At 55.9% G+C, this 121586-nt stretch overlaps 9 protein-coding genes and 1 long non-coding RNA gene across 18 annotated transcripts in view; 3 read left to right on the top strand and 7 right to left on the bottom strand.

Annotated features, from left to right (window-relative positions):
* The first annotated feature begins 7563 nt into the window (after window positions 1-7563).
* On the top strand, window positions 7564-21616 carry BHMG1 (basic helix-loop-helix and HMG-box containing 1). Its single transcript, XM_032388952.1, has 13 exons — window positions 7564-7568; window positions 8217-8349; window positions 12857-12968; window positions 14267-14401; window positions 15242-15506; window positions 16474-16563; window positions 17390-17490; window positions 17935-18090; window positions 18449-18522; window positions 19481-19675; window positions 19751-19995; window positions 20797-20886; window positions 21448-21616. The coding sequence occupies exons 1-13, from the start codon at window positions 7564-7566 to the stop codon at window positions 21614-21616; spliced, it is 1770 nt and encodes a 589-aa protein (XP_032244843.1).
* A 725-nt stretch (window positions 21617-22341) lies between these two features.
* Window positions 22342-26541, bottom strand: SIX5 (SIX homeobox 5). Its single transcript, XM_032388403.1, has 3 exons — window positions 25739-26541; window positions 23936-24735; window positions 22342-23674 (listed from the first exon to the last, which is right to left on the bottom strand). The coding sequence occupies exons 1-3, from the start codon at window positions 26539-26541 to the stop codon at window positions 23055-23057; spliced, it is 2223 nt and encodes a 740-aa protein (XP_032244294.1). The 3' UTR covers window positions 22342-23054.
* Window positions 26542-27369: 828 nt separating this feature from the next.
* On the bottom strand, window positions 27370-38126 carry DMPK (DM1 protein kinase). Of its 4 annotated transcripts, none has more exons than XM_032388059.1 (15): window positions 37722-38126; window positions 35330-35421; window positions 34963-35046; window positions 34777-34872; window positions 34073-34221; window positions 33644-33737; window positions 33135-33341; window positions 32787-33050; window positions 31989-32074; window positions 30385-30496; window positions 29488-29651; window positions 29302-29399; window positions 29075-29121; window positions 28691-28780; window positions 27370-28355 (listed from the first exon to the last, which is right to left on the bottom strand). In XM_032388059.1, exons 1-15 carry the CDS (start codon window positions 37879-37881, stop codon window positions 28203-28205), a joined length of 1896 nt encoding a protein of 631 aa, XP_032243950.1. In that variant the 5' UTR covers window positions 37882-38126; the 3' UTR covers window positions 27370-28202. The 4 variants fall into 4 exon arrangements, with proteins under 4 accessions (XP_032243950.1, XP_032243949.1, XP_032243952.1 ...); XM_032388058.1 differs by having other exon boundaries at window positions 28691-28776; XM_032388061.1 differs by having other exon boundaries at window positions 32802-33050.
* Window positions 28608-31263, top strand: LOC116621996. Of its 2 annotated transcripts, none has more exons than XR_004297495.1 (3): window positions 28608-28634; window positions 29324-29547; window positions 29925-30376. It is a non-coding gene; the product is annotated as an uncharacterized LOC116621996 (long non-coding RNA). The 2 variants fall into 2 exon arrangements; XR_004297494.1 differs by lacking the exon at window positions 28608-28634 and adding an exon at window positions 31035-31263 and having other exon boundaries at window positions 29310-29547; window positions 29925-30106.
* A 744-nt stretch (window positions 38127-38870) lies between the features above and the next one.
* DMWD (DM1 locus, WD repeat containing) lies at window positions 38871-46186 on the bottom strand. Its single transcript, XM_032388056.1, has 5 exons — window positions 45713-46186; window positions 44248-44430; window positions 41010-42299; window positions 40105-40179; window positions 38871-39766 (listed from the first exon to the last, which is right to left on the bottom strand). The coding sequence occupies exons 1-5, from the start codon at window positions 46151-46153 to the stop codon at window positions 39719-39721; spliced, it is 2037 nt and encodes a 678-aa protein (XP_032243947.1). The 5' UTR covers window positions 46154-46186; the 3' UTR covers window positions 38871-39718.
* Window positions 46187-47889: 1703 nt separating this feature from the next.
* RSPH6A (radial spoke head 6 homolog A) lies at window positions 47890-61948 on the bottom strand. Its single transcript, XM_032388062.1, has 7 exons — window positions 61701-61948; window positions 61180-61663; window positions 57832-58069; window positions 54091-54855; window positions 52817-52961; window positions 51944-52061; window positions 47890-48210 (listed from the first exon to the last, which is right to left on the bottom strand). Exons 1-7 carry the CDS (start codon window positions 61843-61845, stop codon window positions 47973-47975), a joined length of 2133 nt encoding a protein of 710 aa, XP_032243953.1. The 5' UTR covers window positions 61846-61948; the 3' UTR covers window positions 47890-47972.
* A 254-nt stretch (window positions 61949-62202) lies between these two features.
* Window positions 62203-97686, bottom strand: SYMPK (symplekin). Of its 4 annotated transcripts, XM_032388052.1 has the most exons (27): window positions 97575-97686; window positions 93769-93892; window positions 93559-93624; window positions 92212-92265; window positions 92047-92120; window positions 89456-89582; window positions 88477-88726; window positions 86192-86362; window positions 84725-84964; window positions 81176-81330; window positions 78958-79108; window positions 77568-77772; window positions 76563-76713; window positions 75488-75723; window positions 74410-74491; window positions 74057-74170; window positions 72827-72974; window positions 71578-71738; window positions 70050-70158; window positions 69695-69795; window positions 69022-69112; window positions 68294-68395; window positions 64498-64685; window positions 63421-63597; window positions 63163-63258; window positions 62571-62900; window positions 62205-62394 (listed from the first exon to the last, which is right to left on the bottom strand). In XM_032388052.1, the coding sequence occupies exons 2-27, from the start codon at window positions 93871-93873 to the stop codon at window positions 62260-62262; spliced, it is 3819 nt and encodes a 1272-aa protein (XP_032243943.1). In that variant the 5' UTR covers window positions 93874-93892; window positions 97575-97686; the 3' UTR covers window positions 62205-62259. The 4 variants fall into 4 exon arrangements, with proteins under 4 accessions (XP_032243944.1, XP_032243946.1, XP_032243945.1 ...); XM_032388055.1 differs by lacking the exon at window positions 97575-97686 and having other exon boundaries at window positions 62204-62394; window positions 93769-93887; XM_032388053.1 differs by lacking the exons at window positions 92212-92265; window positions 93559-93624; window positions 93769-93892; window positions 97575-97686 and adding an exon at window positions 90503-90545 and having other exon boundaries at window positions 62203-62394; window positions 92047-92114.
* A 953-nt stretch (window positions 97687-98639) lies between these two features.
* Window positions 98640-105183, top strand: FOXA3 (forkhead box A3). Its single transcript, XM_032388438.1, has 2 exons — window positions 98640-98708; window positions 104209-105183. Exons 1-2 carry the CDS (start codon window positions 98640-98642, stop codon window positions 105181-105183), a joined length of 1044 nt encoding a protein of 347 aa, XP_032244329.1.
* An 8494-nt stretch (window positions 105184-113677) lies between these two features.
* Window positions 113678-116118, bottom strand: IRF2BP1 (interferon regulatory factor 2 binding protein 1). Its single transcript, XM_032388434.1, has one exon. It carries the CDS (start codon window positions 115813-115815, stop codon window positions 114061-114063), a length of 1755 nt encoding a protein of 584 aa, XP_032244325.1. The 5' UTR covers window positions 115816-116118; the 3' UTR covers window positions 113678-114060.
* A 2995-nt stretch (window positions 116119-119113) lies between these two features.
* The window catches only part of MYPOP (Myb related transcription factor, partner of profilin), an 8285-nt gene continuing 5812 nt past the window's right edge, over window positions 119114-121586 (bottom strand). For both annotated transcript variants that reach the window (XM_032388436.1, XM_032388437.1), the window contains exon 3: window positions 119114-120746. In XM_032388436.1, the coding sequence (XP_032244327.1) occupies window positions 120055-120746 (692 nt within the window). In that variant the 3' untranslated portion in view covers window positions 119114-120054. The remainder of the gene's footprint in view (window positions 120747-121586) is intronic.

Below are 121586 nucleotides of genomic sequence, written 5' to 3'. Positions count from 1 at the left end.
ATCGGCCATGAGAAAGAGCTTTGGAAAACAGAGCATTTGCTCTGTCAAGGAACGTACATCTTCGTGAAGGGAACTGCTACTAAGGGCCAGTTCCATGGCCCTCCTCTGAATCTTTTCTCAATTTATGGCTCTTTAATGCAGCCCGTGCTTCACTAGGTTCTCAAGGTCTGTGAGCCTTCCCGATTGCACTGGGAAGACGCGGTGAAATTCCCAACTTCCAGCATGATCCTTGGCACACGGTAGGCCCTTATTAAGATATTGCACTGAAGGGGAAAGGTGGAAAGGGGGCCAGAAAGGAAACTGACGAGATTTCTTTTCTCCTGAGAGATGGCAGTTGGGGAGACCCCGCCTCCTCATTAGGATCCCCAGGCTCTGGTCGGCAGGAGTCGGGTGGGGCGGGGGTGGGGCCAGGCGGGGGCGTGGCCGGCCGAAAAGGCGGGCAGCTGACTGAGCGCTGATTGGTCGGCACTTTGGCGCGCTCCAGCAAAGGCTTTGTCGGGAGGCGCGAGGCCAAGCTCGTGCTGAGCTAGAAGCCAGGGCCCTTCCCCAGGCGCGCTTGCGCACGGCCACTTGGACCCTGCCGTTTCCCCTCTCCAGTCTCGCGCCCAGCACACCTTGGCGGGAACTGGTGGGGGCGTGGCCTGGCCTCAGGAGCTCACTTTTGCTCCCTTCCACAGGCCTCCCGCAGGAGCCTCGTTCCAAGGGGATTCGCGCCCACCCCACGGCCGGGTGGGGAACGCAGTGGCCGGGGCCCGCCTGGGGCTCGCGCGCGTGGCCAGCCTCCCGGGACAGGCGCGAGACACTGTCTGATCAGGCTCCCGAGTGTGGGACTGGCGTGAAACCAGAAGGGGGGCCTCACGCCATTTTGCACGTCCTGAGGCGCGTGCTGGAGGCCGACGGGGAACGGGGCAGGGGACAGCCCGCCGGAGGGGAGCGTGGGGTCCGCTCAGGAGCAGCACTCTGTGGTCGTGGCCTCCCTCCGGGAGTTTCAGGGGGACAGGAAGGCGGGCGTGCCCAGGTGCTCGGAGTGAGGCAGGCCAGGGGCAGAGCTGGAGTTTGGGTTTGAGGCTGGGCCTAGGTTTTGGGATCCAGGCTCAAGTTTGAGACAGGGAAGGCTCTGTTTGAATAGTGTTGGGGCTTTGGGGTCACAAGCTAGGATCTGGGATCTCCGGCTTCATATCTGGCTGTAACTAGTCTTGGAATCTGAAGGTGTTGGGTTTTGTGACTGGAAGTTTTCCTGTTGGAATCTGGAGAGCCTAATTTTAGGATGTGGATGTCTTAGTTTTGAATTCTGGAGTATCATTTGGGAGTCTGGGGTCTGATTTGGGAGGTTTGAAGCTTCAGTATAGATTCAGGGTCTAGAATCTCAGTATAGAGTATGAGGTATGAGATTTAGGGTCTGGAATCACAGTTTGGGATTTTGAGGATTAAATTTTGGGGCCTGGAGTCCCCACGTTGAGTATGGGGCTTCAATTTTGGGACTCACATGTGAGATCTCAGCTTTAGGGTTGGGGGTCACAATTTGAAGGTCTGAAGTGACAGTTCGGGGGTCTAGAGGTCTTTATTTTTGGATCCGAGGTCAATTTGGGAGACTGTTGTTTGCTATGGGGCTTGGGTTTCTTACTTTAGGGTTTGGGTTCTCTATTAAGGTTTGTGGTCTGTGATCTTAATGGGATTGGGTTGTCTTTGGAGATCAGAAATGGACAGTTTGGGGGTCTAGAGTATCTCAGTATTAGAGTTTAGGGTTTTGGGGGGTTTGGGAGGGCACCTTTGTGGGTTTTAGATCCTCACTTTGGGAGTTTAAAATCCTAGTTTTGGTGTCCTAACATTGCAGTTTAGAGATCTCAAACCACAGTTTTCAGGCCTGGTGGTAGGACATCTCACTATTAAGACCAAAGCTCTGAAGTTAAAGTTTGGGAATTTGCTGCTTTTAGTTTTAGGTGTTGATCACGACTTGGCCCAGATTTACAACTTGGGATTCATGGACTTCAGTTTAGAGTTTGGGGGTTTGAATTTGGTCTCTGGGCCCATATTTGTGGGGGGTCGGGGACTCTTGGGATCTCTGAGTGCTCAAAGGAACAACATGGGGAAAATGAAGGTTGCCCACCATGTGGCCCATTCCTCCTGGAATCCCAGGGGTCACTTAATAATTCTTTCTTTTTCCCTCTTTGCAGATGTGGGGCTCCAGCAGACACCTGTGTTCCCTTGGATGGCCCAGAGCCTGTTCCCTGGGTTCCAGTGATAGGTAAGGGCTCTCCCCTGTCTATCTCTGTTCCAGCTTTGGCCACTCTGGTTGAATAATAACAATAATGTTTACTGAGCATTTAGGGTTTGTCAGACTCTTTGCTAAGCCCTTTTGTTTGTATGATATGCTTTAATCCTCACACCTCCACAAGGAAGTAGGTGCGAATATTACCGCCATTTTCAAGATGAGAGAACTCTGAGGTGGTTGCCAAAGATTATCTCAGAGGCCCTGCAGGCTTTGACATTTGGAGTTTTGTAAATGCCCTGCCTTCCTCTTTTATGCATGTATTCATTCATCCATCAAGCACCTACCAAGTGTCAGGAATCTCATAAGAAGGGATGTTCACAGGATATTGAGGGTTGTATCAGATTCCCCTCCCCCAGCCTGGATAAAGAAAAGGGAGCCAGAGTTCATCTTATCTTCACTATCTCCCCGAATGACTTACTGTCCATCCATCTCTTCACTCATTAATTAACTCCAAAATTAAGCATGTGCTTTGTTCAGGTTCTCTACTTAGGTACTGTGCTCAGAAGGAGCACCATGAAGAAAATGAAGAATGCCCATCCCACTGCCCATTCCTCCTGGAATCCCAGAGGTCACCAACAATGTTGGGGGGCAGTCTTTTCCCCCTTTATAGATGTGGGGTGGGGGGGTCATTGTATTAATAAAGACTCTTAGTTGCCATGAACAGAAACCTAGCTAAAACCAGCTTAGGCGTAAAAGGAGATTCATTGGGTCCTTTAAGCCAAAAATTCAGGGGCATCAGCGTTGGCTGGTTCCATGTGAGGATTAAATGATGTTGCCAGGAACCTGCCTCTCTGGGCTCTGCTGTTGCCCTGTGTTGGCTTCCTTCTCAAGCAGACTCTCCCTTTGTGAGGGCAAGATGGCTCCCAGCAGCTCCAGGGCCACATCCTGCCAGCCTGACAACCCCAGCCGAGAGCCTCTTTCTGGGAGCCATTGATTCTGATTGGCCAAACCTGGGTTATGACCCCAATCCTGAGGCAATCACTGTGACTCTTCTTAGCTGGGCCTTAGTTCTTTTTTTTTTTTTTTTTAAGATTTTATTTATTTATTTGACAGAGAGAGAGACAGCGAGAGAGGAAACACAAGCAGGGGGAGCGGGAGAGGGAGAAGCAGGCTTCCCGCTGAGCAGGGAGCCCGATGTGGGGCTCGATCCCAGGACCCTGGGATCATGACCTGAGCCAAAGGCAGACGCTTAACTACTGAGCCACCCAGGCGCCCCGCTGGACCTTAGTTCTGTGCTGCTAGTGGAAGGGGTGGTTGGGGCCCACCTCTCTGCACCACATAGAGCCAGAGTGGGGGAGAGGGGTGGTCCCAAAGGAAAGTATTACCAGGCAAGGGGGGTTAAATGTCAGTCAACCAAAGGCAACAGCCTTATCAACTGTAGTTATCCAATACAATACTTCCACCCCATTCTTCAACATCCCTTATCCCTAAAAAATTCTGACAAATGACTGTCCACCTTCTGTCTATAACATTTTGTGAACACTCTCAATGTGCCAGGTGTTATGCTCAAGATCTTTCCAGACAAGATCAGACTTTCTAGCCACTTCCATTTTATCAATGAGTTAAAAACAGCGTCAGAAAGAGGAAAACGTGTCCAAAGTCACACAGCAAATGGCAGAGCTGGGATTCCGATCTAGGTCTGTCCTATTCAGAAGCTGGAACTTATAACCAACTATGAGGCTGCCTGTTGGGATTGCCCCCTGCTTTGTCCTACTTTGGGGCAGCTCTTATTCTTAAATCTCTGCACATGTTAAAGCAAATTAGGGTCTGGGCCTTGGTTTTCCTGTATCTAATATGAGAAATTTGGACCAGCTCTTCTAGCTCCTGTAAAATAAAAGAACTAGGGAGGGTTTAGGCTGATTGGCTCAGGGAAGAGGAAACCCAGGAATTAGGTCATTTGCCATTTCAAAGGCTGAGACCATCAGAAGACCAGAGCATTCATAAAGTCAACAATTTTTTGTTGAACACTTACTAAGTGCTGGTCATTATTCTAGGAGCTAGGGATATAACTAGGGCCACATATGACTTGCTTGGGCCCTAGGCAATTTTGCCTTCTCGGGCTGTTCCTCCATTTTTTAAAAAGCTTTCTTTCTTCCCTTTTTTTTTTTTTTAAGATTTTATTTATTTATTTGACAGAGAGAGACACAGCGAGAGAGGGAACACAAGCAGGGGGAGTGGGAGAGGGAGAAGCAGGCTTCCCACTGAGCAGGGAGCCCAATGCAGGGCTCAATCCCAGGACCCTGAGACCATGACCTGAGCCAAAGGCAGATGCTTAACGACTGAGCCACCCAGGCGCCCCCTTTCTTCCTTTCTTTTTTAAGGTTTTATTTATTTATTTGAGAGACAGAGCACAAGCGGGGAGGAGGGGCAGAGGGAGAGGGAGAAGCAGGCTCCCGGCTGAGCAGGGAGCCTGAGCAGGGCTCAATCCCAGGACCCAGAGATCATCACCTGAGCTGAAGGCACACACTTAACCGACTGAGTCACCAAGGCGCCCAGGCCCCTTCCTCCATTAAAAACGTATTTAAAATTATAGTTTACAACAACACTGGCATAGAATTTAAAAGAAATTAAAACATTTTTAGGGCACCTGGCTGGCTCAGGTGGTGGAGCACGTGACTCTTGATCTCTGGATTGTGAGTTCAAGCCCCACGCTGGGTGTAGAGATGACTTAAAAATAAAATCTTAAAAAAAAAAGAAATTAAGACATTTTCATGAGCGCTTAAAAGTGGCACCAGATTTAGACTCTGTGCTTACTGGGCCTAATGGGTAAGTCAGTCCGGGATATAAACATTAATAAAATAGACAAAAATCCCTGCCCTGTGGTGTTGATAATAAAGAAAGAAGATTTCAGATTCTGATAAATGATACGGGGATGTGACCAAGAATGTGCTTAGCTAGATTGGTTGGTCAGGAAAGGTCTCTCTGAGGAGGTTACATTTAAGCTCCGTGCTGAATGGCAAAGTAAAACCAGCCATACAACAATCAGGGCAAAAGAACATTCCAGGTCCAGCGGGGCGCCTGAGTGGCTCAGTTGTTAACCGTCTGCCTTCGGCTCAGGTCATGATACCAGGGTCCTGGGATCGAGTCCCACACTGGGCTTCCTGCTCAGCAGGAAGCCAGCTTCTCCCTCTCCCACTCGCCCTGTTCGTGTTCCCTCTCTCGCTGTGTCTCTCTCTGTCAAATAAATAAATAAAATCTTAAAAAAAAAAAAAAAAAAAGAACATTCCAGGTGGAGGGAATAGGAAAGGCCCTAAGGCAGAAAGAAACTTGGCAGTTTAGAGAAACGGAAAAAGGACCTGTGTGGCTGGAGCTGGCCTGTTCCCTGAAGACCCAGAGGGCAGATCTGGGATTAGTGGGTGAAAATTACAGAAAAGAACTTGTCTGAAACCAGAACCATCCAGCAAGGAAAGGGGCAGACTTGGGAGGAAGTGCCTGGCTTGCAGAGGCCCCCGGGGAGCACACCCCAAGTCATCCCTATTCAGGACTCCTGCCCAGGAGATGTCAAGATTTTGTGATGCCTCATCGTCACCCTTTTCCTCCCGCCAAATTTTTTTCCCAGGAACTGCTGTGTTTGCACACAGAAGGCTCTCAGTGCTTTGCAAAACCCAGAGTAAACACCCAGGGACTATAGTTGATACGAAATTCTTTTTCTCAGCCTTGGTCAGGTCACACCTTGAACTTAAATAGGCCTGGACACATTTTTTCTTCCTTGCTTCCTATGTTGTTTCTCACTGGGGCTTCCGGGGGGTCCTTCTAGAACAGAAGGAAAGTGATATGCAAAAAGTAAATATCAGGGCTGAACAGGACTTTAGAGGTCAGCCTACCCAGTTTTCCTCCAAAGATAGAACCCCAACGCCCTTGCCCCTCATAGTTATGGTTTCTAGCAGGAGGTAACTAGAGACCAGAGATTTTTTTTTTTCTTTCATTCCTTCATTCAGCTGACAAATATGTGTGTCTTCTGTATTCATAGCGGTTTTGAGAGGGTGCACTAATGGTATCCTCCCCTGCGTAAAGCCCTTTTATGGTTTCCTGTTGGTCTTCAGATAAAGACAAAACTCTTCTGTACTACGAGCCTTTGAGACCCTGCCTCATCTGGCCCCTATCTTCTTCTCCAGCCTTGTCTCACCCCACAAGACTCCTTGCCTTCTGTGCACCAGACAGGGCAGCTTTGGTTCCTTTGAGTTCTCCCTGCTTCCTTGTGCCACAGGGCCTTTGCGCATGTCCCCTCTATCTGAAATGTGCTTGTTCCCTCTTCACCTATACATCTCCACTCATCCTTCAGAACCAGTTCTGGCCAGGTTTACTTCCTCAGGGAAAACGTTGTAGATTAGATCAAAGCCACCTGTTTCAAGCAGCCTTCTTCTTTGTCCCCATCAGGGCCAGCTCCCTGGGTGTGCAAACTCATATGCAATTACAGAGCCCTGTGTTTAGAAGAGCCTGACGTTTGGTTTAATGCCCTGCTCTCACCACCTTGAAAACCTTAATTTTTAAAAAGGGGGCCCCACATTTTCATTTGTAAGGCTCTCCTCCCCAGCAAGTTATATAGCTGGTTCTGGTCCTAACTGGAATTTTATGCTTGTCTGTGTGTGACAATCTGATTAATGACTTTATCCCTGAGGGTCCTGTGGGCTCTAGAAGGGGCTGTATTTTGGGTTTTATACTTTTATCCCTATCACCTAACACCATTCCTGGCCCATCGTAGGTGCTCAATAAGTAATTGCTGAATGAGTGAGGGAGAATGATTCTTTCAGGACTTCAGGGTTTGGTTAGGGAGGTAAGTGCGTCTCCCACCCTGCTCCCCCATCTCCTTGAGAGCAGTGACAGTGTCTTCCCTCTCCTTCTGTGGTGTCCAGCGCAGGGTCAGTGTGTGGGTTTGAGTAGGAACTAAACACCCGTCTGTAATCAAGGGAGTGTTTGGGGGCCTGGCCAGGCCGCAGGTGACAAAGTGTTGTGGACATTTAGAGCAGGGGAGGAAGGCAAGGGAGGTCTCCAGAGGCTTTCTGGGCAGGTGGCAATTGTACTGAGCCCTGAGGGGAGGCAAGAAAGGATTGGGTGGAGACGGGGGTGTCCGGGCATTCCCAAAGGAGTTGTGTGTGAGTCTGGCAATAGTACATAATTTGGGAGAGACACTCCAATGTCTTTGTGTCCCCATCTGTCAAGAGAGAGAGAGGTGGAGGTGTGTGTGTACAGGGTTATATTATGAATTATGAATGCAGGGATTAGATCCTGGAAGTTCTGCATCCACCCAGGAGTCAGCTTCTGTCATGCCCTCATTTATTTATTTAGCAAATATGCAGTGAGTTCCCACGGTGTGCCAGACCCTCTTCTGGATGCTAGAGATACAGTGCCCCCCCCCCCCCCCAGCTCTCAGCTCAGAGCAGGGCTCAGAGAAATGCATGAGCATGGGGTTGAGGGCCCTTAGCAGAGGTACCTCACCTGTCCTATAAGAGATGAGACCAGAATGGTCAGCCGGGCCAGGTCTTGAGGGCCATTATAAGCCAGATTAAGGGTTTCAACTTGGTCCTTACTAATGGATGGCGTCGAGAGTTTTGAAGCACTTACTAGACAACTAGAGTATCAGGCTCCGTTCTGGACGATTTCACACACACAGGTGTATTTGGTCCTACTGATAATCCTCTGAGCCTCAGTGAATATCCTCATTCCCATTGCCCAGATAAGAAAACCATGGCCAGATCTGTGTTGCAGAAAGCTCACCCTGATGCTAGTAGACAGGATGAATTGGAGGAGGCGGGGGAGGCTGGGAGGGCTAGGGGGACGGCCACACGTGGACTAGGGCAGGGCCTGGGGCTGGAGAGAGAGGATTGGAAGGGGAATGGGCGAGATTTGATGAGACCTACGATGCCTAGGATTCTGTCTGGGGGTCCTGGGGTGGACAGCCTCTCTGAGATGGGGAGCACGGAGACAGGTGGTTTGGGGGGGTCAGGTGCCAATGTCCTAACCAATACCAGCTCTCGGCCCCAAACAGGAGGCAGAGGAAGAACCACACCAGCAAACTTCATGAGTTGGCACTGCTGTTGCCTGTGGCCCTGAAGACAGGCACCAAGAAGCTCACCAAGGTATGGGGGTGGAGGGAGAGGAGGCGGATGTGGGGGGCAGGTCTGAAAATCTCAGTAACCGGGTTACCATCCCTCGTCCTGGGGCCCCAACACAGACCCTCTCGGCGACAGCACCGAGATGGGCATGGTCCTGCCCTGAGTGGGCCTTTCTGTGATCCCATCACTAGAAGCCTGGGGGATCCTTTCTTGCAAAGGGGCAGGGGCAGCTGGGAGGGAAAGATCGGCAAGGAGCCAGGTAAAAGTCATCACTTTGGGGAGTCAAACAGCCATGGGTTCGAGCCTGTCAGCCCTGAAGTGGCAGGACTCTGGGCAGGGTCCTCAGCTTCTCAGCCTCTCAAGCATCCTGTTTCCCAGCCATAAAACGAGGGAACATAATGCCTACTACCCAGAGATATTGTGAGGCACACTAGCCGTGACAGTCCTTGAAGAAATGTCACTTCCCTCTCTGAGTCCCTTGTCCTGGGTCCTGGGGGCGGCATCTCCATCTCCTGAGGTAGCAGGAATTAAAGCTGCTCTGCGCGTCCCCCAAGTGGCTACTCGATAAATACCTACGGTGCTGAGCTGCCTCCTCGCTCCGCCAGTGGTGACGACTTACTAAGGGTCTCAGAGATCTGGAAGGCGTGGTGTGATGTTTTCTTGCTATAGTTCCTCTCATTCCATCACATATCCACTTATTCATCAGCCAGTTATGGAAAGACTGTTGGATGGCAGAAGCTGTTCTGGTCGCAACGAGGGGAGGCAAAGGAACTTGAGACCCGCTCCTCATCTGCTGGGAACTCAGAATGTGGTCAAGACAATAAAGATTCCAACCCAGGAGTCCCCAATCCCCAGCTAGAACGTGCCTCTTGCCTTCTGAGAGGCTCAGAAGAGTGGGCGTTTGGGGCAAGATCCAGATCTTTGGGCGCCAGATCGTAACCCTCACCTCCTGGGTGCCTACCACCTTCCACCGATCCCCGGTTCATGTGGACTCTCCCTCCTAAGCCTCTCGCAGCCGTCGGCACTGTGTCCTAGCTTCCTGTGGCCTCACAACTCTGTGTCTGCAAACAATGCGGATTTATTCTCGAACAGTGTAGAGGGCTGAGGTCCAAAATCGGCCTCGCGGGTCTAAGAGTCGGTTCTTCTCCAAGGCTCCCGGGGAGAATCCGTTTCCTTTCCCTTTGCCAACTTCTAGAAGCCGCCTGTGTTCTTTGGCTCATGGCCCCTTCAAAGCCAGCAGCGTAGCATCTCCCAGTGTCTCTCTTTCTCTTCCTCTGCTCCCATCCTCACCTTGCCTTCTCTGCCTTCGACCCTCCTGCCTCCCTCCCACTTGTAAGGACCCCTGGGACCACAGTGGGCCCACTCAGTTAATCCAGAACAATCTCTGCATCTCAGGATCCTCCACTCAGTCACATCTGCTGAGTCCCTTTTGTCATATTAGGCAACATATTCACAGGCTCCGGGGACTAGGACATGGACGTCCTTAGGGAGAGGCATTAAGCAGACCACCACGGTGCTCAGAAATACCTGAGGAATTTTGCCCTCTGTCCTCAAGCATCTGTGTATGCAATGTGCACAGGTATTGCAATCAACTCTTGGGAGGTGGGGGGGGGGCAGAGACGACTGGGGGACAGTCCTGGCCCCGAAGGAATGACAGTCGAGTCAGGTGACAGGCAACATTTCATCACTGACCGCATGACCACATCTCGTGGAATTCTCCCCAGGCCTCAGCCTGCTTTCGTGACCATTGATCCTCTGATGTCTTAAGGATCCCTCTTCCTCCCCACCTTCATCCTTCCTTAGGTTCAGTCCTGGGTCTCCTGCTCCGCAGACAACCTGTATCCCTGCCAGTCCCCAGCCTCCCCCTCGACCTGTGTGCCTGGAGGGTGTCACCACGACTTGTGACAGGGCTGTGCTGTGACAGACGCGCTCAGTCTGACGCTCAATGAATGAACTGAGCTGTTATGTGTTGCCTTTCCTGTGTTTGAGATTTGGGGTGTGGCTTAGGTTCGCGGCATCCTTCCTCACCATCCTGACTCATGATGTGCCCCCAGCCCTGTATGGTCCTGTGGCTTCTCTCTCTGACCATCAAAGCCCTGGGTATATTCCTGGGACATATGGGGACTGTTTCTTTATCTCTGACCCCTTTAGATGAGGGGTTTTGTGAGGGTTAAGGACCATAATGGAAACATCTCTATCCCCAGCACCCGCAGGGCCAGCAGACAACAACCACAGCTACTCCCAATTTACTGAGGGTTCTAGGTATCAGACCCCGAGTGACAAGCATTTTGGATACGTTTTCTCATTTAATCCTCCCCCAAGGCTTGAGAGGTGCATCTGGTATGCTCATTCTCCACTGTGAGGAGAGGGGTCATGTTGCCCAGAAGGACACGGCTAGTTGATGGCAGAGAGAAAGAGTCAGATGTGTCTCATTCCAAAGGCCCACATCCTCAACCGCTTGGTCACTCAGTGCTCAATAGGTGTTTGTTGAATGAATGGGTGAATGAGTGAGTGAATGAATGAATCCCCTCAGCTAAGACAGTTATAGGACCTGTCGATCTTGTCTTCAGAAGGTCTCTGGGATCGGAACCTCTGGCGTAGCCCCCAAGCTAACCTTCCTGAACCGTCAATTCCCGAACCTTCGGTCTTGGAATCTGAAATGATGCCCAATGGCCTTCTGCATAAAACCTTTATACTGCTACTAATCACATTTCATATAACTTGACGGTTTACAGACACAGCGTAGTGAGTGCCAATCATGTGCCAAGCCAGGGGTTGGAGATAAAATATCTGCTCTCGGGAACCCCATGGTCCGGTTCTCAAAGTTAGAAAAGGTCCTCATTTAATCCTTTGAGAACCTGATGAAAGCGTTCTCATTCAATCATCGATGAAGTATTTATTAGGCAACTGGTATATCAGGCTCTGTGTTGGGTGATTTCACACACACTAATTTATTCAGTCCTAATGATAATCCTCTGAGCTTCACTGAATATCCTCATTCCCATTGCACAGATGAGAAAACTGAGCTCAGAAAGGTAAAACGGTCTGTTCCCGATACACAGCCAGGAAGTGGCAGATTGGATCCGGGTCCTTCCAAAGTAACAGTCTCCTGCCTGTGTTATATGTATTCCTTAGTTAGATTATAGCTTCCTTCCGTGGATCAGGTCATATCATTTCAGTGACCGTCACTTTCTAGCTTATGGAACGGTTTCACACAAGTCCCTTTGTGGGACCGTGTTTCCTGATCTAGGGTTTGGAAGATTACTGCTAATGGTTTTATTGGTATCCTAGGGACCCAGTTCAATCCAAGAAATACTTACTGGTGCTCTTCCCTCACCTCTTCACCAGGCTAACTCTTGTCATTCTTCAGGTCTCCACTTAAATGCTGGAGGCCTGGGGCACCTGGGTGGCATAGTCGGTTAAGCGTCCAACTCTTGGTCTTGGCTCAAGTTGTGATCTCAGGATCCTGGGATCGAGCCAAACGTTGGGCTCCATGCTCAGGGGAGGGTCTGCTTGGATTCTCTCTCTGTCTCCTTCTGCCCCTTCTCCATCTCTAAAATAAATAAATAAATCTTTAAAAATAATAAATGCTGGAGGTCTTTCCAGACACTCAAGTCCAATTTCAGAATCTCTTGTTACACTCTTATTCATAATGCTTATCACACCGTTGATAATTCTGTATGACTTACGAGTTTATTGAGGGCTGCTGTCCTCACTAGATTATAAATTCCATGAAGGTAAACAAAAGGATGTCTGCTTCACCCCTATGTACCTGGCCCGCAGTGGGTAGTAGTCTTTTTTAGCTTTGTGTCTTTGACACTGACTTAGTACGTGGTGGCTGGCTGGGTGATGCCTGCTGGGCAGAAGGCATCATGCTCTGTGCTACGGAGATCATCCTTCAGCGATCAGTGGCTAAGCTACCTCTCGATTCTGTGAGCAAAGGTTACAGAAATCACTTAGCTACAGCCTCTACCCTCAACTAGTTCAAGGTCAATGAGAGAGAATAACGCATGAACAGGTAATTAGGCCAGGGCATTGCGAGAGTGCTGAGGAGGGACATCCGACCCAGCCTAAGCGAGAAGGTTCAGGGAGGTGGGAAAGCTTCTGGAAGGGGAGACCACTGTGCTAAGGCTCAGAGGAGGAGAAGCCAATGCGGGAGCCTGTGGGGAGAAGAGGAGGGCTTTGCAGATAGAGAATACAGCATGTGCAAGGGGCCATGGGTGAGAAGCCAAACAGCGTGCATTGAAAAACTGGGCCAGGAGGCAGGCAGACCTGAGTTCAGATCTCAGCTCTGCCCCTTCCTCTCTAACCTTAGCAAGTCATGCTAGCACTCCGAGCCTCGGTTTCCTTAGCTGCAACAGACCTCTCCCTGAGCTGCAGCAAGGTCTAAACAGAATAGGAATATCTCCGCCACCAGAGGAATTGTCGGGCTGGGGAACGGGCTCCTGCAGCCTGTCTCTGGTCCCCTGCAGCCTCACATTGTCTTGGGCCCCCATTCCTGTGCTCAACCCTGTCTTTCTTTTGGGGGCAGAAGGAGATTCTGCTGCATGTCCTGCATTACATTCAGTACCTCCAGAAAAGCATCGATGTGGCCAAGGCCTTGCTCAAATTCCACACCACCAATGGGGAAGGCGGACTCAGGGGTAAGTAAGTTCAGTCACCATTTCCCAGGGCCTGCTCTCCATCAAGTCCGGTCCTGGCTGTCAGGGATACCAAGTGACTTCGATGAGCCCCAGTCCCCGGGGATCTCAGAGCCTGGCAGAGCTGACAGAGTCAGAGAGATGGGCCCGATGCTGTGAACTCAGAGCAGGGTGTCTGGGGCCTCGCGACCGGGCCTGCACGGACGGTAGCCTGGGGGAGACCCGGCAGGCAGGAGAAGCCGTGAGCAGGAGCACGCAACGACAGGAAGACGTGTGTGGAATGTCTGGGACAGGCCAGCAGCTGGTGTGCTTGGAGGGACCGTGCCGCATCAGGACGACGTGCGCAGGCTCGCGAACCAGACCCTGACGCAGACACGTGTCTTATGACCTTAACCTCCCTGTGCCTCAGTTTGCTCATCTGCAAAATGAAACCGATGCTAGTACACTTGACCCTTGAAGAACACGGGTTTGAGCTGCATGGGCCCAGTTATACGCAGATTTTCTTAGATATATCCTGTGCAGTCCTGTAAATGTCTTTTCTCTTCCTTATGCTTTTAACACTTTTCTCTAGCTTTCTTTACTGTAAGAATACAGTATACAACACAGGATATACAAAATATAGACTAATCACCCATTTGTGTTATTGGTAAGGACTCTGGTCAATAGTAGCCTAGTAGTAGTTACATTTTTGGAGGGCCAGAATTAGACATGGATTTTCCACAGCGCGGGGCTCGGGCTAAGGAGAGAGACGAAGATGAGAATTATGGCAGAGGACTTTAAAAAGCCAGGGAACGCCATGATCAGATTTTTTTTTTAAGCAAGAGGTGTCTGACATCTAGTGAGCAGGATTGGTTGGTTATTAAGGGAGAAACTCGAGTCAGGGAGGTCAGCGAAGAGGCCTTTAGGAGGGATCTGGACCGGAGACAGGCCGATCTCGCACTGAGGGTGAGGCTGGGGACAGAAGTCGTACCTTTGGGCGATGTTGAGGAGGAAGAATTGAGAGGCCTGACAGAGAGGCAGGGAAGCCTTTGGGAAGCGTTGAGTCTGTCTTCCTTCTTGGAGGACCCTGAGTGGCTTTGGGGGGATCTGAGTTTATGCCCTGGAACCTCTGTCGCCTGGCCGTGCAACCTCAGACCAGTCCAGGCTCCTCCTGGGAGCTCAGTTTCCACATCTATAAAGTCAGCTTGGGGACTGTGGCCGCCCCCCAGCCCTCTGCCCAGGATTGGGAAGCACGTCTGGAAGGAGGAGGCAGGACGGCATGAGGTCGGGGGGCATCTGACCTCTTTCTCCACCCTGTGCAGGGCTGGGTTGGAACTGGGCCTCGGGCCCTGCCCGTCGGAGACACTCCACCCCTTCGAGCTCCCCGCACTCTCTTAAGTCCCGTCTTCAGGGAGCCTGCCGGAAACCCCGGAAGAAGAAACCCGCTGGATTGTCAGGTACAAGGGAGACCAGATAGGAAGCCAGGTCACATGGGAGCAAAGCTCCTTCTCCAGAGCCTTTCTCATTCCAGGGAGGCCCGATCAGCTACCCAGAGCCCCTGACACCGCTTTACAGCGAGATCTATCTGGTTCAATGCCCTGGCCCCTGGGCTCACTACCTCCGAGGCCTGGCATGGTTGCTTTCCTTCTCTGAGCCTCAGCATCCTGGGGGTGGACCACAGGGTGGTCTTAAGGACCAGGAGCCTGGGTACATACCCTTGGAGCAATGCTGAGTGGAGAGGCTCATGGTCAGCACTCGGTGAAGGGAAGCTGCTATTACCATTTATTGTCCTTACAGCCCGTCCCGGGCCAGGGCATCAGGGAGCACAGGCTGATGGAAAGCCCCAAGTGTGGAAAGCAAGCATCCCCGGGCCAGCCTCAGCCTTGCTGCTGACTCTCCACGTGTCCCTTGGCCTCTTGAAGGCCTCAGTTGGCCTGTCTTTAAAATGGGAGTTGCACCTAACCAATGATTTCTAGTCTTGGCTGCATATCTACTGAATCATCCAGGGAACTGTAAAAAATGCCTGTGCCTGAGCCTCACACCCAGAAAGTCAGTTTCCAGTGGCCTGGGGTGGAACCTGGGCATCAGTATTTTTTCCAGAGCTCGCAAGGTGATTCGAATGTGTGGGTAGGGGCAGGGAGCCTCGGCTGAGGTGACTGCTCGTTGAGGATCCAGGCTGACCTGGGAAGGGCTGGTGAGCGACCAGGCCCGGCAAAGCTTGGAATAGGCTGGGGGGCCCAGGGCAGGGACACCCTCCACTGGAGCCCCCTCTGATGCTCGTCTCTCTGCTCCCCCAGAACGCCAGACCCGGGCCCAGAACCCTCGCCGCTGTCTGGCCCTGGAGAAGCCCGGGAAGTGGGCGACCCCATCCCCAGAACAGCAAGGAAGACACATGGGGGGGACCACCACCCCTTCAAGATGTGCCAGCCCCGGCTGTCACCCCAAAGTTACGTCATCCCTGCCTCAAGGTGACAGGAAGGGAGGCAGGTCCCGGCTGACGTTGCTGGACATGGCCGAGAACAGCATCCACTGTGACTTCTCAGGTTGCTGTCTGCCCTCACCGTTAACTTAGTCCCTTCCACACTCCTGGGCAGGCGCCCGCAGCATCCCGAGCCGGGGCCCAGTAGTGGGGCCTCCGCGGTGGACAAGAGGGACTCTGTCTTGGGCCTCCTTCCCCACGTCTCCTTCCCTTTAGGCCCCGTTGTGGATGGAAGGGCGGGGCAGCATCAGTGAGCCTCTCGCGTGGGGCTGTGGGTCACAGAGCCGGGGGAAGACGGGCAATGGCTTCCGTGGCTCCCATCCCTGGGCCACCTGGAAAAGGTGTAGTGACGCGCCCAGCAGGGCGCCGGACGAGACGGGGGCGCCTGGCGGGCTGGGGAGGTCCTGAGCCGTCCTGCCCCCTCATCCATTCATCCGGCCCCTGCTCCCCCGAGCATCTCGGGGCCAGGCCGTGTGCGAGTGCTGGTGCACAGCCCAGTGAAGGAGCACAGAGTGACCCCGACTTCCCGCGGTCGCCCAGGAGGCCATGGGGGCCCAGAGGAGGCACCCCACCCACCTGGGGAGGGAGGGCTTTTCGGCTCTTCCGCTAGTTGTGTGACCTCGGGCAAGTTACCTGGTATCTCAGGGTCTCAGTTTGCTTAACTGTAAAACGGGCATATTCATGGTACCCTCCGGCAAAGGGCCACTGACTCGTATTAAAATGCCCCAAACCGTGCCGGCAGGGCGAGCGCCTCGTATGTGTTGGCTCTCATCGTCTTCCTCGACAGTATTCCACTTCAGGATTTTAGTTCTCTTACACCTCTGAGAGGGATGTGGGTTTCCAGAAACCGAGGGGTCATTCGGGGCATCCCGTAGGCTCACGCAGAGGCCCCGCAGCCCGAGGTCTTATGAGGATGTGGGAGGGAGAGGCCGTGGCAGACCGTGGCACCTCTCCATCCAGGTATCTGTGACTCCTGGGATTTGTTCCAGTCGCAGCAGTAAGCATTCCCGCTTGCCTCCCATTCCCCCCAGGCGGCTATGGCCGAGTCAGCGGCCAGGGTGATGGGCTCTACCGTGCCTTCAAGGCCCAGCAAGGGGCTGAGCAGATCCACTTTCTCAACAGGACCCAGCCCTGTCCCAGGTAAGGGAACCCCAAGGGCTCCGAGTGGGGGAGGCTGAGGTGTCTGGTCCGGCACGGCTGAGGGGTGGTGAGAAATGAGGTCGCTTGCCATCCTCACTGGTGTCTGTGGAGAGAACACCGCGGGCCCAGCTTCGTGCGGGCGGCGGACGCTCAAAGCAGAGCCTGGCTTTGGGGCTGCCGGACCAGGGCTGCGGCCTCTCGCCAGCCTCCCTGCCTCGTGCCTCACCCCTCCAGCCCGTCCTCCGCAGGGGCCGCAGGGGCTTTTCTAACCCCGGACCTCGGTCACGTCAGCTCATGGCTTTCAGGCCTCCCTCAGTGCCCGTGGGGCAGAGCCCCGGTATCTTGGTCAGCATCTGAGAGCTTCCCTGGCCCCAGCTCATCTTGCTAGCCCCCTCCCCTGCCCCAACCCCATGACCCTGACCCGAAACACATATTTGCCACTCCACGGGAGCCGTGGCCTTGGCCTGCTCTGGACTTTTCACCCTCCTGATCCCTCTTCCTGACAAGCCTGTCGCCCTCGTCCACCGAGAAGACCACCACCCTTCAGGCCGAGCTCAGTGTGGTCCTCTCTCTGAGTCCTGCTGGAACACGGCCCATCACAGCCCTGCGCCCTGCGCATCAGCACGCGGGGACGGCCGCCTCTCCTCACCAGCCTGAAGTCCCTTGAGGGCCGGCGCCTCAGCTGACTAGGCTTCCCGCCCCCCCCCAGCAGCCAGCACAGAGTGACCCCTGTCTTTCGTCACAGCAGGCGACACCAAGACACCCCAGGGGGAAACAGCTGGGCCCAGGGCTCTGGGTCTGCCTCTCGAATTCCCACCTCTTGCAGGCAGAAGCTGGTGTTCTACGATTCCAGCGAGGAGCTGGACAAGGAGTCCCCAGATGCTGACCCTTGGCTTCCTGCCTGGACCCCGGAGGGCAGCCCCCCTGGTGACTGAAACTCCATCTCTCCTCCTTGTAGGCTTGTGTGGGGCCTTTCCCGCTCACATCCTTCTGAGCAGCACTGAGGTGGGAGGAAAGAGGACAGGGACCCGGTGTCTGCCCAGCACAGGGCTGTGTGCGGCCACTGTGGCAGACGGTGCTAGCCAATCATCCCTCTTTCTGTGAAGCCCACACGTTGCCTCAGAATCTTTCTTAACCCAGAGCCCCAGGCGGCTACAGTCAGTCTCTCAGAAGCGGCACATCAGACACTGATTCTGTTTCTGGTCATCCATGACCTGATGCCAGGCATGGCGTCTTCTAATTTCCTCTACAAAGCACTCAAAATGAGCACTTGACCGAGTCACCCTTCCCCTGTGTCTCACACCATCTCCTCAGCTCCAGCCACCGCACTGGGGGAGAAGGTCATCCTCAAGCCCGATGCTTCCTTTTCAGGGAGCCCGCTGGCCTTGGGGCCTCCCCAGATTAACAACTGGAGTGTGACAGGCCACCCGAGCGAGATCCTAGGGCTCAGCCCCTCCCTCTTCAGCTCCCCAGGAAGGCTGCCACCAGATCAGATCCGGGGGGATGGCACTGAGTTCCTGACCCAAGGTGAGCTCCCGGGCCCAGACCCAACGCTTGGTCCATTCAGAAAACATACGGCGATAACCTACCAAGTGCGCTGCCCTGGGCTCGGCCGTGCTGGGTGCCCCGGGGTGGATCCCACCCGGGCTCTGGCTCAAGAAGCCCGCGGCTTCATGGGGAAGCGGCCCCGGACCGGCCCAGTGAGGGGAAGGCTCCAGGAGCCAGCGTCAGGGACCCACACCCTCTGCTCAGCTTGGAGCTGCCCCAGGGGAGCTGGCCTGTGAGCCGGATTTGGTCCTGGGACAGGAGATTCCTGAAGCAGAGACCCGGAGAAGGGCACCGGGGCGATCTGCTCCAGCCACCGCCCGCTCTCCCTCCCCGACAGCTCTCTTCCAAGAAGTGTTCCTAGATCCCGAGTCTTCACCTTCTGACGACATGCTTGAGGCGCTCCAGGACAAGGTAGGCAGCCGTCCACAGACACGGCTGACTGTCCGTCCTTCCCACATGCATCGCTCTCCTGCTTCACGGACTCACCCGTGCCCGCGACCAGGCGGCCGCCTCCCCCCACCTGCTCACTGTCCATCTGCTCGAGCTTCTCCCTGTCCTTCCAAAGACTCGTCTACCGTCTGTGTCCTCATCTGGCCACCGGGCGCCCCACTCATTGCTGGCCACCGGGCGCCCCACTCTGTGCTGGGCATTTGGAATGAACTAGACCCCAAGGACAAGAGCTAAAAGCTGCCGGGTGCCCAGAAAAGACCCCACGTAATTTTAACAGCTGCGGGGTCTCTGGTGACCCCAGTTGACAGACGAGGAAACTGAAACCAGCAGGATGAGCTCAGGAATCCTCAGTTGGAAAGAGCCTCCCTCCCGGGCCCCAGGGCTCACCTCTGGCCACAGTCCTCTCTGGGGTCTCACCGCCCAGCTGACGGAAGGGCAGCCCCAGCTCGGGTCCCCATATGAGTCTGCCTCCACCTCTACTCTTTCCTCCAACGAGGAGCTGAACCTGCAGCAGAAACAAAAATAGGCACTCCTAGCAGAGCTCTTAGGAAGCGCCAGGCACTGGGCGAGGTGCTTCTCAGCCCTGCAGGGCATGTGGCGTGACCTCCATTCTGTAGGTGAACTTGATGCTCAGAGAAGTTACCACTTGCCCAGGGCGTCACGGCTGCCGACCCGATGGCATTAAGAGCTACTGGCCCAGAACGGGGGGGGGCGAGCCCCTGAGCCCCAGCCAGTCCCCCCGACCTGCTGTGGGAACCTGGGAACACTTGCTTGGACGTCCAGGGGCTGTTTGGACGAGGTTGTCTTAAATTCGAGCTGGTTCTGATGCTCCCGTGACGTTAGGAAAGCCGTGAGTGGGGACATGAAGGGACACCGTGGTCTCCCCTCACGTCGCCTGTCTTTCTCCTTCACCCGCCAGGAGACGCCCTCGGAGGCTCCCGAAGACCCCCCTGACTCCCACAGCCTGTGCCAGTCGTCCGTCTCGCTGGACCACTGCTACCTGTCGCTGAGCGAGAACAGCAAGGCGCCGTCCAGCTCCAGCTCCAGCTCCAGCTCCAGCTCCAGCTCCAGCTCGGAGGACTCAGACACTGAGTCGGTGTGGAGGCGGCAGGAGGTGACGGGGGGACAGCCATCGGCGAGGTCGCTCCCCTGTCTCCTGCCGGCGCTCACCTCCCCGTCCCCCACCCAGGACGCTCAGGCCGACCCCGAGGGCCTGCTGTCCTCCAGCGACGAGGATGGGGACTACACGTGGACCCCCACCCGACGGGCCGCCACCCTGCCCGCGGCCGGGAGGAAGGCCAGGAAGGGCCGGGCGGGCCAGGGCCCGACGAAGCCCAATGAAAACAAGAAAGCCCCCTGCCCGACCCAGATGAAGAAGAAGTGCGTCAATGGCTTCATCATGTTCTGCAGGATGAACCGGAAGCAGTACATCCGGTGGGTGGGGGTCCTTCTGGGCCCTGGGTGGGGCCCGACCTGCACTGTCTCCCCCACCACCACCCAGAGCATGTTGCCCCTGCTGTCTGACACGTTTGCCCCTTCTGGCCATGACCCACTGACCCTTCCTCAGTCACCACCCCCGCCCAGCATCTAACCTGGTCCCCTCGCACTGGTCAAGGCCTGCAAACTGTACGTAGTGAGACCTAAGTCAGACTTAGAGGAACGGGGCTCACATAGCCTGAAGGAGGAGAGGAGGTAGATGGCCTTCAGGTGTGGCTGGGCCCAGGGCTCAGGCGGTGCCGTCTGGGCGTTTTGTCCCTCTCTCCGCTCTGCTCTTCTGGGTTGGCTTTGTTCTCAAGCACATGGGGTGCGGTTGGTAGAGGGTCCCCCCAAAGCTCAGGTCCAGCGACCCTGGGGGGAGGAGAGCTCCTTGTTTCTAATGTTTCCCGCAAAAGTTCTTGGGGCTGACTTGATAGGTCAGGCGCCCAGCCCTGAAGGTGGGGGTGGGGGTCGGTGGGGGGAGGCCCCCCAATCCACAGCGAAAAGCTGGTGCCCTGACAGGAAGATGCGGGTCCCCTCCAGGTCCCGAGACTCGGTGTCCCCTTCCCGACAACCCATCAGTCCCCCTCCCTTCTTTGACACCTGGGCTCCAGAGGGTGTGTCCTGAGGCCCTTCAGGCCAAAGTGGGTAGAAAAGATCCGAGTTCTAAGAGGGGAGCCTCCTGTGGTCAGGCCGTTGGCCTTCGCCCTGAACAGCCTGCCCTGTGGGCCTCTCCTCACCTCTTCCCTCCTGTCCCAGAGCCTGTCCTGGGACTGCGTCCACGGCTGCCACCAAGGAGCTGGCCCAACTCTGGCGGGTGATGACCCAGCAGGAGCGAAGACCATACTGGTGAGGAGCCCGGGCCCCGGGGGCGTGGGGGGGGGCGGAGCGGAGGGGCCTCCCGGGCCCCCGGACACCTGCTCTGATTTTTAGAGCCTTGGGCTTCATGATATTGGGAACAGGTTGGAGTTTATTACTGGGGCGGAAGATTTGGGTGTTGCCAACTCTTATGAGATCGTTGGGGGGTGACGGAGGTCGGGAGGTGCTCGACCTCGGAGCTTAGACGGGCAAATAGCCCAATTCGGGCTTTGGACCCCCTTTGCCCTTCCTGCCACAGGGAGTTTCTCAGAGCAGGAAGCTGGGTCCTTATTTCCCTGTCACGAGCCCCCCTTCCTCCCCCCCCTGCTGTCCACCTGGTCAGAGCGGCCGCCTGCCCCCCTCACCGGCCCCTGAACACACAGCCCGAGGTGCGCACTTCGTAACAGAGCTCACAGGAGTGGGGGGCTCCGGCGGCCCAGCCCCGTTGTGCAGACGGGGACCTGGAGGCCTGGGCCCTGGGGGGGGGCGGTGAGACAGACGCCCCCCAGGGCAGAGAAGGCGTGACCACCGATCGGCCCCCCTCTCCCCCAGCGTCAAAGCCCGTAGGTTCAGCCTCCAGCACAACCGGATCGTGAAGCAGGACGGCTCGGGCAGCGGGGACGAGGACTGGGGGGCCCCCAAGCCCTTCTACCAGCTGCTGGCCGAGAGGGCCCGCCGCTCCCCGGAGCTGGGCCCTCTGCTGCCCCCTCAGCATGCCTGAAAGGGTAACCTGCTGCGCCCCCTCCTCCTCCGCTTTGCAACCGGGAGCCGGTGAAGAGGTTGTCCCCTCCCGGGCCTCCCCCCTCCTGGAGCAGGCTGGGAGGGGGCGTACTTAGGGCTCCGATGCTGTGCGCGTTTGCCTGGTGCGGGGGCCGCCTGAACTCAGCCTGCCCGCTGTCCCCTGCCCTGCCCTGCCCGCCGTCCCCTGCCCTGCCCGCAGCCCCTCCCTCGCTCAGGTGCCTCCGGGGGCGCCGCCGGCCCAAGGAGGGGAGCCCTGAGTGAAAGGCAGTGAGGCGAAGTTGACGAGAAGGGGCCCGCTCTGCCCTTCCGCTGCCCACCCCAGGGTCCAGTGGTTTCAGCCCTGTTCATTCTTACCTCGCCCCACTCCTCCCTCCCCTGTTCTATTTATAGATTATTTATTGTTCGCAACAAAATAAAGTGGAACCCTTGTTACCAGCAAGGACAAGGCAGGCTCCTTTGGTCCCCTGCTTCCTCCGCCCTGGGTGGGGGCTCCTCCTGCAGGATGTGGAGGGCCCGGGGCCTGCAGTTGGAGAGAACCCACACCTTCCCAAGCGGCAGCACAGAGCTGCCCTCCAGCCCCCCGGCCCTGTCGGCAGCGGCGGCCAGAAAGCCAGAATCTCGGGTGGGGATTTTTTATGGTCCAGTGTTTCCTTTGGACAAGTAATTTAGAAGGTAGCCCACACCCCTGGAGGTTCTAGTTGTCTGTTAACTTTATTTTAATTGAAATGGAGGCATAACATGTCCTAGAAAAATAAAGATTTATGATACAAACTAGACACAGGGGTCAGGGTTGCCCCAGGGGTGAGGGGATCTTTGGTCTGGGGCCGGAGGTGAGAAAGAAGGCTCTAGTCCAGGGGAGCCTCACGCAGGCCTCCCCGCACCTGCCTCCCTTTTCAGCAGGGAGGGCCCAGCCGGGAGGGTCCCGGGGGTCTGGGGCACAGGACTGCCTGTCCCCCACCCTCCGACTCCAAGTGGTTCTGAGAACACTGGACGTCAGTGGACCTATTAGTGTTTTAGGGAGCAACGGGGGCGGGCCCAGGGGCTCGGAAATCCAGCCACGTGGCAGGGCTTGCAGCTCACAGCTAGTACCAGGTTGAGGGGGGCAGAGCCCCCGAGTCAGGACCCCCAAACCTCCCCGTATATTTGGGGCACAGAGCGAGGGCTGTAACAGAGGACGCCGCCGAGCCCGAGGACAGTGTCCCTGGGCGGGAGTGGACAGGGGCCAGCCCCCCCCACCCCGGCACCTCCAGGGCTTGGAGAGTTTCCACGGCCCGGCTGGGGGGCAGCGCCCGTAGTGTGTGGGATCTTCGGCTCAAAGCGACCGTGTCTGCGCAGCCCCCTCGTTCGGCCCCAAGCGATGTCTGCGCGGCCCCAGATCTTGAGCACCATTGGCAGCGGAGGCGCGGCGCGGGGGGCGGTCACAGTTCCAGGGGGTCTTCCACAGGCACCGACTGGAGCTGGGTCAGAACCTTGGGCTCGGCTTCCAGCCCCTCGTCAGCCTCGCCGCCGGCCGTGGACCCCAGCAGCAGCCCCTCGGGGTCGGGGTCCGGCAGCCTCAGCACGGCGTGGGGGGCCTGCGTCCCCAACCCCTTCTCTGCTTCCAGCAGCCCCTCCGGGCCCGCGCTCAGTTCCAGGCCCGCGGGCCAGACGGGCATGGCTGCGGGCGACAGCAGGAGCCCTTCGGGCGGGGGCGCCGGGAAGCTGGGTAGGAGACCCGAGGAATCCGGGGAGAAGGGCAGGCTGGCGGTGGCGGCGGTGGCGGCGGCGGGGACGGGGACGGGCGGCGGCGGCGCAGACAGTGGGCCCAGGGCGTGGACGTCCGGGAGAGCAGGGCTGGGGGCCACCGGGAGGGCTCCTTCGGGCACGGAGATGGCCGGGTCTGGCTTCAGGGGCAGGGCCAGGCCGGGGGCAGGCGGCAGGACCTGGGAGACCAGCATGCTGGTGGGGAAGGTGGCCGTGAGGATGATCTTGCCCTGCTGCACGGCCACGCCTGTCACGATGGGGCTGCCCGACACGGGGTTGGCCAGGAGAAAGTTTCCTGTGGGGACGAGACATGGGCCAGGCGCCGGGGTGAAGATGACGCTCAGCAGGGCAGGCAGGGAGATCAGCGGGAGGCAAAGCGAGCCTCTTCGAGCCCCTTCGAGGCCGGGGCTGCGTCGGTGGGGCTTGAGCATCAGGCCGCCGCCGGGTTCTGGAGGGTTCTGGGCCGCGCCAGGGACGGGCTGCCCAACCTCCCCAGGGCCCGCTGCCGGCGCCGCCCCCCACCCCCCACCTCAGGCCCCAGCAAGGCGGGAGGTACCTGGGGCGGTGGCCGAAGGCAGCTGCAGGGCAGTCACGCCCACCCCGGAGTTTATCAGGTGCACGTTGGCGGGGCCCGCGGCCGCCACCTTCACGGGGCTGCCCGGCCCGGCCGCCAACAGCTGCAGCGGCCCCACCGCCTGGGGCAGGGTCACCACCTGTGAGGTGGGCACCACCTGCGGCAGGTTCAACAGTGGGGACGCGGGGCCCAGGCCTGCGGGGTACCCCGGGGGCGGGGAAAGCGGCACCACCTGGGGAGCAGCCACGGACGGCACCGGCCCGGGGGGCAGAGGGAAGGGGGCAGCCGGTGGGGGGCCGGGCACCACCTGGGGCAGGGGCCCCACAGCCTCCTCTCCCGCCGGCCCCGAAGCAGCCACCTGGGCCTCCTTGGTCTCGGCGGCCTCGGGCTGAGCCTCTTCTAGCCGAACCTCCCCGGTCTGAGGGTCCAGGACCAGGGAGGCCTTGCCCTCGCTGGCCCCCTGGGGCCCGGGCTGCGGTGCAGGAGGGCCACTGCCACCCGTGAGCAGCAGGGGGCCCAGGCCGGAGGCCTCCCCGAGGGCCAGGCTGTTGATGATGACGGGGCTCCCGTTGAGGAGCACGGCGGGAGAGCTGCCCGCAGCCAGGAAGCTGCCGTTCACCAGGATGGAGGAGGAGGCGGCGCAGGGCGCGGGAGGGGCGGCCCCGGCCAGGAATATAGAGCCCTGGGCGGGGGCCTCGGCCGCCACTGGGGCCACCGCCCTGTCCAGGTCCTCGGGACTGCGGCTGCACTCGTCCTCGGTGGCGGGGTTCCCGTCAGACTCGCTGGCCAGAGAAAGGATTGTGAGTTGTGGTCCCGAACGCCCTGCGTCCCCACTGGCCGCCCTGCCGGAGCGCGGGGCTGACCGCTGCCTCCCCACCTTGCCGCGGCCCAAACTTCTGCAGCCGGAGGCCTGGACCGGGCGGGTTATAAAACCTCCTCCTGAGACCACCCAAGGACCCCCAAGACGAGCCTCTGCAAGTCCAGCATTGATAGCTCTCCATAAAAGCTAAAGCTGGCCCCCCCGGGGGGGAGGAGGCCCTCCTCTCCCAGTCCCTTGGCCTCCGGGCCCCAGGGGCTGAGCACTGGGCTGCCCTGGGGTCCCCCGGGTCGGGCCGCAAGCTGCCCGGCGTCTTCCCGGAGAGTGAGGAGGCAGCCGCCGCCGCCGCCCGCTCAGTTCCCGGTGCCTCCCCCCGCGCCCCCCCCCCCCCCCCGCGCCGGCGTCAGAAAAGGGAGTGAGAGGCCGGCGCGCAGGGTGGGAGGGGAAGGGCTTGGGTTACAGGGAAACCGGAGCTGGGGAAGGTTCACGTTTCACAACAAAGACAGACGACGGACCACGCTGTTTGGGCCCCGAGGGGGGGTGAGTGGGGGGGGTGAGGAAGAGCCACGGTCAGGGAAAGGCCCGGCAGCCCGGGGGCGTGAAAGATGCCCCCACGCGCGGTGGGTGGACAAGGCCCCGTCCCCCTTTCCGCAGCCCCCCATTTCCTCACTGCCTCCCCCCAGCCACGGACACGGATGGGATTTGGGACGGAGCTCTGAGCGCAGCAGAGGGGAAGAGGTCTCCCGGCCTCCGCGACAGGAGCTGCGGGGTCCGGGAGAGGGCCCGGGCCGTGTGCCTGTTCCGTCCACCGTATTCCCTGCGCCCTGGGGGGCGCCCGAAGGCGTGAGCAGGAGGTGTCCCCGGAGCTCGGCGCGCTGACCCCAGCCGTGGGCATGGGGGAGAGGGGGGTGGCTGGTGGGTGGCACGTCCCCGGGAAAGCGGGACTTGCGCCGCCCGGGTCCCCTCACCTCTTGCAAGGCGCGCCGCCGCCGCCCCCGGTCCGATCGCGCTGTCGCCGGTTCTTGAACCAGTTGCTGACCTGCGTGAGCGAGAGGCCGGTGAGCGTGGCCAGGCGGCGCTTCTCGTCCGGCGTTGGGTAGCGGTTGCCGCGATAGCAGGCCTTGAGCGCGGCGCGGGAGCGCTCCTTGAAGCAGTAGACGGTCTCCTCGCCGTCCCATATGGTCTTGGGCAGCGGGAACTTCTTGCGCAGACGGTACTTGTCCACTGCGCCCAGCGCGCGGCCGCGGGCCCGCTCGGCCTCGTGGTAGCGCGCGCGCAGGTAGAGGTCCTGCAGAAAGGCGTGGTGGGCGGCGGGGAAGGGGCGGCTCTCGAGCAGCCGGTAGAGCTCGGCGTACTCGCCCCGCTGGAAGGCCACCAGGGCCCGAGCGCGCAGCACCGGATCGCTGCCACGTAGGCGCTCGGCCGGGGGCAGTGCGCCCAGGAAGCGGCTCAAGCGGCCGGCGTGGCCGGCTTGTAGCAGCGCCTCGCAAACGCAGGCCACCTGCTCGGGCGAGAAGCGGAGGCCCGTGGGCGGCTCGGCAGCGGCCTCGGGGGGCGACCCGGGGACGCCCGGGGATCCCGGGCCCTCCGCTCCCGACGCCGCTTCGCCCGCCCCGGCCCCGGCCGCGGCCGCTGCCTCACCCTCGGCCGCCTGCAAAGTCTGCAGGAGCTGGCGCGCTTCCTCCTCCTCTTCTTCGGTCGCCGCCGCCGCCGCCACCGCCTCCCCCCCAGCCGCCGGCCCCGCGCTCGGCTCCGCAGGCAAGGTAGCCATGTTTTGCAACTTTGGGAAGTTCCTCCCTCCTTCTCCTCCTCCCTCGGGCTTTCCCCAGCCCCCTCCCCCGCCCGTCCCCCCTCTCCGCCCTCCTCTTCGCGCTTCCCGATCTTCTCCCCCCGCGCCGACCCCGCGTCTCCCCCAGCAATGCCAGGCCCGGCTCTCCACTTGGGTCTCGGTCCCAGTGTCTGTGTGAGTGCCCGCCCCCCTCCCCGTCTGTCCGTGATTCTCCTTTTGTTTTCCCTCCGCCTCAGGCCGCGCTTTTTTGCCTCCCCCCGCGTGTGCCTCAGGCTCAGGGCCTCAGTTCCCCCATCGGGACAACGGAGAAGGTAACGGGCCGTCCGGGAGCGCTAAGGGCGCGAAGCCACCTCCGCCCCGAGACTAAGCTTCTGCACGCCTCCGTCTCCAGAGTCCTCTGAAGCCCCCCCACTCCCCCATCTCCGCCTGCGCTCCGCCCCTCGGAATTCCCGGCGCCGCAGGGGGGCGGGTCTGGCAGGGAGAAGGGGCGGAGGAAACGGGTTAGAAAGTTTGCCCCAACTTTTCTTGAGCAAGTCTCTGGAACGGAGGCGCGTGGCCCGCGCAGGCGCAGTGGTAGGAGGATGGCCGCGCGCGCAGCCGGCCCAGCCCCCTTCTTCCCGGGGAGCGGGTGGCACAGCTGGGCCACAGCTGGACAGGGGGCGGTGCCTCCTGGTGGCTCGCTAGCCATCTCCTATTGGCCGGATGCCGAGGCCACGCCCCTCAGCGTCCCCATCCCCACCCCCGTCCCTGATTCGTCAGCTCTGCGGCCCGCTAGTCTCCCGCCAGGCCATTGGCTGCCTCCACTCGCCTTCCGATTGGCCCCCTGAGCAGGCTCCTTCCCGCAACGCAAAGAGAGCGGACAGCCGGGACTTCAGAGCTTTGGGCAGACGGGAGGGCCTTTTATTCGCGAGGATCGGGGGTGGGGTCCTAGGTGGGGAGAGACAATAAATACTGAGGAATGTTGGGGTCTCAGTGCATCCAAAACGTGGATTAGGGCGCTGGGGTCCTGGAGCCTGTCAGCGGGTCGGAGGACAGGTCAATAAATACCCAAACTGCCGAGGCGGGCGGAGCCTGCGGTGGCTCCGAGAGCCGCTTACGTGAGGAGGGCGCGGGAGTCCCCGAAAAAGCGGGGCTGGCAAAAGCACAAGGTTCCCGAGAGAGCGGGCGGAGCTCGCACTAGACGTTCGCCGCGGGAGGAGAACGTTCCCGGGATAGCAGGGCCTCATGCACAAGGATTTGTGGTCTGCGAGCCGATGGGGGCGGAGGGGGGGAGGGGGGGGGGGCGGGGAGGGTGGAAAATTGATGGCCGAGCCCTGGCCCTGCTGCCTTCTCTAGATCGCAGTTTGCCCATACATGTCGGGGCCTCAGCCAGGCCGCAGGAAGGAAGTGGGCTGCCATCCCCCCCCCCCCCCCCCCACCCCCGGCAGCAGCTGCAGCATTCCCGGTTACAAGCCTTCCAGGAGCCCCGTGCTCCGACCGCGGGCCCGGCTCCTCCCTCTCCGGCCGCCAGGGGGCGGGCCCGGATCACAGGGCTGGAGCTGGGGCGGACACCCACGCTTGGAGCGGTGTGAACGCGGAGGCGGTGGGAGCGGCTTCTGGGCGGTGCCCAGGTCACCCAACCCTCCGGCTTGGGGTTCTAGGGTTCAGGGGGCGAAGGCGGCTCCTGGGTGGCGCCAGACCGGGGCGAGATGGTCGGCGCAGGCCACCAACCCAGTGCAGCCCAATGCGGCGGCAGCAGCCAGAGCAACGGCGAACAGGAGCAGGGAACGCGCCTCCGATAGGTCAGGCTTAGGGACCTGCGGACAAGAGGGCGGGATCAGGTCCCCGCGGCACGGCCCGCCGATTGGCTCCTGAGACTCGCCACGCCTACGCCCATAGGTGGGTCCACAATCCTTTCTGCACTGCGCCCCGCCCCCGCGGGCAGCTGCGGTTGGTCCGCTGGCAAGCCTCAAGTCTTGTCGGAACTCGCCACTGGCTGCTTCCTAGCGGCCTGTGCTGATTGGCTGCCCGGGCATCCTCCCTCCCCGCGGCGGGCCGGGCCCGACAAAGGCGCAGCTAAGCAGAGGCAGCTTGGGGTACGTGGAGCGAGGAGGGGGCGCGGCGGCGGGCGGGCGTGAGAAGCCGGACGTACCCTGGCAGGGAGCAGCAGGTGGCGGCGGTGCATGGGGCCTGGCCCCACCAGCGGGCATTGGCCCAGAGCCACGGCCGGGGGGCCATCTAGCTGGAGAGAGAAGGGACAGGTGACCCGATCGGAGCCCAGCCCGGCCCGGCCGCCCTCGGCAGGGGGCAAGAGACAGCGGAGGGAGTCGGGGAAGGAATCGAGGGAGATCCTAGACGGGATCTGGTTAGAGGCCTGGACCGAGGGATATCTGGTGGGGGGGGGGGCTGAATGGAGGGTGTCTGCCGTCTGGAACCCCCAAGAGATAGGGTGATCCCTAAATCTGGACGAGGAGACAGGGGCGGGGTCTGCAGAGGGGCCAGCAGGCTTGATACAGGGGAAAAAGAGGGGTCTTACATGGGAAGGTGGATCCGTGGCCCCGGGACTGGGGACCCCCGTGACAGCTGGAAGGAGAAGAGAGACGCATAGGGCGCGTGGAGGGACGGAGGAGGGCGGTGGCGCGGCGTGCCCCAGCCTGGGCCCCTCGCCCTCCCCCAGGTGTCCACACACGCCGGGGGCCCACCTCCCTGGCCTCCCCCCCCCCCACCGTCGCCCTCGGGAAAGGGGACGCCTGAGGGACTCGCCTGCGTCTCCCCCGGCCTGCAGCAGCTCCATCCGCTCCTGCAGCTGCTGGACGTGCGCCTCCAGGTCTCGGTTCCGGGCCTCGGCCTCACGGAGCTGACTGCGGGGAGGAAAAGACCGTGAGCCCGCCCGGACCCGAGCGAGACAGGCTGCTGGCGGTAGAGAGGCCCCGGCGTCCCGACCCCGACCTGGCAAAGCTCTGGTTAGCTGTGCGGATGGCCTCCAGCTCCCGGCTCAGGCTCTGCCGTGTAAGCACCTCCTCCTCCAGGGCCTCCTGGAGCTCCCGCAGCGTCACCTGGGCCTCCCGGGCCTCCGCCGAGGCTGGAATGGCCTCCGGAACCGCCGCTTCAGCCTGCGGGCGGGACGCGCTTAGGGCGGCCTTTGGCTCCTGCGGCACCCAAGACCTGGGCACAGGTTCAAGGCTGGGACCCCGACCCCCACCCCGCCCTGTCCTCTAGATCTCTGGGAATCCTCACAGCTCCTGCAGTGACCCAAGTCTCCTCCTTCCCTAACTAACCCCAGCCCCTGGTCTGGGCCTTTCCCACCCACCTTCCACACACAGGAACCAAAGGGCTGGTCCTAACACTCTAACCCAACTTGACCACGACCCTCTCTTTCTCTCCAGCCCCTCAGCGCCCTCAGGGGAAGGCCTGCCTCACCAAAAGGCCCTGTTTGGTTTGTTTCCTGATGGCCTCAGTCTCCGCTCCCCTCATCCTCCTCCAGCCTCCTCCTGGAACAAGTCAGCCTTACCACCCTCCTTTCCTGTTCGAGAATAAACCTTTGCCTTGAAGTTCTGTCAGCTGACCAGTGAGTGGGTACTTTTCTTCCCATGGATGGTCCTCCTCCTCCTTCTCTTCAGTGTTGTCCCTTACCAGAGTCCCCCTCCTCCCACACACAATGGCCGGTTTTAATTTCTTCATAGGGATTGTTTCTGACTGAAGTAACTTTGTCTCTACTGTGTTTTCTGTCCCTTTCTGTCAAGTGAGCTCCCAGAGGGCTTAGCACTCCACAGCATGCAAGACCCCAGAAGCCCTTGCCTTTCTTGCCCATTCGTCCCTGACTGACCTTCTCCTCCAAAGACTCACTGTTTCCTCCAGTGGGGGCACTGTGGCCTCTGGGCTGGGTGCTTGCACAGGTGGCTCAGGCAACGGCTCGGCCTCCAGTTCCATGGCCGTGGGGCCTGGGACCTCCTCGTCCCTGGGGAGAGGAACAGGGCAAGGGGAGGGAGAGCTGGGCCCCCTCGAGAGGTTGCCCCGCCCCTGGATTTAGAGCCAGGACTCCCTCTCCTGTGGCCATTGGAGAGCCAGACCCTGAAGAACCCCTAGTGTGAGGAGGGGGAGGGACAGAGAGAAGGGAACTGATTGCCAGGTTGGTGTGACAGGTCCCCTTCTTGTTAGTAAAGGCCTGCCCTTCGCATGGCCTCATGGCCCTGGGAGCTGGCCTCTCTGCACCTTCTGGCAGATCCTGGGCTCCAGATACCCATGCTCTGGGGTCTGCTCATCTCCTCCCTCTCCATGTGGCCTTTGCAGACCCCTCTCCTTTAGACGTCAGGACAGTGAGGGGGGACCCCACCCAACTCTAAGCCACCTCCAAAGATACGGTCTTTTTCTGGTCATCAGCCCCCTGCCCCCACCATCCCCAGCTGCTGGGAAGAGGTCACACTCTCCCTGGGAATATGAAATTGCAATAAAAGTGGATGTTGCCTCCAACCCAATGCTCCCTCTCGTGGAAACAGGTCTCAAGGGCCTGCTGAGCCTGGTGAGCATGGAGACCAAGCCGCGGCTATTCATCCAGCTTGGGTTATAACAGAGATGGACTGAGTCCCGACCCGCCCAGTGAGGAGAATACTGCACAATGGCTCATGCTGTTGTTCATTCATGGTAAGAAATGGCATTTGTGGGGCGCCTGGGTGGCTCAGTTGGTTAAGCATCTGCCTTTGGCTCTGGTCATGATCCCAGGGTCCTGGGTTCGAGTCCTGCATCTGGCTCCCTGCTCAGTGGGGAGCTTGCTTCTCCCTCTGCCTGCAGCTCCCCCTGCTTGTGCTCACTCTCTACTCTCTCTGACAAATAAATAAATAAAATCTTAAAAAAAAAAAAAAAAGGCTTTGGGGCGCCTGGGTGGCTTAGTCGTTAAGCATCTGCATTCAGCTCAGGTCATGATCCCAGAGTCCTGGGATCGAGCCCCGCGTTGGGCTCCCTGCTCAGCGGGAAGCCTGCTTCTCCCTCTTCCCCTTCCCCTGCTTGTGTTCCCCCTCTTGCTGTGTCTCTCTCTGTCAAATAAATAAATAAATAAATAAATCTTAAAAAAAAAAAAAAAAGGTTTTATGGTTATGAGTGATTCAATGAGTTTGTATTCTTTTAAGATCAATTTAGAAATTCTAAACTTATTTTCTAAGATTCTGAGGTCCTATGACTGTACTAGAAATCTGAAAGTGGAAGGTTGGAAGATTCTGGAAGGCCGAGTCTTTGGCTCTGAGGTTTTACAACTGAATCTAAAACTTCACAGTACTTATGGTCTGCGATTTTAAGGTCCTACATCTCTGGACTCCTAATAGTCCGTGGTCCCAAGGCAGGAAAGTTCCAAGATTGATCCTGCAATTCTACTGGGTGCCCCTGGACAGCGTCCCGGGACCTGTGGAGGCTGGCACCACTGGCCTGCTCCTCACAGGCTGCCCAGGGGCACTGCCTACCTGAGGGCCATGCAGGAGTAGGAGTAGCCCACAAACGGCAGGTGGACCCCCAGTGGCATGCCTTCCCGCATGTCCGTCAGCGTCTCCTATACAAGAGAAACAGATGTGGAGTGACCTGTGCTTGTCAGAGCTGGTCCTTCGCCCCTTCCCAGTCTGGCTTTAAATACCCACTCCCACTATCTTAAGTGGCCCCTCCCTCGTTTTCTTTCATTGTGTCCTGCGGCTCCCCTCGGGGTACTCTCCACCCTGTAATTATATACTTCTCCGGGCTGTAAGTGGATGAGGGCAGGGGCTGGAGCTGGCTTGGTCCCTCTGTGTCCCCAGCAGCACCCGGCACAAGGGCACCCAGGCTGAACATGCGCTCACTCAGGATAGTTTGTTGAGAGAGAGATGGCCTAAGAGAGATTCCTCTGCACCGTGGTGGTTTCCTGCCTCTCACTTCTCATCCCTCCAGGTCTCAGCTCAAATAGTGCCTCCTCCAGGAAGCCCTCCAGGACTTTCCATGCTGGGTCAGGAGCCCCACCCCCTGGCCCTCCCCTGTTCACCCCCCCCCCCGACTCTGCGGCATCGTTGTCTGGGGACCAGTCTATGTTCCCCACTGGACTGGGAATCCAGGTCACCGCTGGGTTCACAGCACTGGGCGGGCACAGAGCAGGTGCTCTGGGGGAGGGATGATTTCAAGACCCCAAGAGATGGGTACTATTCTAAGCCCAACTTTCTGGGTAAGGGATTGGCCGGGGGGGGGGGGGGGGGGGGAGGAGGAATACCCTCTGCCCAGCAGGGGTCGCAGGTACCTACCCCGCCCCCGCTCACCATGGCAGTGAGCCCGTCTTCCACCACATCGAAGTTGCACGTGTCAGTGGCACCCTCAAAATCCGGCGTAAAAGGGGGCACGCTGTCTCGAAGACCGTCCCAGTCAAGGCCAAAGAAAAAAGGATGATTCTGGAAATCACCTGCTCCGTCCCGGCCCAGCCGCATCTCAGGGGGACACAGCAGCTGCTGGATGAGGTCTCGAGCCTCCTCAGGGACCCCTGCATCGGTCAGGGGTAGAGACAGGTGCTCCTGCCAGAGGGAGAGGGAAAGCAGGGGACATTAGCCTGTCAGTTTGCGTGGAGGGAGATCAGGGGTTCCTCTGGCCGTGCTCACCTTGTAGTGCACGATCTTGCCGTAGGTCTCAGCCGTGGAGTCGGCGTAGAAGGGCGTCTGCCCGTAGAACATTTCATAGGCGAACACTCCCAGCGCCCACCAGTCACACTCGGGCCCATAGCTGCCCATCCCGGGCCCGCCACCCACGGCCTGCAGGATCTCGGGGGACAAGTAGTCCGGGGTGCCCACAGCCACCAGCGACCGCACCTGAGCCAAAAGGTGCAGAGCTGGGCTCAGCCCCGCCCCTCCGAGCTCTGGCCCCGCCCCTCCCAACCACGCCCCGAGTGCTTAGTCCCTCCCCTTGCCTGCTCTAACCCGGAGCCGCTCACACACTTAGGCGTGGGTGCCCTCCTTCTCTTTCCCACTCCAAATCTGGTTGTGCCCCCACCCTAACTTTACCTGTGTGCCTCAGCCCCGCCCCCACACTCTGCACTTCCGGTCCCCCCACCTGACCCCACTCCTCTTTGGTGGTCCGAGCTGCTCGAAGCAGCGCGCCCCGCACCGCTCACCGTTCCGTCTGCCCGCAACTTGAGGCAGGAGCCAAAGTCGGCCAAACGGATGTGGCCGCAGCGGTCCAGTAGGATGTTGTCGGGTTTGATGTCCCTGCGCAAACGGAAGGAGAGGGTGGGGGGATAAGTGAGCCTCCCTCCATCCATCTCACCAGGCTCCACCCCTCCAGACAGCACGGCCTCGGGTCCCCACCCTCTTAGGGACCATGCTCTCCGATTGCGGTCCGCCCCTTAGGGGATTCTGCAATTCTGAACCCCACTCCTCTGTCCCTGTCCCCAGTGGTCCCAACCAATGAGGTCCCTCTCCAGGCCCCGCCCCCTCTGGGCTCCAACCTTGGCGGTACCCTGCCCCCTGCCCGGGTGCAACTTTTGCTTTCCCTCTCTGGGCCCCGCCCTCAGCCCCCGCCCCTCAGCCCCTGCTGCGCCCACCTGTGTACATAGCCCAGCCGGTGCACTGAGTCTATGGCCATGACAATCTCGGCCAGATAGAAGCGCGCCATTTCGGCCGGGATCCGCTCCCCAAACTTGCTCAGCAGCGTTAGCAGGTCCCCGCCCACGTAGTACTCCATGACCAGGTACTGGCAGGGGACGTGTCATGGGGGGGGGATCAGTCGCACCCCTCGGCGCTGACGATAGCCCGGGACAAAGACTCCCGCAGATGCCCCATCCCTGGGTAGAGACCCCGTAGCCCCAGCCCCAAGAGAGCCCAAGAGATCTCCCAGGCCAAATCAGAGACACTCCCCCCGCCAAAACCTAATTCTCCCAGGATGTCACTGGACAGAAAGAGAGAGGGGGAAAGAGAGCCCAGAGAGCTCCCAGTGCCCAAAGTACAGAGCCTAAATACCCTGCCCAGGGGCCCCCACATAGATTGTACAGAGCTATCCCAGTCCAGGTAAGAGATCCGCCCCCCGCACCCCGACGGTGGCATCTTTACAGGGTCCTCTGGAATCAGCCCGGGAAAAGAGCGATAAGGGACATCTCCCATCCCGGGAAAGGAAGACCAAATCCTCCCACACCCAGAGACACCGCTGCCATTTCGAGACAGCCTAGAATTTCTCCCTGACCCCGCCTCGTTCACTGACAGCCTCGGGATCGGGATCCGTCTCCATAGTCCTCCCGGGTCTGGGGCTCACCAAGTAGTTCTCATCCTGGAAGGCGAAGTGCAGCTCCGTGATCCAGCGCCGGTCCCCGTTCACCAACACATCCCTCTCTTCGCGGAAGCACGACACCTGCGGGGCACCCGGAGGCACTGAAGCGGCCCGGAGCCGGAGCGGGGGTGGGTAATCCTAGCGCCCTGCACATCCGGCCCCCGCCCTCACCTCGCCTCTCTTCAGCATGTCCCATTTATTCATGATCTTCATGGCATACACCTGGCCCGTCTGCTTCATCTTCACCACCGCCACCTGAAGGCCGAAACAGGGTGACTGGGGGCGGAGGTGGCGGGGGAAACACGCGGGCTCGCCGAGGCTGGACTCCACCCATAACACAACCTACTCGTGGCTCCGCCCCACGATTAACGCCACGCCCAGCGACCTCAGGCCCCGCCCCGCCCCGCTGGTGTAGGCTTTCTCAGCTCAAGTCATTCATCAATTTCTAAGGTCCCGCCCCAAACCCCTGGGTCCCGCCCACTGCACGAAAAGTCGCGTCTCCTGCTCCGCGGAGCTGCAGCCGCCGCTCAAGGCTCACCTCACTGAACGCCCCGCGTCCGATCACCTTCAGAATCTCGAAGTCATCCCTCTGCAGTCGGGCCTCCTTAAGCCTCGCCGCGATGGGCTCCACTGGGGGGCGGGGTAGGTGAGAACCGAGGGTAACTGGGATTGACACTGGAGACGGGAGGAAGTCCCACCCTCTGCCCCTCAGTCTCCCCCTCTCTGTCCCTCCTCGGTCTCCTCTGTCCCTTGTTCTCTCCTCTCTCTGTCTCCTAGGACTGTCAGCCTCCCAAAGGCTTCCCCGCAAAAACACTGTGAAGTTTTGGGGACCCCAAACTGCCCTCCTACAGAAAAAAAGGTGGGATGCCTGAGGAACCCCTTTTGGGAAGGGCATTCATTGCGCCAGAGGGGCTCTAGTGGGTGCAGGTGGAGAGGGCGGGCTCTGGGAAAGGGAGGCTCTGAAGAACAGAAGATGTAAGTTCCCAGTCCTTAGGGTCCCCTGAGCTTCAGTCCCCACCCCTACTCTGGCTGGGAGTGGGAGTGCCTGCCAGGCCCACACCCGGGTTCTCAGTCTGTCTCAGGTCCTGTCCTGGAACATTCAGTTTAGTCCAGCACCTCCAGGTTTAGAGGCTGGTGGCTTTGGACTACACTTTGGGAAACACTGGATTTGGGGATGGGGCCCTGAGAGGGAACAGGAGAGGAAGACAAAGCCAGCATGGACCCAAATTCCAAGCTCTAGTGTATTCGCTCTGTCCTCAACTCCGGGAAGAGGGCTTCTTTCGTCACCCCTCATTTACGGGAGGCCCATCATTTACTGGAGGCCCCTCATTTACGGGAGGCCTTTACTTGGCTCAGATGGGTGAAGAGGTTGGCCCGAGGTCCTACAGCAGGTAGGGAGGGGAAGGCCCAGGTGGAGGGGATGCAAGGGCACAGGGAGAGGGAGGACGCTGGGGACTTGGGAGGCAGGACAGAGAGAGGGACGGATTCAAGTGAAAGTAAGGGGAGATAGACTGGGCTATGGCAGGGAGAGACAGGCCCCCATGAGTTTCGAGGTTCGGGAGAGTGGGCCGGCAGGGAAGAACCAGCCAGGGCCCAGGACGGGGGAGGGAGGAGAGAGCCAAGATGTTGAGCCCTTTTAAGGCAGCAGGAACCCAGGCCCCCTCCCCCGCCCCGGGCAGCCTAGCAGGGGAGGGGCCGCAGGATGCTGCTCAGGCCACAAAAGGAATGCTCCTTACGGGAGAGCCCAGACCCCTGCCCCCAGCTCCTGGCTCAGTTTACCCTGCTAGCTCAACTTCACGCTCTGCAAAATCAGGGCTGAGAGAGTTACTAAGGGCTGGGGGAGGCGGGGAGAAAGTTCTTCCAGGGGCTGAGTGGCCCGGCCTTTGGTTTCCACCTTCCTATCTGTGAAATGGGAGGGACAGGAACGAGGCCTGGGTCAAAAAGAGATGAACACAAGAAACGAGGGAGAGCGGAGAGGCAGAGAGACAGAGACATACAGGGCCCCAGGACCGAGTGCAAGCCACTGAGGGACAAACCAGTGCAAGGACAGAGTGGCAGGGTGTCAGAGAGACGGAAAACCAAGTGAGCCTGAGTCCTGGGGTGGAGGAGGGGCGGAGGCAGACAAGGCCAGAGGTGGAAGCATCTTCCCTTCAGACCTGTCTCCAGGGAAAGACCTGGCCAGAAGGGACTGTGGGAGAGCCGGAAGGTCAGAAGTCATGAGAACCAGGGACTTGGGGAGCTGCCCCATGCAAACTAGACAGACCAGGGCTGGTGGAGGGGGGTGGCCAGACCCTAGAAAGTGGGCACACCCAGAAGAACCCGAAATTGTCCCTCCTCCACCCAGGGGGTGGGGGGTGCTGGGTGGCGCCTGTCTGCGGAGCCGGTTCTCCCCCAGGGCCTGAGTGGCCGCACCCTCCCCGTGCCTGGGCACCTGTTGGGGCAGCGGGAGACGCTGGCGCCGAACACCTGCCCACTGGCCGCACCCCTGGCAGCTGCCCCATGCTGTCCCTTCCGCCTGCCTCTGTGCTCTGGGAGGCCAGGGTGGAGAGCCACGGGGCCCATCTTGGTGGTGGTGGGGGCGGTCCTAGGATCCGGGGCTCCCAGCATGTCCCTAGGCCTAGACCTTGGGGAGGGGGTACAGAAGGACCATGGAAGGCCATGCCCAGTCCAGCCTACCATGGCTCCCAGGTCACGGTTCGGAGTCACGGCTGCCCTAGCCTCTGCTGACCCCAGCCTGCCCTGCCAGGGTGGCACGGGGGTAGGGACATGCCACCCAAGGACCCAGGACCAAGTTCCGGGCTCCTGAGTCGGAGGCTCTCCCACGTCCATCTTGAGCCCAACTATCAGCCCCGATGCCCAGCCCCATCTCCTGCCTCTGCCCTGCCCCTACCGCCCCCCAATCTGTGGCACCCACGACGGCAGGCACTCACCCCACTGCAAGAAGTCGGCCACATACTTGTCCTGGGCCAGGTCGGAGGCACCCAGCTCCTGGTGGACGCCCAGGAGAAGGTCGAGCAGGGGCTCCAGCCCCAGGAAGCCAGGGTCCAGCACCAGCTGCTGGAGCCGCCTCAGCCGCACCTCGGCTGACATGTCGGGCAGGCAGCACCATGGCCCCCTCCCCGGGCCAGGGGCTCGGGGTCCTCCGGTCACGGGGCCTGGCAGCCCCTGTCCAGGCCTCGGGGCTCTGGCTGCATGTCTGCCTGTCCCTGGCTGTCCCCTGGGCCTCTCTGGCCACTTCTCTCTGCTGCTGAGGCCTCCTCCCCTTCTCCCCACCCCTCGGGACGGCCCCCTCCCGCCTCCCAGCCTTAACCCCTTACGAGCCAGGCCCCCCAACTCCCTCCTGCCAGGGCCCCTCAGAACGCGTCAGTGTGAGATGGGGGGGTGGAGAACCTCAACTCTCCCACGATGCCTGCCCCCCAAAAAAGGAGGAGCGCATTAGTAGCTACAGGTGTGGCAGATGCCAAAGATGAGCCCTCCCATCCTGAGGGGGCCAATTAAGGTTCAGAACGATCGGGTAACACCCTTCTCAAGCCCTGGAATTGGGGTGGGGGAGAAAGGGGTGAGGCCTGGGAAGGGGGGGCAGGAGGCCAGGGAAGCTTCGCGGGTGACTCAGCCACGGATTCAGACTTTGGGACGGTTTAAATATAGCCCTCAGGCCCTCTGCTTTACACTGACTTTTTTTTGGCAGGAGGTGGGGAAGGGGTGGTGAGAGAATGGGGAAGGGAGGCCCTCAGGAGCCAGGACCAGGGGTGACCCACTGGCCAAAGCCTGGGGGAGGCAAAGGAGCCCCCAAAATAGCTCCTTGGACCCTGGCCGCACAGCCACATTCCTGCCCAGGCTAGGATTAGAAACAGAAACATTTCGGGGGGTGGAGGGCAGAGGGGGAAGACACCCCTCCCTGCAGCTCTGGAGAGCCAGCCAGGAGGGATTTTCGTTGTTCTCGGCAGGGGTGGACAGAGCTCCGGGAGGAAACCATGGTCTCCAGCTGGCTCTGGACGCCTGCGCCCTGTGAGCCTGGAGGCCTGAGGCAGCGGGAGGCCAAGCCTTGGGGTGCATTCTGGGCACCTCAGGAGCTCCCTGGGGGACCCATCTGGGCAGCCCCCCACCCCCCCGCCGGTATCTGACCTGGACAGTTCAGGCACTTTCAAACTGGGAAGGAGGCCCCGGTGGCACTCTTTCCTCCAGAGTTGGGGGGTCTGGGGGCTCAGGGCTGGAGGGCTGGCGGGTGAGTGACCCACCAGCGGTGTGCCCTGAATGAGTCCCTCCTCCAGCCTTCAGCTCTTCCGGCTATGAGAACAGAGCAGGGAGGGCACCGGGTCGGGGACAGGCAGGGCCTCTCTTCGTTCGGTGTTAGTAGCTGGGTTCTAGGACTGCTGCTAAAGCACGCGCTCCCTCCCTCCACACCTCCCGGAAGGGACCAGAGACGCTGTGAAAACAGGGAACTTTAGTATAAATAAGAGGTCCTGGGGGACAGGGAGGGCCCCGAGGGGCTTCCATAATTTAACACTCTTCAAAAGCACAAACAACAGCAAGGGCAGGGTAGGGGCCAGGGGAGGGGTGGGCCGCCCCAGCCCTGCCCACAGGAGGAGGGGCACACTGCAGAGCTTGTGGGCGGGGAGTCTCTCCCCCAGGAGTGACCAGTCACATGCTGGGGACAGGGATGAGGTGAACACTGATGTTTCAGAGGAAGGGGTCATTGTACTTGGCAGTGGGTGGGGACAAGGCTGAGGCCACATGGGCCACTACATCCCCCCGAGTGTCTGGGCCGGTCTGGGGGACCCTCTGACCCCCAAATTTGTGCAGGGCAAGGGACTGGAGCAGTCCATCCGTCATGGTTAGTCTTGTTAATACGTTGATCCATGAGGTCAGCGGGAGGGTTATGGCTAGGAGGCGGGGAACACTGGGGGGAACCCCGACATCCATGGCTTCACACCACTGTGCCGCTCGGGGAGTTGCCTGGTTGGGAGGAGATGCCCTGGGGAAGACGAGAGGGGAGACAGGAGGGTTAGAGACCGCCTGGGGCTCCCACCAGTCCCGTGGGGAGGGAGCCAGCCCGGAGTCCCTAAGGCGGCTGCCACCCTGGCCTTGCCCTTCAGTCCACCCCAGAGCCCCCCAGACAGAGGCCACTGCTCTAGGTCGGGAACTCCCAGCTCCGCTAGCTTCCCTGGCCCCGCAGGCAGCACTCTTGGACAATAATTAGAGCGCTTGGGTGGTCCTGAGCAGAGAGGATGGGGGTAGGGGTGGAGAGGATAGGGGGGAACTCGGGGCCCTGACTGGGGGGGTGAGGGGGAGAGAACTCAGGGACAAGCCTACCTCTACCACTGACTTGCTGGGTGACCTGGGCCAACTTCCTTCCCCTGTCTGGGCCTCGGCCTCCTCGTCTGTGAACTAGGGAGATAGAGGGGTCTCTTTCAGGACTCCCCAGGCTCCCCAAATCCCAACGACCCTGCATCTGAGACTGTGTCATAGAGTTCTAAGGATTCAAGACCCTACAATTCTAAAACCACTCTTTGAGGGAACCAAGCCACGGGCTTCAGGACTAGCAACCCAGGCACACAAGCCCAAACCCTGTGGAGCTGAGCCCTCTGAGACAAGAGCTCCAAAGATGGAAGGCGCCAGGCCTGTGCTCCCCGCTACTGGGGTCTTCCTGAAACCCCAGCGCTCCCCCAGGAGGAGCGCTACCACCCACCTTCAAGGCTCCCTAAGAGGTGACGGAGGTCAGCAAGGAGCGGTGACTTGCCCAAGGTCGCACAAGGGGCAGCCTCGGAACCCAAGCTGGGATTCCATGAGCTGGGGCTCCAGAGTCTGAGATCCAGGCCGGAAGGCAGGCCCACAGGCTCAGTGTTGCCCGCAGAATTTGACCCACATTATTTCAAACGGTTTCACAATTCACAAATTGTATGTCCCGTACAAACACAGACTTGGCTTCGAGTGACAAGTGATAAGGCCCGGCTGTGCTGGGCCCACTGGCCGCCCTTCAGATAGCTGGCCACAGCCCTCACCACTCCTGGCTGTCTCTTCTACCCAACCCTCTCTCTGCTGCCATGGAGAGTTCTAGAAGCCTGGTACCCTAAGATCTGAGAAGTCTTGCTCTGGGATGCTAAGATTTTCCTGGCTTCCCCTCATCCCACAGGGCCAAAGGCTATGACTGCGACAAACACTCCTGCCCACGCCCGCCTCCTCCTGGGCCCTGGGTCGGCGGGCATGGGGCCACTCACCGCCTTGCCCGGCCGGGCCCAGGTACAGATGAGGCCCTCCTGGCAGGCGGTGATGATACAGTCCTCCAGGAAGAGGAGGACCGTGAGCCGCTCCTGGGCGATCTTCTTGCACACCAGGGGCTCGAGCAGGGGCACCTCGTGGATGCGCGGGCACAGCGCGGTGCCCAGCACCTTGGCTGGGTCCAGCCGGCTGCGGGGGGCGGGGCCGCTGGGCTTGTCCCCGCCCCCGCCGCCGCCCCCGCCGCCGCCCCGGCTGATGTTGCCAAGGCTGTGGTAGCGCTTGTGCTCTTTCTCTGACCCCCGGTCCCGCCGCTCCTGCAGCGTGAGCGTGGCAAAGCGGCCGATGCTGAACGGTGTGCCCGGCTCAGTCGTGGCGCCCGCGCCGCCCGCCTTGCCACTGCCTGCCGGGTGCGGAAGGCTGTTGGAGCGGGACAGTGAGCGGGGCAGGGGGCCGGGGCCGGGTTCGCCCCCGCGAGAGCTGCTGGCGGCGGGTGGCGTGGTGCCAGGCGTGCCGGGGAGGGTGCGGGTGCGGGCCAGGGGCGGGTGGGGGTAAAGCACGTCTTCGGTGAGGTCCCACAGGCAGAACTGCGTGTCCTGGCCGGCCGAGCCGAAGCGGTAGGTGATGGGGCCGGCTTTGGGCAGCGGGGAGAGGGGGGCTCCCCCGCCCGAGCCTGTGCCCCCTGCCTCAGGCTCCTCCTCCTCTTCCTCCTCCTCCTCCTCCTCGCCGCTCCGCTCCCCGTCACCGCTGGCCGCTGCCGCCTCCTCGGCCCTCGTGGTGTAGGGGTCAAAGGCCACAGCGTTGACCCAGGACTTGTGGCCATGGCCTCGGGCCACCACACGGCCCTCGGTGAAGGACCACACGGTGACCAGGTCATCTTCGCCCCCCGTCACGACATAGCGCCCGTCAGGGCTCCAGCACACACACAGCAGGCCCCCAAAGTAGCTCTTCATGAGCCCCCGCAGGAGCATGGAGTCGAAGTGGAAGACGCGCAGGCAGCCGTCCTGGCTGACGCAGGCCAGGTGCCGGCCGTCGGGCGAGAAGGCAAACTCGTTGAGGGGCCCCTCGCCCACCGCCCACTTGGCCAGCGGGTTGCGGGGCGCCTTGCTCTTGGCCGCGTAGACGGCGAAGCCCTCGCCCTGCTTCAGCAGGCTGTACTGGGGCGGGGCCGAGGCGCACGGGTGGCTGACGTTGTACAGGTACAGGTGGCCGCTGGCGTGCGAGGCCAGGAACAGGCTCTCGGACTCAGGCAGCCACTTCAGATAGGTCACCTTGGTCTTGTCGATCAGCCGCTGCCGGGAGAGACGGCGGGGGTTGGGGAAGGCGGTCGGCTCCTGGCGACGCCCCCCCCCCCCCCCCCCGCCCGGGTTCCCTGAAACGGCCCTCAGACCTCCTCGGAGAGCCCCCCCACCCCCGAGGGTAAGGGCTGGACCCCGGGCCACAGGAACGCAAAGGAAGAAGGGCGGCCTGTGAGGCAGCCACAGAGAGCTCCACAGAGCCTTGGTGTCCCCGTCTTTGGGAAGGGGGACAAGTCCTGCTTTTCAGAGAACTCTCATCTGTCTAACCCTGTCCTCTGTCTTTACCGTGTCGGGCTTCAGGCAAGAGGTCGAGTCACAGAACATCAGCTCCCCCAGGGAAGGGATCCTTATCTGTGTGGTTCACCGGTCTAGCCCCAGCGCACAGACCTGCGTGCGCAGGAGGCGCCCGGACCCACGAAGGACCGCCCCGTCCCGCCAGCTGCGCATGCGCCTCTGCTCCTTTCCCCCCACAGCTCCCGTCCAACCCTTCGCTGATACCCCGAACCTGCACTCGTCTCCCCCATGAACCCCACGGCAGCCTTTCTCAAGCAGGGCTCCAGAGAGAACTGAGCCCTGAAGCCCCCGGGCACCTGAAGCCCCCGGGCACACAATGAATCAACTTCCCCAGGCATCTAAGTTGCTTCTATTTCTTGGGAGAAGTTAAAAAAGAATCCCATCATCTCTGTGTTCTCTGGCTGAGACGAACCCTGGTCGAGAAAGGCTCTGAAAGCCAAAGTCTTTACCATGACCCTCCAGACCCTCCAGGGGCCAGTGCCTCCCAGTTGTTTCTCAGGACCCATCTTCCACCCTCCCCTCAGGAACCGTTCTGGCCACAGAACCCTTCTGCTGTCCTGCTTCCAGGCTTTTGTCCTAGTTGTTCCCTTTCCTCAGAATGTCCTCCTCCCCTGGTAACTTTCTTGCCTCCTTCAGGTCTTTATTTCAATGTCACCCCCTCAGTGAGGCCTTTCCTGACCCAGCCTACTTAATTTAAGCCTCACCACGCACTCCACATCCCCCATCCCCCTTCCCTGCTGGATTCTTCTCTGTGGCGCTCACCACCTTCTGCCATACAGCATCCTTAACTTATTTGATAACTGTCTGCTCCCCAAGCTAGATGAAGGCTCCACAAAGGCAGGGCCCTCTGTTTTGCTCACTAATATGTGAGATCCCTGGTGCTTAGAACAACGCCTGGCACAGACCAAATGCTCAATAAATATTTTGTGAATGGATGAGCCGGTGCATTTTTAATCCATTCACTGTTGTTACCCTCACTCCCTTCTGCCATTCATGCATTCTGTATATTTGGAACACCTCCTCTGAACAGAGAGAAAAAGCCAGAGGACAAGAGCAGCCCCTGCCCATGGATAAGGTCATTCCTTGGCATGTTCCTTTGGCACCAAGTCTAGCCAGGACTGAGCCATCTCCACATACGATTTTGTAATAATGGTCCCATGAGGCAGGGATGAGAATCCCATTTTGCAGAGAAGTAAAACTGAGGCTCAGGAGGGGCAGTCACCTCCCCAAAACCATATAGTGAGTCAACGGTGCAGCAATGACTTGAATCCAATGCTCACGGGCCCAGAATTTGAAGATCAAGGGCTCTGGCTTCAAACAAGTCCCAACTAGAGACTAGCCTCGGTTGTCTTACGGGCACCACAATCCCTAACCCATGGAGGAAAACTCAAGGAGTAAAGTGTTCAGCACAGGGCTAACAGCCCAGAGGCCCCAAGCACGGCAGGTGCAGCTGTCATTATTAGCTGATGTCCCACTAGCTGCTGTCCGTGACCCCATGCCATATATCTGTCAGCCCATCCCCTCTCTCCTGTATCCTGCCCCTCTCAGGCCTCCACTGCTCCCCAGGCAGCTGCAGTCTCATGGCAACGCTGTGTGGGTGGTGAATGGGAGGGGGGAGCCGTTCTAGGCCCCGGGGGCCCATAATCACCTCTTCATTGAATAGCTTGCTGGTGTCCTTCTTGATGAGATCCAGGTACTGCACCTGGCCAGCTGAGAATCCCACCAGCAGGGAGATGGTCTCTGTGGCAGCAGTGAACTGGTTGAAGTCATGGCAGGTGGGCTGGGTGCCCTTATAGATCCGCTTGTCAATTGGCTTGTTGAGGTCAATGGACTTGAGCAGTGGGAGAAAAGGAGTTAAAAGCTTCTACCACTGAGAGGAAGGAAGAGGGTGTTGAGGTTGGGGGAAACCACTAAAGGAAGCAGGGTTAAATCCCTAAGGGAAGTGGGTATGTGGATGGGTGAGTGGGCAACCACAGACAGGAAGGGGGACCCAAATCACAGACCCAGTAAAGGAAAAAACAGACAGGAAGGTGCCCCCCCTCCACCCCACATGAGACCACAGTGCCTCCCCCCAAAGTTGAAACCTCTAACTTTAGGGACACCCTTGCCCACAGTATCAAGGCTTGGGGTCCCTACAGTCCCTGAGCTCCAATTCCTTTCCAGTCCTGGCCCACAGACTCAACAACTCCCCCTGGATCTTGGCACCTCAATATTCCAAGCTCCCCAAAACGCAGAGTCACCCAAATCCCTAGGACTCTAACACCCAACATCCCAGGATTCTCTTTACTTTGGAGTCCCTAAATCTCAGGACCCCCATCACAGTTCATGGACGCATTAAACCTCATGGTCCCCCACATTTTTGGTCCTTCACCACCTCTGGGCTCTCAGGATCTCCATCACTTTTGGGAACCATCATAACCTCCAAGGGTCTCATCCCCTCTGGGACCTACATCCCTCTAGAAATAGCCATCACACCTGAGGATGTCCCCTTTGGGCTCTTATCACCTCCAGCTCCCCATCAGCTCAGAGATTCTCATTCCCTCCAGGACCCTCATGAGATCCAGAACCCCAGTGTTCCTTAAGACTTCATATACCTGCAGGATCTCTATCACCTCTAAGTGCCTCATCAATTCCACAATCATCCTCACCTCTGGGCTTCCAAAGTCTCAAGATCCCCCCAGCCCCCCGCAACACCTCCGGACTTGCAACACCCCTGGGTTCTCCATCACTTTCAAGCCTGCATCACTTCAGGATTCTCCATCACAGGCAGATTCCCTATCACCCAGAACCACGGAGGGTCCCAAAGCCTCTCAGAATCTCTCCAAAATACCACTCCAGAACCCCCACGCCTAACTTGGGGATCCCGCATGACCTCAAGATTCTCCATCACCTCTACGATGGCCAGCACCCCGGAGGGCCTCCCCGGCTCCCCACCACCTTTTAGGATTCTGCATTACCTCTGGATACCCCTCCCCCTGGGATGGCCGTCACATCGAGGATGCCTATCTCAGAACCCCACATCCATTCGGGGACCCTTCTATCACTTCTGGATCACCTCAGGGGGCCCTATCCTCTCTGCCAGCACCGAGGCCACCACGATGCAGGCCGCTCACCCGTTGGCTTCCGCTGCGGCAGCAGCCCGGGTAGAAATAGAGCTCGCGGCCCAGGTTGAAGCAGACGCGGTCTCCTCCGGCACCCAACCCCGCGGGCGTGGCGGGCGGTTCCCCGGCCCCGGCGCCGTCGGGCTCCCCGAGGCGAACGAGGCTGAGGCGCACGGCGGGCAGTGCGGGCCCTGGACCCGGGCCTGCGGGCGGCGGGGACGGAGCGGAGCCCGCGGCGCCGGGGCCGGAGGAGGAGGCAGGGCCGGGCGGGGGCTGCGGCGGCTGGGGCGGCGCCGGGGTCTGGGCGGAAGCCGGCCCCGACCTGCGAGCGGCGCCATCGCCAGGGAGCAGCTTGTAGAAGCCCTCGCGGGTGCGGAACTGCGACTTGATTTCCGCGCAGTCCCCCATGGCGGCGCCGGGACCCGAGCCGCCCTCCGCGCCGCCCGCCGCCATCTTGGGCGCCCCCCCGCCCAGCCCGGGCCCCGCCGCTGCCGGACCGCCGCCCGCCACCGGGCCCCCTGCCGGAAGCCTTGGGCCCGCGCCGGAAGGGGGTGGGGTGGTCACCCGGGCGACGCCTCTTCGATTGGCAACAGGATCGGGAGGCGGGATGAGCTCCGGCCGTCGCTCGGGTAACGGTTCTGGGGCTGGGGGCGGGGCGAAAGGTGGGCGTGGCCTTGTGTGCCCGCGACCGACGTGTGGTTGGCTGCGGGGCGCGGCCCAGGGGGAGATGGGCGGGGTCATGGAAAAGCACAAATCCCTAGCAACGGCGCCCTGGGAACCGTTTGCCTAGCAACGGAGGGACCCTCAAAAGAAGGCCTGGTTCATAACCTGGCCTTCCCATCACGTCACAGATGACCCCAGTGATTCCAGTGCCGCCTTAGACTTCCAACATACACCTTCCTGACCTCCAGTGTTTCCCACTGACGTCTTAAAATCCCTGACTGGCGACAGCATCTCCAGACCCTCCTCCCCGACCCTTGATGATCCCGCAGATCCCGCTGATCTCCAGCGTCTCCATAGAATTCCAAGGATTTCATCCGACCCACTACCGATTAACGTTAACCCTAAACATTTCCACATTTCCCACCAACCTCCAATATGTATCTCCATGACTTCACTATCTTCAACAACCTCACTTCGTCCTTCAACACCCTCCTCTGATTCCAAAATTTCATTGATCCCCACAATGCCCCTCAGTGTCCCAGTGATCCACTAGTAATCCAAAAGCGCTTGCTGATCCCATGAGCCCCCGCTGATAGCCAGTGCCCTCACTTCCGCTGAAGCCACCCTGCCCCCATCACAGACCTTCTTAGACCCATTCTCAGTGGTCTCTCAGATTTCTCACCGGAATGTCCCGGAGGCATCTTACACTCGACAAGTCCTACAATGAAACTGACATCTTCCTCCAAATCCTGCTCCTCTCCTGTGTCCCCATCTTAGAGCTCGCACTGCCATCCCCCCAGTCACTCAGGCTGCAGACCTCAGGGTCTCCCTAGATCTGCATGGTCTCCCTTCCCGCCCTGCTTCCAGTTCCCACGTTTTTTGCATTCTGTCACGTGAAGTCCTCTTTTCCAGTCCCTCTCTCTGCATAGCGCTGGTCCAAAGTCCTCCTCTCTTGCTCGGGCCCTCTCAGCATCAGCTTTGTCTCTGCTCCCCTGGACCCTCTGCTCTCGTGGTAACGTAAAGCCCTGAGTGCTCTGCTCCTGCCAGTCTCTCTTTCCAGCCTCATCTCTCACCACTCACTCCTCACACTCTGTCCCTAACATGGGGTTTCAGGAAACTACCTCAGTAACACAATGCTCTCTTGCCCTTGGGTCTTTGCACTCCTCTGCTTGGAATGCTCTTCCCCACTCTGTTCTTGACCCTTTAAGAGTCAGTTCAGGAGCTCTGTCCGTCCTCTGGGCTCCCCCATCTGGGTTGTCACTGTCTGTCTCTCCTGTAGAGTGTGAGCCCCGGGAAAGCAGAGCTGGGCTGACAGAAGGCACTTCAATAGTTGTTTGCTGAAGGAATAAATGACACAGATAGGAGAGACTATGCCGGCCAATGTCTGTTCCCAGCAGAGCCCAACAGCCCTGACTTGGAGGCCGTGTCAACAATCGAATGAGGAGCTAGGCCATGATGCCGTGGGGAAATTTTATTTAGAGCAGTTACCTTCTTCTTCTACCCCTGCCCTCCAGGCAAACCAACTGTGAACAAAACAACCCATCACTCACTATGCATGAGGGAAAAGGTGCTATCTACCTGCTTGGGGGAGGGGGCTAGAGGGCCCCCTTCAGTCCTCCAGGTCCTCATCCTCATCTTCCTCCTCATCTTCCTCCTCTTCCTCCGAGGCTGCCAGGGCCTGCTCCTGGGCTGCCTTGAGGGCCTGCTCCTCCTCCACCGTGGGGTCAGTCATTTCCATGACGTCCGGGCTGCTGGGGTACTCGTGCTGAATGGGGGCTGGCAGGGGTGGGTTGAAGTTCTCAGGACTGTACTTGTGGCCCCAGCCAATGTAGATGTTCTCAAACTTCCTGGAAAGGCGGAGAGATACTGGGAAATCCTCCCCGAAGGCCCCAGCCTGGGCTTTCATTGAAGGTGGGACCCAGCTTGGGCCCAGCACAACTGCAGAGTGGTGGGTGTTGGGGTGATATGTGCCCAGGGGGTTTCTCTGCGTGTTCTTCAGTTGTTATGGGGCATCTGTCTCCTAAGTGCCAGGCGTGTCTAGAGCTGCAACAGCACGTGGAACCACTGAGCACTTGACACGTGGCCAGTGAGTGTGACCAAACAGCTGAGTTTCTAATTGTATTTGATTTTCTAATTTCACCTGCAATTTTTTCTTCAGCCCCCTGGTTATTTAGGAGTGTGGTAATTTCTACATATCTGTGAAATTCTCCCAAATTCCTTCTGTTTTTTTTTTTATTATTATTATTTCTAATTTCTTTTTTTTTTTTAAGGTTTTATTTATTTATTTATTTGTCAGAGAGAGAGAGAGCACAAGCAGGGGAAGCAGCAAGCAGAGGGAGAAGCAGGCTCCCCGCAGGGAGCCTGAAATAGGACTTGATCCCAGGACCCTGGGATCATGACCTGAGCCAAAGACAGATGCTTAACCAACTGAGCCACCCAGGCATCCCTGATCTCTAATTTCATTCCAGTATGGCCAGAGAACATATTTTATACCATCAATATCTGGGTACATTTATTGAGACTTGTTTCATGGCCTAGCATATGGTCTGGTCCTGGAGGCTGTTCCATGCACACTTGAGGAGAATGTGTGTTCTGCTGTTGTCTGAATGGATTTTATTTCATTGTAATGAATTTAAATTTAAGCAATAAAACTGATACTCAGTTCGGTTACCAGAAAATGTCTAAGCATGTCTGGGACAACTGGGGTCCATGAATCTACTTTCTCAACTGTAAATGTTGTGAAATCTGAGTACAGGTCAAGTACGTCTGATGACAAGGTAGCTTCCAAATGGAATGTGTGCTTAAGTGTCAACTTCACACCAGATTCTGAAGACATGGTATGAAAATAAAAGAATGTAAAATAGCTTGTTAATTTTTACATTATTGCTTTCACATTGTAATGATAACATTTAGGATATTTAGGGTGAAGTAAAATATATTATTAAAATGAATTTTGCCTGTTTTTACTCTTGGACATGGCCAGTACTAGAAAATTAAAAAAAACAAAACAAAAAGTTAAATAAAGTTTAAAAAAAGTTTTAAAAAAAGTTTAAAATGACACAGGTGGCTTGTATTTTATTTGTGTTGGACAGCGCTGGTCTAGATGTGGGGACCCAGCAGTGAACCCCTTAAGCAAGAATCCCTGTGGTGATGCCTACATTCTAGAAGGAGGACACTGATAATAAACAAGAATGTAACTGGTTGGAGCCAAGCCCTGTCAGTCCACCTGTTCCCAGAATTTTAACTAGAGGAGGAAATGGGAGCAAAGGAGGGGGACTGGGAGACAAGGAGAGAGGCAGAGAGGAGTGGGGGTGAGGGAGAGAGATGGATGGAGAATTTGCCATGGGGACTCTGTGGCTTTGCCCTTTATCACAGCCTTGCTGTTCCTAGGACAATTGTTTTCCACCAGGTCTTCCTTGGAGCCTTCAAATATATTGCCTCCTCGGAAGCCTCGCCCGGGAGGTTGAGCTTGCTGGGAAGACAGACTCTCAGGCCCCGACCCCACTCCCGTGCCACCAGAACCTGCACTTCAACCAGATCCCTGGGGTCGTGTGCATTCATGGTCTAGGAGGCTCTGGTCTAGAATGTCCTCTACCTGCTTTTCCGCGTTACTTCTCTCTTTCCCCAAATATTTCATGTCAAGTTTGCTCTCCCCAGGCATCCTACTTTGATCCCCTTAAGACGAGACTTTGGAGCTGTAATTGGTCCCTGCACCGTCTGTCCCTAGCGGTACTTAGTTTGTAACAGGGTATTTATTTGGCTGGGGGGGCAGGGTGCTATACCATTAACCTCTGTGCTTCCTCTGCCTGCTCTCAGGGGCAGGAGCCACATCGCCTTTTCAATAAAGGGCCTGGGACCTAGCATACAGCTGGCAAAGAAAAAAATGGAAACAACATGGATGATTGGAGGGATGGATGATTGAGTGGTGGATAGATGGATGAGTGGAGCTCCAAATTTGGATCTTTTGCTTTCAGAAAGATGTTGGCAGGGCACCTGACTGGCTCAGTTGATGGAGCGTGTAACTTTCGGTTGTGAGTTCGAGCCCTGTGTTGGGTGTTGAGATCACTTAAAAATAAAATCTTGGGGCGCCTGGGTGGCTCAGTCGTTGGGCGTCTGCCTTTGGCTCAGGTCATGGTCGCAGGGTCCTGGGATCGAGCTGCACATCGGGCTCCCTGCTCAGCGCAAAGCCTGCTTCTCCCTCTCTCACTCCCCCTGCTTGTGTTCCCTCTCTCTGTTAAAAAAAACAAAACAAAACTTAAGGTCACCTGGGTGGCTCAGTCAGTTAAGCGTCTGCCTCCAGCTCAGGTCATGATCCCAGAGTCCTGGGATCGAGCCCTGCATCGGGCTCCCTGCTCCACGGGGAGTCTGTTTCTCCCTCTCCCCCTGCCCCTGTTCCTGCTCTCTCCCTTTCTCTCTCTGTCATGCTCAAGCTCTCTCTCTCTAATAAATAAATAAAATCTTTTAAAAAAGAGTCTTAAAAAAAAAAGAAAAGAAAGATGTTGGCAAATTAGGGTGTGACCAGAGGAAGGGGGTTGGCAAAAGCAAGCAAGTGAGACTCTTCTCTGTTTCTGGAGGGGAAAAAAATTGCCAAGAATGTAGTTAAGGGGGGCGCCTGGGTGGCTCAGTCGTTAAGCGTCTGCCTTCGGCTCAGGTCATGATCCCAGGGTCCTGGGATCCAGCCCCGCATCGGGCTCCCTGCTCAGCAGGAAGCCTGCTTCTCCCTCTCCCACTCCCCCTGCTTGTGTTCCCTCTCTTGCTGAGTCTCTCTCTGTCAAATAAATAAAAAATCTTAAAAAACAAAACAAAACAAAAGAATGTAGTTAAGGTATCAAGATTACATGAAATCTCATCACGGGATCCAACAGTATATAGGTTTATCATGGAGATGGAAAAGGAAAAATCTATGAAAACTTATCATGCCATCTGGTGGACAGAGTGGGTAAGTGTGCCCGCCCCATGGTGGCGGAGGGCACTCCGTAAGTGGCTAAGCAGAAAGGCTGGGGTGCGCCTGGTCAGAGAGACTAAGGGACTCTCAGTGTGCAGTGAGTGTGTAGTGAGCATCTCAGTGAATGTGTAGCTGTGGGTGGGAAGATGCAGGAGTGACTTCAGTCTGCAGATCTTTTGGAGCAACTGGTGGGGGATCCTGGTGGGGAAGACTTCTGCCCTGTAGCGAGAACTGTCCAGGGGGCCCGGGGAAGGAGTTACATCACCCAGACACAAGGCTCTGTCCCTGTCAGGGTCACCTCAAGGTGGACTCCTCAGTCCTGTCTGACTCTGTGACCCATATAGACGAGAGGCCTGGGCCAGGAGGCCAGAGATCCAAGTTTGAATCCTGCATATGCTGTGTGACGCTGAGTCAGTTCCTTCCCCTCTCTGATCCTCCATTCTTTTATCTGAGGGGCTCACGCTCTTTGTCCGGGATTTCTCATTTTAGCCCTAGTGGAATTCCTGGAACTGAGTGTGGAGGTCAGCCCTGGCGGCTTCCAGAAGGGGGTCCTTCCGATCTCCATCCTGCCCCCTGCCCTCAGCATTGAAGAAGTTGTAGGGGCTTTCTCTGCTGGAAGGGACTAGAAGACCTACTTGCCACTGGCGTAGGCATAGGCCCCTGGCCAAAGATTGGAACGCACGACGGCCACGGAGTACTGCGGGCAGAGGCTGCAGGACAGGCGGGCTGTCCATGGTGACATGTGCATGATTTCTGCAGGGGAGTGGAGAGCACCAGGGAGGTCAGAGCTCCCTGCAGCCCTGCACAGCCCCCTGGAGGGGAGACAGAAAGAGGGGAGAGAGCAAAGGGGGAGGACAGGAAGGGGCATGAAGGGAACTGTGGCTGGCTCCAGATCACTTTCTCGCTGTGTGGCCCCAGGAAGCCACGGCATCTGTCTGAGCCTCAGTGACCACACCCAAGAAGTGGGTATCCTTATCACACCTGCCTTGCAGGAGCTGCTGTGGCCTCCCTTCCAGGTGGTCATTGGTTTGGACCAGGGTGCAGAGCGCACGGGTCAGGCCCTGGGCTCCTGGAAATCTGGGTTCAAATTTGGGCTCTGTCCACTCACCCACTCTCACCCTCTCTTTTCCCCTTCCTCCAGGTGCCTGAGGCTCTGACCTCAGGACATTCCTATCCAGGCTTCCAAAAATCCAGTTCAGGTCCTGCCTCCTTTGTGGAAAGGCTTAACTCTCTCTCTCTCCCCAAACCCACATGGGACTCGAAAGATCATACCCCCCCACAATTCGGGACATTGCCAGGTGCCTGATACAGCTCACAAGATGGACGTGTCCCCATAACCCCACGAGGGAGGCGCTGTCACCAGGCCCATGGTATAGAGGAGAGAACAACTGAGGCTCAGAGAGATGCCCCCTCCCGCAGTCTTGCTATCCCTCCCACTTTCTCCCCAGGCCCCACCTGCTCCAGCGGGCTGGTGTGTGTGAGGTTAAGAGGGTGAAGAGGACGGTTACCTGCATCTTCTGAGAGCGGGGTCAGCAGTGGGGGCCCAACCTCCTGCTCCACCTCCTCTAACCCCTCATCTGCTTTCTCTTCCTCCTCCCCCAGCTCCTCTTCCTCTTCCATCTTCTGCAAAGGGTTCACCCAAGTGCAGCGGCCCTGGGGGTGGGGGGAAGGTCAGTGGGCACCCCTGGCGGACAGAGCCTGGCCTGCACTCTGGGAGGAGGTGAAGGGCCAGGAAGGACACTGGGCACTGGCCCTGTCCTCAGGGACCCAGGGATGGGCTGGAGGACAGGGTTAGTCACACAGGTCAAGGAAGGGAGGGTGGCTGAGAGAGCTGTAGTGGTGAGGTGGAGACTCCTGCCACCCCCTAGCTGTGTGGCTCCCATCTGTGCATTCATTCATTCATTCATCTTATACTTAATGAGCGCCTACTATATACAGGTAGGTGCTGGGGATAAATCCTTGAGAAAAGAGGCCCCCCCAAATCTCTGCCCTGTGGAGCTGACATTCAGCAGCCCATATGATCCTCTGTTTGCTCATCTATGGAATGGGGGTGTCATAGGGGTCTCTCTCATTGGACTGCTGTTGGGTTCCACGAGGCACTGGAGGGCTGATACGTGTTTGTTGAATGAATGAACCGAAGCGCGCACCATAGAGCCAACCTCAGTTGCCTCAACTATGAAACAGGAATGACAGTTGTAACGATCTCAAAAGGAGTTATTTGGATTCAATAACGTTGCCGGGGTCAATAAAAGTTTGTTGAATGAATGAATGAATGAGTAAAAAGTTCCTAGCATACAGCAGGTGTTAACTTGAATGAGTGAATGAATGAATATAAAGTCCAACACATCGGGCATTCAAGAAAGGCAGGTCCTCAGTCTCTTATCCACAATTCCCAAACCTGAAAAGCTGTGAAAACCAAAAGCTGCTTTTTTGTGCCCGACCTGAACTAATGAGAGGTTATTCAGTTTTGCAATAGAAATAAAGTCTTGGAGGATGGCTGCAGCCCCAGCCCCCGGCTTGAGGTGCTGCATGATATCTGGTATGTGCGCTCCGTCACCTTTTTAAAATCTGAAAAACGCAGGCCACCAGGATGCATTTGGCCCTGGAAGGTTTCTGACAGGGGCACCAGCAGCCGACATCGGCCCAGCGAATGAAACAACAGAGGAGTGCACATTATTGAGCACCCCATCTGGCAGAGAGCAGTGCTCCAAAGCCTCCTGGTTCTGTCACAGCGGGGGTGGGGGTGTGCGGGGGCGGGGAGGCTGGAGTCCCCGGACCTCACCTGAGGCAGGATGTGCTGCGTATGATGCACCCAGTTGGCCATGGAGTCCACCAGCTCGAGCACCGGGATGCCCTCAAAGTCGGGGTTCTCTTCGTAGGAGTCGCGCCCCGCGCCGCCCTCCTCCTCCTCATCGCCCTCCTCTTCGCCGAACTGGTAGAAGCCAAGCGGGCTGATGTGCGTGGCGGCCGAGATGCGGGCGATCTGGGCCCGCAGGTAATTGGCTTCGTTGCCCGGGAAGGGCGGGAAGCTTATGACCGGCGCGTCCAGGTAGCCCGTAAAGAACTTCTTGATCTTGCGGGCCTGCACGATCTGGATGGGCGTGACGTGCGGCAGCCGTGTCCACGGCCGGCCCGGCTCGTTGCACACGAAATACAGGTACTTGTTGGTGCCCGAGCGGCTCTCCTCCTTGGGGATGACGGGTGGTGGCTTCCACGTGGGCTTGGGGATAATGTCGGTGACCTTCTCCTCGTCCTCCTCGCCCTCCTCCTCAGCGTGCGTGTCCAGACCCTCGCCGCCCTCCATCATCTCCTCCACCTCCTCCTCCTCCCCTTCCTCCTCGCCCTCCCGGAACTCCACCTCAGCCACCAGGTAGCTGCGGCTCAGCCCCAGGATCTTGCCCCAGAAGCGGCAGGTGTGGATGGGCTGTTGCTCCACCAGCTGCTTCAGGGCCATGAAGATGCGGAAACTCTCGTCTGAGCTCAGGCCCACGCCAGCCTGTTCGAAGTAGAAGGCCGTCTCCATGATGTTGGGTACTGCTGTCTCAGCCTGCAGAGGGTGGGGTGGAGGGCAGAGGGAAGAAGGCTGAAGCCCTGCTCCCAAACCTGACTCTTCTAAAATCCAGAGAAGTGAACTACTCTGTAACCCAGCTGCTCATGAGACCACTGCTGGTCAGTGAGATGTAGGGGCAAGTCCTTGGGGAGGATGTCCCTTATAGGAAAAGAAAAGGCAAAACAACAACAACAACAACAAACCACTAGGAGAAAATCCGTTGCTCCTTCATCCTTCCCTCTTCTTTCTGCCTGGAATCGGGTGTGAGATCTGGAGGCACAGCAGCTATTTTGGGACCATGAGGCAACGCACAGGAGACAAAGTCCCATACCCTAATGATGGTAGAGCTAAAAGATAGAAACTGCCTGTCCCCAGTGGCATCACTGAGCTGCCTTGCCTCCCCAGCCTTCTTGTTCTATGGGATAAAGAGGCCACTTTTAGTCACAGTTTCTGTTGCTTGCAGCCAAATGCACCCCTAACAGATACTCCAAATCATATAGCAAATTAAGGGAAGAGGCAGGTCTTTAAAAAAAATAAAGGTATTATTTATTTATTTTGAGAGAGAGAGAGAACAAGCGGCGGGAGGAGCAGAGGGAGAGGGAGAGAGAGAAATGCAAGCAGATTCCACGCTGAGCTCACCCCAAGTTAGTCTGGAATTATAAATGCCAGAATAATCGGCCTCTGTTATGAAACAGAGGCCCAGTGCCGGGGAGCCTTATGCTATCAAATAGCCAAACCTGCTATGCAGCGGCTGTACACAGCAGGCAGGAGAGTTCTAAAGCAGAAAGCCAGCCACAGAGCGAACGTGAAGAATAGAGAATCCACAAACAGGTCGAGTCCATATAGGTGTAAATAATTCATAGAGATGGCATTTCAAAGGAGGGCGTAAGGAAAGCATGCATTTTTCCACAAATGCTGCTGGGGACTAGAAAAAGGGAAATGAGAGCCCCATCTCCTGTCAGAAAAATAAATACAAAAAGCTGAATCACGGATTTCTTTAAGTCTCCTCCTAGAGACATGCACAGGCCACAAACGCCCACAATTTTGCCCGTTTGCTGACCTCCCATTAAGAATCCCAGCTCCAGGGGCGCCTGGGTGGCTCAGTCGTTAAGCATCTGCCTTCGGCTCAGGTCATGATCCCAGGGTCCTGGGATCGAGCCCCGCATCGGGCTCCCTGCTTGGCAGGAAGCTTGCTTCTCCCTCTCCCGCTCCCCCTGCTTGTGTTCCTCTCTCGCTGTGTCTCTCTCTGTCAAAAAAAAAAAAAACCCAAAAAAAGAATCCCAGCCCCAGGGGCGCCGGGTGGCTCAGTCCTTAAGCTCTGCCTTCCCATCGGGTCGTGGTCCCGGGGTCCTGGGATCGAGCCCCCACATCGGGCTCCCTGCTACGGGGAGCCTGCTTCTCCCTCTCCCACTCCCCCTGCTTGTGTTCCCTCTCTCGCTGTGTCTCTGTCAAAAACAAAAACAAAAACAAAAATCCCAGCTCCAAGTACTTAAGGGGGTGGGGCCTTCAGGGACCAAGCGTTTGAAGGGTTGGAGCCTCCCCACAGACTGATTTCCAAGGGGGCGGAGCCTCAAGTGCAGCGGTGTTCTAAGGGGCGGGGCCTCTAGGAGCAAAGCGTTCTAAGGAGGCGGGGCCTTCGGGGACGTGAGTTAGATGTGGGTAAGACCTGGGGGTAGGGAAGGAAGGGTGCAGTTCTAAGTGGGTGGGGCCTCCTGAGGAGAAACTGGATCTGAAATTCAAAACCCTATTGCCGGGTAGAACTTCGTGCCCAAGACTTGGGATTTCCACCTGCGCTTTGCTCACCCAAGGGTTCATTCCTTTGTCAGATTGTCCTTCTCCCATTCTCTCACCATCCCACCCCACTATCGCCAGAATCCTGGAGTCTCAGAAGCATAGATAGAAGTGAGCACAGAGCAACAGCATCTGCAGATAGGTCAAAGGTTGTATATAGCACGGGCTTTGGAGATCATGGCCCTACTTTCTTAGTCCAGTCCCTGGTACTTCCCACCTTCCTGCCCTCTGAGCCTGCGTCTTTCCTCTATAAATAGGAATAAGTAGCACTCGACTTGCAGGGTTGTTTTAGGGATGAAACGAGAGCTCTCCAAGCTCTTAGCAGGGGACTAGGAGGTGTCAGAATGATCATAAAGAGTCCTCAACAAATGTTTCTTGAACGAGTGAAAGAACACTTTACCTGAATTTTCCGCCGTCGTCCAATTCTGGAAATAATCGTGGAATTAAATATTCTAAGGATAGTGAAATGTTAAGGGGCCAAGAGTGGAAGAGTTCTTAGAGGGTCTCAACTTAATAAAAGGGGAGACTGAGTCCGGGAATTACTGGGCACTTCAGCGTGGAGAGACTCCAGGAGGCAATGGGTTTCACAGAGAACGTCTGCAAAGCAGAATTATTTTCGGGAGGAAGGAGTCAAGGATGGTAAGAGAGACCAGTCTCCACCTCCACAGGAGTTCTGCTTTCTTAAAAGGCAGAGCCCACTAGCCCTTCTTCTGCTTCAAACACTTCAGGGCGTTCCAGACGCCTCAGGAGAAAGCCCAAGCCCCTTGGCCGGGCATTCAAAGCCCTCTGTGACCTGGTCCTGGCCCCCTCGGCCCGGTGCGCACACGAAACTGAAATCGTTTGTGTTTCTTTTTTTTTTTTTTTTTTTTTAAGATTTTTTTTTTTTTTTTTTTTTTTTGAGACAGAGAGAATGAGAGAGAGAGCACATGAGAGGGGGGAGGGTCAGAGGGAGAAGCAGGCTCCCTGCCGAGCAGGGAGCCCGATGCGGGACTCGATCCAGGGACTCCAGGATCATGACCTGAGCCGAAGGCAGTCGCTTAACCAACTGAGCCACCCAGGCGCCCTCGTTTGTGTTTCTGGGTCACACCGTGCGTTCCCTCACTTCGGGACAGAAGCACAGGCGGTGCCGAAGCCCCGGCCATTGCCGGCCCCGCCTCGCGCCCCTCCCACCGGCTCACTCACCACCTCCTCCTCCATCTCCTGCTCGCCCTCGCCTGCGGCGCCGCTCCGAAGGAATAGCCCCTTCTGCCTGTCCGCCGTCTCGTAGGTGGGCTCCATCTCAGGGTCGTCCCGCATGGTGTCCAGCCTGGGGTGGAACCACTCCCATTGTGTGGTGCGGTTCAGCGACTCCAGGATGGACAAAGGGTCCTCGGGCCGCTGGTTCAGGATCTTGGTCAGCAGGTTCACCAGGTGCTCATACCTGCCTCCCGCAGGAGGGAGTGGGAGGTGGGAGACATCACTCGCTCAGCTCAGTGAGCTCACTGTTGTGTGCCCGGCCCTGTACCTGGCGCTGGGGACCCCGTAGGGAAGAGAAAATGTCCCTGCCCTGGTGGAGCGGACATTCTGATGATGGAGACAGACATCAACCAAATAGGCAAAAATATATAGTGTGTCTTTCTATGAACACAAAGCAGGGAATGGGGACTGGGAATGCCAGGGATAGGAGATGGCTTCCGATTTTAAATAGGGAGGCCAGGGAAGGTCACACCAAGGGGCACATTTAAGCTGAGATCTGAATGACGTGAGGCAAACCATACAGATATTGGGGGTGTTTCAGTCAGAGGGAACAACTGGTGGGTAGGCTCTGAGACATTTCATGAGTCTAACAGAATGTTAACAAAGCTCAAGGAAACTAGGAGACAGGAACATTCCATGCCAATCTTAGAAATAGATTAGCAGGATTAGATTAGAGGATGCCTGCTTAGAAATATAGATGCTGCAGGGGCGCCTGGGTGCCTCAGCCAGTTAAGCATCTGCCTTCAGCCTAGGTCATGATCTCAGGGTCTTGGGTTTGAGCCCCATGTCAGGCTCCCTGCTGAACAGGGAGCCTGCTTCTCCCTCTCCCTCTGCTGCTCCCCCTGCTTGTGCTCTCTCTCTGGCTCTCCCTCAAATAAATAAATAAAAATCTTAAAAAATATATATAGATGCTGAAATCCTAAGCTAAATATTAGCAAATGGCACCCAGCAAAAATTACTCTCAAAAAGATGACACACCATGATTAAACTGGGCTAATAACAGGATTGGGCTGGTATTAGAAAAATAGAAAAAATATAACTCATGTTAATATGTTTAAAAATATACATGTAAGTTGGGGCCCAGGGTGGCTCAGTCAGTTAAGTGTCTGACTCATGATTTCAGCCCAGGTCATGATCTCAAGGGTCATGAGATCGAGCCCCACATCAGGATCCCCACTCAGCGAGGAGTCTGGGATTCTCTCCCTTAACCCCCCCACTTGTGCATGCTCTCTAAAATAAATAAATCTTAAATAAATAAATATATATGTATATATACATATATATATGTAAGATAATCTCAACCAGTGCAGAGAAATTGTTTGATAACATTCAACAGCCATTTATGACTTAAAAAAAAAAACAACCCCAGCAAACTAGGAATAGAAGGTAAATTTTTATAATCATATAAAGGGGATCCACGGGGCGCCTGGGTGGCTCAGTCGTTAAGCGTCTGCCTTCGGCTCAGGTCATGATCCCAGGGTCCTGGGATCGAGCCCCACATCGGGCTCCCTCCTTGGCGGGAGGCCTCCTCTCCCTCTCCCACTCCCCCTGCTTGTGTTCCTGCTCTTACTATCTCTGTCTCTGTCAAATAAATAAATAAAATCTTTAAAAAAAAATAAATAAAGGGGATCCACAAGTAACCTACAGCACACTCCAAACATGATGGTGAAAGACTGAAAATTTTTCCCTATGAGACTGGTAACGAGGATGCCTGCTTTCACAGCTTGTATTTAACACCGCACTGGAGGTCCCAGCCAATGCAATCTGACATGAAAAAGAAAGGAAAGGTAAAAAGGATTGGAAAGGAAGGAGGGAAACTGCCATGGTGTGCAGGTGATGTGATTGGGAATGATGTGCAGAGGCCTTGAGCTGAGGGTGCGCCTGGCATGTTGGAGGAACACTGAAGAAGTCAGAGTGGCTGGGGTGGAAGAGGGGAGAGGGGTTGTGGGGAGAGAGGAGGCAGGGTGATGACAGTATTGTAATGGCTTCTTTGCACCTAAGCCTGGGACTATGCTGGGCACTTGGGAGCAGTGCTGGATTCTCAACCACAATCACACATCTGAGGAACAATGATGATCCCTACTCTCCAGATGAGGAAACGGAGGCTTAGAAGAGTTGAGGGCATGAGGTCACACAGTGGTTGCACAGCCAGGATTTGAAACCAGATTGGTCTAATTTCAAAGCCGTTTGGTGGCAGTCTGGGGTGTGCTGGAGAGCCATCACTGAATTGGGAAGGGTAAGGAGAGTTCAGACTTTGGTCTCAGTTTTTCAATAGCCTTGAAGTTCCTGAGGGTGGGAAGAGCTAGAGGTGAATTTTGACTAGACTCTAGGATCCTGGATCAGGAGCTGACTAGAGATGAAGTTTGGAGAGCCAGTAGGGGCTGAACTGCTGTTGTGAGAAGCATGAACTGACTCCTGAGGTCACTGGGGAGCCATGGCAAGCTCTGCACATGAGAGGGATAGGGTTGGTTTTATACTTTAACAAGATCTGTTACTTCTCCAGCCTTGTCTCCTCCTGCTCCCCCTTTCTCCCTTGGTTCCAGTCATATCAGCCTCCTTGCTGTTCCTCAGACACAGCAAGCCTTAAAGCCTTTAAACGTGCTGTGTCCTATACCTGAACCACTGTTCCTCCAGTTACCTCCAAGGTGCTCTCCCTCATCTCCTTCAGGTCCCTGATCAAATGTTACCTCCTCTGAGGCTTTCCTTGACCTCATGCTATTTAACATGTACTCCCTAACCCCACTTACCCTGCTTTACTTTCCACTTTAGCTCTTATCATCACCTATCACTTGTTATATTGTCTATTCTCCCAATTAGAATGTAAATTTCACTAAGATGTAATGGAGACTGAGAAGTGTATTGACTACAGCTAACCAGCCTTGGCAAGTGCCTTCCCCAGGCAGAAAAGCTTAGTGGAGAATGGGGCCTCAGGAGCCAAATCACACGCATCTGTCACATCCTAGCTGTTATCATCTTGGATATGGGACCTAATTTCTCTGTCTCAGTTTCATCCTCTGTAAAACAGGGACAGTAGGTGTGCTAATCTCAGCTGTGAGAACTAGATGTTAACGTGTGAATGGTGGCATGACGTTTGGAAACTAAATATTAGCTATTATTAGTTTCATCCCCTGACTCCTAGTCTGAGTCAGATGCCCCTGGAGCAGGCACTGATTACCCACGAGGGATGATCCCGTCTGACAGAAGAGACCCCAGAGCCTGAGGCAGAGTCTTGGCTGGATGGGGCCTTTCCCTGCCTGGGTCCCATCCCCTCCCCACTCATGAGCCCCATCTCACAGGCTGAGGCTGCAACTGACGCTGGTCTGCAGCAGGTAGGCCTTGGCATTCTGTACGGCCAGCTCCCGAGGCTCTGGCTCAGGCACCTCCATATTGAAGGGCATGAAGCCCAGCTCGGAGGGCGAGTACTGGAGGGCGGGGTCATCCCTCATGTAGGGCCCATGCGGGGCACCCTGGTTGAACTGTAGGTCTTCTCCCTGGTACATGTTGAACTGGCCCAAGAAGTTGGACTGGGTCTCCAGGTAGGCAGAGTCCAGTTGCTGGAAGAGGCTGCCTTGGCCCTGCTGTAGTTGCTGCAGCATTAGGCTGGCGTTTCGGGCGGCCTGGATCCCGCCTTCTTCCAGATAAGGTTGGGGCTGAAAGCCCATATTCAGGGACGGGTACTCTACACCACCCAACTGGGCTTCCTCAGCCTGGAACATCGTCAAGTTCTCCTGTTGGGTCAGGGGGGGGCCCTGATGACCAGTCCTGGAGGATGGTCTGGCTCGCCAGGATCCCTTGACCGCTCTGCAGGACCCGGCCGTCAAAGGCTATCGGTTGCACCTCCTCGGAGATGGTGGGCGGGGGCTGACTGAGTTCCTGACTGCGCCGCTGGGAGACCTGGGAACTCCTCCGACTTGAGGGCTGCTGGGGACGGGGCTCAGGGTCGGGCGGTGGGTCCCCCATAGTTCAAAAGAGGTCGCAGACTTCCAGGAGGAAGGCTTGCAGACAGGCAGGCCAGACCTGTCGCCCGCCTGCCAGCACACGCCCTGTAGCCTCTACGCCAGCCGCGCCCGTTTCTAAGGAGGGAGGGGGCGGGCCGTTACCAGGGGAGGGCGCGCGCGGACGTCGGGGCCGAGGAGCTGGTCTCTGCGCAGGCGCGGCCCCACGACCGAGGGCCTGCCAGTCTTCCAGCCAGCACCTGGGGGCGTTCACTCCACACCGTGCAGTCCCACAGCTGACACGCAGGGAGAGACGAGAGACTGCATCCACGCCCCAGACCCGCGATCTTTTTAATTTTAAAGGCAAAGCCCCGCCGGCTAGGCCCCGCCCCGCCCTCCCCGAGCTCCCTGCCCCACTCCCCTTCCCCACCAAGCCCCGTCAGCTGTTCCCCTTGCTCTCGGGTTCCCCAGATTCCTCGGCGGCGGGGCTGGGGGTCTTCATGGTGTCTTCTCCCGCAGGGGTGAGGGTCTGGGGACTGCGCTCCTCCTTTGAGGTCAACCCGCCCGCTGCCTCCTGGTGACAGGAGAAGGGGGAGCGGGTCAAGGATAGCTTAGCGTGGCCCTAACTCCACACTTCCTTCGGGCTGTACCCTCCCCCCCTCCGCCCGACCCTGGGCACTTGGCATATACCCTTCACCCGGGGGCCCTAATTGTTTTCTTCCTTTGCTGCTTGGAGGTTGTCATCCCTACCTTAGGTAGGGGCCCCTCAAGACTAGAGTCCAGGAGTGCGGCCTCGGTCAGCCCCGAGTCGTCATCCATGCTGATGAAGATGGCCGGGGTCTCACACTCAGGCCCCTCCTCCCGGAAATCTATGGTTTCTTCGGGCTGGGGAGGGCCTGGCCGGGTGGAGGAAGAGGACGACGACGAGGGGGCTCCCACTCCTCCTGGCTTCAGCTTCTGTTCCTCCTCTAGCTGACGCTTTAAGGCTTTCTCCTGGGCCAGCCGCAGGCCGATGAGGTCCTGAGGGGGCCGGGGGGCTGGGGCTGGGGCCGGGGCCAGGGCCAAGGGCTCCAGGTCGTCCTGGGGGTGGGGAAAGGCACACAGAAACTGAGAGCGGGGGTATGGGGGCCAGGTCATAGGCTGCTGTCAGAGGATGGTGACAAAGAGCCAGAAAGCACCCTGAGGGAGACAGCAGGGTGGGCATAGGGAGTACGTAAGGGGCAACTGTTCCCCCACCTCCCATCCCTTTCAGCAGGAGCCTCCACCAGACAGGTGGCTGAGGTGGGGAGGAGGACAGGGTGGGCCTTGCTGGCTTGGGGGTTGGGGAGCTGTGGGCCCTCACCTCTTCCAGGGGCCCGGCAGGTACTTCCTTGGCCTCTGGCTCCTGCTTGCCACTGGCCTCCAGGATGGTCATGATGGAGTTGGGGATGTGTGCTTGCTAGGGGAAGAGCAGATTGGGGGCTCTATGGAGTGCCCACACCCGAGACCCCTAGTGGACGCCTCTGAGCTTCTGCGGCAGTGCAGGGCTCCCCTCTGCCCACCCCCATCCAGTCCTCCAGGGCTGAACCCATGGGGCCACCCATCCCACACCCTGGGGTACCTGGTGGGGGGTGAAGGATCGGACGTGGGCCAGCAGGGGCTCCCGGAGCTCTGGGCACTTGTCAAAGACGGCACCCAGCTGCTGGGGTGGCAACTGCAGGATGACCTGGAAACTCTGGGGCTTGGTGCGTTGACAGCACTTGATGAAGCCCTCCCACACCTTGGGATACTTCCACACCTGGACGGGGCAGGGAGGGAGCGGTCCTGAGGGGGTGCACAGGAAGCCACCCCAGAAACTGAAAGAAATTCAAACCTTACCAAGATGGGGCCCAAATCCCTATCATCCAACAGAGTCCTCTGGGCTACCCACAGCCCTGACCTCCAGCCCTCCAGAGGACTTTCTAACTTTCTCTTCCTGATCCCAAGCAGCTGAGGCATGAGGGCAGCCCAGGGAAAGGGGAGAAGAAAACAGAACACCCTTTCACGTGAGCAGTCTCATCTCACTCTCGCAGCAGCCTCAAGGGGTGACTAAGCCCTGCTAAACAGACAAGGCCCGGGGAGGTGCGGGGGCTCATCCGCGGTCAGGCGGGTACCATGGGGCAGAACTGAGGTTTGAACCCAGGGCTGTCTGAATCTGCATCTCACCTCTAAGCCGGATGTTGCAAAGTGGCAACCTGTGGGCTGAATCTATAGTCTGCGAGCTTGAGAATTTTTTTTTAATTTCATCACGATATTTTTAGAAACCCAGATTTCTAGCTTCTCTTGAGAAATGGGCCCATCTTTCAGCTCTAGTATGCATCCTGGCTGGGTGCAGAGGTGGTGGCAAGGGGCACTAGGCCTCTCCTGGGACGCCCACCCGGTGAAGCCTACCACCACCTGTTCCTGCCCTCACGCATCACACTGCCATCTGGAGCCCTGGAGCCGAGTTAGTGACCCCTGTTGGGCTGTACTGTCTTGGCCCAGGGCAGGGCAAAGGGGCTGGCCGGTCTCCTAGAGTGTGCTCTCCTCATCCTGGCTCCCTCTGCAGGGTGGGAGGCAAGCAGGCTGGAAAAGCCCGGGGTCCTGCCTCCCATCTATCTTCAGTGTGTCCTGCCGCAGCCCACTGCCTGCAGGACTGGGGCGGCCGGGGGCGGGTTACCTGCTTCATGATGAGGCGGGACAGGATGTTCATGACGAAACCCCCCAAGCGGGGGTACATGGTCAGAGACTGGATGACGGTCCTCATGAGCAGCATGGGCAGGGGGCTCTGCTCCATCAGCTGCTGCATCACCACGGCCAGCACCTCCGATGTGTACACGTTCCGCTCCGCAAAGCACAGGTTGGTGGCTGCGAGGAGGCGGAGAGTGGGCCTGTCCTCTTTGCCCAGCTCCCCGGGGAAGGTGGGAGCCCCACCACCCTTAGAGAGCCTCAGCCCCATTAATGTGCCCACGTGAGTGGAGACCTAGCCCTCATTCCTGAAGTTCTGGACGAGAGAGACTTCCTCACCCAGCAGGTCCCTGAGGGGATACTGTGGCCTGGGGTGTTGATCGAGGGGAAAAGACATGTCCAGTTGCTGGAAGCCCCACGCTGGGCAGAGTGGGCAGACCTTGGCCCTTTTTCTTTGGGGGCAACCCACGGAAAGGCCGAGGCAGGAGAGACAGGTTGCCAATGCCTGGGGGCCCATGCTGGCTTGCCCTTCCCACCCCTACCAGAGAGGGAAGGCAGTTTTGACTTCCGTAAGACCCCCTGTAGGAGACCAGAGATGCCCTCCACCAGCAGGCTGGTCAAGGGGCTGCCCACTCCCAATCCTGACCAGAGCATAAGGATTTGTGCTGGTGCTGGAGGGATACCAGACGTGGACGCACGTGGGAGGCACAGCACACAAAATAACAAGGGAGGAAGGAGCAAGAGGAGGAAGCCTGGGCAGATGAAGCACTCCCCAGCTCAACACCCAGTGCCAGGAAGGGCCCAGGGAGGGCCAGCACAATAGGGGCATCCACGAAGGCAGGCAGGCCAGGGCAGGCCTTGGGGTCTGTTCCCTCAGGAATGGGTAGTGGTACCCCAAAATCAGTGGGATCGGCGGTGCTCCAATCCATTGTGTAATGGGGAGACCCCAGGAACTGCCTCTGAACCCCTTCTTCCCCAAACACCACTTGCCATGTGAGTCTGTCAACCAGGAAGTCTTTATTGAGCCAAAAGAGAGGCCCCCAATCCTTGAGAGGCTAATGGAGAACAGGGGTGGGTGCCTATAAGGAATGAGGGGGCTCCTATAAGGAACAGGGGAAGGATGGAGGCATTGCAGGAACACAGGCAGGAAGGAGACTAGAGCGAGGTAGGGCAGGTATCTAGGCCAAAGGAGCAGAGGAGAGTGTAGAAGGTAAGGACAGTGTAGAAGCCAGAGTGAACCTACCAGAAACCAAGAAAGCTCCTCCTCCTCCTCCCTTCCAGTTAGTGGCTGGCTCCTGCCTGCTCTGCCTAAAAGGGTCCACAACCAACCCCCTTTCCCCGCCCCACCCAAGTCTCCCCCTGGGCCTTCCACCCAGCCCTCTAATCCACCCTCCATGGCAGGCTAAGGAGGGGTCCTTTCGGAAGCTCAGCCAGACCCCATACACCTCCCAGGGGCCCTCAAGGTATCAAGTCCAATCTACTGTGGCCTAGGAGACCCTGTGTGGGTGGGGCCCAGGCATGGTATTCTTAATGCTTTTAATCTGACCTCTCCTGACCAGGCCCCTTCCCCTAAACCTCAAGATCTAGTCAGCCTCACCTCTGCAGTTCCAGAACCAGGCCATGCCAGCACATCTCTTGGCCTCTGCAAATACTCTTCCTTTCTCTGGGATCAGTGTCTCCCCTGCTACCTCATCCCTACTCATCCCTCTGTGGTTTCAGCTCAGGTGTGCTCTCGGGGCTCCCCTGTCCCAGCTCTGCTCACTGTGGGCTCTTATCATCTAGGGATGGACCGTGACCCCCAGAGGGCAGGACCAGGGCTGTCTCCATCGCTGCTGGGTCCCCAGCACTGCCTGGCACAGGGCTGAGCGGAGGCGCTCACTGAGTTTTAATTGCTGCACCAGACCACTGGGGGCAGGTCCCATTATAGAAAAACTCACCAGAGAGAGGGTGGCTTTTAAAGGAGTGAATGCCATGAATGAATGCTTATACTATCAGGCATGGGGGATCCAACGGTGCACAAAACAGGACTGGATTTTGGATCCAGAGCTTATAGTTGAATGGGGTTCCTAGTGCAACCAGGAAAACCACTGGGGCCCAAACAGAGAAACGTACTCTGGGAACTGGCTAGCTTAGGTGCTGGGGACAAACAGCAGGTAGGGAGAGCGGCTGGAAGGTTGCTAGGCGCTCAGCAGCATGGAGGCTGTGTGTAGACCTGGGCTTGTAGAAAGAAACAGGTGGGCTTCTAAAGGCCAGGCCTTGATGACGTCTCCAGGGACCTGGCCGCTGGCCACCTGAGTGACCTGTGGCAAGGCTCTTTTTCTTCCTGGGACTTAATCTGGGTCTGTGGATGGACTTAGTGGGGTGGTGGGGTCTGTGAATCCCCTCAAATTGTGCGCAAGACTGTGTGAGCCTGTCATCCTCGGGAATGGGCCCACAGCTTCCCTGACATCATCAAAGGGGCTACAGCCTGTAAAAGGGCCACTTCTGGGGGCGCCTGGCTGGCTCAGTTGGAGGAGCATGTGACTCTTGATCTCGGGGTCATGAGTTCGAGCCCTATGCTGGATGTAGAGATTACTTAAATAAATAAACAAACAAATGTAAAAAAATAAAAAATAAAAAGGCCACTTCTGGATGCTCAGCTTCGAGACGCTTTTCACTTTACTGTTCTTTCACTAGAGGCCTTAGTCCCTCCTCCGTTGTAGTGTGAGTTTTAGACTTCCACAAGCTCCTCTCTCGACCTAAAAGATTCTGAGAGAACTTGCTGAGGAAGGCCAGAAAGTTAGTCGTCACGGGAGGAGCTATTTTAGGCTAGACAAGAAGCTAAGTGGTGGTGGTTGGGGGGACCCCCTCCCCGCTCTTAAAGAAGAGGACGAATCAAAGGACAGGGGTCTTCTGAGTAGAGGGGGCAACAGTAAAGGCTTCCACCTTGGTGGGAAAGCACGACTTCTGGACCAGAAACCTCCCTCGGGGAGGAGTGGGGGGCAGTGCTGAGGAGAGTTGATGGAGAGAAGTCCTCCTATGGGAGGTGGTGGCCCTGGGACCCAGGGTACCATAGGTGGGCAGAACTGGCAGAGCTGGATTCCAACTGGGGTCTAGTGGGCTTCAGATTCTGTGTGGTTCCACTACACCACTCAGCTTGTGTGCGGCCCTGAGCAAGTTCCTCAACCTCTCTGGAACCTCCACTTCCCTGTCTATAAGATGGAAGTCCGCATACTCACCAGGTAACGGGTGGTGTGTGTCAGCAAGCAGGCCTGTAAGGCACTCAGGAGAGCCTGGCTCAGTGTAAGTGCTCGCTCGGTAAGTGGTGGTGGCAGCTATTAGGAAACTGCTGGTTGAGGGGAGCTGGCCAGTTTGTCCCCCACCCCCTACCCTGGAGGCACCTTCTCCTGCCTCAACTGGAGCCCGGACCAGACTTGGCATCTACTCCTGGTCCGACAACGGCCCTGGCGTGCTCCATCTGCTCTGCTGCCCCTCTGCCCCCTGCTGGGCCGAGGGCTCTGCTTCCTTCATTCCTCGAGCCAGGGCTGGGGAGGGAGGGGCTCCCCACCTTTCTTGAGGACTACTCTGTGCCAGTGCATAGCAGATGCACCAGTCCCTTGGACGGACGGAGGGAGGAAAGAGAGGAGGGAGGGAAGGCAAAGGAATGAGGGCAGGTGTCCAGAGCTGAGATGGGGTTGCAGGTGGCACATCTCCAACTCGGCAGATTCCAGCAGGGACATGTGGGTGCCTGAGGTTCTTCCCCGGGTCCGCAGCAGCCAGGCCACTTGGGGGGGGGGGGAGCGCCTCACCTTTGATGATGGACTTCATGTCACACTTCACCGAGTCGATGTTGTGCAGTGCGATCAGAAGCTCTCCAGGGTTCAGCGGGGACAAGGCTGAGTTCCCTTCGCCTGCAGGGAGGGAGTGGGAAGGGGAAAGAGACAGTACGGCGTCTAAGTGAAGAGATATGTCTGGGTCCCGCAGATTAGGGGCGTGGTGACTGAAGATGAGGTGCCCTCTGCTTCAATGGGACCAGGAGGACAGAGGGCTAGAGCAGGGGAAGAAAAAGAGGGCACTGAACGCTACCCCCTCTGGAAAGCCTTCACCTTGCTCTCCTCCTCCCCACACTGGGTTCCTACCCTTCTAGAAAGGGCAACATCGGATGTGCTCCAGCAGTTCCTCGTCCTCCTCCCTGGGCTGTGCCCCCAGAAGGCCGGACCCCCCCCCCACAGCACAGACATGGGCATTTGCTGGACAGGACAGGCTGGGCCGGGCAACGTGCTCGACGACAGTGCTTAGAGGCAATGCTAGGGAGGCGGCTAGGGGAGATGGCGCTCTGCTGGTGCGGTTTGGAGGGTCCCAAACACTCTTGTGTGGGGGTTTTAAATCACGTGTTATAGGTGCAACAGACAGCCTCACTCCCCCCCTAGCACCAGCCCCTGGGGTGAGGGGGAGGAGTCCATCCTAGGTCACTGGGTCGTTTTTCTATGTTGAAAGTTCTACTTTGCTTCTTTCAACCATGGAAGATGCCACCTACCGTGCTGGGTGCCCAGCAGGCGGTTGAAGACCTCTTTCACCACAATGGGGTTGAGTTTGATGAGCTTTGGCAGGGCCTGGATCACTTCTTTCTGCAGGGGGAGGGCAGGGGAGGCCGGTCAGAGGGCACCCCTATCCCAAATGCTCGCCCTGAGGAGGCGAGGAGAAGCTGCGGCCTTGCCATACCCTTGGATACTTCCCTCCTCGAGCTCCCTCTGGTCCCTCGGGGTTGAGCCTTCTCCCTGAGTCACTGGGCCTGACTCAGCCCCAGCCTCATCACTCCCCATCTGAGCCTTCCTGGTGCCACACGCCCCCTGATGGCCCCTGCAGGGGGAGGGTGTCATCATCATTCCCACTTTACACGGGAGAAGACAGGCTCACCAAGGCCCCACAGCCTGTTAGGAATAAGACCCGGGCAGGGGAAACACATTTAGGCCTTGGAACAGGCCTGTGTGTGGGGGTCACTGTGATCCTCACTTGACAGAGAAGAAAACCGAGGCGCAGAGAATGGGGTGGCCTGCCTGAGGTCACAGAGGATGAAGCAGAGGTGAGACTGCTCCGTAGTCTGATGAGCCCTGGGATGGGCTCAAAAGCGTCTGACATGGGTACCTGGGCACCCATCCCTGCCCTGCCCGTCTTCATCAGTGGGGGCATCCGGACATCCAGCTCTGTACCTTCTCCAGTCCATTGAGCACAGGGATGAGAAAGCGGACATCTGGCAATCGCTTGTGGTAGAGATCCCGGACCCGCTTCACCAGCTCTGGGGAGGGCGGGACTGCAGGCAGAAGAGTAAGCAGGGGGCACAGGTAGGGTGAGGGGGAGCACCGAGAGGAAGGAGAAATGGTGGTGGCTGTGTGTGAGGGAAGGGGAGGGCCAACTCCATTCCAGAGCAGGAATCTCTGGCCCCTGGTTTCTCATAATGCATTTAGCAATATACCCAGCAGCTCCGAGGGCCAGGTCTTGGAAAGGGCCCGTGAGGAAGTTCTGGGACATGGAGGAAAAGGCTGAAAGGTGGGGTCCTGGGAGCACCTTTGTCCGTGAGGCTGTGCAGACATCGTGTGACCAGTGTCTCTGCCCCCTTGGGACAGTTTTCTACCAGCAGGAGCAGCTCTGGTGAGTTCATGCCCATTCCTCGGATCTAGAAGGAGAGAGAGGGATGGCAGACTGGGGAAGGAGCTGGGTGATGTGCTGAGGACTAGGGGGCCCTAGGCGAGAACTCAGGGAGGCCCAGGTGTCAGAGGCAGGGTGGCTGGGGGGATGATGGGACTCTGGGGCAAGAACTGGAGACAGAAAGAGTAGATCTTAAAAGTTCTCATCACTAGAGAAAAAACAAATGATGTGAGGTGATGGACGTTAACTAATCTTCTGCAATATATATATGTCCCCAAACATGTTTTACACCTCACGCGAACACAAGGCTGTGTGTCAATCATACCTCAGTGAACCTGGGGGAAAAAAGAACTGGTGGCGGAGTTCAGGGACCTGGGGGAAATGTGGGGAAGGTGGGAAGAGGCAGGGCGGCAACATCTGGCCTTCCTCTACCCCACCTCACAGGGTATAGACTCGCTGTAGCTCCCAAGCCTTCACCAGCACTGGCTGCCTACTTAGCAGGAGAGGCCCTTTCTGTCACTTCTGACCTAACCCGACCTCTGATGCCCAACCTGCCCTCCAATTCCTCGGTGAAGGCTTTTCAGGCTTCTAAAGGCATCAGTGACAGCCAGAGCCCCGCGTGGCGGCCTGCTCAGATCAGGGCTCGACCTGCGTCTGCAGCCTTCCCCACTCCATGGGCAACAAGTGCAGGGAGCACCGGGCCAGGCTGTGAGGGCTCATGCCTTCCTCTGCCAACAAACGTTTATAATGGTCCGTGGAACTGGCAGTCTGTGCCCTCCAGGAGCTCACTGAAAACGGGGAAGACACCGCTGAATCCGGGTGGCGGGTATTTGGGGGTGAGCCTACCAGACTCTCTCCTTTTGTTTATGTTGGAAATTTTCCGTAATAAAAAAAGCAGGGACAGAGAAATATAAAAAAAGTGGTTTCCAATCCACCTGCAGATTGGAAGGGCAGACAGTCTGAATTTCAGGTGCCAGTTGCTTTTCATGTGGGTGACTTGGGGCTCCGGAGAGAGCGGCAGGTGGGACTTGTGTAATGACAACTAAAGACTCCCACTGGCCAGGCAAGGGAAGGCCAGCTCCTAGATGGTGAGAGCACAGACGTTTACATGTACGAGCTCATGGAGTTCCTGCAGCAAGCTTGGGGGACAGAATTAGCCTCCCCATTTTTACTGAAGAGGGGCCAGTTTGCACAGCGAGAAAGTGACAGGCAGAATGTGGACCCAGGTCTGCCCAACTCCAGCCTAGTAATTGCAGGGCGACCCTGCTGTCCTTTCATTGGCAGATACGGCAGGTGGACCACCCACAAGCCCCAGTGCCACGGGACCCAGGGTGGCACCCATTGGTGCTGAGCCCATGCCAAGGTGGAGATACTAGGGAAAGGGCTAGAGTTGGGGCCTTAGCCCTGCCCATGGATGGGCAGAGCCTGGTGGGCTCAGGGGCCTCACCGGCTGTTCGATGACCCTCAGCACCGTCCGCTTGATGTCGGCGATGGCCTCCGTGTACACGGCTGCCAGTTCGTGGATGAGCTTGTGGTTCTGAGGCAGGAGAGCCAGGTAGAGGTACAGACACTGCTTTACGGTCTCCTCGGTCCAGGGCGCCGCCACCTCTGATAGGGCAGGGAGCGGGGATCAGGGACCACTCTCCTCCCCACCGTCTCCCACCCTCAGTGTCTGTCCCTTCTTTGGGAGGCAGCACAGAAGGGAGGCAGGCCCAGGAAGCAAACTGTTCTAGGGCAGGAAGCCAAGCATCAGGGAAATGGGGTGGGACCAGGACTGCTCCCCTTTTAGAAGCCTCTGCACTGAAGTCCCACCTCGTCTCTGCCCATCAATCCACAGGGCAGCCAGATGGATCTTTCCGAAGGGAAGTTCTGACCCTGTCCTTCTCCTGCTCCGTGTTCCCACAATTACCCTATGCTCACGATAAATCCCCTCTAGGAGCGCACCCCCGCCCCCCAGGGACTCCCTGCTCTGGCCACATCCTCCTTCTGACAGCACCCCCTGAGCCCACACAGGTCCCTTCGCACACGTCACTCCTTTGCCTGCAATGCTCTTGCCTAACTCCCCTCTCTGTATCTCCTCATCCTCTGGGTCTCACACAACCAGTGTCTCTCCTGGGAGGTCTTCCGGGCACCCGGGCTGCGCCAGGGCTCCTGTTCGCCCAGAAGGCCATGTGCTTTCCGTCACAGCCTGAAACTTGCAGGTTTCTTTAATTTTTATTTTTTTTTAAAGGAAGCTCCATGCCCAACATGGGGCTTGAGCTCACGACCCCCAGATCAAGAGCTGCATGTTCCACTGACTGAGCCAGCCAGGCACCCCTGAACCTTCCAGTTTAATGGTCCGTTCCCTGGGGCTTGGGTCTCCTCACCTGTAATTCTGAGGGACCTGGGGCTTTGTTGAAGGAATGGGCCTATGCCTGGCCCCTCCTGGAACCCCATCGCTGGCTAGCTCTCCTTGTCCTCTGGCTCTCAGCCCTCCATCTCCAGGATGCTCTCCCTGACCCCTGGGGCTGAGGTGAGAGGCCCCTCTGGACTCTCGCAGTCCCTAGGCCTGCTCGGTCTGGTCATCATTGCCTGGCTGTCTTCCCTAGTAGGCTGAGCAGGGCTCAGCTTCAATCCAGCTCCATTCCCCCAGGGCCTGGCCCAGAGCCTGGGATCCAGCAGGTGCTCAATGTGCATCTGATGAAGCTGCACCAAACCTGTATCCTTGTCGGCTCCAAACAGCACGGATGGCGGGTTGGGGTGGACCAGGAGTTGCAGGTAGTTGAGGGCAAATTTCTCCACATACTCTCGCAGCTGCTCCTTCTCATACATGCGCTTGATGAACAGTAGGGCCTGGGAACGCACCTGAAGAGAGAGTGCGGGCAAGATGGTGGAGGGGGAGACCGCTGTTCTGAGCTTGGCAGGACCAGTGGGAAAACAAGCCCAAGACTGAGAAAGGCCTGGTCTACCTGAGTCATCTGTGCCCAACGCTGATCACTGGCTTGGAGGAGTGGTTTCCTGGCCCAAGTCAGGGCCTGCATCACCTCTCCATCTACCTGCTCAGCCCCTTCCCTTACTGTCTCTTGCCTTGCTTGCTACGTTCCAACCAGAATGAACTTTCCTTAGTTCCTCAAAAGCGACAGCATTCTCCTTGGCTTTGAGACTTGGCACAAAAGGTTCCCACTGCCCAGAATGCCCGTCACTGGCTCTATCCCATTTTACTCAGACATCACCGGCTGGGAGCCCTGAGAACAGGGACTGTTCCTGGGCACTGCTTTGGCCCCAAGAGCACCAAAGGCCCAAGCCAGAGCCAGAGTCCGCAGTGAGGGTCTGCTGAATGAATGGACACATGACACCAGGAGAGGAGGTGGCAAAACAGTTGAGCAGGGGTGGGTCTAGGGCCCTCGCAATCACACATGCACACACCTTGCTCCCTCTGTTCAGTCACACTCATCTACTCCTATTTCAGGTCTTGGCTCACCTGCACTCTCCTCCAGAAGCCTTCCTTAAGCCCCGCCCATCCCCCCGGGGGGGCCAGGTAGGTCAGGCCCCTCCCCAGGGCCCCCACACTAAGTGCGCCGCTCTGGTGCTGCCCCACTCCATGGGCGGGCTGTGTCCCCACTGCTCGCTGACAGGCCACATGGCTCCTCTCTTGTTAGCTCCCTCGCCAGGCCCCAGCACAGCACCAGGCCATACGGGGCTCCCCAACATGGGTGGAGTAGGAGGGAGAATGGGACTGCCCTTCCTGGGAGGATGAGTGTATCCATGTATATATTCTAGGCAGCTTCATGCCACCACAGATGAAAAGGCATCCACCACCAAAACACTACAGCAGGAAGGGCATTAGGCCCAGAGAGGACATTCAGGGGCATGTGGAAGAGGCTGGGCTAGGTGCTCGGCACAGAGGAAGGGTGGAGTCGGCCCAGTGCGGGGTGGCAAGGCGTCACCTTGTCCTTCTCGTGGGAGCTGAGGTCTAGCAGAACATGCAGGTACTGGAACTGGCGGGATGGGCGTTTGAAGATCAGGTCTCGAAGAGTGGACATGCCCAGGTAAGTGCGACTCTGTGGCAGAAGGGAGGGACACCAGAGCTCAGCCCACCTGCAGTGTGCCCCTGGGATATCTCCCTTGCCTCCCTCAGATCCGGTCCTGGACAAAAGGACTGGGTCCCTCACAGAGTCCCCTGCCACCAGGTCTGGGCTGTGTGCCCCTCAGACCCCTGACACAGGCCCCTGTCTCCCTGCAGGGCTCCTGCATGCATCACGGTGCTAGGGACTGAGAGAGATGGGCTGACTGTCCTTACCTCATCCTCGCAGTACTTGCGAATCACCTCCAGGGCACTCTCGGTGATCAGTGGCGCCTCCAGCACAACCTTAGTGAAGATCCTGCCAGAGACGAAGGGGGAGGGACTGGCTGTGGCGGAGAAGCTTCCCAATCCTGCTGGAGCTTGGAGCCGGCAGGGCTGCCCCTCACATATAGCCTGCTCAACTCCCAGGGAACAGAGCTTTGGAGGTAGATGGAGCCGGGTTCAAACGCTGACAGCTGGGTGACTTAGGCAGAGACTCTACCTCTCTGAAGCTCGGTTCTCCCCTTCGTCAAAGGGGATTCCTAACCTTACTCATTTACTACAGTAATGGAAGGGAATGATGGGGAGTGGGGAACGGTACTGCTTTTTAGATGTGGTGGCCAAAAATGGCTGCTCTGAGGTAACACTGAGTTGACACTGGGGGATGAGAAAGAGCCAGCCATGCGAAGAGTTGGGGGAAGAGCATTCCAGGTACAGAAATAGGAACTGCCAAGTTGGCATGTTCAAGGGTCAGAAGACAGAAGGCCAATGTGGCTAAAGTCTGGGGACAGAGGAGTAGGGGGGCAGAATAAGAAGGTAAAGAGGTTAGTAGGAATTGGGTTACGCAGGTCTCATAGGGCACAGAAGGAAGGCTGCATTTTATCCCAAGAGCGATGGAGAACCATGGAAGGTTTTTAGTGGGTAACAACAAGACCGTATTTACATTCTAAAATGTCACCCAGGCTGCTGTGTGGAAAATGGATCAGTAGGAGGTCGAGAACAAGGAGGAAGCTACAGGAGCAATTCAGGTGAGAGATGAGGCTGGAGAGAAGTCAACCTCCGAAACAAGCCTATGAGGCTAGGCACTGTTACCTACAAGAACGGAGGCTCAGAGGGCACGCAGCAGAGTGGAGAATAAGCCCAGGGAGTGGGCCCCAGAGCACACCCGGAACCTGCCTTGCACGTGCCTCCAGAGAGCAGGGAGAGCAGGGAGTCTCGGGGGATGGGAATGAGGCCTTCGGTGGTGAGGAGGGAGGTGATGAGAAACCACAAAAGAAAGGCAGGACACAGGAGAGCGCAGGGCGGTCCCCCTCACCCATCCTTCTGGTCTGGCTTCTCCTGCAGGCCGGAGAGCAGGCGGATGAGGCAGTCCTCGTACTTGTCCAGGGTGCCCGAGGCACCGGCCGCCAGGTAGGCGTTGTACTCCTGGTACAGCCAGGCGAAGGCCAAGTCCAGGCGGGCCCGCACATCCTCCAGGATGAAGGACAGGACCTCGGCCTTCAGGCCCGAGTCAAACTGCGTCACCAGGCTGGCCAGGATCTTTATGCGCACCTGACAGGAGAGTGGGTGTATGTATGGGTGTGGGAATGGGAGGCAATCCCAGGCACCTCGTGATCATGCCTTACAAGTCTTCCTGCCCAGGTTCAGGGACCCCCGCTAAAGACCTGGTGTTAAGTGAGGAAGGCAAGCTGAGGAAGTTTATACCCCACAGGAATCATTTGTGTGGGAGGAAAAAAAAAGGGGGGGGGAGTCAATCATCATAGAACAAAACTGAGTTTGTAAAAGTAGTATCTACATACTTAGGTACACAGAGAAAGATCCTGAAGGCTTCCTCTAATTTGTACATTGGTCATCTTGGAGGAGGGGGATGGGATGCGGGTGGGGGCCAAGGAAGACTTATGGTACCTCTATGGCCTAGAAATATCTTTTTAACAGAAAGAGTACTTTTATATACTTCTTGGTTAATTAAAATTAAACTTCAAAAAAAATGGGGAAAAAGTCACTTGGCTGAGGTTACGATGCCAGTGCATGGCAGAATCGGGATTTAGATCTGGCCATCTAAATCTCAACAATAATAAGAAAAGCACTATTAAGCACCAGGAAGAAAGAACCCAGCAGCAGCCCTCACTTGCAGGGCTCTCCCGGGCAGCCAGCTCTGTGCTGAGCGAGAGCCGTGCATGTCCATGCATTTCCTCCTCATCACCATGTGGAGCTGCTGCTGCCACCTCCGTTTCAAGGAGGACAGAAGAGCGGCGTGGAGGGCTGGTGGGCAGCCCAGCTGGGACCCGGAGCCAGGGAGCTTTGAGCCCGGGGCCGTATCTTTCCTGGGCTGTGAGGCAGCCTCGTGGGGAGAGGGTCTGGAAGCATGGGCCAGGGAGACAGGGGCACACCTGGGCTGCCCCGCTGCAGGCCACAGCCTTCTCCGCCCGAAGGATCCGCTTCACGGCGCCCAGCTTCATAGCCTCCACCTGGGTGTCCGTCAGGGGCTTCAGCACATCGCTCAGGCGGAAGATTTTCTTGCGCCCACCAGCGCCTGCCAGCCTATGTGAAAGAGTAGGGACAGGGACACGGTGACTCAAAACGTCCTTTCTGGAGCCCAGGTCCATCCCAGGCCATACACCGCCACCGCCACCATACTGCCTTTCTAACTCTCCTGTGACTCAGACATGGCAAGGTGCAGGGTAATGAGAAAGAGGGTGCCATTTTGTTTTTGTAAAGCGTGTCTCAGGGAATGCTTCTCTGAGGAGGCTGTGTGGGAGTGCAGATCTGAATGAAGCAAGAGGACGAGACACACAGATATCTGGGAGATGAGCTTTCCAGGTAGAGAGAACAGGAAGTGCAAAGGCCTTCCAGTGGGGACCTGCTTGGCTGTTCAAGGAGAACCAAGGGGCCAGTGTGACTGGAGTGAGGGGAATGGAGAGCTTGGAGGGCAGATCAGGCACAGCCCAGGTCTTGGAGGGGGGCAGGGACTGGCTAGATTTTTTGGTCTGTAAGGGGGATAATAATGAAGAGGAGGATGATCACAACCAGTAGCACTTACGACATGTTAGGAATCATGCTAAATACTTTATATCAAATTCACTTCCAACCTCAAGAGTTATCTAATTTAATGATCTATCACTGTAAACTCATTTAACTCTCCCTTGATCCTTAGAGGAAGATACTATCATCCCAACTTTAGACGTAAGTAAGGAAGGGGGCATTTTTATGTAAAAGAAAACAACAATTAAGGCTTGGTGGTTATGGCACTGACTCTGGAATCAGACAGATCCTCATCCAGCCCTAGCTGTTTATCTGTCTTTGTCAGTCTGTCTTTAACACACGCACACACATGTGCATGCACACACCAAAAACCAGGCCTTCAGTCCTTCACCTGCACCTACCCGGGGACTCACCGGGGCTGCGTGACAGGGATGATGGGCTCTGGCCTCCTCTTGGCCTGGGGCGCCTCCTCCTCCAGAGTAGACATGGAGCTCAGGGAGCCCACCACTGAGATGGCCTGGCCCTGGGCTGACAGGCGTCGCTTGATCAGGACACTCTCTGGCTTCACGACCTTCTCCTCCTTGGGCTCCTCCTTGCACTGTTTGGTCTGCTCCACACCTGAGGGGGAGGTAGCAAATGGGCTCCAGGAACGTCACACCCCCTTGCTCCCATCCAGGGACCTCCTGTGTGCTGGGCTCTATTCTAAGCCTTGTACACACAAAGCTCATCTAAATCTGCAAAACTCCATTCTGAAACAGGCACACTTTTTATCGCCACTTTGCATATAACCAAGGCTCAAACTAGGTAAGCCATTTCCTGCGGGTGGGGGCACCAAATGGCACAGCCACGTTGGAACACTGATGAGCAGCTTCTAATAGCACTGAAAATACCCTAACCTATGACCCAACAACTCCACTCATCGGTATATACCCAAGATAAACAAGGACTTGTGTACACCGAAACACTTGTACACACCAACTACACTCAAAAAACCAACCAAACAAAAACAAAACCAAAACCCAACAACCCTGCCCCCAAACCCAAACAAACCCCAAAAAACACTTGTACAGCTTCATTCACAACAGTCAAAAACTGGACATAAGCCACAGGTCAATCAACAGAAGAGTGTATAAGCAAACAATGGCCTAAGGAAATACTACTGAGCAATACAAAGTAAACCACTGGTTCACACAACGTGAATGCATCTCAAAAATTTATGCTGAGCAAAAGAAGCCAGACTCTCTATGATCCCATTTATATGAAATTCAGGATTAGGAAAAATTAATCTATGGAGACAGAAATCAGAAAAGTGATTCTCTCAGGAGGTGGAGTGCTATCAGTGCTGACTGGATAGGAGCAAGAAGGAATGTTCTGGAGTGGTGGAAATGGTCTATATCTCCATCTGGGTGGTGGCTACATGGGTGTGTTCACTTTGTGAAAATTCACTAAGATATACAGTTAAGAGTTGTGTTTCTCTGTACATAATTTATATCTCACTAGTATTGTTAATGTAGAAAAACACCCAAGTCAGAGAGGTTCAGTAACTTGACCAAAGTCACACTGCTATTGCGTGGCTGAGGTAGTCTGGTTCAACTGAGACTTCAAATCCAGGTCCGCCGGATTCAAAGCCCAGAGCCTGAAAATATTAAGCACTCCGTGTATCTATGGGACCTATAACTGTTTATACCTAACATCTCATGTGAGTTTCATTTGTACCGCCCTGAGGAGGTGCTCTTCCAGGAAGGAGAACCCAGCAGCCACAGTGCCAATCCCCGGTCAGGGCCAGCGCCGAAGGACACTCACCTGGCCCCAGTCCTGCAGCCGTCATCTGTGTGGCCATGAGCCGAGCCAGGTGCTTGATCTGGGCTTCAGTGCCTGCTGACTCCACTGGGGTATAGATGGCTTGGAAGGAGGCGGGCATGGCCTCAGGCAGATACACCATGCTGATGAGGACCTGCAGGATGCCCGGGGAGAGGAGCCCTTCCTTACTCACTGACTCAACAAGCCTCTCTTCCATGCCGGGCCAAGGCTGGGGACATGGAAGTGACTAAGACAGTCCTGGGCCTGCTCCTGTGGGGCTCAGACTCCTGGGGAAGTCAGAGAGAGAACGGGCAATGGTGCATTGTGGTACACGAGAGCGGGAAGTAAAGGGGGCCATGAGAAACGTCAGGAGCGGCTTTGGCTCCCGGGGGAAGTGGCAGCTAGGCTTAGAACTGAGAGGAAGGCCAGTTTCAGGCTGGCCCAGGGGGATGCTTCGCAGTGGGAGCAGGGTACAGATTCCAGGCAGAGCAGCAGCATGGGGGAAGGCTGAGCAGCAGCAGAACCCTGCCCAGAGACTGCAAGTTCAGTGAAGAGTGTCCTATGAACCAGAAATGGGACTTTAAAAAAAAAAAAATCAGTATCCTAACAAGAGCTCATCCAGTTTTGTCAGGAATCGGTCACAAAAGGTCATTTCCAACGCCCTACACGCTTAGAGGTTTAAATATATACCTGAAATAAGAAAATAATTAGAAGACAGAGAGAATGAAATCACTACAAATCAAAATGTGTGGGATGCAGCTAAATGGTTCTTTCATGGAAAATCAGATCCTTAAATGCTTACATTGGAAAAGATGGTTGAAAACTCTTGAGCCAAGCATTCAACTTAAAACGCTGGGATAAAATATTCAAAAGCAGCAGGGAAGAATAAGGACAACAGAAATAAAACAGAAAAGGTTACAAAAGAGTATCAGTGAAACTTCAGAGCCGGTTCTTTCAAATGATTGAAAACAAACAAACTGATGGTGAGATTGAACAACAAAAAAAGGAGTTAAGGACCCAATACTCGGGACAAAAAAGCTGCACATTACTACACAGACAGCAGGTATTATAAAAATAAAAAAGAATCCTGTGAAGAACTTTAGGCCAGTAATTCGAAAAGAGCGTGAAGAGGACAGACCAGGTACCACGAGTTAACGGAAGCATCACCAGACAGGGCTTAAGGCAGGCTGCATTCAAATTTGATCTGGAAGGAAACAGAGAGCCCTGGCAGGGCTGGAGCAGGGGAGCTTCACAATCTGTACTTCTGGCTGCTGCAGGGGGAGTGGAAGCCAGAGCCAGGGTGCAGGCAGGTGGAGCCTGGGCCAGGTAGGGGCCAGGGGAGATGGAGAAGAGGGGAAGGTCTGGCGGGAGGCAAAGAGCTTAACTCCCAGGTTTGTGGGTCGGGAACTGGGAGGCTGGCGTGCCAAGAACACAGAGAGCGCCGAGGGCCTGCAGAAGAGCACAGGGAGAGATTCCACAGGTTTATTCTGACATAATGAGTCTGCGGTGCCTGTGGAACTTCCAAGGGGAGAACGATGCAAGAGGCAGACGCCTTTCCAGGCCTGGAGCTCACCAAAGAGATCTGAGCGGGACAGAAAACTCCTTTTTGCTACCCTGGTGACAAAAATTCCACTTCATTCACCCAACAACTAAGCCTTGTGGAGCCTCTAAGCAGAGGGAAGGGAAGGCCGAGGGAGACTGATGAAGAGGCATTGTCCATGAGCACCCAATGGAAAGGTCTGGGTGCTGCTACAGCCCGAGGACTGATGTGAGACACCCCCACACACCACCAACTCAACCCAGCGGTTCTTTCACTGTAGAGCAGGATATCTTTGACAATCTAAGGAAAACACTGCCATTCCACCCCACCAATGCCAATCCCCCACCACCTAGCCAACAAGTCATGGGGTTTGCTCTCCAGTTAATCTACCCTCCCTTCAAAGGAGAGGTGTGGGGGGGTTCAGATGGGAACTCAAGACTATCCAAAGAAGGACTGTTGGGGGGTGGTGACAAGGGATCTCCTAAAGGAGTAAAGATCAGAGAAAAGGTCCATCCAAGATTGAGAGGGCCCACTGGACCACACTCTCCCAACAGAGGGACAGAGAGGTGTGCTGGGACTAATGCCATCTGGAAGAGGTGGGCAGTGTGCAGTGAAGGATAGGAAAAGGAGCAGAAACCCTTCCTCCTTGCCCTGTAGGAAATGGCCCACACCCATGCTCACCAGATTGGCCACATTGTCAGGTGTCAGCAAGGGCTGCAGGAACTCGGCTGTGATGTCTGTGTCTGACTGGCCTGAGATCTGGGCTGAGGCCTTGGAGGTTCCCGACGGGCCTGGCTCCAAGTCCTTGTCCTCATCATCTTCCCCCAGGTTGGGCTCTGGGAGAGGGAAGGAGACAAGATGCTGGTGTCTGAGAGAGCAACAGGCCCTCTCCCCTCCTAGGGAGCCCAGGGGGTCCCTGCCTCCAGGCAGCCTTAGCAAGCAGCAGAGTGCAGTGGGCGAAGACCTGGGCTGTAGCCGTGCTCTGTCATCAAAGCACCACGTGACTTTGGGGAAACAACCTGCTTCTGTCTGTGCCCTGTTCTCCTCATCTGAGAAATGGGAATAAGCCACACCAGCCTGGCTGATCACACTAAACTCCAAGAAGGTGAAAAGGTTAACTAGTAATTTCACTGAGCTTTATTGTTTAAAAACCTCTATCTTTGAAATACTGCTCAACCTCACCAGGAATCAGGAAAATGTAAAGACAACCTAGTAAGATAGCCTTTTTGCCTACATGATTGACAAAAAAATAAAAAGGCCAGTAGCGACAGCTGTTAGTACTGTGCAAATTAGGACTGTACAAATGTACACTGGTATGGCCTTTTGGAAGGGCAATTTAACCGTAGTGCCAACTTTTAAATGTGCGTACCTTTTGACCCAGCAAATCTACTTCTAGATATTGACCCTTAACTCGTATAAATATATACTGAAGGTACAATGTATGGAGAAAAAGCTTTACGTATAAAGATGTTCCCTGAAGCTGGAATGTTTAATAGGATGATGATTTAAGTAGATTAGCAAAAATACAATGCAATGTTATATGGTACTTTTTTTTCTTTAAAGTAGGCTCCATGCCCAGCATGGGGCTTGAACTCACGACCCCACGATCAAGAGTCTCATGCTCTACTGACTGAGCCAGTCAGGTGCCCCTGTTATTCAGTCTCTTAAAAAAGTTTGCAATGCACGTAACAGAAAGCTGATACCCTGCATTAACCAAGAAGAGCAAGGGCACATATAATTCAGTTACAAAAGGCTGAACAGAATGGGCACTTCAAAGACATGCAAATGGCTAATAAATGTAAAACGACACACAGCCTGACTCCAACATGTGCAAGAAAGCAAATCTAAACCAGGGATACCGTTTATACCCAGAGGGTTTATGGAACATCCAGGGCTGGGAAGAGTGGGGTAACGGGCATTCACACACCACCGGGGTGTCGTGCAGTTTTTTTGGAAAACAGTTTGGCAACGGCAATCAAGAATGTCCATGCACCCAGTAGCAACGGGCACATCCAGTGCTCAGATCTCGGTTTCTGAAACTATTCCCTGCTTAAAAGAAACCAGGGCTCCTTACGGAAAAGGCTGATTCCCAGGCTGGGGTAAGGAAAGTACAAGAAGAGTCCAGAACATCTTGTTGTGCCAGAAAATAAGAAATGCTCAAAAAAACTAACAGGACACATCAAAGGGTCATCGGAGCCAGCTCAAAGGCTCCCCTTGGCTCAGTATGAGGCAATGTGAGCCACAAAATGAGTACCGAGAGTAATGGATTACAACCCAGAGAGTAAGAATCCACAACTACAACTGATAATAAAGTAGGGAGAAGAAAGCTCTTCCTTACAGAATGCCAACTAATAAATGTAGAAGGAAAGCTCATTAGAGCAATAACAGATGTTAAAACCACCGGGTCAAAGTCAAGGGAAACAGGTAGTTTTACAGAGTACAAGTATCTCTCTCAACTTCGTATTTACAATGGGGAAAAGTGCACTTGATACTAGAGAAAACTGGGAGACACTATTTCAACCAAGTGATCAACACTCCCATCACCAATAAGGTGACAAATTGGTATCATGTGCCTCCTGACAGCACACAGAGGCGGTCAGGGCATCACCTCTGCAGCGTCCCTGCCCCAAGTGTGGAACCTGGATGCAGTCAACAAGCCAGAGCAGACGAGCCCAAACGGGGACATTCTGCCCAACAGTAGTCCTGGACTCTTCACAGTGGCAAGGTCATGAAGCAGAGGAACGCTGCAGAACGGATTAGGGAGGCCAAAGGGGTGCGACAACTGAATGAAACATGTGAGCCTTGCCTCATCAGGGGTATGCAGGAGCTTTCAGGACTATTCTTGTGACTTGTCTGCATGTCCAAAATTACTCCAAAATAAAATGTTTGAGGAAACAGAACAATAAAAAAGGTGGGCAAAAAAACAGCTTTAAATGCACCAACCCCACTATTAGGAATCCGTCCTGTAACTGGACATGCACTCAAGAGTCTCATACTATAGCAATCTTTACAGAAATTATTTAAAAAAAAAAAAAGACACAAATGTCCATCAACAGGAGGACTGGCTAAAGCAATCTACGTGCACTATAGACTATTATACCACCATTAAAAGGATGTAGTAGGTATCTATGTGCAGATATGGAAGGAGCTCTAAGATGACTACTAAACATATTAAGGTATAGAAACTCTGCTTTGCATGCTCAATTATGGAAGAAGGTAGTAGATTTCTACCTCACTCCTTGTATCAAAATAAATTCCTTGGGGCGCCTGGGTGGCTCAGATGGTTAAACGTCTGCCTTCGGCTCAGGTCATGATCCCAGGGTCCTGGGATCGAGCCCCACATCGGGCTCCTGACTCAGCGGGGAGCTTGCTTCTCCCTCTCCCTTTGCCTCTCCCCCTGCTCATGCTCTCTATCTCTGTGTCTCAGATGAATAAATAAAATCTTTTAAAATAAATAAATAAATAAATAAATAAATAAATCCCTTATTTTTAAAAATAATAATTAAAAAATCCAATTCTCTCATAAACATTCTGGAAACAAACATCAGTGATTCAGAAAAAAAAGTTGTGGATTAAGGAGGGCTGCCGTGGTTGACACTATTGACAAAATAATACAACCATCAAGAAATTACTTCAGGGCGCCTGGGTGGCTCAGTCGGTGAAGTACCCAGCTCTTGGTTTTGATTCAGGTCATGATCTCAGGGTCGTGAGATCAGGCCTCGCAAGTGGCTCTGCGCTTAGTGGGCATCTGCTTGAGGATTCTTTCTTTCTCTCTCTCTCCTCCTGCCCCTCCTCCCGCCCCACCCTGGGGCTCTCTCTCTAAAATAAATCAATCAATCTTAAAAAAAAAAAAAAAAGAAATTACTTCAGAAAGAAAATCCAATTATAAAGGAAACAAAGGAAAGGAGAACTCAGGTATTTCTGAAAGAAAACATAAGTGTTACTATAGGGGAGTGGTTACTTTTGGGGAGAGGAGTAAGAGGGAGACTTTTCATTCCATTCCTTTCTGCAAGATTTAAGTAATTCATAATTACTTTTATGTATATTACACACTTCATTAATTCTATTTTGATATCACCTTCTATGTCATATCTATATACTGTAATTTACAAATATAATATTAACTAATACAAATCAAACTCATAATTTAATGTAAGTAACTGAATACTGTAAACATGGTCAGTCCCCGCCACCACCTCTGGCCAGGCCTGGCTCAGCTCCTCAGCTCACCTAGCTTCATCTTCTTGAGTGTGGAATCCGAGTCATCTCGGGGCCGCTTGCGGGCATCTTTGCCACTGGGCATATTGCGGGCGATCTCGGCCTGGGGTGTGCCCAGGTCCACCAGCAGGGTGGTGATCTGGGCCTGAAACTCCAAGGAGGCTGGGTGCTTCAGGACACTCAGCAGGTGCAGCTTGAGGTTCTTGCGCACACTGCTCACCTGAGATTTGGCCAGCGTCGGGGGCAGGTTGGCTGCGAGGAAAGAAGCGGGAGCTTTGTTCTGTGGACACAGCCCATGTGTCCCTGCTCGTCTCACAGCCCAAGCCCCAGCTTGGGCGGTGGTTGCAAGAACCTCCTAGAAAAGTTCCTTTGTTCTCGGATCTACTGTGTATGTAGCCTTCCCCCTGTACAAGCTGATGCTTAAAACCCTCAAAAGGTCTCCATCAGGATTAGTCAACCTTAAAACAAAGAGGAAGCTCACCCCTCCTTTGATTAAATGTAAAGGCTCATCTCCCCCCATCTCTGGTCTGGAAATTCCAGGTGAAGGCTATCATCACTACCTTCACCTCCACAATGCCCCAACTGAACGGCCCCAACAGTGCGCCTCGCTGGTCCTGCCACCAGAATGATTGTCCAATGTCTAACAGTCACCTTGATGAACAAGCCTTCCCTGTTCCACAGAGAAAGAGGATGCCTGTAATTTTGCCTGCCCAGCATCCTTCCCTCCTTCCTCAGCCAACAATGCTCCCATTTTCCTTTGAGGGAACCACCCCGGCTCCATTCTCAGTCCAAGTGGGCAAGAGACTCAGGGCCACTCAGAACAATGCAATCCCTTGGCCATTGTGATTGGTTCAGAGATAAGCTACCAATGTCTTCTCAGCCAATCAGGAACAATGGGCATCAGCCTTTGGACTTTTGCTAGAATGATGGGGAAGGAAACACTCTGTCCCCTGGGGTTGCCAAGTGGATAGAATGGAAGCCTGGAGCTATCGGGGGCCATCTTTGCTACCTCAAGGAAAGAGACACAGAACAGAACAAAGCCAACAAGGAGAAAATAAGAGCCAAGAAATGGGAGACAGATCCACGATCTGTTCATATTCACACCTCGAGCCCGGACATTTCAGTTTTCACACATGCATGAAAGTAGAGAAAAGACTATAACAAATCACCAGGTACCCATCAACACTTTCCCTTCTGCTTTCTTTTTTGGTTGTTGGGGTGCGGGGGGATGCTGGAATATCTTAAAGTATTTCGCAGACATCATGTCATTTCACCCACACATACCTTAATATTAAAGACAGCTTTGAACCAGCTTTCTGTCACATGCAACCGAAAGATTCCTGTCTAATCTAGAGCATGCTTCCTATGTCCAGACCTACTAGACTGATGAATCCCTCAGGGATCTGCTACCTAGCTCACATTTTCTCTGGACAGAGCAGACTGGCCAGCGGAGAGCGGGAGGGGAGAGGACCAACCTACCATGCAGGGTTTCATAGGCCTGGATCACCTCTGACATGAACATGGGTCTCTGGCGGGCGATGTTGGCAAGGGAGCCCAGCGCCGTGGTCAGGTTGATGGAGGAGATGGCGGGGTGCACCATGAACTTGAGCAGCTGCTCCAAGGCTGCCTTGCCTTCTTCCCACAGCACATCTAATGAGGGAGAGAAGAGTACCAGTTAGCAGGGGCCTTTCTCCCTGGCCTCTGGAGAGAGCAGACTTTAGGGCCAAAAGGAGAAAGATTCTTACACATGATGGCTCGGAAGGGCTGAAAAAACAGAAAATCTAGTGGTTGAGGAGTCCTATGAGATAGACTATTAATGAATATAAAAATTTAGGGGTGCCTGGCTGGCTCAGTCGGTAGAGCATGCAACTCTTAAATCTCAGAGTCATGAGTTCAAGCCCCACATTGGGTATGGAGCTTAATTAAGAAAAAAAAAAAAGAAAAAAAAAATTAAGAGATGATGCTCAAAGCATGGGGTTCCAACAGTGAAAGACTAGAAATGATTTTAAATATCCAACTATAGGAATCTGATGATATGAGTGATGTTGAGATAAAACTTTAAATATGTAGATATGCACACGTACACATAGACAAAGCACCCAAAGTCGTTTGTACCACCACTTTCCTTGATCTGGTCCCCAAAAGTTAACCCTTAACAACTTTGGTGGATATCTTCCTTGACATTTTCTATGCAAAAACATACTGGAGGAGCACCTGGGTGGCTCAGTCGGATAAGCGTCTGCCTTTGGTCAGGTCATGATCCCAGGGTCCTGGGATCGAGCCCAGCATCGGGCTCCTTGCTCAGCAGGGAGCTTGCTTCTACCTCTGCCTGCCACTTCCCCTGCTTGTGCTCTCTCTCTCTCTGTGACAAATAAATAAATAAAATCTTCATAAAAGGGCGACTGGGTGGCTCAGTTGGTTAAGCGACTGCCTTCGGCTCAGGTCACGATCCTGGAGTCCCGGGATTGAGTCCCGCATCGGGCTCCCTGCTCAGCGGGGAGTCTGCTTCTCCCTCTGACCCTCCCCTCTCTCGTGCTCTCTCTCTATCTCATTCTCTCTCTCAAATAAATAAATAAAATCTTTAAAAAAAAAAAATCTTCATAAAAAAGAAAAGCCAACAATCGCAGGCTCTATGAACATACATATATACAAAATGTCCATTCCTGCCTAAGAAAGGTCTGGAAAGAAACATACTCTTAGTACTGTTTATCTCTGGAAAGTAGGACTGGGGAGTGGTATTTTCTCTTTACACCCCTCTGTATGTTTTGCTTGATACTTCAGTAGTGTACATGTACTATGCTTATAATTTGCAATTAAGAAAACCATTAACGGGTGCCTAAGTGACTCTTGATTTCGGTTTGAGTCATGATCTCGGGGTCGTGAGATTGAGCCCTGCCTTGGGCTCTGTGCTGGGTGTGGAGCCTGCTTAAGATTCTCTTTCTCCCTCTCCCTCTGCCTATCCCCACTTGCACATGCACACACTCTGTCTCCCTAAAAATAAATAAATAAATGAAAATTTTAAAAAATGGGGCACCTGGGTGGTTCAGTTGGTTAAGTGTCCAACTCTTGGTTTTGGCTGGGGTCTTGATCTCATGGGTCATGAGAATGAGCCCTGCTTTGGGCTCTGCTCAGTGAGGAGTCGGCTTGAAGATTCTCTCCTCTGCCCCTCCCCCCACTCATGCTCATGCTCTCTCTCAAAGAAATAAATCTTAAAAATCAGTTAAAACTAGCTACCATTTACTAAGTGCTCACACCCTCATGGAACCTCATGACAAACTCATGAAAGGGGTAATACTATCACCTACTTTACAAAAAAGGAAATGAAGGTCAGAGAGAAGTAACTTGCCCAAGTTCACATAATAAGCGGTGAAGCTGGGATTAGAACCTAGCATCAGGGCTCTTAACCAATGTCGATTGATTGATTGATTGATTGTTTATTTATTTATTTATTTCAGAGAGAGAGTGAGTGTGCGTGTGCGCACCTGGGGCAGGAGTAGGGGAGGAGGGGAAAGAATCTCAAGCAGACTCTGTGCTGAGCATGGAGCCCGACGGGCTCAATCCCATGACCCTGAGATCATGACCTGAGCCAAAACCAAGAGTCATGCTCAACTGACTGAGCCATCTAGGCACCCCTCTTAATCAATGTCTTATACTGTCTCCAGAAATGAAAAACCAAGAAAGAGAAGTGGGAGGGAAAGAGGGAGGAAGGGAATCAAGAGTAGTTAGTGACTGACAAATGGGATGAGCTGATGGGTGGCACTCACTGTACTGGATATAGGGGTGGTCACGAGGGATGCGGTCTAGGCTGATGTCATGCTCCTGGCGTCGGGGCACCTCCGAGTCAGCCATGCGGGGCGACAAGGTGACAATGAGGCCCTCCACAAACTTGATGGCGTGGGTGCGGATGCCGTCATTGTCAGAATCCAGCAGCAGAATGATGTCCGCAGCCATGGCAGACACCATGTCCCAGCAGGCCTCCTGGAGCTCACTGATGACTCGTGACTTTACCATCCACTGCGAGGGGGCCAGGGAAGAACGGAGACAGAGAGATGGGGACAAGACATCAACTGCCAACTCTATCACTACCCAGAGACCCATAATGATGATGAATAAATTCATTTGGGAAACATGTACTGAGCTACAACTCTGCCCCAGGCCCCGTGCTAGATCACACTGGGGACAAGACCCAGGGGTGACCAAGACCAAGTCTGATTCTGCCCTCATGAGGTTCACAGACAGTGACAACCCAGAGTGAAGACGCTCAAATCTTAAGACACAGGAATAACAATACTGCCCTCACAACGTGGTGGCCGAGAGTAAATGGATTCATTTATTTCATTAATGCTAATGAACACGATACCACAGTGGGTGCTTTTCCTTACAGCACTTCCCTCGGTACAAAATTAAAATTTCTGTGATTCTTTGATAAGCATCTATCTCCCTCACTGGGCCGTGAGCACCATGAAGGCAGGACCCAACCCATCTGAGTCACAGAGGAAGTACTCAGGGAATGTTTGTTAAGCGTATGAATGGATGGATGGATGGAAGGATGGATTAATGGCGATTCCCTGACCATTAGGACATTAGATCCCTTTGTTGTCTGTTCCCAGAGATCAACAGCACATCTTGCCCGTAAAGAATTTGATCTGTCCCTGGTTTAACAGACCTGCCCCTGTGTCCCAACAAAAGCTATAAATGAGACCTGTCAGATCGGGATGCTCCCAGGTGGGAGGGAGCACTTACCTGCAAGGCCACCTTGTAGAGTTGGGTCATAGTGAGGATGGCCTTCTTCACCACATTCACATTCTCATCCCTCAAGAGCATGTTGAGGTTTGCGATCAGTTTTAGCAGTAACTCAATGTCTCGCTTGCTGGGGGATAGAGAAAAAAGGTCCAGGTCAAAGTGGTCTTGGGGTATGTGATGGGAGCCGGTCAGGTGTTGTCAGGAGACTGGAGTTGGGTGGGGGGGAAGTCAGGGACTGCATCTGTCTCGTTTGTCAGCACGTCCAGAAACTGAGAACAATGCCTGGCATCTTCGGACATAGCCACCCATGAACCCTCTCTCTGGGTTAGTCCTGCAATGCCCACTCTTTTACTCTAGTAGGGCCCTGCTGTTCACATGAGGGGCAGCACAGCCAGACAAATGGACAAGCCAACTGTCTCATTTAGGATAGTACTTCCCTTGTAGTAGCTTGTTGTGAACACTGCAACAATACTTGTAAAGTACTTAGAACAGTATAGAAAGCATTCGGAAATATTAGCTGTCATTACCTTTAAGCACTTTGTTTTATGTAACCCCTAGTTTTGTTCACTAATTTGTTTACCTCAGTCCTGAGGGCTCTGAAAGTGGGGGACCCTTTCTAGTCATACAAGCAGAGTCTCATTTTTTGTTGAAGAATGAAATACATATTTGTTTGATGAATTAAAAAAATTCAAGAAGGCCACACCTAGAGCTCAGATCATGAATATAATTTTTACAACATTCTATAATCTGAAGTTAAATATTAAGCTAATCAGTCAAAAAATATGAAACTCGGGGCACCTGGGTGGTTCAGTCCGTTAAGCGGCCAACTCTTGATTTCGGCTCAGATCACCATCTCAGGGTCATGGGATTGAGCCCTGAGGCAGGGCTTGAGATTCTCTCTTTCCCTCTGCCCCTCCCCACCACCTCCCCCCCGCTCACATGCTCTAATAAATAAATCTTAAAAAAAAAAAAAAAAAAAAGGAAAAAGAAAAAAGAAACTCAACTGCCAGCTACGTGAAGTCAGAAACAGTATCTGTATTTACTCACTGTTGTATTCCTACAGCCTGAGACACAAATGCCTGGCACATACCTGTTGAACATATATTGAAATTTACCACAAATTCTCCCAGTAAAAGGTGGAGATTACGAATTTGGGCAATAGCATTACAGATATGGGTTAAAATCCCAGCCCTGCCACATACTGGCTTTTTGGCCTTAAGAAACTCACTTCGCCTCTATGAGTCACAGTTTTGTCTTGTGATAAATGGGCCACATAACTTATCCATGGTGTTATTTTTGAAGATCTAAGTACATAACAAACTAGGTAAAGCATTTAGTACAATGCCCGACAAAGAGAAAACAGTCACTATTTAGGGGCTATTTTATTTCCTCTGAGTCACAAAACATCCAATGAATGTTGAATGAACAAATAACTCAGCTTAAATGAATCACTTTATCATTCTGAGCCTCAGTTTCCCTTTCCTTAAAAGGAGGATAACAAAGCCTCCCTTCCCAAGGCTGCTGTGAAAGTTTCAGGTGAAAACAGAGGGGACTTAACATAGCGCATGGCAGAGTAAGCTTCCCATGTGGTCACCACTACAGTGAAATCCTTGTTCAACAAATACGTATTCAGTGCCTCCCATGTGCCAACACCGTCCTAGGCATGGGCATACAGCGGTCCACAATACAGAGAAGGCTTGCCCTCAGGGGGCTGACATTTTTGTGGGGAAGACAAGCATCAAGGTCATTCCAGCTAGTGAGGACACCATAAAGAACAGTGCAGGTAGGATGGCAGAGGTGGGGGGCTGCACTGGCAGAGCCAGGAAAGGCTGGCTGAGGAAGACCAGAGTGAAGTGAAGGAGTGAGCTGGGGGCTCCCTGGGGGTGAGCATCCCTTGCGGGTACAGTAAGCTGAGAGAACAGTGTGTTTTGAGGAATGGGGACGCCAGAGGATGTGGGTGAAGATCAGGGAGGGCACCAGAAGATGAGGTGAGGGGGAGAAGTCTGGGTTTCGATCTAAGTGAGACAGTGGGCCAGTGGAGCTCTGAGAGCAGGGGAGAGCCGAGAGGATCACTCTGGCTACTGTGAGAGAGGAAGCAGAGCACGGGTCTGGTATTTCCTTTGGGGAGGATAAAAATGCATTGGAACTAGATGGGTAAATGTGCTAAACGTCACTGAATTGTTCATTTAAAAATAGTTAATTTTATGGTATGTGAATTTACTTCAATTAAACAGAAGAGAGAGAGGGGAAACCGGGTAACCAGACAGAAGGCCACTGGAGCCACCTAGGCAGGAGGTAATGGTGGCTTGGAGCAGCCTAACACCAAGGAAGTGGTTGAAAGATGGTCAGATGCTGTTTAAATTTTGAGGGTAGAGCCAACAGTCCTTACTGATGACATAGATATGAAGTGTGGGAGAAGGAGAGCAATCATGAATGACTCTAAGACTTCGACCTTATTAAATATTTGCTGAGGAATCAGTGTGCATGGGACGGAAAATGGGTCCAAGAAGCAGAGGGCAGGGCCAGGCGGGGAGCTGAAGAGGCTATCTCCACCAGGGGTGCTCCCAGGGGTTCCCTGCGTCACCCCATACCATGCCTCCTCGATGAAGCCAATGACAAATTTGCGCACTTCGATTGACTTGTCCGCTTGGAAAGCGATGATCTCCTGCCAACATCAGGAAGGCGGGTCAGGGCTGTACCAGGATCCATCCCCTTACCCCTATACCCACACCCTTTCCCTCCCATTGGTCACTCACGTCCAGGAAGTTGTCTAGTAGTGTAGGATCTTTGTTGATGATCAATTCCTGGACCTGGAAGGACACTGGGGATGAGGAGGAGGGCCACACATATAAAACCAGGCTCCAATCAGTACAGACAGGAGCGTGTAGGAGAAAACAGCATGGAGGCAGGCGGCAGACAAACTCAGTTCAAATCCTGGCTCTGCCACTCCCAACCATGGCCTGGGCAAGTGGCTTCCTCCGACTTTGTCTGCTCTTCTACGAAATGGGGATCTTAAACACCAACTCATAGGGCTCTTGTGAAGCTTTAGTAAGAAGATCCTACAAGGCGTAAGGTCCTGGTCGGTAGTGAGCACATGACACACAAGGGGGGCTAAAGAAGAGGGGAGTGCTGCAGGAATTCCTTCCTGAGGCTCATCCATCAACTCTCTCCACTCTCCTCCTGTTTCTACTCCCCAGTCACACTGCCACAATTCAGCAGGCATTTCATGACAGTGAGAACCCATCTGATGCCCTTAGACTTGCCAGGCTCTTTGGAATAAGCCCTTCCCACAGACTTTCTCATAAAAGCCCGGTGCCAGCAACAGGCCCGGCTCCCACTGCTAAGAGGTTGAGTCAGCTACCCAAGGCTACAGGCAGTACACGCTGAGCAAGCAGCAGAACTAGGGCTCTCACCCAGGCGACCTGACCCCCCTGACCCCTGAACTTCACCTGCCTCCCGGTCTGAACTGCACGTGGCCCCTTCCCTCCAATTCTTCCTGTTTTCTTTTGCCTTTGCATAACCTATTGTGCCCTCCACTCCACTCGAGACACTCTCCCTCTCTCACTTAGCCTGCTTCTCTCCTCGTCCTCCAGGTCTCAGCTCCGATGTCCCCTCTTCTGGAAAGCCCTCCGACTCCCCACCCCCAGGCTGGGGCAGCAGCCCCCTCGAGGCTCCCACAGCAAGCTGGGTTCCTCCATCCCAGGCCTGCCCACTCTGTTCCCACTGTCTGGTGACCTGCATGTCTTCCCCACTAGACGGAAACCTGGCAGAGAGGAAATACAAGGATGAAGAGCATAGGATTTGGAGTTGGAATCCAGCATTCAAGTCCTAGTTCAGCCAGCTCCTAGCAGACTGACCCGAGGCTCATTATTTTAAGTTCTGAGACTCTGCTTCTTTCTATAGAAACTGGGGACCAAATTGCCCTGCTTCACAGAGCTTTTGTGAGAATTAAATGAGAGATGCCTGTACAGCATTGGGCACCACGGCAGGCATATCCTAAATGCTTAAAGGCGGACACTAGCGTTCTACCAGTGTCTTCTTTTTCACATGTTCCCAGCCCCTCCCCTTGGGCTGCTCAGCCCAGCATCACCCCAGACCCTCACCTGCTTGAGTACCGTGATCTTTGAATCATTGGTGATCAGTGCTGCCTGGTTCAGGAGATCCACCACCTGGAAGGAGGGGGAGAGGCAGGGGATGGCGCTAGCTTCGCCCACCCAGCCCCTCTGGCACCCCTGGGCTCCGCACCCGGGGGTGGACTGCCCTAAAGACACGGGCTGTGCCTCCCCATTCCACGCCCTTCTCTCCAGGCTCACTCTCTCTGAGGTGGTCATGCCATCGATGCCCGGGCCCTCCTCTTGTGTGAAGAACTGTGACGCCACGCTCCGCCGAGTGACACTATCCCCACTGCTGCCTGCCATGGCTGCTGTCCAGTACTTCCTGGAAGAAAAGAGGACCCATCAAGCCCTGGGGCCCCGTGGATAGGGTGGACCTTCACCCTACTTCGCGTCCACAAAGGGCGCGACCCTCCTTTCCGTTCTGTCCTGCCCCTGTTGGGTCTTCTGAAGCCCCTCTCCCATCCAGGCTCTGTCTCAGACTGTGCGTGTATATAGGGGTTATAATCTGGGAGAGACGGATGTCTCCCAGGCTGGAGGCAGTCCCTTGTGGAGTGCCAGGCCTCACCTCCAGGACTTTGCACATAGCAGGCTGGCCACAAACATCTGCCGAATGACTGAACAAATGAACACACAGCAGACACCTTGCTGGTTTCAGGGCCTCGTCTTGCCATCTGGGCTGTACCCGGGACCAGACATGACAGCAGGCTTTCTACAACACAGCTCTGAGGAACACCAGTCAGAGTCCTACATGCTAAGTATTCAACACATCAGAAAAGGCCTAGTTAAAATAAATGGAATACTATGGAGTTGTTTTTTTAAAAAGGGGAGAGGGGAAGGGAAGACTTTTGGGCATCTGTCCCAGAGTCACACTTGGCAAAACTATGTAATAAGGATCAACTACAGCATTATTCCTAACAGTAAAAGACTATTAGCAACCCAAGTGTTCTCAAACAGGGAGACTGGCTGAAAAAACATGATAAATCCACATAATAAAATACTATGCAACTGTAAAAAGGATGGGGGTGCCTGGGTGGCTCAGTGGGTTAAACGTCTGCCTTTGGCTCAGGTCATGATCCCAGGGTCCTGGGATCGAGTCCCACATTGGGTTCCTTGCTCAGCGGGAGCCTGCTTCTCCTGCTCCTCCCCGCTCATACTCTCTCTCACTCTCTCTGTTGCTATCTCTGTCTCTCTCTCTCAAATAAATAAATAAATAAAATCTTAAAAAAAAATGAGGGATGAAAAAATGAAAATCTCTATACATTGATAAATAGTGGATTCCAACATATATTCACTGAAAACATGCAACGTGGAAGACAATGTTTGCTGCATGCTCCCTTTTTACAAAACACACACACACATATATATACATATATATATATATATATATACCTACATACACATATATATTTAAAAAAATGAAAAGATAAACCAAAAACCAGAAGAGGAGGGAAAACAGTAAAATAAATCTGGTAGGTCTCAATGTATTATTATAAAAAGCTGTCTGCAACAGCCTATGGCATCACAGAAAATAGCAAGTCAATCCATTTTTGTCAAATTTGTGTATGAAGACACAGAATGAACTGGGTCTGTTTCCTTTTCTATAAAAGAGGGATGGGGCACCTGAGTGGCTGAGTCTGCCTTTGGCTCAGGTCATGATCCCAGAGTCCCAGGACTGAGTCCCACATCGGGCTCCCTGCTCAGTGGAGAGCCTACTTCTCCCTCTGACCCTTCCCCCTCTCATGCTCTCTCTCTCAAATAAATAAATAAAATCTTAAAAAAAAAAAAAACGGAACAAAAAACAGGGATGGCAACAGTGTTTACCTCCCAGGACTATTCTGAGGAGTAGATGAATTAGTATACAAAATAAACACAAGATAAGTACAGCTACTATTTTTATGTTCCCCTGAAAAGATCTGAAGGATGTTGCATAAACCGTTAACAACAATTTGAGGAGGGCGAAAAAGATGCACCTTTTAAAAGGAATGTAATATACTGCAATACAGTAGTTATTCACCAGATGTCTGCTGACTGAATGAGTATCCAACAGCCTCCTTCCTGGTCTCCCTGCCACCTGTCACAGCCACATCTTGCTTAGTGTCCATGCCATCATCCTCACCAAGGCCTAGAAGACCTTGTATGAAAGGCCCCTTCTACCTCTGCCCTCACTTTCCTCTAGGGTCTCTGGGCTCCAGCTCTTCCCTCACTACCCTATTTCAAGTGTCAATTCCTTCTCCCTCTCCATCTGTGTTACTCTATTTTTCTACACAGCCTTTATTACCATCAACATACTACAAATTTACAAGCTCCATGAAGGCCAGGATTTGTGTGTGTCTGTTCACTTTTTAGATCTCCAGCGTGGAACAGTGCTTGGCACCTAGTAAGTGCTCAGTAAATATCTGAGTGAGTGCCAAAGGGCTTCCCCAATCCCTAGACTTAGTATCCCCACCCTCTGGCTCTAGAATGCTTGAAAAATAATAACTAATATTTAAGCATATGTGCCGGGCACAATTCTAATACACATGTTAACTTATTTAAAGCTCCCAACACCAACTCTTGGAGGCAGGTACTACTTTTAATCTCCATTTTACAGATGAGGAAATTTGAAGGCAAGGGAGGTAAAGTCACTTGACTGAAGGCTCACAGCTTCTAAGATGCAGACCCAGCAGTATGACTGCAGAATCTATCCTCCTCACCACCATGCAGTCCTGCCTCTCTGAAAGCCATTCCTTCTACACCCCAGGTCTGTTCAAGCAAGCCAAGGGGCATGGTCACCTGACAACCAGCATTCTCCCGTCCCTTATCAGAACATAATGAACCTTTTCCTGATGAACCTTTCCAACTTTTCCACTCTCTCCATGAAAATAATAGATTGAGATCTAGCTTTTTTTTCTTTTAACCCTGTGTTCTTCCTCTTCTACTTCTCGGTTTATCCTTAAAAAACAAAACAAAACAAAACAAAACAAAAAAACAAGGTCTATACACATTTCCCTTTCTTTTGTAAAAAGGGAGCATATAATTAGCATGGCCTTCTCTTTTGTTTGTTTTCACTTAATATAGTCTGGAGCCCACTCTCTATATCAATGTAGAGACATTTTCTTCATTCCCTTCCCCCAACCCCCTATTCCCTTTAATAGTTGCATAGTATTTTATAATGTGGATGTTATCAGCTTTTTCTCTGCCAGTCTCCCTACTGAAGAACACCTGGGGTGCTTGCAGTCTTTTTGCTATTACCAACAATCCCTGTTTCCCCTTCCCTCCCGGTGTACTCCTTATGGAGTACCACTGCCCCACTCCCACTTGGGGCTATGACGCCACCCCTCATGTACGGAGTAACCCCAGGAGTATCTTTCATTCATTCAACGAACATTAACCAGGCGTCTTCAGTGCGACCAGCGCTGTGCTAGGAACACAGCGATGACCAACACATACTCTTGTCCCCGTGGGGTTCACGGTCAAGGACCTAATCGAAAAACCCCACAAATAAAGGTCCAATGATAAATCAGACCACATGTGACATGAAGGAAAGGGACAAGGACCTATGAGAGCGTTTAACAGGCGGATTTCGGGACGGAGGGCGGGAAAGGAGGCCTTCGCAGAGGAAGTGACGTTGGTGCCGAGACCCGAAAGATGAATGGGAGTTAGCCAGGCAGAATGGGTAAAAGGATGTTGCGGGCAGAGGGGACAGCATGTGCAAAAATCCTGAGGCGGAAAGGCGCATGGCGAGTTTGAGGAACCGGAAGGCTAGTGCAACTGTGCGAAGTGAGGAACGAGCAGAGAGGCCGAGCCGGGGCCGGCGGGGCGGACGCGCCTTGGGGGCCACGTTGGAACTTTGCCCTGAGGGCACTGGGAAGCCACGGGAGGGTCCTGAGCTGGGGAAGAAACTGGGGTCCCGAACGTCACTGCTCCCCTTTCCTCGCAGCGCCCCAACCCGCCGGCCAGCGCCCCTGCCGCTTCAGAGTCCCTCCTCCCTTCGTTCCCGGGCCCCCACGCCGCCCCCCGCTCACCGCGGCGCCGGCCTCCGTCCCCCTCGCGCCCCCTCAGCAGCGCCTCTTCACAGACGCCGCCGTCGCCATCTTCCGTTCGCCGCCGGGACACTGCGCACGCGCCGCGCACACAGGGCCGCCGGGAAATGGAGTCCACACTGCGGCCCGACCCCGCCCCTACCTCCTGCGGCGCGAGAGGCCTTCCGCCCTCCCCCCGACGACGCCGGGGTGCCTTTCATTTCCGGCCTTTGGACGCCATGCCTTAAGGGAAATGTAGTCCCTTAGCAGAGGCACTGGACGGAAAGGGAGGTAGAGGCTTCTGGGAAATGGAGTTCACGGTTGTTCTGAGTCCCTGGACGGCTGGTGTTAGAGAGGGTGGAGAGTCCGGGCGACTAAGCTCCTAGGTCCTGGAGGTGGTCTGTTGCCCCAGTGGAGTCTAAGCAGAGTCCCCGATCCCGTCCACCTTAGGTCCTGACCATTTACGCAGTCTGGAGCATTTCCAGTTGTCGGAAGTTTCAGTCTTCCTGTCCGTCCAATGGGAATGTGGGTTCGAGGGTCTCTTACGGTCCTTATGGTAGCATATACTGACCTCTGGAGTCCACTGCGCTCTGAGGCCCCTCTCCTCCGCCGCGGTCATGCTGGGCTCTGGCTATTCGCCTTCTCCTGTCGAGGTGATGAAACCCGCTGGCGTAGAAGAGCCCCAGAACTCTGCCCTTGGGGCCTTTAGCATCGGCAGTGTCTCTCACCCGTAGCTCCCTCTCTTCAGCCACCTCCAGCTCTCACGGCCCCGGGCTGCGGCTCCCGGCGCCTGAGGTCTGTCTCCGCGCAATCCCGCAGGGGGCGCCCCAGTCCGAGCGCGCCGCCCTCGGGGAGGCGGGAGGGGAGCCCGGGGCGGGAGAGGGCGGGGGGCGGGGGTGTCCCAGCTATAAAGCGTGGCCGCCTCCCGCGGCGCCCAGGACGGCTGGGACCCCGGGCGGTCGGACGGGCGGGCACCGGTCGGAACTCGGGCCGTGCCGGCTGAGAGATCTGAAGCGCTCGGTTCCCCCCGGGCCGGAGCGGGGGCGGGAGGGGGCGCAGGCCCGGGGGATGCTGGGCTCGGTGAAGATGGAGGCCCATGACCTGGCCGAGTGGAGCTACTACCCGGAGGCGGGCGAGGTGTGTCCTCGGGGATGGCGGAGCGGGAAGTGGGGGGCAGGAATCAGGGTGCGAGCGTGAATGGGGGGCAAGGATGGGGTGTGGGATCAAAAGGGGGCCCCAACTACAGTTGAGGAACGGAGGAACTAGAGACACGCACACCAGGTATAGGAATCAGGGATGGGCGAGGCGTGGGAGTGCGGTTTAGGCTGGTTGGAGCGAGGGCTCAAACGGAAAAATTTAGGCAAGGGTCAGGTCATAGTTTAAACGTGAAGACTGGGTGTTGGGGACCCAAAATCCAAGGGATTAAAATGAAAAAACAAAAAACAAAACCCAAAAAACAAAGATAGGAACCCGAGTTCCAGGATAGGGGACAGAGCTGGGGGATTAGGAAATGGGGTTCCAAAGAGGGGGAAAGACCGGAGCTAAGAGATGGGAGAAAAAGGTCACCATTAAGGAAAGTCTGAGGTGGGAGCTCAGGGATAGAATATAGTTAAAGATGGGGGTTCTGGGGTAGAAATCAGAATTGGGATTGGGGGATAAGCATCTTCGGGGTGGCGACCTAAGAGTCAGAAATAGGGATTGGTGCTCAAAGTTAAGAGATGGAGGTGCTCAGAGATGAAACATGGTTTGGGAACCTGTAATAACAGGTGGGTGAGAGTTGGGGCTCAGAGAGATGGGGGCCCAGATGGGGTCAGAGTTGGGAGCCTGAGAGCAGATGTGAGCAACGGCATTGTCAGGAGAGGGGTCAATATCCACCCCCATCTCTATTCATGACCCTTACCCCTCCCGACTGAACTTCAGTGGTTTAATTGTTTTTAGAGACCCTCAGCAGGGATACTGCTTGTTGGAGGCTGGAGGGTTTCAGATTTCACACACCCGCCCCCCTTCCAGTAATCTCCAGTAATTGCTAATGTCCTCACTTGTCCCATCTCTGACAAGGCCGCCCTTAGAGTAGGGGGCAGGGTGTATCGTAATTCCCTCACCTCTGCAGAAGGAAAGTCCTTCCCCAAGTCTAACTCCCTTTCCCATTGCTGCAAGGGCTCCTCCTTAGCTTGTTCTTTCTATAGTCAAGATTGTGAAATGGCAGGGGAGGGGTCCTAGTAGGAGGGTTATGGGGGTGCGGACATTTGGTTTCTTAACCTGGAAGGAGACTTTGGGCTTCAGGTCAGAGGGGGACTGGAATGTCTGAGATCCCCAAGGATTTAGAGATCTGGGGGTTTACAAGGGGCCTCACCGTGCCTGAGTCCTGGGTCTGGGGTTTGAAGCTCGGGGTGGGACTCCTGGTTTCCCAGGCCTGCGGGGATTGGCAAAGTGCCCAGGAGGGGCCAATCCTGGGACTATGGAGGTGTGAGGTGCATGTGGGGTGGGGCAGGCTGACCAGGGAAGGGATTGGGAGGGCTGAGAGCTGAAGGTGAAATTGTACGGTGGGGAAGGCAGAGAGAGACCAGGTTGGAAGTGGAGGCTCCCAGGTAGTGGTGGGGGGAGGAGGGTGGGTTGCTGAACCCCTAGAGAGTTCAGAGCCTGGGGACATGATTGAAGAAGACCCAACTACAGATCTATGTTTGGGTGGGGGGCACATCTTTAAGAAGTAAGTTGTGTGGGTCTAAGGATGGAGGAGTCGCTATTGGGGCACAGTCTGAAGTTTAAGAATTTGCATTTGCACATTGAAATTGTGTCAGAAATTGAGGGACAGTCTAGAAATGATTCGCATTTGAGAGCATATTTTGGAAGAGTTAACATATGGGGGGCCGGAAATGGAAATATGGTGTCCCCAGCCTTCCCATCCGCTGAGCCACCTCCTCCCCCTGGGTCAGAACAATAGGGAGAGAAACATCTGCACTCACTCAGCAACTAAGAACTAAGAGGGTCCCCAAACTGCTTCTTGCTCACAGCACCCTCCTGCTGGGGTGATTGACACCCCCGGTCAGGCTCCCTGTCAGGAAGGAAATTGGAAAGTTAGCACCCTGGGGTGTCCCGACTGGCCTCCAGTTCTCACAGATCAGCTGGTCCAAGTGCTCCCCCCTTTTAGAGATGGGAACTCTGAAGCCTCTCCAAGTGTTGGGGGCTGCTGGAGGATCTGGACTGGGACTGGGACTAGAAACCAGGCTTCTGGCTTCACGCGGCCTTCCTCTGCTCCTTGTCACACCCTCCCCCAGAGACAATAAGGAAATGAAAGGAGAGAAATTCCAGCCTCCTGGGATGGGGGTGCGGGTCCCCTGAGGGCTTCCCCCCAATCTCAGCCCCGCCCTGGCAGGGGAGATCCGGCTCACACCCGGACATTGGGGGTTCATCCCAGCCCTGGGGCGTGGGAAAGCCAAGGGTGGATTAGGGCAGCTGGAGTGCTTGAGGTCAGACCTCAAGGAGGACTTCCGGGTGGGTGGGGACCCAGAAAAGGAGGGCCCTGGGGTCCCAGTCATTCTTCCTCTGTGATACAGAGGACGCTCATGGAATTGGAGAATTGGAGTGAGGGTCGCAGAGGGATTTAGGAACTCTCTGTGGATGCCCCTGAGTCCATTGCCTCCCCTCAGCTCTGAAGGACCCGCTTCCCTTATCCTGAGGAGGGGGCAGAATCAGCCAAGGTGGTGGTGGGGACACCAGTGCGTGGAGGAGGGGTAGCTGTGATTCCAGTTTCAATGGGAGGCTTCTGGGGGGATGGTGATGCTGAGGTGAAGAGACAGAGAGGTCCAGAGATGTGCTGGAGGGAAAGAGACATGGCAGGAGAGGGGGGCAGAGAGAGACAGGGAGAGATAGGGTGGGGGGAGAGGGATAGGGTTGGAGAGAGTCATGAGGAGGGACAGGCAGGGGGGTTGGGGAGAGATGAGAGAGAGACAGGAGAAGGAGGTGAAGACAGAGGGGCGAGAAAGAGATGGGGAGAGACAGGGCTGGAGGAGAGGAAGCTTGGATGGAGACTGGGGAGTAGAGGGGATGGGGAGAGGGCAGGAGCAGGGAGGTACTGAGACGGGGGAAAGAGATGGACAGATACACATGGAGCCAGCTGGGAGACTCAGAGACCAGAGACAAAAGAACTGCCTGGAAGTGTGTGAGAGAGAAGAGTTTCTCTGCCTGGGCTCAGACTAGAGTTGGTCGTCACCTGTCCCCGGCTCTCTGAGTGACGCTGGCCATTCCCTTCTCTCTCAGGACCTTGGGACCTGCAGACCCTTACAGTGACAGGGGACAAGACAGGACCCACTGACTCACAGCAAAGGCATCTCCTGCTGGAAAGATAGCAGCACCCCCAGGGCCATGAGACCCCCGCGTGGGGAGGGAGCAGGGCGGACAGGGGGCCATTGGCCGACTGAGGGAGAAAGGATGGTGGACAGTGGATGGAAGGGGTAAATACACACAGCGAGGGAGAAATCACCACCCACCATGCTTTCTGTTTTCCATGTTTATCTGGTTCCTTTCCTGCTAGACTGTCAGGTCTGTGAAGGCGGGCGTTTCTGTCTTGTCTTGGTCAGTTGCTTTTGTAGCGTGATCCAGAGCACTGGTCTGGAGCCGGACTGCCTAAATTCAGAACCCCAGCTCTGCCCCTTCCTTACTGTCTGACCCTGGACAACCTCTCTGGGCCTCAGCTTGCTCAGCTATATAATGGGTATTATCATAGCGCGGTTGTAAAAGTTGAACGGAGACCTTTCCTGTGAAGTGCTTGGAGCAGTGCCTGGCACAAAGTAGGTGGCCAGATAGATATTTGTTTAATGGATGGAAGAATAGAGGGTTATTTAGAGAGACCTAGTGATGTCTACTGTTTTCCATTGAGCTAAGATGCATGTTTTTCATTTGAACATTTCTGAAAATGGGATGGGTTTTATAGTCAATGGTGCCTGGGGACTGACAGTGTTTTTTTCCCCCTTATTGGTATTATTCTTATTGGTACTTAAAATAACACGGCAGCTTACAAGTAGCGATGTCTTAGATTTAATGATATACGGTAAAGAGGCAATATAGATTAGGTTGAAACGTGATTTCTGATACTGAAACATTTAAACAATTTTTTTAAGTTTTATTTATTTAAGTAATCTTTACACCCAACGTGGGACTCGAACTCACAACCCCGAGATCAACACTCGCATGCTCTTACCACTGAGCCAGCCAGGTGCCCCTCCCCCGCCCCTCCGCAATCCTGAAACATTTTTGGCCTCTAACAACTGTAATTCTATAACCCAAAAGAGTGATAGAGAGTACCCATATTTATAGATGGGATGGAGATAAGTCAGGAGTTCTCGATTTTTTCGGTTTCAGGACCTCTTTACATGCTTAAAAATTATTGAGGACCCCAAACAGGTTTCATTCATGTAAATTATGTCTGTCAATAGTTACTGCATTAAAAAAAGAAGAGTTACTGTATTAGAAATTAAAACTGAGAAACTTTTATAATATGGATTAATTAATTTTAAGATTTTATTTATTTGAGACAGAGAAAGAGCGAGTGAGAGGATGAGCGGGGTGGGGGGGAGAGGGAGAGGGAGAAGCAGACTCCCCACTGAGAAGGGAGCCCGACGCAGGGGCTCAATCCCAGGACCCTGGGATCATGACCTGAGCCGAAGGCAGACGCTTAACTGACTGAGCCACCCAGGCACCCCTGGATTAATTAATTTTAAACCAACAATTTTTTAGCATAAATACTGTGTTTTTATTAATAACTATATTTCGGGGCACCTGGCTGGCTCAGTCGGTAGAGCATGCAACTCTTGATCTCAGGGTCATGAGTTCAAGCCCCACGTTGGGCGTAGAGCCTACTTAAAAAAATAAAAATAGGGGCGCCTGGGTGGCTCAGTCATTAAGTGCCTGCCTTTGGCTCAGGTCATGATCTCAGGGTCCTGGGATCGAGCCCCACATCAGGCTCCCTGCTCAGCGGGAAGCCTGCTTCTCCCTCCCCCACTCCCCCTGCTTGTGTTCCCTCTCTCGCTTGTCCCTCTCTGTCAAATAAATAAATAAAATCTTTAAAAATAAAAATAAAAATAAAATGAAATAACTATATTTCAAAACATTTAGTGAGAGGAGTGGCACTGTTATATTTTTGGCAAATCTCTTCAGTGTCTGGTTCAATAGGAGACAGCTGCTTGTGGCTGCTTCTACATTTGGTCTGTTGCAATGTCACATGTCCGGTGGCCTCTGGAAAACTCCACTGTAACTCCTGAGAGAGACAGAGAGTGAAAAAGGCTAGTAATTTCTTAGTATTATATGCAAATAGTTTTGACCTCCTGGACATCCTGAAAGGGTCTTGGAGACTCCCCAGGGTGTCCTGGACCACACTTTGAGAACCACTTAAAGCATGAGCTCCAGTATAGGGATCCCTTGGGGGATGGAGGATGGGGTCAGGGATGGGGCGCATGAGGATGGGGAAGAGAGAGAGACTTCCAGAGACAGCCATCTGCAGACAGAGGTAAGGATGGGAGGGACTTGTAGAAGAGGCAAGACAGACAGACAGATGGACACATAGTGGGGGCCAGTGACCCTTTGCCGACCAGGAGAGTGGCAACTCACTGACCTCCCCCCATCTCTCTTTCTCTCCTTGCAGGTCTACTCGCCGGTGACCCCAGTGCCCACCATGGCCCCCCTCAACTCCTACATGAGCCTGAACCCTCTGAGTGCTCCCTACCCCCCTGGGGGGCTCCCTGCCTCTCCGCTGCCCTCAGGACCCCTGGCGCCCCCAGCCCCCGCAGCACCCCTGGGGCCCACCTTCCCAGGCCTGGGTGCCAGTGGTGGTGGAGGCAGCGGCTCAGGGTATGGGGGCCCGGGCCCGGGGCTAGTGCACGGGAAGGAGATGCCGAAAGGCTACCGGCGGCCGCTGGCCCATGCCAAGCCGCCATATTCCTACATCTCGCTCATCACCATGGCCATCCAGCAGGCGCCGGGCAAGATGCTGACCCTGAGCGAGATCTACCAGTGGATCATGGACCTCTTCCCCTACTACCGGGAGAACCAGCAACGCTGGCAGAACTCCATCCGCCACTCACTGTCTTTCAACGACTGCTTTGTCAAGGTGGCGCGCTCCCCAGACAAGCCGGGCAAGGGCTCCTACTGGGCCCTGCACCCCAGCTCAGGGAACATGTTTGAGAACGGCTGCTACCTGCGCCGCCAGAAGCGCTTCAAGCTGGAGGAGAAGGTGAAGAAAGGGGCTGGCGGGACCTCCACCTCCAGGAACAGTGCAGGGGCGGCTGCCTCGGCCGCCGCCCCTGCCGCCACGGTCACCTCTCCCCCACAGCCCCAGCCTCCGCCCCCTGAGCCGGAGGCCCAGGGCGGGGAAGACATGGGGGCTCTGGACTGTGGCTCACCCCCTTCCTCCACACCCTATTTCACTGGCCTGGAGCTCCCCGGGGAGCTGAAGCTGGATGCCCCCTACAACTTCAACCACCCTTTCTCCATCAACAACCTGATGTCGGAACAGACACCAGCACCTCCTAAACTGGACGTGGGGTTTGGGGGCTATGGGGCAGAGGGGGGGGGAGCCTGGGGTCTACTACCAGGGTGTCTATTCCCGCTCTCTGCTTAACGCGTCCTAGCAGGGGTGTGGGAGTGTGGTGGGCGGGGTATGACTGTGGCTCACACCATCAGGCGCTTGGGGCCTGATCCTCCTGGTGACACTTGGCTCGTCCCGTCAGTTACCATCTTGGTTGGTCTATTACTGTGGTGACTGCTGTCTCTGGAGGCATCGGGCCAATCCTTTGGGTACTGTGATAACTGCTGTTGACATCTTGGCGGGCCCACTGGGTACTACAAAGACTGCCATGTCCATTGATGTTATTCGTCCATCTCTTGGGTGCTCTGATGGCCACCACCCGGGATGACATCTTAGTTGGCCCTTTGGACATGGTGATGGACATCCTCTTGACTAATCCTTTGGATGTGATGGTGATACCATTCCAATGACATCTTCTTTGGCCCGTTGGGTGCTGTGCTCACTTCTTTTTGGGTGGGCTTCTTGGCATAGTAGATGCCGAGTTGGCCACCATCCTGCACAACATCTGTTTCTTGGGCACGTTGGGTGCTATGATGAACACCATCTTGGTGGGCTGACATAACCAGTGTACCGTTGTCCACCGTGATAGCTACCACAGCCCCTGGGTTGGCCATTGTCATCACCGTCTCTTTGGTGTGAGTTGAGTGAGGGATGGAAGTGTGAATACTCCTTGTTTTCTTCGGGAGCCCATTCCCCTCTCTGGTCCAGGAGAAACCAGAAAGGACTGGCTAGGGTATGGGGAATTTCTACTGAAGTCTGGTTCTTGCCTGGGAAGCGGGATACTGGCTGTTTTTGACCATTAAAGGCACTGTTTTTGCCTCTCCCTGAACGTCTCTTTTCCTTGGAGGGTGGGCCCTGCGGGGCTTGAACACCTGAATTGCAGTGTCCCTGTCCCCTCTCCCGCCTGCCCCCAAGAGCTAGCTGCCTCTGTGGGAGGGGTTGGGGGAGGCATCGACCTGACCTTTGGCTCTTCGCTGTCCCTGACCCCAAGGACAGTTTGCTCACAGATAGCAGCCCCTGCAGCAGTGGGGCCAGGGCGGCTGGGAGAGGAGGCTCTGCAGTGACCAAGGCCATCTCCCCACCCCCACTCCCCAGACACACACCTCTAACTCTGAGGCCCAAGGAGCCAGGGACTGCTCAACTTTTGGTTAAGCTGGGGAGGAGGGGAAGGCACAAACCAGGTGTTAATTGAAGGAGATGGGGTGTGTGTGTGTGTGTGTGTGTGTGTGTGTGTGTGTGTTGGGGGGGTAGGCCTCCATTGGTCATAGGATATCACTGTGCCCACTGGGGTCTCTGTGGCCTGCCCATTGTTCCCTCTGGTTTGTATCCCTCCATTGTGTGGGTTTGCATGTCTGTTCACACTCTGAGTGCTACCTGTGGGTCCTGGGATCTCTTATTGTTTTTTTTTTTTTTTAAAGCTCTTTTTTTTTTTTTTTTTAATTTTTTTTATTTTTTTTAGAGAGAGAGAATGAGAGACAGAGAGCATGAGAGGGAGGAGGGTCAGAGGGAGAAGCAGACTCCCTGCCGAGCAGGGAGCCCGATGCGGGACTCGATCCCGGGACTCCAGGATCATGAGCTGAGCCGAAGGCAGTCGCTTAACCAACTGAGCCACCCAGGCGCCCCTGGGATCTCTTATTGTTTAGTGTGTGTGGTTCTCTTTGTCCGCCTACCCGTGGGTCCTTGTGGGTCTCCCACTGTTAGGCGCAGGTCTCCGTGTCCATTTGTCTGCATACCCATCGCCTCAAGGGGTCTGTGTGGGGTCAGTCCGCATCGAAGGCCTGCCTGTCACTGTTCCGTGTGCACCCCGTGAGTCAGCATCCGCCCGTACGTTTCAAATGTTTCAAAGAGTCTGCCTGCGCTTGGGTATTATGCCTGTCACCGTTGCGTGGAGGGTTGGTTGTCACTTCTGCAGGCAGGTGTGTGGGGAAAGAGTTCGGTCCTCCTTGGGCGGCTGTGGGCCTCTGGGGTTGCTGTCTGAGTGTCTCTGTTCCTCCGGGGCTCTCCCTAGGCTCTGAGTCTGGGGTCAGGTGCTCAGATGTTCTGAGCGCGTGGCTCTCGGGGTGGGGGGGGGCGGGAGACAGTGAGCAGAAGCTGAGGCTCAGGAGGGAAAGGGACTGGGCCAGGGTCATTCAGCCAGGTGAGGGCAGGTGGACGGGTTTGGTCTTACTTTGTCTTTTCCTTATTTGGGGTTTGCCTTTCTTGGTCCTTGGTTCTCCAGAGGCTCATTCATTTGTTCATCAGACCAAGGGCTGCCTGTTTATGTGTGTGTATGTGTGTGTGTGTGAGATGTCTCCCCCAGTTTCTGTGTGTCCATCTTTCTGTCTCTTTAGTGTCATCTCTCTGTGGCACTCTGTCCTTAGCTCTCTCTCTGGGTCTTTGTCTCCTGGCTTTTTGAAAACCTTTGCTCATCCTCTGTACTCTATCTCCTATACCATCTGCCTTGTGCTTTCTCTCTCATTCACTCCGTTGCTTTGACTCTGTCCCTCCTTCCCTCTCTCTGGGCTCTGGATGTCTCTGTCCTCCTCTTGGGGACTGTGACTCCTTTCCGGGGTCTTCCTCCCCGCCCCCCACCCCCACCCCCACGGCTTTGGATCTCTGGCCTCGCTCCTCCTTCTCTGGTCTTCAGCTCCCTGAGTTTCTGCCTCTACCTGCCACCTCGCCGGCCAGGCCCTCTATTTCTGTCGCGGTGCCCGCCCTGCCGGCTGCGTGTCACCCCCCGCCCCCTGCCGTGCTGGCTCCCCGTCAGCCGTCCCACCGGCCTCGCTGTCCTGGGCAGGCCGGGGAATTCCTCCTGGTTCCTGGAAAAAACAACTGGGGCCGAGAGAAAGGCCCTCAGTCTCCCCGGGCGCCTGCCCCCCTCCCTCGGGCCTGGGGGTCTCTCCCGGAGTCGGCCGGCCCGAGGCAGGAAGCCCTGCGGTTTCTGGCTTCTCCCAGGCGGCCTCCGGATCTGGCCCCCGCCCCCCGGCCAACAGCCCAAATATTATTCCGCAGGAGGAGTCGGTGGTGGCGGGAGGAGGCCCAGGCTGAAAGAGGCTTTCAGGGCGGCCAGGCCTGGGGCTTCCTGTCCCCAGGCTTGGGCCTCAGGCCGCCCCAGTAGGGACCTCAGGTGGCCGGAGGGGCGGGTGTTGTTGTAGGGTCCTGGGGGGAGGGTGGGGCTATCCGTCAGGGTGTCTGGTGGCCACCGGCTCGGCTGGCGTGGGCAGGTGTGACCCCCACCCCAGGGACAGCCGGCTGATGTCCAGCGTGGAAAAGTACCACGGTCAGACGTGGGACGCGTGGACAGACATGAGGATGCCAGGGATCGGGGGATGGAGGGATAGCCATGGGGACACAGGGAAGCCGGGGCTGGGACAGGTGAAGTTGGACAGAGCCTGCGGGCCTGAGGTGACATGGTCCAAGGGAGGGGCCCATGGGTGGGGAAACAGAGGGCCAGGGCAGGGTCCCAGCTGTGGGCAGAGATCCCATTACATCAGAAGGCATGTGATAATAATGCTGGAAAGAGTAATCATAATAATAGCTACTAGGGCTTATCATCTGTCCCGCAGTGTGCGAGCATCTTACAGAACGGATTGACCCAATCCTTCCCACCCCCCCCAAATTATTAGTGGTGAAACTGAGGCAGGATGAGGTGAGGCCACTTGCCCAAGGTCACACGGATAGTGTGCGGGCAGCGGGAGCTAGGACTTGAACCCAGGCAGTCTGGCCCAGAGTCAGTGCCCTTAACCACCATGTTGTTGTGGAGCCTGAGAGGGGTGACCGCACCGTGGGGCTCTGGGGTCCCAAGGCCTCCCTCAGAGTCAGCCCCATTCCCTGCCACGACCTGCCCCAGGAGGAGGAAAGCACCCCAGAAGCCAGCAGTCTGGCGGGGGTTACAAGTGTGTCTGTGTGTGTGTCCTCTCTGTCACTGTTGGTGTTTTGTCCTTGTATCTCCGTGCCTCGCCCCCTGTTGGCCTGTCCTCGCAGCCTGATGTCTATTATGGTGTGTCTGTCACTGGGTCTTTCCAGTGAGTCTCTGTCACCAGGTTCGGTGGGTCTGTTTATGTCTCTCTCACTCTGGGTCTGCCTATATCTGTCCCTGTTTGTCACCATGTCTGTTCCCCTATGTGTCACCATCCACCCAGGTGTCACCATGTGTGTTACTCACCGCCCAGGCCACAGGTGGGCGTGTCGGGCCCAGTGGTGCCAGGGCGAGGGCCCAGCCCGGCCCACCCTCGCCTGCCATGGGCCAGGCTGGGCGCCTGTTTGCAATGCCTGCCACAGGTAAACACCGAGATCCGGAACCCAAGGGCCGCCTCCCTCCCCTCTGCTCCCTGCCCCTCGGCCCAGCACCCCACAGGTGCTGCCCCCAAACGGGAGATGTGCCCTGACCCACCCCTCACCCACGGTCACGAGCCTCCCTGAGCCCCCAGCCGTGGCCCGGCCCTGTCTGTCTGTCTGTCCGTCTGCTTCTGTCTCTCTCTTTCTGGGTGGCTCCTGGCCTCTCTCTGTTCCTCTCTGCCCTTACTTCCTCTCACCTGAGTTACTCTGCGGCTTTGCCTTTCCCTGGAATGGCCCTTGTCTGCATTCTGTCGCTGTCCCTCTACCTCCCTCTTGTTCTGTTCTTGCTCAGTGAAGTGTGATTTCCCTGTCTTCCTGATCTGTCCCCGTTTGAGTCAGCCACTCAGGTCTCTGACTCTGGGTCTCTGTCGGCCAGGCTTTCTGTTGCTCTTTTGTGCTTTGTACGTTTCTCCCTCTCTCTCCTTCTGTCCCTGCGTCCCTCTCAGCCCGTGTCTGTCAGTCTTGGCCACTCTCTGGTGTGTCTCTGAGCTCCCCAGCCCCCACAGGAGCAGGCCTCTGCCATTCCCGGGCCCTTAGGGAAGCGTGTGGCCCCCGGCCTCCCGCCCCCAGCCCGCTGGTATATATATATATATATATAAAGGTATATGTACATATTATTTATATCTGTACCCGGGGGCAGGAGGGGCAGACACTGGGGCCTTTGTGTAGCCGTTGCCCGCTGCCTGCCCGCCCGCCACTCCTCTCCCTTCGTCCCTGCCACCCGCCCGCCTCCACCCCCCCCCAAGAAAGGTTCCTGTGGGGCCTGCCAGCTTCCTCTGCCTGAGGTGTGAGTGGGCACGCCACGGGCGAGGCGGGCAGGGGGGCCTGGGGACTTTTCCAGCTCCAAGGAAGCTTTCCGGGTGGGGAAGAAACGGGACTTCTCAGCCGGCTGCTCTCTGTCTGTCTGCGTCTGTTGTCCCTGGGCGTCCCCGGGTCCTCACCTGGCTTCTCCCTGGGAGTCTGTCCATCCATCTAATGTCATTCTGACTTCTTCTCTGTTGGCTTGGGGCTTATTCACTTGTGCGCACACCACACACTGCTGTTGGGCATGTGTGCGGGGCCATCTGTGAAGCCCCAGACACAGAGCAGTGAGATGCTGTCCATCCCGGCTGATTTCGTGGCCGCTTCTGTCTCATTTCCTCCATCTCTTCACCCAGTGCTTGAAACCCTCCACCCGTTCCCATTAAAATAGAAGCCAAAGTCCTTATCATGGCCTACGGGGCCCCCGAGGTTGCCCTACTATCCCTCTGACCTCATTCTTTTTTTTTTTTTAATTTTCTTTTTAAGTCATCTCTACACCCAACGTGGGGCGTGAACCCACCACCCCGAGATCAAGAGTCTCATGCTCTACCGGCTGAGCCAGCCAGGTGCCCCCACTCTGACCTCATTCTTACACCCTTCCCCTTTGCCGCAGTGGCACTGGCCACCTGGCTGTTTCTGGAACAAACCAAGCAGGCTCCCGCCCCAGGGCCTTTGCATGTGCTACTCCCCCAAGTTTCCCCTGGCTTGCTCCCTCGCTTCTTTTAGTTTCCTGTCCGCTCCTCAGCGAGCCCTTCTCTGCCTCCTTTACAGCAGCAACCTCCATCAGTCTCTATTCCCTTCCTCTGATTTACTTTTTCTTCTTAGGACTTACCGCTCCATGGCTGTCACATTTTATGGATCTGTCTGTATCTCCTACCCGAATGTCAGCTCCACGAGAGGAGGGGCTGCATTCTGCATATTGTATCCATAGCACCTACCACAGTGCTTGCCGCACAGAGGATGCTGAATAAATATTTCTTAAAGGAAAGGAGCACATAAATCTATCTACCCTTTAAACTAACTCTGTGCTAGGTAATGCTGGGTTCATAGTAGTGACTGAGACAGCCCTGGTCCTGCCCTCATGGGGCTGACAGTCCATTCCCCAATGATGATCCAGAATGTGCAGGGCTGGGATAGGGGAGTGCAGGGGCTGTGAGAGCCTGGGAATGGCACTTGACGCAGCCTGGGGGTCAAGGAGGGCTTCCTGGAGGAGGTGTCAGCTGAGCTGAGACCTGGAGGACGAGTGGGAGTGAGCCAGGCCTTGTTGTGGGGACCAAGTGATCAAGACAGACCCAGCCTTGCCCTTCTTCACGGGCCTCCATTCTCTCCCTTTGTCTCATAGAACTTGAGTTTGAAGATGTCTTAACTCTCTAGTTCAAACCTGTACCTGTCCCTGATTTCATAGCCTCTCCTTCTTTCTCCCACTCTCAATTCCTCTCTCTCTGAATCTCCATCTCTCCTCTCTCGCTCTCCTTCCAGGTCCCTATTCTTGGCCTCTCATCTGTGTATCTCAGTCTCTCTGAACCCATCTGGGTATTTCTCTACTTAGCTCTTTCCTGAACGTCTGTCTCTCTGTGTCTCCCCCATCTCCCCCATCTCAGAGGGTCTCCTGAGCTCTCTTGTCCCTCTCTGGGTCTCTGTCTTCTTCTAGTGAGCTGGTCTCTTTATAGCTCCCTCTCTACCTCTGCTGTCTCCCACCTTTCCCTGGGTCTCCCTGTCCGTTTCTCCTTTCTGGAAGCCTCTTCACCTACTCACTGATCCCCCAATAAATCCAGAACCCCTCCACTCTGGCCCCACCCTGGCACGGGGGGAAGGGGGACTGATCCAGCCCCTCACACCCACACAGGTCAGGCCTTCTGCTCTGTTAATGGTTAACTCAACCTCTATCTAGAATACACACCAGCCAGGCTGGGGGTGACTCCCCTGCCCACCCCCCATACCAGCTGTTCTTAAAGGACCAGGTGTCCTCCGCAGCTCTTCAGCCCTCACCGGGGGACCCTGGTGTCTGGCGACCTCTCGCCCTGGGGATGGAGGAGGGGGAAGGGGGGACTACCCCATGCCTGGGGCTGCAGAGCTGGGACAGGGGAGGCCACAAGATTGCCAGGGATGGGTGGCCAGGCCTGGAGCTCCGTCCAGCGTCTCCCTTGCCCCAGGCTTATCGCCTGGTGTATTTAATCAGGGGTGGTTTTCCCAGCCCTGCCCAGGGCCCAGGCTGGCAGTACCAGGGGTAACAGAACACCTGAGACCTGATATCTGGGGGAGGGGATGGGACCCCTCCACCCCAGCCCAAGAACTGGGGGGTTTAAGAGTCGAGGGTCCTCCAAATGTTGAGGACAAAGTCCCAGGGTCCCTAATATTTGGGATTTGGGACACCTGGGTCTGCAAGATACGCGTGGCACGCTAAGTGGTTAACTAAGAGGATGGGTCAAGACTTTAGGGTCTTCCAGATTTAGGAGCTGGAACACCTGTGTTTCTGAGATCTGGGGCAATCTGGGGTCTCAGGACTGTGTGACAGTGCCGCAGTGACAGGACATACTAACATTCCCCATTTTTCCATCCATCCGTTGGCCTCGGCGCCCCGCATTCCCCCTTCCCGCAACCTCCACTTTAGGGCCGCAGAGGGAGGCTGCCGGGGGTGGGGGCTGGGCTATTAGGGCAGCCCCCTCCCCTTAACCCCTGCTTTGCCGCAGCCTGTTCAGGTCCCGCCCCTTGACGCCAGACAGCAGGAAGTCCTGGTTAATGATCAGCCCATCGGGACAGGTGCGGGACAAGGCCGCGCACATCAGAGGCAGCCCGCGGGGGCTGTGCCTTTTACCCTGCCAGTCCCGGTGTCTTAGGATGGCCACCGTTGAGACTGGTCTCCCAAGATGGGCGCGAGGAGCGCAGTTCAGGGCACCACCAGAGGTGGGAAGCACTTTGTTTCCAGGGATCCTGTTAGTGTACCCCATGGAGGTAAACTTCCTCTCTGGTAGGGCAGTCCCTCTAAGCAACGTAGCCTTAATGCTCTGCCTCCTGAGCAAGAACTCACCGCCCATCCCTTCTAGGAAGCCTCCTGATGCCTCCTTCCCCTCCCCTCGAGGGCGCGGAGTCCCCCACATCCTGGGTAGATACAGGGCCTGGACCAGAAGGGAAACCTCATTCCCAAGCTTGGCTCTGGTTCCCATGCAAAGAGCCTCACATGCTGAGCCTCAGTTCTATCATCTGGAAAACGGGCAGACGGCTAAACGCTTGAGGAATGGCCGGCATGTCTAAACCAGCCAACGGGGCCGCCTGAGTGAAGGGCGCCACCTGGAGGCTACAACGCAACGTCCTTCCCCTGCAGGGTCGGTTCGGTGCCAGAGGGGGCGCAGCTTCTCACACAACTGAGGGACCAAGAAGGAAAAAAAAAAAAAAAAAACCCCATCTTTCGGTTTATTGAAGGAGGAAAAGGGGCGGGAGGGGGGGCAATAAAATGCTTTTGCTTTGTTTATAAAGAGCGAGATTTCAGGAGGCCCCTTCTCAAGGAGGAGGGGGGCACCTCTCCCCCAACTACAAGCAGCAGCAAAGCCAAGCCAAAGAGGGGAGAGGGAAACCGGAGGGGCCAAGGGACCCCAGACACCCCCTCGAACAGAAGCCACAAGCTTTCTCCCCCCACCCTCGACGCATCTACCCCAGGGGATCCATCTGGGATGAGGAAGGGGGTATGTACACAGGTGGGGGTAGCACTGGGCTGGGTGGGGGAGAGAATAATTTATCCGCAGCAGCGGTGGGTAGCAAGGGGGTGGGAGGCAGTAGACTGGTGGCAGTGGCGGCCTAGGGGTCCCGTTCTTTCTTAACCTTGATGTCTCCAGCAAGGATAGTGGCGATCTCGCCCTGCATGAAGGCCCAGGGGACAGAGGAGCCCACCAGGGGGCACTTGTCTCCACTGGGGCAGTACACCTCCCCAGCAGGGCCCTGTGCCTTGATGAATTCCCGTGAGCAGGGAAAGCAGAACTTGTGTCCGGGCACTGAGGGGCACTGGACGAAGTGGGTGTCTTCCAGCCGCTCCCGGCACAGGGTACAGCACAGGGGTGCCCCAGGGGTCGCCCCGGTGCCGCTACCACCCCCGCTAACAGCTTCTGCCCCTGCTGTGGGGCTGACTTCTGCCTCACCGTTGCGGGCCACTAGACGATGCTGGGCAGGAGGCTGGGCTGCGGAGGAGGCGGCGGGGCTGGCACCCCCAGCGCGCACGGGGCCCCCACCCCCGCCAGGGTCCTTGGGGGAGTGGCCCAGGGCCTCGGCCACATTCTTCAGGGCGGCGATGGGTGAGGGCACACCAGGGGTGTCTGCGGAGTACGGGCCACCGGGTGCTACCCAGTGCCGCTGCTGCTGTTCCTCGGTGGTCATCTTCCCGGCCGCCTCACCCTCGGGCTCAGGGGACGCCTTGCGACGGCGTGGCGTGGGCGCCAGGTTCCGGGATGGGGCTCGCGGGGGTGGGCCACAGAGAGCTGCAGGGGCTGGCTCTGGGTACTGCTGGGGCAGGGCCTCAGCCGGAGCTGGCTCTCGGAAGCTGCGGACACCGTCGGTTAGCAGCTCCCCCAGCTGGCGCCATTCCCCGGAGCCGTGCCTCCGCTCATACTCGAGGTACTTGAAGCCCGAGGAGGCCAGAGCCTTGCCCGGCTCCCGCAGAGCATCATGAAACATCTGGCGAGCCACGGCCAGGACTCCTGCGTACACGTTGCCAGAACCACAGGGGTATTCGGTAAAAAGCTTCAGCTCGAACTCGTAGCCCGGCGGGCGGGCAGTAGCATCAAAAGCGAACACCCGCCCCACCAGCCCGTGATCCTTCTTGAAGCGGACATTGAAGGGGGCGCAGGCAGACAGCGCCAGGAGCTGCTCCCGCACAGCTTTGGGGCGCCCGTGCCACTCCTCCGCCCGGCCACGCATGGCCTCGTTCAGTTCTGCCAGACAGTCCGCATTCCTCTGCTGCTTCTCCTTCTCGAAATCGGAGCCAAACGCCGGACGGGCAGGACTCAAGCCGGGTGCCAGCGTCAGGCCTCGGCTTCCCAGGCCAGACACCGCAGCTGCCAGCAGCCCGGGGGGCACCAAGCTGGGCATGGAGCCAAGCAGGGCCCTCCGCGCCCCCTCCGCCACGGCCTCCTCGCGGCCCAGCCCATTAGCCAGGCGGGACCCCAGGGTGTACTCCAGGGCGGGCGAGGGCAGGGGGAGGCGGCCCGACGATGTGGCCCTGTCATAGCGGTCCTGGCCAGAGATGCCACCGCCTGTTCCTGACGGCTGGGGCTGGGCCTGCGGAGGCGGTAACTGAGGCCCCTGTGCAGCGGCCGCAGCCAGGTCCTTAGTGGTCGGGTGCTTGAGGGCGGGGGGCCCGGGAGAGCGGCCCTCGGGGAGCACGTGGCTGCGCTTGAGTTGGCGGGCCGCGTCGATGAGCAGCTCGATGCGATCCGCACCCTCGAAGTTCACGCAGCCGCGGCACACCGCCTCGCTGAAGTCCCACACCATGGCCCACGGCATCTTGGGCAGGTCGCAGAGGTAACACCACTGGCGGCGGGAAGCCTGCACCGACGCCATGACCCCCGCGCGCGCGCCGCTGCGCCCCGGCGTTCCACCCGCCGCCGCCGTCCGATCCGCGCCGCCGGCGTTCGATTCGTGTCCCCGGGACGGCGCGAGCCCACAGTCAGGCCTCCGGCGCGGCCTCCCCGCCGATCCAGGCCCGGCCCCCCTTCCCCGCCCCCTGGGCCCTAAGCCTTTTTCCTCACTCCCGCCTCCTTGAAAAGCCTGTTAGAGGCACGTCGGCGCCCCCGCCCGATCCGGGCTCCGGGCCGAGGCGCACAGCTCGGGCCCCGGGATGGGCCGCTCCCGCCGCCGCCGCCGCCTCGGGCTCCCGCCGCTCCCGCCGCCGCCGCCGTCGCCGCCGTCGCCGCCACTGCAACGGCCGCCGCCGCCTCCACCTCCTTCTGCCCCAGAGGCCGCTTCGCAGGGAAAGTTACATAACGCGCCGGCAAAGCCTTCTGGGAAACGTAGTCCCGCTGGGGCCGATTCTTAAAGGGGACGGCTGGCGGCGGAGGGGCGGGCTTGCAGCCTCTCCGACGCGCAAACACTACTCATCTCGGCCGGGCAGAGAGGTCCACGCGCTCGGAGGAGCTCGGGCACAGGGCTTGGGGGCGGGGATGAGATAGGAATGGTCAGAGCTATCATGGATTCAGAAATGGTAGGAAGTGGACAGGCTTCGGGCGTCTAGTTTCTGTTCCGACCTGCTGTGCAGCTTTATGCAAAAGTATTGCCCTTTCTGAGGCTCAATTCCCCGCCCATCAAAGGTGGGCCAAAGCCTAGTTAGGGAGGCAGCAGCTCCTGGGGCAGGGCGGAGGGGCTCTGATTGGATGGTTTCGGGGTAGGGGGACGGAAAGCTGTCAACTGGGGGAGAGAGGTTTCGGCTTGGCACCTCATTTGCCTCTCATCTTGTATATCATTCTCTGAATGGGGCCGGAAACAGCCGGAGAAAGGGGAAGAACGAAGGTCTCTGCCAGTTGCCTCATCTAGTAAAGCGTGTGTTCGAACGCCCTCGAACTCTGTTCCAGCTCTGCCGGCGCGCTCTGGTCTACAAAGGGTTACACTGTGTTTCTGCCCCCCCCACCCCCCCCCACGCTCCCCATTTCCACTTCACTACAATTCCCAAAATGCTCTGCCGGGAGGACAAATTGACGCACTTCCGCTGTCTGGGAGGTTGGGGGAGGCCTTCCCGATTCCCGCTGTCTTTCACCCCCCGCTCAATATCTGGGGGCTTTACTTTTTTGGGGAGCACTGCTTTGAGGGAATCCTCACCCTCTACTGCTCGCTAATTTGGGGGAAGAGGAGGAGGCCAGAGACGGCCAGCAAGAGTTGTGGGGGGGGTAGTTTTTCTCCAACCTTGAGTGCTTACTACCTGATCGGACCAACCAGGCTTTGGGGACACCCCCACCCCACCCCGCCCCCGGAGAGGGATTTCTTCCCAGCATCGGAACAGTGCGAGTCAGGCTGGAAGAGTAGGGATGGGGAGGAGAGACAAGTCTCCAGGTTCTAAGCCCCATCACCCTCTTACTCTAAGCCTGGGTCCGTGATAAGCGCTCAAAAATATTTGAATGACTTGTCAGACTTGCATTCATTAGTGACTTTCAAACTAATCGGACTGTCTGCTTCCTCTCCCACATCCTGCTGCAATTCTAGCAGGTCTGATTTTGTTATCCAAACATCAGTGTCAGCTTCACAATTTCACTGAACACCTGTATTATTTTCTGGAAATTGACTCCCCTGGGGGGGGCGGGGCGGGGCAGACTATCTACTTTTGCCTCATCCTAAGCAATACAGACATACCTCGGAAATATTGCAGGCTCCTTCCAGACTACCACAATACAGCAAACCTAGCAATAAAGCAAATATGGCAATACAGCGAGTCAAATGAACTTTTTGGTTTTTCCAATGCATCTAAAAGTTTACACTATGCTACAGTTTATTAAGTGTGCACTAGCAGCATGTCCAAAGAAACAATGTATATACCTTACTTTAAAAATATTTTATTGCTAAAAAAATGTTAACCATCATCTGAGCTCTCAGAGGTCAGTGATCACAGAGCACCATAACAAATGTAATAATAATGCAAAAGTTGGAAATATTGCACGAATTACCAAAATGTGACACAGATACATGAAGTGAGCAACTGTTGGAAAAATGACATCGACAGACTTGCTTGACCCAGGGTTGCCACAAACCTTCAACTTGTAAAAAAATAAAATAAAATGCAGTATCTGTGAAGCGCAACAAAGCAAAGCACAATAAAACGAGGTATGTCTGTATTATGTGCAGAAGTGCAGGTTTTTTATGTACTGGCTACATTTTTTTGGTACTAGCTACATTTTAATCAAGTTCAACACGAGGTAAGAACCATTAGAAAGGTCATCCATAGGGATGCCTGGGTGGCTCAGTCAGTTAAGCATCTGCCTTCGGCTCAGGTCATGATCTTGGGGTTCTGGGATGGAGCCCCACATCAGGCTCCCCGCCCAGCGGGGCGTCTGCTTCTCCATCTGCCCCTCACCCCGCTCGTGCTCTCTCAAATAAATACATAAAATCTTAAAAAAAAAAAAAAGTGGCCATCCATGTATCCCCTAAAATTGCCTTTAAGCCATTCTTCAGTAAACACTAGTGGGGGTCAAGAGTTCTGGCTGGAGTCCAGCTTCAGGTGGGCTGAGTTGGGATTGGCCCCTGACAAGTCTAGGGCAAGTTTCTAAACTCAGGAAAAAACAGAGACCCCCCATAGAGTCTGCTTTTCATAGGGCAGCCTCAGGTTAAAATGAAAACATGCATATAAATGTTTAGCATGGTGCCTGGCCCAGAAAAGGAGCACCATACATGGAAACTTTTTAAGCTACTCATTAACTCAAAGATGCAACCCTTCTGTGTGTTGGGTGATGCTGAGGACACAGCATTGACTGAGCTAGGCTCAGGCCTTCCCCTGACATGGCTCATCCTGGTGATGGAAGCAGACATTCAATTTAAATTTACTCAAATGATTATTTAACTACATTTTTTCCCAACTGCTGGGGGAGAGGGAGTGCCAGGAAAGACTTTTCTGAGGAGGTGATATTTGAGCTGAGACCTGAAGGATGAAAACAGACATGGAGCTGTGGACTCCTACATTTTTTATGCCCATTTTACAGATGAGGAAAAGGAAGGCCCACACAGCTGGCCGGGGCAGCGCCAGGCCTGACTGAATCCAGGGTGGTGGTTATTAGCTACTTTGCTACTATGCTTTGCAGCAGGTTTAGGAGTAAAAAAGAGAACCAGCTCTTGCCTTCATGAAACGGGGGTGGGGGGGGGGGGGGAGGTGGGTGGGTGAACCAGCTTTAAACAGATAAAGGCATGTGTTCTTTGAGGGACCACAGGACACTAGAAAAAAATCTAATCCGGCCCATCCTAGCCTGGAGGAGGAAATCCAGAAAGTTCTCCTGGAGGAGATGACAGTTAGGCTGGTATCTGAAGGATGGGTAAGTAGGAAGAAGATTTGAACACAGGACTTGATGACTTTAAGGAAAGAAAGGAAAAAAGGGGGGGGGGGGGCTGGAAAACGGCCAGCCTCCAACTTCAAGAGAACGCCACCTGTCCATGGAGGGGTGGGGGCAGGTGTAAGTGCTGAAACCCCAGGCCTGTCTCAGAGCCCAAAGTAATCGTATTAAAAATAAGTTTATTCGTATCTTGTCACCACTGGGGAGAAACGAGGGGGTTGAGCTCTGGAGGTCAGAGACAGCAACGGGAGGCAGAGGACCCGACCTGTACCTCCCCAGTGAGAACTCCACCCCCCTCTCCCTAGGGTACACACTGCTGTAGCCTTTGTCATCCATATTCTCATTTGTCTCGAGCCTCCCACCCCCTCCAAAGTCTGGATCGGGGAAGCTAGGAGGCCCCTGCGGGTCAATTCTCTTCAAGTCAAGACCAGGAGTTGTTAGGGAAGGGGGTATGTGCAGACCCGAGAGGTTCCCTCCGCAACCCACAAAAGGCGATAATAAATACCGTAAAATCGATGGCTTAGAAGTTAGGGTTCAGGGAAGCAGCCAGGCAGACAGCGCTGTACTGGAGAGAGGGCCGGGGCACCCATCAACGAGGTCCCCTGAGAATCAGGCACTAACTAGTGTAGGGAGTGGGGTGCTGGTGCCCCTGCAGCACGGGAGCCAGGGGGCAGCTGAGACGGGGAAGGTGCATCGCCCTCCTCCACTGGGCTAAGCTGGGGGAAGGAGGTGCAGGCAGAAGGAGCGGAGACAAGCTCAAACCCAAGAGCAGATTTCACGGAGATTTCCATCGCCCCCGCCTCTTCCGCGTAGGGAAGCCTTTCCTCCTCTTGTGTGGGGGTGAGTCGTGGGGAGGAAGCGGGGCTGGGGGTGGCCGGGGGGTCCCCTCCTCGCTCCTAGGGGCGATGATCACCCCCCTGGCTGCGACCACCGCTCTGTCCACCACAGCAGCTACCATGGACACCGGCTCTGGGGTGACCTCGGCTTTGGGGGTAGGTGGGGGCAGGAGGGGCCTGGGGGGCGGGGGTGGGGGCGGGGGCAGCCTGTCGACGGCCGTTCCGGGCAGAAGGGGCAGTAGGGCGCTGAGGGCCTCACTCAGTTTGGCCAGTCCCTGCTGCAGGGTGCCAGCCAGCTCCCGGATGGCGTTGGCAGTCTCCTGCTGAGCCCGCAGGAAGTCCAGGGAGGGGTCTGAGGCCGAGGGCGTGGGTGGTGGCAGCAGAGGAGGTGGTGGGCTGGGGGACGAGGGTGCCACATGCACCTGCTGAGGTGGCTGGGGTGGTGGCTGCGGCGGAGGGGCTGGGGGCGGTGGAGACAAGGCCAGGCGGGGCAGCTGGACCGTCTGCAGGGCTGGAGGGGGCGGGGACTCACGCTCCTTGGGTGGCGGGCAGCCCCCTTCCTGGGGACTGCAGGAGGGCCGGGCCCACTGCTCGGGGCTGCTGGAGCCCCCCTTGCTGTGGGCTGGTGTATCTGTGGAGAGAGAGATGTAGGTAAGGTGACAGCGACCCCCAGTGCTGTCTTGATTTCCCCTTTCCGCTTCCCACCGACCCTGGCCCCAGAGGCATCTTTTCAAAACCCGCATCAGATCATGCCCTGGAGGAGAACACAGCGGGGAGAGTCAATATATTTATTTAACAACCAACCACCTGAGGGCCGATGGGGGCCTTAGTGGAAACGGGGTCCTGGAGGTCCCCTGCTGAGCCAGGCAGGACCAACATTCTAGAAGGCTCTGAACTCTCTGGACACTCCGCCCCCACCACACACCTCTCAGGCTGCATTGCTGGGCTCTGTCCTATCAGGTGGTAGGAGTTCTGTCTCAGCTGTGGTCTGTACCCCGCTCAACCCCAAGCCTGCTGCGCTTCCCTGGCCCCTTTCACCTGAGATTTCATTCATGCTCGTGAACTTGAACAGAGTGTGCAAACAGACTCCCAGGTTTCTGGGCCCAGCCCGAAACCTCTCCTCCAGTTGTGTTGTTGGCATACCCCTCCATCATCTAGCAGTGGCACACTCTGGCCCAGAGCTGAGCTCCTGGTCCTCCCCCACCCCCTTCCGCCCCTCCCTCAGCCATCCCAGTCTTGGCTGATTCCCGCCATGCAGGCCAAAAACTTTCACTCCTTTTCTCCCCCAAGACACCGTCCGTGTGCAAACGTCACTGGCTCTGCCTTTCCAACTATTTTCAACATCCAACCTGTCTGTTCTGCCCACCTCCATAGCCCCTCCTAGTCCAACCACCGGCATCTCCCACTTGGACTGTGGCGGTCCCTCCAAAATAACATGGCAATTCTGCCCCCCGCAGAGGACCACCTAGCC

Source organism: Phoca vitulina, unplaced genomic scaffold (genome assembly GCF_004348235.1).
Source record: "Phoca vitulina isolate PV1807 unplaced genomic scaffold, GSC_HSeal_1.0 scaffold52, whole genome shotgun sequence".
Classification (NCBI taxonomy): Eukaryota; Metazoa; Chordata; class Mammalia; order Carnivora; family Phocidae; genus Phoca; species Phoca vitulina.
The sequence above is the reverse complement of the archived record's forward strand: the minus strand, read 5'-3'. Positions and strand labels throughout refer to the sequence as shown.

What these genes read in the sequence shown, in the direction of transcription:
- SYMPK (XM_032388052.1), bottom strand. Translation starts at nt 93,873, where the DNA reads ATGGCAGGCAGCAGTGGGGATAGTGTCACTCGGCGGAGCGTGGCGTCA. An exon ending in CTGACAATGTGGCCAATCTG is followed by an intron (nt 79,109 to 81,175) that starts GTGAGCATGGGT and finishes GGCATCCTGCAG; the next exon opens with GTCCTCATCAGCATGGTGTA. An exon ending in TGGAGCCGACAAGGATACAG is followed by an intron (nt 71,739 to 72,826) that starts GTTTGGTGCAGC and finishes CTGCCCTATCAG; the next exon opens with AGGTGGCGGCGCCCTGGACC.
- RSPH6A (XM_032388062.1), bottom strand. Translation starts at nt 61,845, where the DNA reads ATGGGGGACCCACCGCCCGACCCTGAGCCCCGTCCCCAGCAGCCCTCA. An exon ending in GCAACCGATAGCCTTTGACG is followed by an intron (nt 61,664 to 61,700) that starts GCCGGGTCCTGC and finishes GATCCTGGCGAG; the next exon opens with CCAGACCATCCTCCAGGACT. An exon ending in CGCAGCACATCCTGCCTCAG is followed by an intron (nt 52,962 to 54,090) that starts GTGAGGTCCGGG and finishes CCCCACCCCCAG; the next exon opens with GGCCGCTGCACTTGGGTGAA.
- DMWD (XM_032388056.1), bottom strand. Translation starts at nt 46,153, where the DNA reads ATGGCGGCGGGCGGCGCGGAGGGCGGCTCGGGTCCCGGCGCCGCCATG. An exon ending in GCAAGCTATTCAATGAAGAG is followed by an intron (nt 42,300 to 44,247) that starts GTGATTATGGGC and finishes CTCTCCCGGCAG; the next exon opens with CGGCTGATCGACAAGACCAA. An exon ending in GGGCCCGGCCGGGCAAGGCG is followed by an intron (nt 40,180 to 41,009) that starts GTGAGTGGCCCC and finishes CTATCTCCCTAG; the next exon opens with TTCACAGACGAGGAGGCCGA.
- FOXA3 (XM_032388438.1), top strand. Translation starts at nt 98,640, where the DNA reads ATGCTGGGCTCGGTGAAGATGGAGGCCCATGACCTGGCCGAGTGGAGC. An exon ending in ACTACCCGGAGGCGGGCGAG is followed by an intron (nt 98,709 to 104,208) that starts GTGTGTCCTCGG and finishes CTCTCCTTGCAG; the next exon opens with GTCTACTCGCCGGTGACCCC.
- SIX5 (XM_032388403.1), bottom strand. Translation starts at nt 26,541, where the DNA reads ATGGCTACCTTGCCTGCGGAGCCGAGCGCGGGGCCGGCGGCTGGGGGG. An exon ending in GGCGGCGCGCCTTGCAAGAG is followed by an intron (nt 24,736 to 25,738) that starts GTGAGGGGACCC and finishes TTCTCTGGCCAG; the next exon opens with CGAGTCTGACGGGAACCCCG. An exon ending in GCCTTCGGCCACCGCCCCAG is followed by an intron (nt 23,675 to 23,935) that starts GTACCTCCCGCC and finishes TCGTCCCCACAG; the next exon opens with GAAACTTTCTCCTGGCCAAC.
- BHMG1 (XM_032388952.1), top strand. An exon ending in TGGGGAAGGCGGACTCAGGG is followed by an intron (nt 12,969 to 14,266) that starts GTAAGTAAGTTC and finishes CACCCTGTGCAG; the next exon opens with GGCTGGGTTGGAACTGGGCC. An exon ending in CCCGGAGGGCAGCCCCCCTG is followed by an intron (nt 17,491 to 17,934) that starts GTGACTGAAACT and finishes CTTCCTTTTCAG; the next exon opens with GGAGCCCGCTGGCCTTGGGG.
- IRF2BP1 (XM_032388434.1), bottom strand. Translation starts at nt 115,815, where the DNA reads ATGGCGTCGGTGCAGGCTTCCCGCCGCCAGTGGTGTTACCTCTGCGAC.
- DMPK (XM_032388058.1), bottom strand. Translation starts at nt 37,881, where the DNA reads ATGTCAGCCGAGGTGCGGCTGAGGCGGCTCCAGCAGCTGGTGCTGGAC. An exon ending in GCAAGATCGTGCACTACAAG is followed by an intron (nt 33,051 to 33,134) that starts GTGAGCACGGCC and finishes TCCCTCTGGCAG; the next exon opens with GAGCACCTGTCTCTACCCCT. An exon ending in GCAGGCCGGGGGAGACGCAG is followed by an intron (nt 29,122 to 29,301) that starts GCGAGTCCCTCA and finishes TTCTCCTTCCAG; the next exon opens with CTGTCACGGGGGTCCCCAGT.